Genomic DNA, 142,204 nt, shown 5'->3' on the forward strand with positions numbered 1-142,204 from the left:
CGGGACAAGCTGTGGCTGGTGGAACGTAGTGGGGGGCTGTTAGCAGGGAAAACGGGACCAACTGTGGGTGGTGGGACGTTGGGGTTGGGGGAAAGAGATGTTAGCAGGAAAAACGGGACAAACGCCTGCAGGCAGACCCCCCTCCGGGGGCAGCGGCGCGCCGCGCAAAGGGACGGCTGCTGCGGGCACGTCGCGGTCCGGGGCACGGAGCGGGCGCGGGGCTGCGCGCACGGCCATGGTCAGACGCCGGGGTGCCCGAGCGATCGCGGGTCCGTTCGCTGACCACCTGATTGCATGCAGGGGGCGTGCGGGAGGGCGCGCCCTGCAGAGCTCCGGGCGTCCAGGCGTGGGGGAGTGGCGGGTGGTGGAGGGGCAGGCCGACCCCCCGCGCCCCCTCGGTGGCTGTCCCTTCCCACCGGGCTGTGCCCTCCGCCCGCCCGCCGGCGGAGCCCCACCCCGCGGCTGTCGGGCACCACCTGGCGGGCGCGCGGCCGGGGCGGGGCGGGGCGGCGGGGCGGGGCGTGCCCGGGGCCCGGCTGGCTCGACCCGGGCCCGGCCGCAGCGCAGAGCGCGGCGCTGCCCGCCCAGCCGTGCCATGGCCCCGCGTGCCCGGCGGCCCGGCCCGCTGCCCGCGCTGCTCGCGCTCGCCGCCCTGCTCGGCCGCCTGCAGGTAGGAGCCGCCACCCGGCGGGGGTGGGGTGGGTGGGCGAGCGCGCGACCCCCGGGGTGCCGGCGGGGCCGCGGCGCGGGGCCGAAGTCCAGGGGCGCACCCGGAGCATCGGTGGGGAGGGGGTCCGCACCCCGAAAAACGGCGTGGGCACGTTCTTGGACTTCTCGGTCTTCCTGGTCGGTGGCCGAGCTCACCGGGGGTCCAGAGCGCCCGGCGACCCCAGGTTGCGCAGCGACGTTTTTCTGTCCGCTCCGCACCTCCCCTTGGGGGGTTGGGGGGTGAGGGGTGGCACGCCCGGCGGTGCTCAGGGCTTAGTCCTGGGCCTGCACCCAGGGGTCGTTCCTGGAGGGTTTGGGTGACCATATGGGGTGCCGCAGTTTGAACCCGTAAGAACGCTTTCTGCAGCCCCTTCCCCACCCGGGGTTCTGCAGTTCCCCGCATTCTGCCCCCGCCGATTGCCACAGAGTCGCTTGTTCTCCCAACTTCTCCGGTAACTGGGAGCAAATCCGGTTTGCGTTGGGAGAAGGGGTGGGGGGTGGGGGTGCGTGGCTCCAGCCGGCGCGGGCGCCCTTGTCGCTTTGGCTGCAGGGTGACAGACCACCGTCTCCGGGGCTCCCCGGCCCGGGATGCACCTGGGGCACCCCCCTGGGCGACCACAGGGCTCTAGCGCAGGGCGCTGGCAGCGAGTTCCGCGGTGCAGGGAGTGATTGTGCTCTCGGGTCCCTGCAACCCGCGGCTCCTCCTGCGGGCGCCCCAGCTCCGAAACTCGGGGCTCCTTGGACTTTCCGCCGAGAGAAGGGTCCGAGGAGCTGGTCTTCCTGGTTTCAGATTTTCGCGGTTGACATTTTGGCTAAGCTGGCGAAGGCTCAGAGTGCGGAGCAGAAGCCCGTCTGGGGAGAGTTGGGGGATGCCAGCCTGGGAGGAAAACCTGAACAAAATAAAAGACTGCCCCAGGCTGGTGCAAAAAAAAAAAAAAAAAAAAAAGCTTTCTCCGCGTGCCCTTTCGCTTTTGCTTGCGTGGGTCTCAACAGTGGGGGGGAGCAAGAAGGTGGAAAAGGACCTCCTGGAGTTTTTCATCCTAAGCACTTCGAGTTGCTTAATGAAGTGTCCAGCAGGCTGAACGAGGTGCTGCAACCTTATTTGAACTCAAGGACCAGGCTCCAGGGTAACTCCCTCAGCCTAAGAAAACCCCCCAGCTGGGGGCTGGAGAGACGGTCTAGAGGCGGTTGCCTTGCACAGGACCCGCTTAGATTCAGTCCCTACGTCACTGCCTGTTTATTCCCCCCCGAACACCACCAGGACTGATCCCTGAGAACGGCCAACTATGGCCCCCAAACCAAAAAACGAAGTGGAGGAGGGCGGGCAACAACCTATAGCTTACACCAGCCTGTCCATGGCTTTTGCAGAAAACCTCCCACACGCAATATGGACAGTTATGGACACATGTGAAAGGGTTCGATTCCAACCCTGACAACAAGTACTATCAAAACAAGGTTATTTTTCAGAGAGACCTTTCAACAAGTGCCGTTTCTCCGCCCTTCCCCTTGGGGTCACTTGAATTGTGTGCATTCTAAAATCCTACCTAAACAGGAAACGTCCCGTGATAGAAAGGGATGCGCTTCTGTTTGCTTTAGCTGGGACCCAATCTCTCCATGGAAAGAACTTAACCCTGAAAGGTGCAAGCAAGGTGGAAAGTGCCTTGGCAGTCACTGGTCTTTGCAATCACATGGGTCTCTGGACGAGGGAGTTAGTTATGCCGAATTCGTCAAATAATGGGGGGGGGGGGGGGGAACCAAACACCTTCTTGGAAATGTCTTGGTGGGCTAGTATTCCGTGTCGTTTACATGATGGAGAAGTCAGACTTAGCTAGTGGCTGTACGTTTTGTGTCTTCTTGCATTACTTGCTGCCCATGAGGCAGAGGAAGTGTGAATCCCTAAAGAGAAACGGGTTTTCTGTTTGTTGGTTGCTTACTCTTCTCTTGGTCCCAAGGAGGAAACTAGGAAAAAAAGGCTCTCTGTTTGGGCCCTGTGCTGCTGGGGTACCTGTGTCCCCCTGGTGGTGTCCGAGACCTCTGGGCTGTGTGCTATGATCCTCTGGGCTGTGTGGGGTGGGGTGGGGGGGATATCTGGTCCCAGGAACAGCTTTTCTTCCTTCATCCCCTGCCAGAATTTGAAGTTTGCTGTTTAAGGCATCACCAGGGACCCTCAATAAGAATCAGTCACACATTTAAATATACAGAGTAAATAGTATACTTCCTCTCTCTCTCTGTCTTTCTCTCTATAGATATATTTGTATGTGTGTTTATGTACATATGTAAGTACACGTGTAAGTGTACTTACATATGTACAAATATCCCCGGCTGTTCTCGGGGATCACTCCTGGCGATGTTTGGGGGGGGGGGATAAGTAGGCAGGGATGTAGGGATGGGATCTATGCGGGTCCTGTGCAAGGCAAGCCTGCTGGCCTCCGGACTGTCCCTCCAGCCCCACGTGTCTGTGGAAAATATCACAGAGACCCGGAGCCGGCGTCTTCTCCAGAGCCGAGTCCTAAGGGCAGGCTCCTTCATACCCTGGCTGGCTTGGTGAGAAGTGGGGCGTGTCCTAGCTGTGTCCACGGGGCGCCCAGCCCTGCAGGGCTATAGAGATCAAGGGCTGATAAGAGAAGCAAAGAGGGTCACGGGAGCAGCTCGGAGGGAAGGAGTCTGGGGGGGGGGGGAGGTTTGGGGGACCGAAGGATTTCTGGAGCAGCCTCCGGAGGGGTCTGAGAAGCATTGCCCCCGGAGCGGGGTGGGGAAGACAGCTCTCGGCTCCAGACAGGATCATGGGAAGGGTGTGGACAAAAGGATTCTTGGCCCCTTTTATGCATTAGAGACCACCCTAAGGGCCGACTACAGGTTAGCAGTCGTAATTTAAACACCACAAGGGAAAGGAGGGAGGCAGAAGAGCTGGCCCTGCAGAGGAAGACCCTGGGGAGGAGGTGGGCGCCAGGGCACCCGTCTCCCGCCCCCCCCCACAAGGTCCTGGAGGGGCACCCAGGGCGAGGCAGGGCTTCATGCTGGCTGGCATCTCAGCTGCACCCCCTTATTTCCTCCTCCCCCTCCAGCACCCGGCGTCAATAGGAATAGGAACTCACTCTGGGCGCTGATAAGGAAACACGAGCTGGCTGTTTCAGCGTCTACCAGACAGCCTTACACCAGGAAACCCGAAACAATAAAGGTGTATCTTCGAAGGTCCATAAATCAGTGTTTTATGAGGCGCTGGCGAGGGGAGTTCCAGAGCAGGGCCTCCCGTGGGGTGGGCGTGCGGGCCTGCCCTGCTGCCTTGTCCCGTTTGGAGGAGCTGCGGGGAAAAGCGAGTGAGGGGGTACTGCCAGGCGGGGGACCCCCGGCCCAAGGCCTGCCCCCTTCTCCCACTGTACCACAGCCGGTCACCTTCTCTGCAGGCCCCGGAGAATCGGGGTCCACTCAGCCCCGGGCACTGAACATCAGCAGAGCACAAGGCTGGGGGCTCTCAAAGTTCTTCGTGACCTCCTGAGGTTTGCCGAGAGGACGGTGGGTGAGAAAAGTGCACACGTGTACACACACATCCACGCACATGCTCACACTCACACAGCACGCCCCTGGGGACGGAGATCACACAGTCTCACACACACACACTCACACAGCACGCCCCTGGGGACGGAGATCACACAGTCTCACACACAGACACTCACACAGCACGCCCCTGGGGACGGAGATCACACAGTCTCACACACAGACACTCACACAGCACGCCCCTGGGGATGGAGATTACCCAGTCATACAGAGACATACACTGCATGCCCCTGAGGACAGAGATTGTGCATGTGTGCGCGCACGCACACACACACACACACACATGCACACATTCTTACACTCCTACTCTTATAGACACTGTATCATACACACATTCATACACACTCACACACACATACTCTCACAGATACCCTCTCAGACTCACACCCACACTAACATTCTCACACATTCACACATATTCTCACAGACACACACTCTCTCTCTTTCTCTCAGACATACACTAACACACACTAAGATATACACTCCCAGATGCTCCCACACTCACACATACACTAACATATACTCTAACAAACAGACTCACACTCTCTCAGGCACTCAGACACTCACATACTCTCACAGACACCTCTCATACTGCAGACATCTCACAGACACGCACTCTCTTCCTCTGTCTCTGTCTCTCTTTGTCTCTCTGTCTGTCTCTCTGTCTGTCTGTCTCTCTCTCTCTCTCTCTCTCTCTCTCTCTCTCTCTCTCTCTCTCTCTCTCTCACACACACACACACACACACACACACACAGAGGCTGCCCAGAGGCTCCTTTCCGGAAGTATTCCTTGTTGGCCTCTTCGTGTGTCTGGGGGCCCAGCAGCCCTCAATCTTGGATTTCAAGGGGCTGTTCCCCCTCACCACCCTCCCCCGCAACCCGTTCAGCCGGCTGGGAGAAACAATACTGAATCTGAATCTGGGTCCCGTGACACCGTGTCCCGGTTTCTGTCGGGCGGGTCAGAGGTCACCCCTGCCCTCCTGGCAGTGTGGGCTGCACTGTAGAGGCAGAGGCCGGGCGTACCGCCTCCCGGAAGCTCAGTCTAGACAGGTGCCGATGTGAGAAGACAGTGGGGTGCCCGCGCCAACGAGGGCACTGGGCACCAGCCTGCTGTAACCTACTTGGCAGCCTGGGGGGTGACTCGCCCAGTCTAGATGGAGCCGTGTGTGTGCGTGTGTGAGTGTGTGTGTACGCTCGCGTGTGAGTGTGTGTATGCACGAATGCTTGAATGTGAGTGTGGTGCTTGCACTCATGCATGTGTGTGAGTGTGTGTGCGCACATGTGTGTCCGTGTGTCCGTGTGTGTGTATGTGTGTGTGTGTGTGCGCGCGCGCATGGATGCAGGGTCCCTGCCTGCAGGGGGGATGGGAGGGGAGCTGTGCTCTGGGGCCTCTCCCCCGGGACAGATCCCCCCGCTCAAGGGGCGTGGAGCATGGCTTGGTCTCTACAGTGGCCGGCCAGGAGGGACATGGCCAGATTTGTGTTCCGGGCCAGCGGGTACCAGGCAGGAAGGAGGAGGCCCAGGCTGCGGTTCAGCAGCCGGTGAAGCCTGAACCAGGTCGGGCCGGGAGCAGAGGCGCCCAGCACAGGCCGAGCCGCGGCCAGAGGATGTGGGCAGGCCGGGCCCCTCAGCCCCGCGACGAGCTCAGGACGCTCTCTGGCCATTGGGAGAGCGTTTTATTTTCTCACGGCCGATTAAGGAAAATTCTGTCTCCAAACAAATCAGAAAGTTGTTTTGATTCAACTGCAGAAGCTCCCCAGCATACCACCCCTGCTCAGGCTCTGGGACCCGGCGGCCTGGGCTCTGGGCGGCAGAGAGTCCCCGAGTGCCCCCTGTGAGAGGGGAACGTGCCAGAGGTCACACGCGTTGGAGGCGCAGGAAATCTGTGCATGCTGGAATTTAGAGCCGTTTCCTGGCCCAGAGTTGCCCTGCTCGGCCCGCGCGGGAAACGCAGCTGGCAGCCAGGGTGCCCGGAGCATGCCCGTGTCCCTGCAGCTGTGAGCTGGCCCAGGCTGTCTGCCCGTGCCCAGAACTTGGCAGCGCCCCTGGCCTCCTGTGTCCTGGTGGACCCCGAGACATGCGGGCCTTTCTCTCTACCCAGGCAGCCCGCTGGCTGCTACCCCACAGGGGACGCCCAGGGCATTCCTTGCACTGCCCCTCCCCCAAGACCCCCAAACTGAAGACTTTCTGGGGATAAGGAAGAAGAAACACACTGGCCTTGGGGTCATCCACACCAAGCAGGCAGATAGCTGCAGCCGCATGCCAGGCTGTGCCTGTAGGGGCATCTGACTCGCCCCAGCGTGAGCCCATGGGGCGTCTGTTCCTGTCCACTGTGAGCTTCTGGGGCGTCCGCCCTCTGCACTGTGGTCAGCAGCTGGCTTCTGTGTCTGCCTTCCCTCCCAGACTCACATCCGCCAGAGAAAGCGAGCAGGGCCCTTTCTCTTCCTGACTTTGTCCCCAGCTTATGTAGACCAGCTGCCACTGCAGCCTGGCTGGTATTGCAGGTCTGCTATGGCTATGTCATCATCATTATTATTATTTCTCTTTTTTTGCTTTTTGGGTCACACCCGGCATTGCACAGGGGTTACTCGTGGCTCATGCACTCAGGAATTATTCCTGGCGGTGCTCAGGGGACCATATGGGATGCTGGGAATTGAACTCGGGTCGGCAGGGTGCAAGGCAAACACCCTACCCGCTGTGCTATCCCTCCAGCCCCCGTCATGATTATTATTAACATTGCTTTTTTTGTTGGGGGGGGCACATCTGGCAATGCTCAGGGGTTACTCCTGGCTCAGTGCTCGGAGGTAGCCTCTGGCGGCGCTCAGGGATCAAGCGTAGGCATCCAGCATCAAAGCCTCTCTCCAGCCCATTTTGCTTTGGCTCTGACCCTCTCTCTTTTATGGGGGGGGGGGGGCGCGCGGGGCAGTGCCTACCTGGTAGTGTTCGGGGTTTGCTCTTGCTCTGTGCTCAGGGATTACTCAGGGACATGGGGGGACCATATGGGATGCCAGGGATCAAACCTGGGTCAGCACCGTGCCAGGCAAGCGCCCTACCCACTGAGCTATCTTTCCGGCCCCTATGTTGCGCCGTAAACGCCAAGTAGAAGCGGCCCACGGCCACCCTTGCTGGCCTGTCTCCTTGTTACTCTTCCGGGTGGTTTCAGGAGTGTCCCCAGGCAGAGCTGAACCAAGTATGTCACAATTGCACCCGTTTCCTCAAATCTCTTTCTTCCCAGGACAGGGAGAGGTCAGCGTTCCCACCGGCCAGTGTCCGGTCAGTGTCCTCGCTATTTTCCCGCCGCTGCAGTGGGAGACCTCTGCCCACAACTTCCCCAGGAAAGTTCCTCCTGCGCTTATTCACGCTGTCTGCTTCCCTTAACCTCCCCAGAGGCATTTTTTCCCTTCTGGTCAATGGAGGCTGACCTTGCTGGCCAGAGCCCAAACGGGCCTCAGACGACCCTTGGCCTGGGCCTCGGCCCCCTGAGAGCGCCCACTAGTGGCCAGATGGCACCTCCTGCCCAGTCCTAGGGGTCCCAGGCCACTGAGAGAGGGACTGGGGGTGGGATGGGGGGAGGGACGGAGGGAGGGAGGTGGGTCCCGGGTGGGAGGTTGACCTGTTCCGGGGGACAGGGCTGGGCCGGGAGGAAAGGGGCAACATTGGGGACCATGGCAGCTGCGGGCGGCACCATGCCCACTGGACACAGGAGGCCAGGGCCATGAGGGGGTCTGGTTAGTGGGAGAGGCCGTAGGAACAGAGCTCCGGAGTCGGGGCTCTGCCCTGTGGAAAGCCCTGACCCCCGCACCCCAGGTCTCCTGAGTGAGCAGCAGGGACTGGAGCCCAGCTCTCGGGGTTCCCTGCACCTGCAAATCTGAGAACCAGTGAGGAACCAGGCACAGGCTCCAGTTTCTTGAGTCTTCACCCTGCCCAGCCTCCAGGAAGCCAGGACGAACAGACTCAGAAGGGCTAAGTCACTGGCCTGGAGCGCACAGCTCATGAGGGGCTGAGCCCAAACTCCTCCCAGGCTTCCATCCCTGATGAAGGATCTTTTTTTTTTTTCTTTTTGGGTCACACCCAGCAATGCTCAGGGGTTACTCTTTCTTGGCTCTGCACTCGGGAATTACTCCTCATGGTGCTCCAGGGACCAGAGGGGATGCCGGGAATTGAACCCGGGTCTGCCGCCCTCTGTACTATTTTGCTCCGGCCCCAAGGTAGTATCTTGACCCTCCAGGTCCTCACCCCAACACAGCTTGGGTGCAAAGGGGACAAGGGAGGAGGGGGGAGGGGATGGGGAAGGAGGAGGGGGCAGGAAGGGGAGGGGCAAGAGGGAGGGAGGGGCGGAGGGGAGGGGCCGAGCCAGCTTTGTCTGGGAACTCTCTGGACTTCCTGTAGGCACTCTTCATGCAGCAGGATGGAGATGCTGTGACTTTAGGGCTAGCGGCCTTCAGGCAGCACCCGGGCCCTCACTGCTCGGGGGGTGCAGGGGGGCCTCCCCCAGTGGATCCCTGACTCAGGAGGACAAGAAGTGTGTGACGTGGTGAATCATCTCCGCCACTTCCTGCAGCAGAGAGACTCTGAGTTCTCTCTGTCCCATCACAACCAACTGCAGCCGCAGACCGCGGCCCGCCACGTGCCACGGCCTCGCTGCCACCGGCCTGGACCCGCTGCCACTAGCCCAGACCCGCTGCCACCAGCCCCGACCCACTGCCACCAGCCCTGGCCCGCTACCACCGGCTCAGCTGCTCTGGAGACGGCTTGTGGCTGAGTACCCCCGTTTCAACACCTCCCAGGTCCTGAGCTGGGTGTGGGGAACAGAACCCCCAGCCTTGGGGCAGTGAAGGACAAACAGGAAAGATCACGTGTGGTTCTGTTGTGAAAGGTTCTGTGGACCCTAGCGGGACTCCTTGCAGAGTTTTGAGCCCACATGGTCCGGGTTCCTATTTTAATGTCTCCCCACTGTCAGAGATGAAATCATTTGAAGGGCTGATGCCTTCTGTCTCCCTTACGAAAACAAAACAGAGTGAAAGAAAGAGATTCCCCGTCACAGGTTTGGCTAAGAGGGAGAGTTAGGACATATCTGGGTCACAGTCTGATCTGCAGTGAGACCGGCTGCCAGTGGACTTTGGGTGAAGGATCATGTATCACTGTCATTCTGTTGTTCATCGATTGCCTCGAGCAGGCCCCAGTAACGTCTCCTTCGTCCTAGCCCTGAGATTTTAAAAAGTGCCACATTCGAGGCTCTTTCAGGGTCAGGAGAATGAGACCCGTCATTGTTACTGGTTTTTGGCATATTGAATAAGCCATGGGGAGTTTGCCAGATTCTGCCGTATGGGCAGGATACTTTTGGTAGCCTGCCAGGTTCTCCAGAGTAAGATCTAGATGATAAGGTGTCGCGCGGTCGGTGAAGGATAACAACTTTATTAACTGGTGCTGATGCGTTAGATCTAGAAGCAGAAACCCACGTGGCCTTCCCCTGCATCTAGAAGCAGAGTAGAACACAATTGGCAGTTTAGTGCCGGGGGTGGGAACCCGACTCGAATCTTGTTCTTTAACCCATTCATTGTTGTTATTTTTGGTTTTGGGGGGGTCACACCCTGCAGTGCTCAGGGCTCACTTCTGGCCCTGCACTCAGGGATCACTCCTGGCAGTGCTCAGGGTAACATGTGGAGTGTTGGGGATTGAACCCGGGTTAGCGTGTGCAAGGAAAACGCCCTACCTGCTGTACTAAAATTGTCCCCGGTAGGATTCGGGTCTTCAGGCCCTTGGCAGCTCATTTATCTATAGATTCACCAGGTCCCAGGCCTCAGCCAGGGGGAGAAGCCCTGGGGGGCTTTGGGGTGCTCAGGCTTCTCTGGTGGAGCGGGGTTGGCGGGGGTAGGGGGGCTCTCCTCTCATTCTCCCCACGTGAGGATGAGGCCGCCCTGGGGGTTCCAGTCAGTAGACAGACCTTGGTTCTGTTCCCTCCACATTCTTATTCCCTGGACCATGGGAGGATCGGAAGAGAGTTCTAATCCTGATTTTGCAATCCCCACCCCCTCAGCCCTTGGCCACACACATCTAATTTGATTTCAGAGCACGGAGCCTCCCCTAGCCCAGGGAGCTGCCTTTCATCCAGAAAACTCAGGAGACTTGTGGCTTCTGGGGGGCGTGGGGATGTTAGGAAATCCCGGCGTTCCTTCCCCGAAAACGTCTCCATGCATTTCAAGAGCACTGAACCGATGCTACCGCCTCTTCTCCAGCATCCCTTGAGCAGCTGTGCTGGCGGCCGTCTCCGCGAGGCGGGCGAGACAGGGAGAAAAGCCCCGGGTGCAGCAGCCGGCTCGGAGGGGCTGGGTCTGGCTCCTGGGCTCCGTGTTCAGGGACGCCTCTTATCCCTTCTCTAGTGGAACCGCCACACAGCCCGGCCATGGGTCTGGCCTGACCAGCTCCTCTTGGGAGCTTGTTCGAAGAGCTCGTACCCGGCCCTCGACCTGCTCAGTCAGAGTCTTGTGCTTTTCATAAGCTTTCCAGAAGGTTCTGATGTGTGTCGCGAGTTGAGCAGTTCTGCTCCATCAAGGACAAGCAGAGTGATACGTGTGCGAGTCCCACCCCGTGCCTAGCTGTGTCTAGTTTATTTAGAAGAATACATTTAGGGCAGCATTGCCCGAGACCAGGGAAGGGGGAGATGCCCCCAGTCGACGGCGGGCACGGCCAGCCACTGGCTGCGAGGTCAGGCGCCTTGAGAAGCCGGAGGGCTGGAGCGTGGCTGGCACAGTGAGGATGGTTCCAGAAGCCTGGACAGTGGCCTTCTTTCTTGTCGGGGAATGTGGAGGTGGCCCTGGCAGGGCCCTCTGGCCGTGGTGCGTGGACGGGGCCTTCGGAGAGGACCAGGCTGTGGGGTCCAGAGCCACGTGATGGGCTGCCAAGCATGGGGGTGTGTACCGGGTATGGGTGGGCGCTGGGTGACCAGCAGGTCTGGGGCCGCCGGAGCAGGTGCTGAGGCCTAAACTGCCCATGAGCGAGGGACGATGAGACAGGTGACCCAAGAGCACGGCAGGGACATGTCAGAAAGTCGGGGAAGGGTGAGCTGGAGGCGGGTGTGTGAAGTACCCTGGCTCACACTTCGTCTGTGGGACCCTGGGGAGCAGGAGGAGGTGGGCGTTGGTTCAGGGAGAGCCAGAGCGTCGGCCTGCAGTCAGGCTGGGGTGGACACCAGGGGCAGGCGTCTCGGTCAGACCCCCTGCTCGGCCTAAGGCGGCAGGGCAGGGTTGCCGGGGCTGCAGTGTGTGAGGGGAGGGGGGCCAGGACTAGGACTGGAGGTGAGGGATCCCCAAGGGGCCAACCTTGGCTCCTGACCTCTCATCTGGGAGATGACCCCCCCCCCCCCCCAGGCCTTCTGAACCAGCTTCTGTGACTCCAGGTCTGTCTCAGACATCCCAGGACAACTCGAAGCTCAGGGAAAGGCACGTCCCCTGTGGGCCCCTTTGGGAGCTGAGGCCGTCAGAGCTGGGGTACCCCCAGGTTGAAGGTTGCTCTAGACCACTGCTTCTCAACCTCTATCCTACCCTGACCCCCTTCCAACCTTGTTTCCTCCTGTGTCTCCTCAGTTGGTCCCCAAGCCTCACATGGCCCCTCCTTTGCAAGATTTTCACCTGCCCACTCCCCCTGGAAAACGCTGGGGGTTCACAGGGACCTTATGGTCCTGCTGAGAAAAGCAAAGGACTTGCTGACAGTTACGCTAGGAAGGGGCGAAGGCAGGTCTCACGTGAGTAAGAGTGTCTGTTACTGAATCAGGGCGTGGGAGCACTGGAGAGAGAGTACAGGTGCCTATTGGCCCTGCATGCTGCAGACTGCACTGGACCTTTGATCCCTGGTCCCTGCGTGCAGAGCCAGGAGTAAGTCGGCTGTGCTATAAAGCCAAGGAAAGGTATAGACACTAGGGGCCCAAGATGGAGGAAATACAACAGACATGGAGGACAGGAGGCAGCACGGTGACTCTCGGTCCTCACACCAGCCCAGCACTGCTGGGGGGTCACTCCCGAGCACTTCCAGGTGTGCAGGGGGGCTGGGGCTGAGTGTGTGGGGTGGGGCCGCCCCTTCTCCCTGCATTCCTCGCCCCCTGTTTCCCCAAATGAAGAACAACAGAAAATTGAGGCATGGCAGAAAAAAGTCTTTGGTGCTCTCTCTGTGCTTCCTTTGGTGCATAAAGAGGCATTTCCCTCCGTGTGTGTGTGTGTGTGTGTGTGTGTGTGTGTGTGTGTGTGTGTGTCTGAAGAGCAGCCAGGCGGACTCGGTTACTGTGTTTAGGAAACAGTCTCGCAGCAAGCTGGTTCCACTCTTATCTCTGCGTGAGACAAAGGCAGTGAAGGTTTTGAAATGCCAAACAGTATTTCTTCATCTTCCCTTGGGCCAGATGTTTTCTCTTCCAGGAGCCGAGATAATGCCAGCTTTGTGAGGGGAGGCAGAAAAGGGCAGGAACAGAAATCAAAAGACCTTTGATCCTCGGCTGTCAGAGTGGGCAGGACCGTGTGCTGTGAGGGGCGCATCTGGCATGCAGGTGGCTGCTGGGGGCACAAGAGCACCCCAAGAGCTTGTCAGGCAGCTGCGGGATGTTGGTGGGGGCCAAGGTATGCCGAGACGACTGCCAGGCCAGCCCCTCCATCTCTGAGGTGTTTCTTCTTCCTCTGGTGCTGGTTACCGTGACCAGGGGTCACCCCTGGGCTCGATCGTGACCCCCTAAGCTGCAGCCCTTGCAGTGTAAGGCTAACACACAGCTTGGTTGCCACGATGCCCACGTGTGCTCGCCAAGGGTCACACTTCCGTTCTGTGTGCACAGCGAGATCACGCTCTCTCCTTGGTGCTCACACACCTGGCTGCAGCTGGGGGCCCAGCCAACAGCTGCCAGGTGGCACTCGGCACAGGCATTGGCACAAGGCCTGGCGCTCAGTTAACATGATGGGCATTTTAGCTCCTGCGCGCCCTTGAGCCACTCTTTGTATTTTTTCAATCACCCTTGCTCCGAGTCAGAATTTTTTTCTGTAGAATGTCAATTCCCCCAGGTACCTTGCAGCAGGACAGTTAAGACCGTAAAGATCTGGGATGTGTATTCGATCATAGTTGAGAAGTGAAAATGAGGCCCCAGAGAGCTCAGTGGGCTGTGTGCTTTGTATGCAGGAGGCCTAGCTCCATCCCTGTATCACACAGTTCCCCCAAACATCACCGTGAGCGACCCCTGAGCACAGAGCCAGGAGTGACCCCCGAGCCTTGTTGGTGTGGCTCAAAAATTACCATCTAGGAAAAACCCTTAAATGCCGGCTGGGGGTGAGGGGCGGCTGTGGACACAGGCCAGGGTCAGGGTGCTTGCCTTGCATGTGCTGTGAAGCCAAATTCAGTGCCCAGCTCTGCATGGTCCTCTGGTCACTGCTGAAAGCCATCCAACCTGCAGGTCTGGGTTGAGCATCCCCAGCGACAGCTCCTCTGGAGTCCTGAGCACTGCTGGGGAGCACCTCCACCCACAGAAAAGCAGATTATAAAAACCTCTGCAGGCACGCATTGCATTATGTCTGTTTATGGTCCCTCTTATCCTGTGCGCTATAAGGAAGGTCTCTCTGCTTAGAATTTTCCACCCAGTGGGTCCCCAAAACCTAACATAGTCTCTAGGGCACATCGTATGTTCACTTAATATCTAAGGAACATGTGAATGAGTGAGGTCACTTGTCCCACTTTTGGACTGCCGTGCACGGGTGCTGTTCGACGTAAATGCCGACCCTCTGAGATGAGTTTCTGTTCAGAGCACTTTTATTACCAGGAAACGCAAGGATTTCTTTCAAGGTGGTGACAGGAACGCGAGGCTCCCGGCACCTGTGAGAGCCACTTCCTGTCCTATTTAATGGCTCAGGACTAGGAACAGCTGAACTGAGTCCAGTGAACAGGTCTGGGGGAAATGAAATGACCATGGCTGCCCTGAGCAGAGGACCCGGATGAATATTTCTTCAGAGAAGAGACACCAATGGCCAACAGGCCCAGGCAAGGACCCGCCTGAGATCGCAGGAATGGATGTGGCGGTGCAAGATCTCACCTCGCCCTCTGGGAACAGGTGGGACCTGGGAGCTGCTGGGAGCGCATTAGAACGATTGAGCCACTAGAGAAAAATGCTTTGGTGCCCACCCAAGGAAGGTCTATGGAGAATTACTGTAGGACATAGGTCCAGCCTCCAAAGACTTGAAGACAGGACCTCAGAGACGTGTGTGTGCGCACGCGCTCTCAGCCTTCTGTTTCACAGTAAGCAAAGAGAAAGACAAGAAAGGATGCGAGTGTCTGTCCACCGGTGATGCATGTCTCAGGGCAGTCTTCTGCCAAAGCAGAGAAGGAAGTTCTTGAAATGTGTTGCCACGTGGATGGGCCTTGCAGAAATTACCCAGCTGGGAGAAGCCAGTCACAGAGAGACAGAGATTGTAGGGAGCCACTCGTACCGGTGAGACTCAGAGACAAGAAAAGGAATTGAGGTAAGGGGGGATGGGAGAGAGGGTTATTGCTTAATGGAGATAAAAATGTTCTAGAAGGACTGGATAGTATGGGGAGGGGAGCTTGATTTGTACATGACTGACCACAGTTCCGCCACGTATGGTCAACGGAGCCTCACCAGAACTGTTCCCTAAGCACCTCTGGGTGTGGCCGGAAAACCAAACAAAAGTTCTAGAAATAGGCACTGGTGTTGGTTACACAACATTTGCGCATGTAACCAATGAATGCCCCTGAAGGATACTTAGAAATGGTTCTATATGGTCACTTTCTTAGGGGGTGAGGGAGGTTTCCCCGTGGAGAAGAGGAGGCCCGGGAGTCATGTCTCGTGGCACTCAGCTGCCAGGCCAGATGGGTTAGATGGTGCCAGTGCCCGGCCAGGTGATGCAACTGGGGTCACCCTGGCCACCACGTAGTGCTGGGTACTCAGGGCCTCTGTGTGCCAAGTATGCAGCACAGCCCTTTGCACCATCTCCCTGGCTCATTCTATTTTGGGAACGTTTCAGTGGGGTAGGGAACTTGTTTGCATGTGGCTGACCCCAGTTTGAATCCCGGCACCACACAGGGTCCCCCAAGCCCCACCAGGAGTAGCCCTGAGCAATGCCAAGTGTGACTCCCAGACAATGTCAGCTTTTTCTGGGTTGGGTTTGGTTTTGCTTTTGCCTTGGGGTCCTATGTGGTGGCGTTCAGGGACACCGTGTGGTGTGGTGGGGATTGAGCTGGGCTTGGCCCCATCCAAGCTGAGCCCTGTGCTATGTCTCAGGCCTGGAGGACTGGAGCGCTTTGCTCAGCATTGGTTTCGGATTTTTGTTCAAATCCACTGGTACTCAGGTCTCTGTGCTTTCGGGTTGCTGGTCGTGCTCAGGGACCTCTAGGGGCGCCAGGGATCAAATACTGGTTGGCTATGGCCAGGTAAGCATCCCACCCCGCTGTTATATCTCTCTGGTCCAACGGATGGAACTTTTCACATGACTGATACCTCCTATGGTTAGAGTCTACCAAAATTCTTTTCTGAGAGTTTTTATGAGATAAAGGAGAAAGGTTGGCCTTCTTCTGATATTTGCACAATGAATAAATCAAGGGACAGCCCCTTTATGGGGGAAAGGGTTCTGTGTGTGTGTGTGTGTGTGGGGAGCGAGGGGGGGACTGAGTCACATGATTTTCAAGGAGCCCAGTCCCGGTTTCCAGGAGCCCCAGCCTAGCAGGGAGTCCGTGATAATCCCACTTGGGTCTCAGGGTTTTCTTCTCAACGTTCGCAGGCATCTTTCTGTGTATGTGACCCTTCCTTTTTTGCAGCAGAACCTTTTTTCTCGGGAGTGGTGTAAAGTGAAGTTCTGTGAAATGAATTCTGTTTTACACATCTGGGGAGTTCTCTTTATAAACCCTCATCTCTGGATCCACTTAGGATTAGGCCAAGCACCTGATCATTTTAAGTGGGGTTCTCTGAGTTTGGAGGGTGCCCTGGGTTCTGCGGTTTCCCTGGGGTCAGTGGGTGACCCCCAGTGCTATGTCTTTGTTCTCTGTCTCGTTCATTCATACCAGCACTTCTTCTGGGTGTTCACATACCCAGGTTAGTTCTGAACCTGAAAAGCACAAACTCGGTTTGTACAAAAGAAATGAATCCAGAGGGCTGGAGAGGTGCTACAGTAGGGTGGGTGCTTGACCCCAGTGCTGTCCCCGGCACCACGTATGATCCCCCACACACACCACCAGGAGCGACCCCTGAGCAGAGCCAGGAGTAAGCCCTGAGCGCTGCGGAATGTGGCCCCAAAACCAAACCGCAAAAAAAAAAAATGAGTCTGATTTTTTTTTTCTCTGAATGTCTATAAACTTGAAATTCTCTCGAGGGCCTTTAAAGTGAAAATGTCTAAAGGGCTTTGTGTGGAAAGGTAAAGATGCCCCAGTTAACAGAAATCCCTGAAGATACAATCAGCCCTGCCCCAGGAACCCCCACCCCCCGCCCGCCCCCACCCCACCCCGCCCCATCCCTGTGGCTCAAGTCACCCCCTGAGCCTCAGACACCAAACCACTGAGAGCCTGGAGGCCAGTCAGCCCAGCCCCTTAGCGCGGGGGCGCTCTCTTAGCCTCACCTTACAGCGGGCACTGAGGCCTGGCATCGCTGTCCTTGACCTCAAATTGTAGGAACGCTGGTGTTTTTATTAAACGCCTGTTGACCTCTCTGTGCTGGCCTGGGCTGTGGGGGAATTGCCAGGTGGGAACCTCTTCCTGTCTGAAGCCACCTTGCTGCCCAGTGTTGGGGCATTGGAGTGGACTTGGGGGGGCGGTGCATGTCTTACTCCTTAGGTCCGGGGGCCAAGCTTGCTTCTGTCCCTACCTCTGCTAAGTGGAGATTGCCACATGCTGGTGACTTCAGTGAGTGTTTGCTTCTCGTTTCCATGGAAACCCCCTATAACTGACTTCCAGACCACAAGGCCTTCTATGTCACTTCCGGTTCAGAGCCTGAGCTAGCGCGCTAGGGCTCTGTGTGTGCTTCGAGGAGAGAGAGAGAGAGAGAGAGAGAGAGAGAGAGCCAAGTCCTCTAGCCCAGGGCAGCCGAAAGGTTCTGGAGAAAAGGAGTTGACAGAGGGGCAGAAGGGGAAAAGAGGTTTCACAGACATCTGTGCTCACACATGGAAATGCTAGTGCGGGGAGATAGGTCCCTGTCTCTGGAGCCATGGCTAAGGCGTGTGCATGTGGTCACCCAGGACGTGGACTGCCGGGGTGATTGCTGTGAGAGAGACACTGTGTGGCATGAGCGGCCTCCCTGTCACCAGCAGCCTGTGTGTCTCTGTTCTGGGGAGACCCCGCTGCTGTCCTTGGTATTTCTCTTCGTGTGACGTGTTCTCGCCTTGATTCGCTTTCCTCTTAACAAAACCACATCTCTCGGTTCAGAACGCGAAGGCCGTGCTTACCCAAATGAGAGGCCAGATTCTTGGCTCGAGTCACGGGCGAGGGTTTGTTTATAAACTAGACCCCATGGAAAACCCCTCCCGGGGTTTGCTTCTGCCCACACCAACAGGGAGGGCAAGCGGGCGCCCAGGGTGACAGGTTGATGCCTTTGGCTACGCTGGACGGGGAGCCCTTGAAATCTTCCCCCCCCCCCCCCCCACCGGGAGTCTGGGTCGGCTGGTCTCTGGGGCACTGCATGGATGTGTTTTAAGCCGAGATCCAGCTTGGGGTCAGGGGTAAAGCAAGGAGACCTCCCAAACAGCTCAAGCCCACCAGGCGCTGCCCCGGGCACTGTGTGGCTAGCTGAGCTGGATGGTTGGATGCTACGGTCTCGGGGCACAGACTTTGTGGTGCTGGAGAGCGCGGGGCCGTCCCCCGGGATGCCTGGGGCCTCCAGGCTGAGAAACAGCGCAGCCCATCACCCAGGGATGCTCACCCGACAGAGTGGCACTGACCCGGGGTACTCGGAAACCCTCCTCGGCCCTCACTTTTGGAATTTTCAAAATTAGACCCTAGTGGGCATCACCGGGGGCACAAATCCACGGCACTCACTCTGTCCCTTCCCCTTTGGGTTGGGGTAAACTGGGGCTGAAGCTCGTTAGCGGTGGCGCTCACACATGCCTGCTGGGGTCACTGCAATGGCAGGAGCTTTATTTTATTTATTTATTTATGCTTTTTGGGTCACACCCGGCGATGTGCAGGGGTTACTCCTGGCTCTGCGCTCAGGAATTACCCCTGGCGATGCTCAGGGAATTGAACCCGGGTCGGCCACGTGCAAGGCAAACACCCTATCCGCTGTGCTATTGCTCCAGCCCCCGATGGCAGGAGCTTTAAATGACTTACTCATCTCTTCTCTTCTCCCAGTTCTGTGCTCAGAAGTTGCTCCTGGGAGGTTGGGAGAACCACAGGGTGCTGGGGACAGAGCTCAGGCCCCCTGCATGCAAAGCTTGCACTCAGTCCCTTGAACCGTATTTCTGGCCCCTGCAAGAGCTCTGAGCTGCTGAACCACCCCCCAGCACCACCACCCTCCCCCCTCGCCCCTCCCCCACACCTAGCTACATAAAGAGAATTTTGGCGTATTTTACTGCCTTCTACCTATCCCCCAAAGTCTTGCACAGACTCTTGCCATGCCCAGCCTGCTGCTCCCCAAACAAGCACACACTTGCCACAAAACAGCAGAAAGTGAGGTGACTGAAGACAGATACATCTAATATATCGCCTCATTTGAACGTGTTTCTGAGACTTTTCAAGGAATACAGAAGAGAAATGCAGAGGATAGTTGCTGTAAACACTTCCTGGGATTCTTGATGAATTCAGAGGAAGTCTGTGAGAACGTGAAGGTCAGTTGATTTCGATTCTGTGCATCAGGCTTCTCGTGTGCAGAACTGGAGTAGGGCCTGCTCAGTTCCTGTCTCTAGAGTTATTTTCACAAGATTTCCAAGTACCACAGACTGAATTGTGTTGCTCTAAAGGTTCAAGGTTGTTATCTGGAAGCCCCCGCCCCCCCCCCCCCCCCCAAATGGATCACAAGCCACTTCTCCACACTTCTGGAAAGATGCACAGAAGGACCGGCTGTGTTGGTTGCCTGTGGGGAGAAGGGTCTGAGAGAAATTTCTCTGCAGTGACCCGTGACTGAATTTTGCAAGGAATAGACCTCTCCCAAGTGGTTCTGCTGATCGGTCCTGTTCCGAGTCCTGTTGCCTCAGGAGGGATGAGGCCACCTTAAGGGCAAAGAATCTTGTAGGTTTGCTTCAGAGGAAACTGCGGCTGCCCCTACGCCAGACACTCCCCCACCGTTAGCCAAAAGCCCACCCTTGGAGCCTGAAACCCTGGGTCAGGAATGTGTCTTCATCAGGTTGCCCTTGGCTGGGGACTGCAGTCTGTCCTGAGAGCCCCCTGGCCTTGGAGGAGGGGATCAAAAGAGTTTTGAGCTATTTATTCTTTTTGCTTTTTGGGTCACACCTGGCAATGCTCAGGGCTGACTCCTGGCTCTGCACTCAGGAATTACTCCTAGTGATGCCCAGGGGACCATATGGGATGCTGGGAATCGAACCCGGGTCAGCCACGTGCAAGGCGAACGGCCCTACCCGCTGTGCTATCGCTCCAGCCCCAGTTTTGAGCTATTGAAAAGGCCGGGGAGACCGAGTGCCGCTTCTTCTCATCCCAGAGCCGACAGAAAGCGCCTGAAGAAGCAGCCCAAGGCAAGGGAGGCTCCGGTTCTGTCGCTCTGTCAGGATTGGGAGGACGCTCGTCCTCCACTCAGAGCTGCCCTCAGGAGGAGCTGGGATGTGGAGCAGCGTCGCAGACACAGTCCAGGGCACTTGAAGCCCGCCAGGCGTGTTCGAGACCGGACCTGGGCTCGCGTGGACCTGCGCGTTTCTGTGAGGTGGACGTGGGGGGGGGGGTCTCAGGCCCGGCCTGGGGAGCGTCAGGCAGCTGTGCTGCCCCCGAATGAAACGGGCCCTGCTCAGGCGGGGGTCTCTGCGCGGGAGGCTCCCCCTCCCGAAGGAGTGGACCGGTTCCTGTGGATTCACCCCAAGCCACAGCTCCTTGAGCGTCTCCCGTCGCCTGTGTCCGCGGCCTCTTAAGTGACGGCGTGGCTTGCTGTGGCGGGAGCGTGTGCGCCGACAGACACTCGGGACAAGGCGGGGTCTGCGCGAGCCGGACCATCAGCAACGTTCCTGAGACACCGACACCTACAGAGCAGGCGCGTGGGCGGCTGAGGCGGGGCGAGCGCCAGCACGTGCTCATTTGGGGGCGGGGCAAGTGCAGCACGTGCTTATTTGGGGGCGGGGGGGGGGGCAAGTGCAGCACGTGCTTATTTGGGGGCGGGGCGAGTGCCAGCACATGCTCATTTGGGGGCAGGGCGAGTGCCAGCACGTGCTACCTTGGGGGCGGGGCGAGGGCCGGCACGTGCTCATTTAGGGGGCAGGGCGAGTGCCAGCACGTGCTACCTTGGGGGCGGGGCGAGTGCAGCACGTGCTACCTTGGGGGCGGAGCGAGTGCCGGCACGTGCTCATTTGGGGCGGGGCGAGTTGCCGGCACGTGCTCGTGTGAGGCTGAGGCCTGAGCGCCTGTGCTGATAGCTGCTTGTGTGTGGGTGGGCGAACCTGTGCCAGTGTCCACGTATGGGGGGGTGAAGCGGGGTGAACCTGTGTCAGCGCATCCTTGTGCTCGGCTGAGGCTGTCGGGCAAGCCTGTTCCTGAATGTCCCCGGGTGTAGCTGTAGCACTAGTAGCACTGTCCTCCCGTTGTTCATTGATTTGCTCCAACGGGCACCAGTAACATCTCACAATAAGTTGTGAGACCTGTTGTTTCAGTGTTTGGCATATCCAGTACATCACCGGGAGCTTGCCAGGCTTTGCTGTGCGGGCGAGATACTCTCTGTAGCTTGCCGGGCTCTCTGAACGAGAAGGGGGAGTCGAACCCCAGTTGGCTGCCATGCAAGGCAAACGCCCTACCGGCTGTGCTATCGCTCCAGCCCCAGTGTGTAGCTGAGATGAGGGAAACTGCTGGCACGTGCTCCTGTGCGGCTGGGGTGGGATGAGACTGTGCCCCGTGTCCTCGTGTGTGGGTGACGCTGGCTCGTGCTAGTGGGCGCCTGAGGTGGGTGAGAGACCACGCCAGCAGGTCCACGCGTGCGAGTGAGGCGTGGGTGCGATGATGCTGGCCTTAGAGAACGGCAGCATGTCTGCGACGTTGCACAGTTGGGAAGAGCGACTCAACTCTGTGCTTTGGCAGGGCCAGGCTGGTGTGCGAATGGTATCGGGGTTAATTTATTTTGTTTTTGAGGCCACAGCCAGCTGTGCTCAGGGCTGACTCCAGACTCTGTGTTCAGGGGTCATATCTGGTAGGTCTTTGAGGACCACATGGGATGTGGGGGATTGAACCCACATAAGGTCTTACCCCCACTGAGCTCTTTCTGGCATCCTATCATCTCATTAAAATAACAAGAACAACACTACCCATGGGGATGGAGAGAGAGTACAAGGAGGGTGTTTGCCTTGCACAAAGACAAGGGTTCGATCCCTGGGACTCCATATGGTTCCCTGAAGCCCACTGGGAGTGATCCCTGTGTACACAGGCAGGAGTGAGTCCTGTACACCGCCAGGTGTGGCCCCCAAACAAGCAACTCCACTGCCAGGGGACTGTGGGTGTGCCGAGGTTCTTAGAAGCTCTCCGAAAATTGGTGGCAGCTGGGAACCGCTTACCCTCTGGGCCAACAGTGTGAGCACGGTGTGTGGGTGCTGAACCTGTCACCCTGTCCACGAGGCTCAGAGGAAACAGGATTTGCAGCCCAGCCTCAGACACGGCCTGGTTTTCGGGGCAGCCCTTTTAGCAAATTCCCCTAAAAAGAACCTTTGTGTGTGTCACAGTGTCTGTGCTATCTCGGACGCAGGCCAGCAAGCGAGCCATAATCTTTTTCATCTGAGAGATGGGGTGCTCTCTCTGCTCCAGCCTCAAGGCAGGTTCGAGCACGCGGGGAGCTGGGGGGGACACCCCACATCCTGGGGGCAGACCCGGCCTTCCTGAAGACGGAATTTGCAGTGGCCTCCCCCCCTCCCCCCAGCTGGCTGGCTGTGCCCCCATCCTCTCTTGCCTGTCCCTGGGCTTCTGGCAGAGTAAAGGGAGCAACAGGGGCTGGCAGGAGAGGCAGGTGGGTCTGTGAAGGCATCTCTGCCAGTGTGTGCAGCTCCGCAGGTGCTGACAGGCCCGTGGGGAGGGTGATCGTGTGGAAGACCCTGTTAACACCCTCCTGGCATCCCAGCTCTGGAGTGAGCAGGCTGGGACTTCCCATCCCACCGGGAGTCAGTGCCCACTTCCTCCCGGGAACCTTTGCTTGGCTTGGATAAGCGGCAGCCCACCCCACAGAGCTGTTGCTAACACGCTTGGGGGGGTCTCCATTGCATCCCACCCACTGCCCTTCCCCACCTCTGTGCCTGCCATTGGGAACCGCCCTGTCTGGGGAAGCCCGGGGAGCCCCACCCTCCACGTGCTTTCCCATCCTCTTTTCTTCACCCTGGAAGGTCATGGTCACGGTCACATTCACATCCCTGGGAGATTCTGTGGTGGGAACGGGGGTGTGTCTGTCTGCACCCTGGGGGTCACCCCTGAACTGCAAGGCTGTTAAGAGCAGCGGTTGTCACTTGAGGTGACACTTGACCCTCCTGCCCAGTTTGTGACTCTTCCACCTGCCCCACTGTTCAGGGCTCAGTTTCTACCAGACCTCCTGCCTGGAGCTGCAGTGTGCCTGCCCCAAGGAAGCTACGAAGAAAAAGAAATTTTTTAAAAAATTTTTATTAGTGAGACACTAATCTCACTATCACTGGAGCGATAGCACAGCGATAGCACAGCAGTAGGGCGTCTGCCTTGCACGCAGCCAACATGGCCGACCCGAGTTCGATTCCTCCGCCCCTCTCGGAGAGCCCGGCAAGCTACCGAGAGTATTCGATATGCCAGACACAGTAACAACAAAGTCTGCAATGGAGACGTTACTGGGCCCGCTCGAGCAAATCGACGATCAACGGGGGGGCCTTTACCTTTACCTTAGTGAGACACCATGAGGTACAGTTGTAGACTTACAAATTTTTGTGCTTGGGTTTCAGTTGTACAATGACCAAGTACCCATCCCTCCACCAGTGCCATTCTCCACCACCACGGATCCCAGTATCCCTCCCACTCCCCATCCCCCCCCCATCCCACCCTGCCTCTATGGCAGGGCATTCCCTTTTGTTCTCTCTCTCTCTTATTGGGTGTTGTGGTTTGCAAAAAGGCAATGGGTGACAATCATGTTTGGTCTGTAGTCTACTTTCAGCATGCTTCTTCCATCCTGGGAGGATCCTCCCAACACCCTTTATTTGGTGCTCCCTTCTCTATCTGGTAAAGGCAAGGTAAAGGTAAAGGCCCTCCCGTTGATCGTCGATTTGCTCGAGCGGGGCCCAGTAACGTCTCCATTGGAGACTTTGTTGTTACTGTGTCTGGCATATCGAATACTCTCGGTAGCTTGCCGGGCTCTCCGATTCTCTATCTGAGAAAGAAATTTTTCTGCATGAACTGATAAGCATCAGCGGGGTTGTGTGTGTGGGGTGGACACGGTGTTCTGTTTTGTCTTACCTACGCAGGCAGGTTCAGAAGTGGCTCTTTGTTATTCGGATCCTGCCAAAAGGAAGTGACACAGGGGCTTATGCAGCAGGAGGTGGTGTAGCTGCCGGCAGGGGGTAGGGACCCCGGCTGGCTGCAAGCCTGACCACTTCCTCGACACCCTGAAAATCCTCAAGTTAAAATGCTCAAAGGGAAGTCGCGGTAAAGATAATGTTGAAATCAGATGTGGCACCCTCTGGTATAAGATCTATGTTAGGGGCCACCTGAGGGGGTCCCCCTACCTCATTCCAATCAGAGCTGACCATGTTTCTTGTCCACTGCGTGGCTACACTGAACTCAAACCCATGGCACGTGTGGCTTGGGGAAAGAGATTTTTTCAACCTTCCCTGGACCCTTTGTTGTTTCTCTGTAACCCATCACAGCCCCGGAGCGTGACTGACATCACCTTCTAGCTCTTAGCTGGACTTTTCACCCCACCAACAGTTTGATTCTTTGTTCACTTTGACAGGCCGTGGGCAAGTATCAGACAGGCATTTGGGGGAGCAGGATGATTTCAGGCTCCAGGACTGGCCATGGAGCTGACGCCTCTCAGAGACCCACCGGGTCGAGGCCCGCTCTGTTGAGAAAGCCCTTGTGCACGCTCTCTCTCTAACGTCCGCTTTCTTTCAGCTGACGCCCGCGTGCTCCAGAGAGAGGCAGTACGAGCACCTCGGACGGTGCTGTGACAAGTGCCAGCCCGGTACGTTCTCCCAGCCTCTCACTATCGCCACCAGCAACTTTCCTGCTTGTATTATCTAAGAATGGTTTCTTTCCTGTCAGGTGGAAAGAGAAATTGCTTTTACTCTGGATTGCGGGGGAGGGGGGGGAGGGGAGGGGACCAGGTTATGATTTCTGTCATTCTGAAGGTGGAAATCTCTCAGTAGGTTACATCACTTAAAAATAAGAAAGCGGGGAGTGGGCCAGGCACACTGGTCTGGGTGCCCTCAGGAGCAGTTCCTGAGCACAGAGCCAAGTGTGGCTCATATCCTCACCCCGTACCCGAAGGAGAAAGATGAAAGCGAGGGCAGAGAGATTGTACAGGCTAAGGCACTTGCCTTGCATGCAGCTTGGTTCACTGCAGCGTGGCACAGTGTCCCTAGGGTCCTTCTGGAGCTCACTCGTAGGCCAGGAATGGCCTCTGAGGCTCCCTATGTGGTCCAAAAACAAACGCCAGACTTCAGAAACTAGTTCTTTTGTGGGGCTGAGGAGGGAGTGTTGCATGCCTAGCAGTTCTCAGGAGTCTTTCTGGCACAGTGCTCAGGGAGCCACACAGTGCCAGGGATAGAACCATGGCTGGCTGCGTGCAAGACAAGTGTCTTAACTCCCTATCCCACCTCTCTTGCCGAAGGAATTGGTTCTTTTCCGTTTTTCTTTTATAGTTTAGGCTCCAATAACTATGGTGACAATAGCACTAACACAGAGATAGTCCTAAGAGTTCATTTTGGGACACAGTTCTCTGAAACATGATTTCATAACATGCCAAGCTGTTGAAAACCATCTTTTATCACTTTGTGATTGAAAACTCAAAATACAAAGCTGTAATTCATATTTTAAAACGTCTCTCTTCACAGGATGGGGGATGGCGGGTAACAGTTGAACTTACTATTGCCGAGAAGTGCCTGGCACATTCTCCCTGGTCCCAGGCCAGACCTCAGTGTCCCCTCACTCACTGTTGGACAGGAGGGTGTCTTTGAGGAAAGGCTTTTTCAAGAGCTTGTACAAACTTTAAGTAAAGTTTCAAATAATTATTCATGTATAGGGTAAGACCTTGTGTGTGTGTGTGTGTGTGTGTGTGTGTGAGAGAGAGAGAGAGAGAGAGAGAGAGAGAGAGAGAGAGAGAGAGAGAGACAGACAGAGAGACAGAGAGACAGAGAGAGAGTCTATAGCCTGCAGTATATGTAGCACAAATGAAGTTAACTACTCGGGCTGGAGAGAGAGCACAGCAGATAGGGCACTTACCTTGCCCTTGCTGGCCAAGGTTCGATCCCCAGCACTACTTATGGTCCCTCGAGCAGTACCACGAGTGATCCCTGAATGTAGAGCCTGGAGTAAGACCTGAGCACAGCCAGGTGTGGCTTCCAAACCAAAACAAAGGAAGGTTAACTGCGGAGATGGTCACTAGAGGGGTGCTTTGGTGGTGGGGGTGGGTGCAGGACATCCCCTGGCTCAGCTGACTCTTCAAGTTCTGCAGCCACCAGAGGGGAAAGGCCGTCAGCAGGGGTCTGGGTGGGCAGCGTGATCTCGGACGCAGAAACAGTGGAGGCAGCGTGGGCACGGGCGTCTCGGCCGTGGGGTCTCTCCTCTCCCCTCCGGCCTCGGGGCCTACCTGGGGTCAGGGTGTGGGCTGGGGGCCGGTAGATGGGCCCCTCCTGCTGTGTTGCAGTACTGTTTGTCCATCTATGTTTTTATCGGTGCCTTTCCCCCTCTGCCATGGAAGGAACATACTTGGCTGCCAAGTGCTCGGCCACGTCAGAGAGCGTCTGCTTGCCCTGTGGCCCGGAGGAGTACCTGGACACCTGGAACGAAGAGGAGAAGTGTTTGCTGCACAAAGTGTGTGATTCAGGTGAGTTGGGGTGCTGGGGTGTGTGTGTGTGTGTGTAAGGGAAGAGAAAGATGGTCACCCTCTGGTGTGTGTGTGTGTGTGTGTGTGTGAGAGAGAGAGAGAGAGAGAGGGAGAGAGAGAGAGAGAGAGAGAGAGAGAGAGAAAGAGAGAGATGTCGCCCTCTGGGGGGTGTGTGTGAGAGAGGGAGATGTCACCCTGTGATGTGTGTGTATGTGTATGTGATGTCACCCTCTGGGGTGTGTGTATATGTGTATATGAGAGAGAGATGTCACCCTGTGGTGTGTGTGTGTGTGTCTGTGTGTGATGTCACCCTCTGGGGTGTGGGTGTGTGTGAGCGAGAGATGCCTTTTTGGGGGGTGAGGAGGGTTGTTTGACCACAGCCCCACCAAGGATGTGACCGGGAGCCCAGAGCACGGTGGGAAAACCTCCCAGAGGGGCCGGGAACCATGGCCAAGTAGCTCAGCCTGAGTTTTGCCTGTGGTCAATCAACCTTCCGTTCCTGGCATGGCTGGGAGCAGCCTCCGAGCACTCACAGCGAGTCATCCCCGAGCACTTCCGGGTGTGGCTCAAAGCAAAGGAGAAGGAGCAAACTCTGTGAAGAACTCACAGAGTATCCCCGGAGGCTGTCCAGCGATGGCTCTTTGAGGACTGGTTCCCACAGTGGCCCAGTTTGTCACCATGAGCTGTCCCGAGCCTGGGAGAGGCAGGGACCGGCCCTGCAGAAGCCACAGACGCAGGCTCCAGGCCAGGCCTCCTGACCCCCGACTTCCCCTCACCTGGGGAGGTTTTAGCAACTGCAGTTCGGTCACGTTCTCGGACGCCTCTAGTTGTGGAGGGCTCAAGTGGTTTCTGTCTCGTTTTGCTTTAGGGGGGCCCCCCACTCAGCTGTGCTCAGGGCGCACTCCTGGCAGGGCTTGGCCATTCTGGGGAGCAAACAGGGCGGGTTGCTTGCAGGGCAAGGCCCTTCCTTACCCCCTGTGCTATCTCTGCAGCCCCGCAAATGTCTTGTAGTCCTAGCTTATTTGCAGGGATCAGGACGAGAGTGTCGCTGTTCTCCTCCGGTGCCTGTCACGTCCCTGTCCTCTCTCCGGGACTTGTGGCGTTGCACCCAGACTTCCCCTGAGCCCTGGGGCTGGGCTGCCTTTGGGGTCATTTACTGGGGGCTTCCAGCTCCTGCACTGCCTGTCACAGGAATGCTGGAGGGCTGCAGTGACAGTCCAGTGGGCAGGGCTGACCGGTTCCATCCCAGACCCACCAGGAGCCATCTCTGAGTGCAGAGCCAGGTGGCCCTGCCAACACAAACAAAGTGTGTGTTGGGTGTGTTGGGTCTTGGGGGTTGATTGGACTCTGCTTTGTGTGGGGTGGTCTGGGCACACTTCATCAGCGCTGTCCTCCTGGAGCTCTGCCAGGCCCTCTGCCAGCAGCTACTCTGCCCGTGATCCTGGCTGCATCTTCCTCAGGTGGCAGAAAGCCAGTGCTCCAGCCGTCCTTCACGTATTTGTCAAGAGCTGGGTCGAGAGACACCAGCCCATCAGCTGGTTCTTGCCCTCGAGGACAGTCTAGCCAGGAAAGGCAGAGTGAATTCTCAAGACTTTATTATTTGGGGGTGGGGAGGTAGGGGTGAGGGACACAACCGATGATGCTAGGGAGCTGCTCCTGGCTCAGTGCTCAGGGATGCTTCTGGCAGAGCTCAGAGGACCATGTGGCACCAGGGATCGAACCTGAGGCTCCCACATGCAAAACCTTGTTCACAGCTTGATGAGTGATCTCCCGGCCCTTGTAACTTATTCTCCTTGTCGAAAGTACTCATTCTCTCACTGAGTCGAAGGACTGGCAGAATGATAAACTCACACGTGTGGGTGAGTTGAGGCTGGCTTCATCTAACGCAGAAGTTACTGGTTCTCAGACTGTCCCACCTCGCCCAGGTGGCCACCCAGGCTTCTGCTGTGACGACTGCAGGCGTCACTGAGCTCTCTTGCTCCCAGCTCATCTTGTTCATTGCCTGTGCTGACTCTGGAATCGGACTTCTTCTCCACGAATCCCTACTTGCTTTCTGCGGGGGACGCCTATGTTTAGTGACCCTCGTCTGGGTATTCGGGAGCCCCGTGGCTGCTGAACTCGGCGGAAGAACTAGCAGAGCTGGATGTAATTTGTTCATTTTTTTAAGTCACACCTGCCAGTACTCAGGGCTTACTCCTGGCTCTGTGCTCAGGAATCACTCTTGGCAGTACTTGGGGCTGTATGTGGTGCCAGGGGTCAAACCAGGGTCTGTCATGTGTCATTACCAGCTGGACTATCTCTCCAGCCCCCACAGAGCTGTATATTTGAACTATCCTTTTTCTCAGATGTTCGAGACAGCAGAGTTTGGCGGGAGGAGGTAGCGTGGAAATGGCTCCCAGCGAGCGGCATCTGATTAAGTGTTATTTCTTTCCTACTGCTTACTAATGGGCTTGACTCATCCTGTCTGCTGGAAATAAAGATGCATTCTGTCTACTGCCAAAATTGATTAAAGCCCAAAGCCCCGGAGCACGAAGATATTTAAAAATATGTCACCATTGTTCATCATCACACTGGCCCACGGTCACTCACATTGGGGCGGAATACTGGGATTCGGATTTTCCAAGGAAGTGACCCTGGTCTGGAAGGTTCCAGGCAGGAGGTCCATGTTTATGCAAATTGGCCTGAGGCTGCGGAGCGGTGGGTGCCTGGGAGAAGAGAGACTTTCCTGGTTGGCTGGACAGAGACGCTGAAAGATGAACTGCTTCCCATTAGCCTAGTCAGCCGAGGCTGCTCTCCAGAGCCCCTGAGATGCCCAAGCAGCTCTGCAGCCTGAGTCAGCGGTACGAATGGCTCTTGGGCGGCCCTTAATTGTGGGGTCTCCGCAGAGAGGAAGCTGGGCCCTGCTGTCTCTCCTTAGAAGGCCATGAGTCTCGGGCTGGAGAGAGTGCAGTGGGTAGGGCTCTTGGTTTGCATGCGGGAGACCCTGGTTCAGTCCCCGGCATCCCATAGGGTCCCCTGAACACTGCCAGGGTGATCCCTGAGTGCAGAGCCAGGAGCAAGTCCTGAGCACTGCCAGGTGGCCCAAAAACAAAAAAAAAAATTGCGGATATGAATCAGTGAGTAAAGAGGAGTGTGTGTGTGTGTGTGTGTGTGTGTGTGTGTGAACCTTCATCTCTGTTCAACATGATCTCAATAGTGGCATGAGATCAGGGCTCAGAAGGAAAGCCCTAGGCTAGGTACTGTGAGAAGACAGACACGATTTGTCCTCCTACCTGGGGACAGAGGACTCGGCCCACAGTGCTCTGCCCCTGCACTCTGTTGCTGACCAGAAGCACAGTGATTGCGCTTCTTGTAGCCCTGCAGTTCTCACGATGAACCCATATCCCCAGAAACCCTGTTCTGAGGTGCAGAACCTTGCTACGCCAGAATGCTCTAAGCTGGAAAGGGCAGTGGAGGCAGACTGCTTTGCACTGACTGGAACAGCTGGCCGTCAGGGACTGGGCCGTCCTCTGTCTCCCTCCCAAGACAGAAAAGACCCGGAACCCCCCGGGGTGCTTGAGCGCCAGCACGGGATGCCTGAGGGGGAACTTGGGAGTCCCTGAACCCCAGTATCCTGCATGAGTCAGCCGTGGGGAAGTGGGGTGGCCTGGGAGGTGGTGAGACTGTGAAACGGCACGGCAGGTGGGATATGGCACAGGGACAGGTGGCAGGGGTGGGAGGGGCCAAGATTTCAGCAGTTGACAGGAGGGGAAGGTTTCAGGGGTATGGGATGATGGGTGGGTCAGGGGGAAGATGGCACAGCACAGGGGAAGAGGGCAGCGGTGGGTACTGCTGGGGAGTGGCCCGGGGGCAGGGGCTAGGCGGGGTCATGGTCGGGGCACCCGGTGCGCACAATGCTGGGCATCCGTCCACTGCAGCCTCCCCCGTCTCTTGCTGCAGGGAAAGCCCTGGTGGCGGTGAATCCCGGCAACCAGACGGCCCCACGGCTCTGCACCTGCACCGCCGGCTACCACTGGAGCCAGGACTGCGCCTGCTGCCGCCGGAACACCGAGTGTGCCCCCGGCTTCGGGGCCCAGCCCCAGGGTATGCAGAATGGAGGTGCCTGGGGCCACAGACCTCTTCGGGCCAACACCCCCCCCCCCCCCCGCCCCAACCCATTCACTTCTGACCCCCCCCCCCAGGCCCAGCCCCTCCTTAGCTCTCAGACCCTGTCCATTTCTCCGTCCATGTAGGGGACCAGGGAATCCAGACAGTTTGGTTGGGATTTTTACCTTGTGCCTCTCCCCATGCTTTTTTTGGGGGGGGTCTGCATTTGGGGGCCACACCCCATTCTTCGTACTCCTAGCTCAGGGATCCCTCCTGGGGGTGCTCGGAGCCCTGTGCTGGAGTTTGAACCCAGGTCGGCATGTGCAAGGCAAGAGCCCGGCCTGCTGTACACACGCTCTGAAGTCGACACCTGGGGTGTCGGGGGGAGGGCGAATGGTGGGAGGGAGGATGGTGTCCGGGGACCGGCCCACGACCTCACACACGCAAGTCAGTCGCCGTGCTCTCCCACTTGCATCCCATCCCACTGCTCAGGGATTTCATCGCAGATTTGCAGAGTTCCCACGGACTTAGTTTCCAGGGAATTAAAGGATTTATAACTGCAATCGCAGAAGATTTAATGGGACCTAAACGTCTTTGCAAGCTGATACCCTTCAGGCTCTATTTGAAAATCTACTCATCATCTTTAACTACTGGAAACTATTGGAGGTGGTTCTTTAGGAGGGGGGCGGGGATGCTGATTCCCACCCAGCTGTGCTCAGAGCTTACTCCTGGCTCTGTGCTCAGGGCTCACTCCTGGCTTGGGGCTGGCTCACTCCTGATGTTCAGGGATCACTCCTGACTCTGCTCAGGGCTCACTTCTGCTAGGCCTGGGATAACTGTATATGGTGCCTGGGACAGAACCCACGTCAGCTGCGTGCAAGGCAAGCACCTTATCCCTGTGCTCTCTCTGGACACTGTATGTGGCTCTCTTTCCTCTCCTTTGATTTTCATCCACGTCACCTTCCCCACAGGAGTTTTATCCTAATGGGTTGTTCTAGTTGAAGAGCTTTAATCACCCTCTCATCCTCTCATGTAAGAAATAAGCATCTATTTGTATCATCATTTTTAGGATGTTTCCTGTGACTTAAGTTTCCAACAGTCACAAACCTTTGCTCTGGGTGACAATGTCACTCGGATCACTGGGGCTGACCGTCACATGCGCCTGCCTGTGTGTGTGTGTGTCATCCTGTGTGTATATACACAGGCTGAGGGCTGTCTCAGAGCAGAGGCCTCACATGTGTGAGGCCGTGGGTTTCATCCCTGGCCTCCCTGGCCTCCTGAGATACACAGAATATATTGCATTTATGTGTATCTCTGTATCACTGTCCTCCCGTTGTCCTTCGGTTTACTCGAGTGGGTGCCAGTAACATCTCTATTCCTCCCAGCCTCGAGATTCTAGCAGCCCCTTTCTTCTTACTCGTCTTTTCCCAATGACTGGAGGCTCTTTCAGGGTCAGGGGAATGAGACCTATCGTTGTTACTGTATTTGGCTTATCGAATACACCACGGGAGCTTGCCAGGCTCTTGCAGGCATTTATATGTAATGATCCATATTAACGCATGAATGAAAAAGGGTAAGCATTTAAACTGCAGGAGATCAGAATTCCTTTCCCCAGCTGGTTCCTATGTTCGTGCAGGGAATTTGCCGCCTGCGAAAGTGCAGCAGGCTTCACTAGCGGGTCCGTTTCCTCTGGGGCTGAGCGGCTTGTCAGTATGAGGAACTTCGTGGCTCAGGCAGGGCTTTGCCAGTAGAACTGTCAATCATTCGCTCAGAACCTTTGCGTTCCACCCCCAGATCTGTCTCGGAATAGCCCAGCGGACTCAGACCATTCCACAGCAGTGAAGGCCCAGCGCCCACCTGAGGCGTCTGTCCCTTTATGCGGGCGGTCTGCACTAGCCGCTGGAATGGGGAGCCTTCAGGGTCAGGGTCTCACTTGACCGAACGAGTGATGGATGACACAAACGTGACAGAATCTCATGGTAGTGTGGTAGCAAATGTTTTCACTTGAGCTAGACCGGTTAAGGCACTGGCCTTGTGCACCCACCCCAGGGACCACATAGGTTTCTGATTTCTAGGGAAGTTTCTTTCAAGTCACAACAAATGATTATTTCTACTTCCTACTCTTTCACTTAGGCTCACCTTATTGTAAGCTGGCTGGGAGATACAGACGATTCATTTCATGTCGAGGAGAGTGACCGTCAGAGTCTTATCAAGTGCAGTGACGAAACCAGATGAGCTTGCTTTTTGGTCTCGAAGCCTGACTTAAAATTTTAATTATTGAAATAAGTCTCCCGCTGGCTCCCGGCTGAACCCAGATTGCCCAGTGCCTGTTTGGGCGGCGTTCCTCTCTCAGGCCTGGTTTCCGGTCCTCATTTTAAGAACGACAGTGGCTTTGGCACCAGCTCTGGGCTCATGGAAGCTCACATTCCTTTGTGGGGAGGAGGGAGGAAGGGGTGTCAGGGTCACACCTGGCTGTGCTCAGGGTTTCCTCCTGGCTCAGGGTCACTCCTGGAAGCCAGAATCCATGGGTGGCAGTGACGGACGGGAGGGTCCCCCTTGGAATGGAGCGAAGGCAAGGTCCAGAGGGAATGACAGCTATTCCCTGATACTCATGTTTTTGAGAAACAAGGAGCTCGGAAGACGCTTCCTGACCAGAGGCGTTCTCACCTGCTGTGCCATGGCTTCCAGCAAGGTGCCACAATCCATGCTCTCACTTCCGTTTGTGTGCGTCGGGTTTTGGGGGAACACACAGCCACATCCTTTCCTGTTCGCCCAGTGTCTCAGACTGTTTTCTTGCTCCACGTGATTGCGGTAGAGGCTGGAGACAGGTTCCACGATTCGCTGAGAACACGTACGAGCATCTCCTGGGTGGGGCACTGGGTATTCCAGCGGGTAGAGTAACCTCAGGTGCAGTTGTGGGGTGCTTTCTGCTAGTTCACTGAAAGAAGGTTGATTTCCAAGGGAGCTCTGAAAAAAGATTTTTTCTTTTGAAAAAGAAGGGGGGGCAGTGAGCCAAAAAAGTTTGGGACCCTCTGACTTAGTTTAAAAGAAGGATGACTGGGGCCCGAGGTAGCCTACTGCAGGGAGGGTGCTTGGCTTGCACTGGCCCACATGGCTTTGATCTGTGGCCTCAGCACAGAACCAGGAGTACACTCTGAGACAGGCAGGTGTGGCCTCCCCAAAAGAGGAAAGGGGAGGTGGGGAGAGAGAAAGGGAGAGGTCTTTGCACTAAGTAAATGATAATTGGAGGGATGGCCCAGGTTGGGAGATGTGTGCTGAAAGTAGACCAGGAACCAAACATGATGACCTCTCAGTATCTGTATTGTAAATCATAAGGCCCCAAATCAGAGAGTAAGAAAGATTGTACCTGCCACAGAGGCAGGAAGTGGGGTGGGGTGGGGTGGGGGTGGCAGGTGGGATACTGGGAACAATGGTGATGGAAAATGTGCACTGGTGGAGAGATGGGTGCTCGAGCATTGTTCGACTGAATCGCAGTCATGCAAGTTTGTACCTCTCACGGTGATCCAATAAAACTTCTTAAAAAAAGAAAGAAAACAAAAGGGAATGCCCTGCCACAGAGGCAGGGTGGGATGGGGGGATGGGGTGGGTGGGAGGGATACTGGGATCTGTGGTGGTGGGAAATGGGCACTGGTGGAGAGATGGGTATTTGATCATTGTATAATTGAAACCCAAGCACAAAAATGTGTAAGTCTACAACTGTACCTAATGGTGTCTCACTAATAAAAATTTTAAAAAAAATAAAAAAAGAAAGAAAAAAGAGAGAGAGGTCTGTCAGCAAAGGCTGATGGAGGACCCGAAGGTACCCCCAGGGCAGCAGCCCATGGAGAAAAGCACCAAAGCACAGCCTCTGCCGGGGTCAATTGCTATAGGGCCCTGGGCCCCTGCCCTGTTGGCCTGACCCGGAACTAGTTCCCTCTCTCCCCAAAGCTCTGGACCCTGCTGCTGGGGTCAGAACGGGCTTCAGGGCCCCGGGCCTGTGCGTCTGCAGCAGATGTCCCTGGGGGTGGACGGGAGTGGCGTCCCGGCTGATCTCTAAGTGTCCTCCCCGCATCTCCCTGCGCCCTCTCTTTGTGTGTTGGACAGAGCAGCCCGGCAGGGACACGGTGTGCAGGCCCTGTCCAGGAGGCTTCTTCTCTGACATCTCGTCGGCCACTGAAGACTGCAAGCCCTGGACCAAGTAAGGGGAGCCAGCAGCCCCACTCCCCACCCCTCAAGAAAGATTTTCAGTGGGTTTTTGTTTGTCTGCTTGGGGGTCACATCCAGCCGTGCTCAGGGCATCCTTCTGCCTCTGTGCTCAGTATCTGCATGGCAAATCATAGTGCCCCAAATTAGAGAGTAAGAAAGATTGTACCTGCCACAGAGGCAGGGAGTGAGGTAGGGTGGGGGTGGCGGGTGAGAGCCTGGGGGACCAGGAATCAATCCCAGGTCAGCACCATGCAAGGCAAACACCTGACCTGCTCCAGCCCAAATTTTTAGTGTTTTTCAACATCCGACGATTCTCAGTCATGGCAGTGAGAGCGTTTGGGATGCGTCTTCTCACTCTGGCCAGAACTCTCGGGGAATAGCAGTGCTCGCTGTTGTTTGTGGTTTATTCATCCCCGTCCCTGAGATTTGGCTTCTGTATGAAAGCCTTGTCGTCCACACGCCCCAGAAGGCCCGAGTTTCTCTCCTTTTGAAGAGTCTAGAGAGGGGAGTCTTTTTTTTTTGCTTTTTGGGTCACACCTGGCGATGCACAGGGGTTACTCCTGGCGGTGCTCAGGGGACCATATGGGATGCTGGGAATTGAACCCGGGTCGTCCACGTGCAAGGCAAACACCCTACCTGCTGTGCTATCTCTCCAGCCCCGAGAAGGGGAGTCTTTGATAGATTTTTTTCTTTTTATTATTTGTTTAACGTTGGGTTTGGGGGTCACACCTAGCGGGGCCCAGGGCTTAGCCTGGCTCTGTCTGTGTTCAGGGATCACTCCTGGCGGGGGCCAGAGGGACTATATTGGGTGCTGGGGATCAGACCTGGTTGGCTACATGCAAGGCCAGGGCCTTATCTGCTATTGTTCTGACCCCCTTGTTTGTTTGTTTTGCTTTTTGGGTCACACCCGGCACTGCACAGGGGTTACTCCTGGCTCATACACTCAGACATTACTCCTGGCGGTGCTTGGGGGGGCCATATGGGATGCTGGGAATCGAACCCAGGTTGGCCGTGTGCAAGGCAAACATCCTAACCACTGTGCTATCGCTCCAGCCCCTGACCCCCTTGTTTTTAATACAAAACTCAAGCCCTTGACTGCCTCTGGCCCACAGCTGTACCACGCTTGGAGAAACAGTGGATGTTCCCGGCACCAGCCAGTCCGATGCAGTTTGCCATCCTTCTCTGCCTATCGGAAGACCGCCGAATGGTATGTGTAGAAAGAACAGGCTGACCAGTGAGAAGATGGGGGTTCAGGTTCTGGTCCCGTATGAGGCTGACCCTAGTTTGATGCATATAGGGTCCATGAGCACAGAGCCTGGAATAGCCCCTGGGCTCAGCTGCCTTTGGCTCAGCTGATTGGTCACCAGGTCCCAGGCGAGCGAGTACCCTCGGGCCCTCCCCACTCCGCTGTCCTCTGGAAAGCACTGGGGAAAGGGGCTTCCTTGGCCTCTGAGAGCACCATCAGGGCGCAGAGATGGGCTGGGTGGCGGGTCTCTAGGACTGGAGTCTTTCCCTCCTCGCCCGTGAGAGGCCCGAGTTTGATCCCTGCACCCCTGGGTGGTCCCTACACATACTCTCTTAGAACAAAAGCAAAGAGACCGCTCAAGAGAGTCCAGGGCAGGCTTCACTCAGAGTGATGCCAAACAGACCCCCCCCCCCCCCCGTCGGTAGCCGAGGCTGCCAGGCCCAGGGTGCCCCATGACTTCCCTCACAGCCTCTCGCCCCGTTCTCTCCCTCCACAGAGCCCCAGATCTACTTGCCCGGTTTAATTATTCTGCTTCTCTTCACATCTGTGGCGCTCCTGGCCGCCGTGGTCCTGGCTGTTTACTACCGGAAGAAAGGGAAAACGCTCACAGGTACTGTCCATTTCGCTCCCTCTGGCCTCTCCCAGCTGACTCAGCCACCTGTGTGGGAGGAAGGCCAGCAGGCAGCCTCAGGAAGGGGTCCTCTGACCCCTTCCTGTGTGGCTGCCCCTTGTGGCCGGGGATCCCTGGAGATCAGGCACCTGGGGTGGATTTGCGAGTCCCTCAGGCAGTGCTAACTGGATGGCCGTGAATATGGGCAGAGGTGCCGGGGCCTGAACTCACAGTCTCACGCATGCAAGGCTGGTGCTCTGCCTCTGAGCCAGTCTCGGCCCCCAGTACCCTTTCCTTTCTTAAGGACAATAGACACGTTTCTCGTGCTGTGCTTTACAGCAGCATTTTTTAAACGAGGGCTACGGTGGACCCCTGGGCCCTGGCACCAGATGGGCCCCTTGATTCTGCCCAGCCCCGCAGGAACAGAGTGATTTTTGCATCGCGGAGATTTTACACATCAGTATGTTTGTAATGAGGCATTCTCAATGAACATTACTGCAAAAGGAGGGCACCCCCCACCCCACCCCGGGATAGGGGTGCTTGAGCTAAAGTGAAGCCCTGATGTCCTACTTCATTGTTCTCTAGGGAAAAAGAAAGCCTGTGGGGCTGGAGCGATAGCACAGCGGGTAGGGTGTTTGCCTTGCATGAGGCCGACCTGGGTTCGATTCCCAGCATTCCATATGGTCTCCTGAGCACCGCCAGGAGTGACTCCTGAGTGCAGAGCCAGGAGTAACCCCTGTGCATGGCCGGGTGTGACTCAAAAAGCAAAAAAAAAGGGGGGGGGGGAAGCCTGTTCTTATATTTATACCAGCAAAAAAAGTTCTACAGCAGGGTAACGGGTGGTTCCTGGGTAAGCTGTGTTGTTGTATGGATTCTTCCACACCAGATAGAGGGGATGCATTTCATTTTAACAAGCACTTGTAATGCCTCCACTTAAAATGGAGATGACTCGGTCCGGTAAGTGGGGGAGGGCAGAGCTTTGATTGGGTTGTGCACCTGGAAACGGGATGTGAGATTCTAGAAGTGAATGATCCCATCATCACGAAATTTCCCCGAGGGGGCTTTGTGTTCACTTGTTTCCCAGTGATGAGGCCTTCTGACACTGTGTCAGGTCTGATAATGCAATAAACGTGTCTGCCCTGGGGGTTGGGTTTGTTCAAAAGCACCCTCGCCACCTTCCAGAGCAAGAGCTCAGACTTACTCCTGGCTCCATGCTTGGGAGTAACTCTATGTGATGCCGGCAACCAGGTAGGCCTGGCCACATTCATGCTAGTGTCTTAGCCCCTGGACTGTCTCTACAGGCCCCGTGGGGTCTTTTCCTTGAGCTGAGAGCACCCAGCCATGCTTTTCAAGGAGTTTATTTGTTACTCATCTTCCTAGGGCCACACACACGCACACACACACACACACACACACACACACGTACGTGGCCTCCACCTGAGTCCCTTCCCCCGCCCCAGTAGCGAATTCTTTTATATAACACCTCTTCACTTCCTCAGACTGGAGCGCCCGGAGGGGATTGAGGCACCACTCAGAGACCCTCAGCTCATCCTGCTTCTGGGAAGGAAAGCTTTGGCTGCTCCTGCGACCCAGAGGGGAACGGCAGTACCTTGTTTTCCCTTCTGCCTTCCAGTCGGTGCATGCACAGGGCCCGGAGAGTCTGTCCCGAGAGGCCCTGGGCACACCCAGTGCCCTCAGGGAGCAGGGCTGGGGGCAAGGCTGGGCGGGAAGGGCGGGCGCCGCCCAGCGTGTGCCCGCTAGACTCTGCCCCGAGCAGTTGGAATCCACCGGGACTAGAGTGTGCCCGGCCTGGCAGCCTTCCCTCGCCGGCCTCTGGGTTTGCAGATCTGCCAGCAGACCAGTCGGACGCATTTCACACTCTCCAGTAAAGAGGTTTTCACAGCAGTCACGAGTGAGACTTGTAACTGGGCACATCGGACCTTCTGCTGTCATCCGTGGTTGCCTGGTGCTGGCTGTCCGCCTCCAGGGCAAGAGCCACCCAGTCCCCCTGCTGGGCGGCTAACTTCGGTTTTTTGTTTTGCGGCCACACCTGGCATGCTCGGTGCTCAGTCTTGCCTCTGTGCTCTGGACTAACTCATATTTCTGGCTTTTTAGGTTCAGCCCTTCTCTTTGGGTGAGGGTTTTCTGTTGAACAGATGTTCTTAATTATATGATACGTTTCCCCCTTTAGTGTTGTGTCATTTTTTTTCTGTTTTAAGTTAGTGTAAGTTAAGTGTACTCCCAAGATTTTAAGACTTTGTACTGGACGCTGTAGTGATAGTATAGGGGGTAGGGCATTTGCCTTGCACACAGCCGACTCAGTTCAATCCCTGGCATCCCATATCGGTCCCCCGAGCACCGCCAGAAGTAATTCCTGAGTGCAGAGCCAGGAGTAACCCCTGAGCATCACTGGGTGTGACCCAAAAAACAAACAAACAAAAAAAGACTTTGTACTATGCTATAGAATAGAATTTTTGTTTGTTTGGGGGCCACATCCAGCATTGTGCAGGGGTTACTCCTGGCCCTGCACTCAGGAATCACTCCTGGCGGGTTCGAGGGACCATCTGGGATGTCAGGGCTCGAACCCGGGTCAGCCATGTGCAAGGCAAATGCCCTGCTCGCTCCGACCCAAGTGAGTCCAGTTTTTAAAAGGCTCATACGTGTCTTTCAACACTTATTTTAAAAAGTTGTTCCCCCCCAAAAAAATTTTGATTTGGGGGTGATGATCTGTGGGGCACTCAGCGCCCAGCACTGGGCTCACAGCCGGCTGGGACTGAGGACAGACAGCGTGGAAGGGCTGCTTTGCACCTAGCAGGGCGCTTCCTGCTCCTAGCACCGCTGATGGCTCTGGAAGGTTTTCTCCGCGGATGCTCTCATCTCGCTGACACGCGCAGGGGGTGTTTAAAGAGAATCGCCTCTTCCCCACCCCTCACGGAACCGCCGGAGCCCTCACCCCTGCTCTCTCTTCCAGCGAACCTGTGGCACTGGCTCAACGAGGCCTGCAGTCGCTTGAGCGAGAACAAGGTAACAGAGCCATCTGGGAGGACAGCAGCCAGGAGGACGGGGAGGATGGGGACGGAGACCGGGAGGATGGGGACTGGGAGGACGGGGACTAGGAGGAGGGGGACACTCTGGCCCAGTGTTAGTTTCCTCAGAGCAGGACCAGGCCTGGCCTCCCACTTGCTGGCTCTAGAGCCTCGGGGGTTTGCTTGGGTCTTTGGACTTTGAAGGGTGTAGGAAAGTGGATGCCAGCCCCGCCCCCACCCCCAGGCCTGCACTCCTGAGCCCTTGGCTGGCTCACATGCACTCATTTCTGGACCGTTCTAGAGGAAGTGGTGGGCACTGTGTTCTTGAACCCTAATGTAGGTCACTCTGAGTTTCTTCCTTTGTTTGTTTTGGTTTTGGGGGTGGCGGGGGGTTTACCCAGCAGCTCCGGGCTGCTTCTTGGTTCTCTGCCCAGGGATCACTCCGGTGAGCTTGGAGGACCATATGGGGTGCAGGGGATTGAACCTGGCTCTGTCATGCTAGACCAGCACCTTCCCTGCTGGACTATTTCTCCGACCCAGTGTGACTTTCTTCAGAGCAGGACCCGGGTTGCAGAGAGCCAGAGGTGCTGACTTGTGTACAGCTGCAGTGCAAACCTGGCTTAACTCCTGGCCCCACACGAACATTTTTCTTTCTTGTTTGGGTTTTGGGCACAACTGGGCTCCGGCCAGTTGTGCCAGGGCTTCCTCCTGGTTCTGTGCTCAGGGGTCACCTGTGTAGAGTGGAGGGCTAGAACCAGGCCCACCATGAAAGGCAGGCACCCCTCTGGGGTCTCTCAGCCACATGAAGAACATCCCTTCATGTTACCATAGTCACTGAAATCAAGAAATTTATAGTGGTAGTATCCCATCCACATTTCGTAGTAAACTTTCCATCTTTGTCCCATGATGTCCTTTAGGTCTACTTTTTGGATCTATAAAATTTTTTTATTTTTAAATCATAAACTTGTTTCTGAATTCTCCACTTCTAGCCCCAAGACCTCAGACTTCATTCTAATCATCCTTATTTGAATCTTTGTTTTTTTTGGGGGGGGAAGGGCACAGCCAGTGATGCTCAGGGGTTACTCCTGGCTCTGCACTCAGAAATTACTTCTGGTGGTGCTCGGGGGACCACATGGGATGCTGGGGATCGAACCCGGATCGGCCACATGCAAGGCAAACGACCAAGGTGCTGTGTTGTCGCTCCAGCCCCTCTGCCTTACTTGACTCTCGGTTTCACCAAGACCCAAGGGGCCACATGAACCAGCCGCTCCTCTCGTCTGTCTCCTCATTTGCTCAGCTCCAGCATGCCTGAAAGTGGTTTCAGAATTGCTGAACGCCCCCGCCCGCCCCCCATCACCCCAGTAAAATTCACTATGCCGATCGGGTGTCCGCACTAAGTTCAAAATTCACTGGAGCCTAATATTTGATTTGGGTCACCCTCCGAGGTTCTCTGGGCTTACTCCTGGCTCTGTGCTCAGGGATCACTCTTGGCAGTGCTCAGAGAACCAGTGGACGTGCTGTAAATGGATGGGTCAGCCCTGCGCAAGGCAAGCTCCCTACTCTGTGTCATCGCCCCAGCCCCGGGGAGTCCAGGATTGGTTCAGTCACTTGTATTAGCTTTAGACCGCGAGACACCGTGTCGTGTCTCAGTCGTTTGGGTTTCGCTTCTTTGTTCACTGAAGCTGCAGGGGGGCTCATTTGATGGGAGTCACCCCCTCTGGTCCCATCTTTGAGAAGGGCGGTCTTCACGGGAGGACGCCACTGCCGGTATCCGGTGTCCCGAGTGTCCTGAGCCTTCGTCCCCCTCTCCCTCTGCCCTCCAGCAGCCGGCGGCTTCAGACAAGCCCGGGCGAGCGGCCCCCGCAGGACCACCAGGCCAGCTGGAGCTGTGTGAGGGCGTCTTGCTGCTGACGCTGAAGGAGAAGATTCTGCCCGGAGACGCGGCCTGTCCCAGCCGGGGTGGCGGCGTCCGTGGCGGTGCGTGCGTGGCCCCCTGCGGCCGGGGAGAGGAGGCTCCGCTGCTCACGCTGGTGAGCGAGACCGGGGCACCTGCGGCCTGGCAGGTGCCCATGGAAGACGAGTACCCGGACCGGGCCCCGCAGAGCCCAGAGCCCTGGTCGTCCCTGCCCCCCACGCAGCCCGGAAGCCAGGGCGCACCGCCCTTCTCCGAGCCCCTGGAGGTTGGGGAGAATGACAGCTTGAGCCAGTGCTTCACGGGGACGGAGGACCTGACGGGCTCGGACAGCTGCCTCTGCCCCGCGCCCCTGTGCAGGACGGACTGGGGTGGCGAGGGCTGGGGGGAGGCGGCCGGAGCCAGCCCTGTGGACAGCTGTGTGGGCTGCCGGCCCCTCCTGGGCTCCCCCCCGCTGGGCCCCCTGCCCCAGTGTGCCTACGGCATGGGCCTGCCACCCGCAGACGCAGACGCTGCCGATGGGGCCGACTCACGGCTTCCCAGCTCCGAGAGGGCAGGAGGCCCCTCCGCTGACCAGCCCCCAGCCTCTGGTAAGTGTCTCCCAGGCCTCTGCTTGGTAACCCCAAAGGGTTATTCTCGGGGCATGTGGTGCGTCGTCAGAAGTCACCCGGTGCCTTCGGGAAGCAGGATGCTGATACGAGAAGTCCAGGGGTGGCTCCTGCTCTGGGCGGGATTCAACCTTGCGTAGAGGTTGACGGATCGAGCTCACTGCCACTGCTTGGCGGAGACACATCCCATGGCCCTTGGCACTCCTGATGCCTCCGGCTCCGATCCCAGCCTGGAGCCTCTGCCGGGAGAAGGCCGGGTGGCCCTTGGGCGTGCTGCTCAGGTTTTCCGATTGTTGAGTGCAGTGGCCTTCCTGGGTTGAGGTTTGTAGAATGCAGCGGCCTCTCAAGCCTCCCAACTCCCCATACCAACCCCCAGAGAGCTCCCCTCCCTCTCCCCTCCCCCGCCAGAGAGTTCTTGGAAATTTCAGGAAGAGCAACAATGGTTTCGTTACTCTTTTTTTTTGGTGGGGGGAGGGGGTTCCACTCGGGATACTCAGGGGTTACTCATAGTGGCGGTGCTCAGGGGGACCAAATGGGATGCTGGAGAATCGAACCAAGGTCGACCGGGTGCAAGGCAAATGCTCTACCTGTTGTGCTATTGCTCCGGGCCCCGTTTCGTTACTCTTGAGAGACTGATGTTTTACTGCCAGGCATGCTGGTTCTGCAGCAGTCAGGACTCCCTCCCATGGCCCTCTGAGGCGAGGGGGCCCGTGGAGCTGCCTAGGAGACTCTTAGATAGAGCCCAGGAAGGCCACGCGGACCCTACAGGACCCTGCAGTCACCACGGCAGGAGGGCAAATTGCTACAAATCATAACGCTACAGTTTTTGTTTGTTTGGACAGGGGTGAAAACAGGGTTTTTGATGTCGCAACTTGGCCCTGGGACTGGGGATCTGCCTGGCGTCATTTGTTCTCTTCCATTCGTGGTGGACACTGACTCCACAAAAACAGATTAGATGGCAGGACCAGAGAAATAGTACAGGGTTCAGGCTCTTGCGTGGCATGGGGTCGACCCTGGTTGATTTCCCGGCCTGTGGCCCCCTGAGCATCACCAGGAATGATATCTGAGCATCTCCAGGTATGGCCCTCTCAAAAAAAACAAACAGCTATTCATTACTACAGGGACTCAAAAATGTTTTCCATCTCACAGAATACCCCACTGTTGGATGCTGCTTTTTTTTTTCTTTATTTGTATTTTTAAGCTCTACCTGGTAGCGGTCAGGAGTTACTCCTAGTTCATTGCTCAGGGGAGCATGTAGTACTGGGGATCAAACCCAGATCTCCTGCAGGCAAAGGTTGTGCGCCAGCCGGATGAGCTGTGTCTCAGGCCTCTGGGTCCTTTTCCTTTCCTGTCTATGTTTAGACTTAAGTAGTGTAAGTGCTTGACCTGGCCAGACCCGAGCCCTGAGCACTGAGATGCCCGCCCAGCTGCTCACGCTTGACTTGTCCGCTACCTCAATGGACTTGTCTCTGCTTCCTAAGCTTTGTGCTTCTGCCGAAGGACCATGCATTCGCTTGTGGCTCTCCTCGCCGCATCTCTCAGATGGGATGGAGACACGTTTGTGACGTTTGGAATATTCATCAGAGTATGGATGTGAAGGTCTCCAGATATTTACAGAGGTGTTAAAGAATATCCAAGCTTAGATCCAGTTGGCTTGCATTGTCCTTCACGTTCTTGGGCTGTCTTTTCTTCCTAGTGGTCCCAGGGACATGTGGAATGCTAGTTTGGGGGCCGTAGGGCCTGGGGTGGCCTGACTTGGCACTCCCGCTGGGGGGCAGACCAGTTTTTAATTGGTGACACCGGGAAGGTGACGTTTGCCAGTGTGGAAGCCATCTGTGGTTCTTGGAAAGCGTTGGCCTAATCGGAAGGTTCTCTTGCTCCCAAGTGTCATGCAGCCAAGGGCGGCTCTGTGCGCTCCTGGAGAGAGCTAAAACCTCCTCAGTCTGGCTTTCATTATCTTTGATTTCTCCAGCAGGACACATGTAGGCCTGGAGGGAAGGGGAGGATGTGTGTCATCAGTGAGGTGATATTAAGTCGCTAAGCGTTTATGCTGCCTTTTCCGTCTCCGTCTGGTGGGAAGCCGTGCAGCGCATTGGTAGAATCGGCCTACGGTTGCCGGCTCGCAGGCCAACTCCATTTTTGTCTGAGAAGCAGCCGCCAGATTGATTCTGGAGGCCATTCTTGCCATAATTACTTCTCCGTAAAGAGCTTTCTGGTTTCTGGCCCGAATAGGCTTTCTCATTATTGATACATATATATATATATATTTTCACAAAAATGGTTTTATGTCCTATAAAATGCATGAGAGAGGATGGAGGCGGCACGACAGCTCAGAGGCACCAGGCTGTATGAGCTGCGAAAATCCGCTGGGCTCTCAGGACGGGAAGAATGTCGCTTTTCCTGTTGTTATGGTTGGATTTGGGGGCCACACCTGGCGATGCACAGGAGTTACTCCTGGATCAGCATCAAGAATTTCTCCTGGCACCGCTTGGGGACCATATGGGATGCAGGGGATGGAACCCGGGTTGGCCGTGTGCAAGGCAAGTGCCCCATCACCCCCGTAACCATCACTCGGACCCTGAGGTAGCATTTTGAGTTGGCCTTTGGAGAGACTTTTTTTCAGGAGCTCCTCAAGGCAACTCAAGTTGCTGATTCTCAGCCAACAGTGCCCTGCGGGGCCCAAGGATGCAGCACTGCTCGGACCCTGGGATGCTGGGCACACCCAGGTTACCCTGTGTGGCTGGGGAACCTCCAGGGCCACACCCAGTGCTGGGGCCTCTCCAGAGCTGCCTCCAGTGGTGCTCAGTGGTGCATTGAGCAAGAGAAATGATGGGGTTGGAGAGGCAGGACGGAGGAAGGTGCGGGCCTGTGCACAGCCGACCCGGCTTGGATCCCCAGCGCCACCTGTGGTCCCCTGGGTGCTGCCAGGATGATCCCAGGGCACAGGAAGTGATGTCTGGATCGGTGACAGTGATTGGGGACCTCCCCAGCCAGGAAGAGGGGCGCCTTTGCACTTCACAACCTCCGGAAGAGAACCCAGGTCTTCCGAGTGACTCTCTGGGGCTCCTAGTCCAGTAGCCCGTGGAGGGGTCTGGGAGGGGGCCCAGGGGGTGGAGGAGCACTTGACTAGAAGCTATGAGACTTGGAGCTCCCTGCCGGGCAGAACCTGAGGACAGCCTGGAGACCCCGCAGTACCGCCAGGCTCAGCGATGGGGCTGCCCCTAGGTAAAAATAATGACACGCCGAGGCGATCTGGGCAATGCTCGTCACTCTCAGAAGCACAGGAGGAGGAGAGGTGTCAGCAGGGAGGGGGCGTGTGTGTGGTTCCAGCCCCGCGGTCCTGTGGCTAAGGGAAGGGGGTTCCTTTGGCGGCAGCCAAAAAAAGCTGGGGGTTGCAGTGTCCCTGGGCCGGGGAAAGTATCTCGGGCCAAAGAAAGAACCTGCTTCCTCCTCACTGTGCAGTAGCTGGCGGTCACCTGTCTGCGGCTGCTGAGTTGGGGGGTGGGGGTGAGGTGGGGGCGGGGACACCCAGGGCTCTCCCACGCTGGCCTCCTGTTTTTTGCCTTCCCTTCCACTGAGGATCCTGGAGCACAGAATCCTGGGGTTTGGGGGAAGATTTCAGGGGCTCTGCCCTCTGCAGGGAGCATCACACGACCCTTTGGGCATCCATGACCTCTAAGCCTTTGAGAGCCAAGTGGTCCAGGCCTGCCCCTGACAGCCCGCTGCCCGCCGGCCCGGACCCAGGCCAGCACCTGCAGTGGAAAGGTGTCCTGGGTGTCCTCTGTCCTGCCACCGCATCGACCCCGCTCCCCCTGCCAATGCCAGCTGCCCTTCCCCACCGCTGTCCCCCTGTCCCAGGCTGCAGGGTGGGTGTGGTCCTCAGAGGCCTCCTTCACCTGCAGCCCTTGCCCACGGCCACCGCTCAGCCACGGCCATCAGGAGCCATTCCATGGCCACACCGCCTCCTTCTCCTCTCCCTCCTCCTCCTTCCCCTCTTCCCCCTTGGCCCCCTCCCCCTTTCGTCCTACTCTTCCTCCTCCTCTCCCTCATCCTCCCCCTCCTCCCATACTCCTTCCCCTCCTCTTCCTCCCCCTGCACCCCTTCTCCTTCCCTCCTCCTCTTCTTCCTCCTTCTCCTCTTCCCTTCCCTTCCCTCTCCTCCTTCCCCTCCTCCTCCTTCACCCCTTCCTCCTCCTCTTCCTCCCCCTCCTCCTCCGCCTCCTCCCGCTCCTCCCCTCTGAGAGGCAGCTCCATCCCATAGGCTAAGCCGTCCAAGTTCCTGGGCTACTCAGGCCTCCCCCACCGGCCCTGGCCCTGGAGCAGCAGGAGACCAAGCAGCCTGCTTCTGTCCGACCTGGACATCCTGGGCAGAAGCAGAGGTGACAGCAGTGCCCGTGAGCCGCCCACCCGGCTGGCGCGCATAGGCCGAGCCCAGTCCCTGGGCATGCCAAGGGCCCTGGAGGACACGGAATTGGGGGACCCCATTTCCCTGCCTTGCTCCAGATTCTGCCCTGCCCGAAATGCCGGTTCCTCACCATCCACTTCCCTCCTCAGCAGGCAGCTGAAGGTCATCTCACCCCACTGTCACCTGTCTCTGCCCCCAGCAATAAACAGTGCCCCCTCCCCCCTTGCTTCTCTCTCTCCTGTGCGAAAGCCACCTGATAACGGGGAGGGGGGGCGGGAGGGTCATTGTCAGTTCAGTCTGGGTGGGCCACACCCCACAGTGCTGGGGGTTCTCAGAGTGAGCTTCAGGCAAAGCAAGCATCTCACCTTCTGGGTTCCTCGGCCCCTTTAGCTCAGTCTTGGAAGCACAGCGTTAGCTCACTGACGTCATAGATTCAAAATGCTTTTTTCTGTTCTTTGCAAGAGGCCGATGTTCACTGGTGCTAAAAGGCAAGGTATTATTTTAAGTATACGAGGAATCCGTTTTCTCTAGACCTGGTTCAGTCCAGCTCTGCTTGCCCGCCCTTTCCTGACGGGGCTCAGGCTGGGAAGGGCTTCGTCGGGGAGGCTTGGAAGCCACTTTCTTCCAGGTGCCTAGAGCAGAGCCTGCCTTTCCGTGAAAAGGAAGACCATATGAGAGGCAGACGGGTTAAATAGATACTTTATATTCCAGAAGAATCCAGTGGCGCCTGGGTAGTTTGAGTGCGTTTAGTATATTTTTAGTTCTGTTCCTTGGAAGAAAATCTACATGACAATCGGGTGGCAGTATTTGCTCTGGTTCTTGCGATTTAATATTCACACATCATGCATTTTAAACAACACAATTAGCTTTTGAGGCAAAAAAAAATGCACATCACCTTGCTTTAACAATGTGACTGTGTCAGGGATTGGTTTCTGACAGGGAAGCGTGTTCTCACGGCATGGGAACTGGGCCTCCACAGAGACTGCTAGGGAAGGCTTGGGCTTAGCAAAACAGAAACTGTACTAATCCGATGGGATGCTTCAGTGGTTCCCTACTTCTGTTGACTTAAACGGGTGGGGGTTTTGTTGAGTTTTGTTATTTCTGTGTTTTTTCGCTTTGCTTTGTTTGGGGACCACACCCGGCAGTGCTCAGGGATTACTCCTGGCTCTGCACTCAGGGGTCACTCCTGGCTGGCTCAGAGGACCATAAGGTGTTCCGGGATGGAACCCGGGTAGGCCGCAGCCAAGGCAGATGCCTTGCTGTGCCATCTGCAGGACTATCACTCTTGTGATAGTGTCACTTGCTGTCCTCTCTGGTGTATTATCATCATCTTTTAGGTTTTGGGGTGTTTATTATTATTATTATTATTTTGGGGGGATTACACTTGTAGCTCAGAGGCTGCGTCTGACTCTGTGCTCCGGTGACCGCATGCCATGCATACATTTGAACCATGGCAGCCACATGCCAACAAGCGTCTTAACTTTTGTGCTAATCTCTCTGGCCCTTAAATGGTATTTTTATACAACTCCCAAGTTACCTGAACCTTTTAAAATTAAATCACAATAGTTAAGTCGGATTAAATATCAATGTTAACCCAAATGAACCCCCTGCTCTTTCTTAGTGTTAGAGATCTCAGATTTTCAAATTGAATCTTGGGGCCTCTCCACTTAACCTCTCATTGTGTTCTAGACATTGCCTTCTGCTTGGAAAAGAGCGAGAAGGTTCCCCCGCCAGCAGGGCAGTGGGTCTGCCTCCCCTTAAACTCTCACAATTCACAGGACCACAGGGAGAGCCAACAAGTACCCCCCTCGCCATTGCTAAGCCTGGGGTAATGCTCCCCTCTGGTCCTAGGGGTGCTGCCATCATATTATGCCAGGCCTAAAGGCCTGGAAGGTTCCACCCTGCTAGGACAGTAGCATTGTGAACCGTGGTGGTCTGTGAATGCCATCTCCTACCAGGCACCTGGGGAAGGGAGTCTTCATCTCTGAGACTCGGATGCGGGAAGCCCTTTCTTCCAAGGGCCCCAACTCTACCTCTCGAAAGTGAAAATTAAAGTACATGACAGGGCTTGGTCCTAAGGGTGCACCTGCGGAGTTTGGGCCTAAAGCATGCGCCAAATCCACTCCAGCCCTTAAGGAAGATGGGTCCCCTAAGGGCAGAGCATTCTGGCACGCCCCTGGCTCTGTGTAGGAGTCAGTTGGGGGCATGAAACCACTGCAGAAACCACAGCAGCCACGCTAAACAAGGCCGTGCATGCCGTTAGCGAAACTTCCAGATTTACCCTCCAAGCCCGTCTCTGGCAGGTTGGTCTGCAGTAGTATTTAAAACCCTTCTGTTGGGGCTGGAGTGATAGCACAATGGGGAGGGTGTTTGCCTTAGATGCAGCCAATGCGGGTTCGATTCCCAGCATCCCATATGGTTGCCTGAGCACTGCCAGGAGTAATTCCTGAGTGCATGAGCCAGAAGTAACCCCTGTGCATCGCCGGGTGTGACCCAAAAAATAAATTAAAAAAAAAAACCCTTCTGTTCTGAAAGGGAGGAAGCACTTTTTTTGTTGTTGTTGCATTGGGCCACATAGAGTTGTGCTCAGGGCTTACACCTGGCTCAGTGATTGGGCATCACTCCTGGCAGTGCTCGGGAGACCATCTGGGGTGCTGAGGACCAAACCTGGGTCAGTGGCATGCTTGACCAGAGCCCCAACCCTTGACACTGTCTCCCTGGAAAGCACATTGTAAGGAATCACTTGCTCTGACACAAGGCCAGATCAGGATAGAGGCATGGTACTGGCTGGGGTCTTCCCCACTCCCAGACCCTCAGCTTGGAAGACAGGTGCCTAGTGGGAAATGCAAGCGTGGAGGTCGTGTGTGGAATGATCCAGGTGACTGTCCTGGCCAGAGACAGAGTCTGGGGTCATTCTTTGGGGAAACACAAGTTGGCTAGAGTTCAGGAGGAAAGTGCCCTTCTGTCTTTAAGACACACCAAGATCCTTCAGATGGGGAGAAAGGGCACGCCCCCACTATGGTCAGGGAGAACCCCCCTTCCCCCAGCCTTGGGAGTTTCCTCAGGAGTCACGTTCTGGGAGGAGAGACGGCATTCGCACACCTCGAACTTACCATCGCTGTTGCCAAGGCAGCTTCTCAGGGAGAGAAGGGCGAGTTTGGGCCATACCTGCAGTGCTCAGGGATCACTCCTGGGGGAGCTCAGGGGGCCCTGTGTGGGGCCGAGGATTGAACACATGGTTGGCCGTGTGAAAGGCAAACACCTTACTCCTGTTTATCCCTCTCCCAAGCATTTTATTTATTTTTTTATTTTGAAGTTGTTCACAATAATTTATTCCATTCAATATTCCAACACCAACCCACCACCACTACACCTTCCCACCACCATTATTTCCGATTTTCCCAACCACTACCCAAGCCTGCCCCAGTAGCAGGCCCTAAATAATTTATTGTGTATTGCTTGTTTTGAACATTGTGCTAAAAATGATCAAAAATATATATTTCCTTAGAAGAAAAAATATTTCGTTAGAAGAAAGTGTGTGAAGATTGTTGTATCTCACCCTGGACCATTAAGCTCTTGTTGTCACTAACATGTTGTTACAGTTTGAGCCTTGTGTGCATATATATATATATATATGTATATATATATATATATATATATATATACACACACATCCCCCCTTTGGTCGAGATCGGCTGCCTCCTACTTTCTACCCAGTCCGGTATGGTGTGCTACTCCTGGTATGTCAGTGGTATACACAGTATGAGATGTTGCTCCAGGAATTCTAAAATTTTGAATAGGGTGATACAGCTGGAATTAAATTTTTATTTATTTATTTATTGCTGCACAGGGGTTCCTCCTGGCTCTGCACTCAGGAATTACTCCTGGCGGTGCTCAGGGGACCATATGGGATGCTGGGAATCGAACCCGGGTCGGCTGCGTGCGAGGCAAACGCCCTAGCCGCTGTGCTATCGCTCCAGCCCCTGGAATTAAATTTTTAACCGGATGCTGACTCTGTCTCCCAAACATTTAAATTCCTGACCCATGCTCCCTGATTCCCTGCCCTTTCTTGGGCTGCTCACACAGCCATGCTCATGCATCAGGATGTTGTGGATGCCGCTCGTTGTGTGGAGACCCCGGTAGGCCAGTACAACTGAAGAGACACTTTAAGAAATAGCTCCATCCTTGGCACACTCATGGTCCCCTGAGCACCTCCAGGGGTGACCCCCGAGCACAGAGTTAGGAGTAAGCTTTGAGCACTGCAAGGGTGTGACATCCCCTGTCCCTCTCCGCCCCCCCACAAAAAAAAGAGCTGGGCTCTAAACATACCCTTGGCTCCCACTTCACAGGAGTAACAGATCTTACTCTTAAACCCCTTTTACATTCACTAGTTGTAAATAAGGTGTGGGAATTAGGTCCAGGACAGCGCCAGTGCTGGGGGGCAATTCAAAGAGTTATGGCCACTTTGATCTCTGTTTAAGGGGGTTTCAGAGGAAAAGGCGGGGAGGGGAGGATAGCACTGACGGAGACGAGGGTTGGTTCACGGCTACAATCCATGGGGCTCATGCCTATGGCCGAGCTCGCCTTGGTTAATATGGAGAGAAGGAAATGGGGGGGGAAAGGTTCCTGGCGCGGTTGCTTGCTGCTTGTCCGGCTGGAAAACTGGAGCGTGCTGTGTTCAGTTGCTGCTGCTGTTGTTGGCGGGTGGCCTGGAGGGTCTCTCGGAGCTCAGCTTGAGGTGCTCAGGGCTACTCCCGGCTCTGTGCTCAGGAGTGACTCGTGGCTGGGATCTGAGGCCATAGACAGTCCGGGAATCAAACCAGGTTAATAGCTTGCGAGGCAAGGAAGACCTCTCTGTACGTATAAACACACACAAGGCTTAGAAGTGCAGGGTTTGGGGGCCACGTCCCATCCCCTAGCTCCTCCCACCATGCTCCAGAGGAGAGCATGTAACCTCTGCACTATCTTGGGGCCTCACCCAGCCGTGCTCAGGGATTACTCCTGGCTCCGTGCTCACGGTTCACTCCTGGAGGGGCTGGGGCAGGATTAAGCAGTTCTGGGCGTCCCCGCACGGGCCTTCCCCCCTGCACCATCTCCCCAGCCAGGCTGGAGGGCTTGGAGCTAGAAGCTGCCGTCACCAGATGGGGCTGTTCTCAGCCCCACCCTGACATCCCGCTCACACCTGTGGGCCGGCCTCGCCCACATCGGCTCCACCCTAGTCTCTTCTGAAACTTTTTTTCCAGGAATAAAAGGTAAAGGTAAAGGCCCTCCCGTTGATCGTCGATTTGCTCGAGCGGGCCCAGTAACGTCTCCATTGGAGACTTTGTTGTTACTGTGTCTGGCATATCGAATACTCTCGGTAGCTTGCCGGGCTCTCCGAGAGGGGCGGAGGAATCGAACTCGGGTCGGCCATGTTGGCCGCTTGTAAGGCGAATGCCCTACCCGCTGTGCTATTGCTCCAACCCTATTTCCAGGAATAGGGTTTTTAAAAACTCAAAAGAACTTGACAAATATCCACTGGATCCAGAGTCGCGTGTTGGGGAGGAGGGGATGCTGGGAGCAGGGGTCGTACCCATCCCCCCAGCCTTTTTCCTTCCTCCTGGACCAGACCGGAGGGCCATCTGGTTCCGTAACCTGGTTACTCACCTGGGATCTGGGGGTGCAATGGTCAGGGGGTTTTCTTCAGTCTAAGCAGAGGGGCGCCCCACCGGACACGGAGGTGGCCTTATGTGGCTGCCCTGGTCCCCTCTTGGGTGGGCGCGGGGCGGCAGGGACCGTCCGGGGACCCTCCCCTCCCGCGGCGCTGCCTCACCGGCCTGTGCTCTCTCCCCCGCCCCTGCAGGCAGCGTGACCGGGAACAGTAACTCCACGTTCATCTCCAGCGGGCAGGTGATGAACTTCAAGGGCGACATCATCGTGGTCTACGTGAGCCAGAGCTCGCAGGAGGGCACGGCGGGCGCGGCGGGGGAGCCCCCCGGGCACCCAGTGCAGGAGGAGAACCCACCGTGCTGCGCCTCGTTCGCCGGCCTGGGCACGCGCTTCCCGGATCCGCAGCAGGAGAGCGGAGCCCACGGCTCGCCCGATGTGGCCGAACTGGACAAGGCCTCCCGGCCGGTGCAGGAGCAGGGCCCGGCCTCCGCGGGGCCGCCGGATGCGCCCTGATGCGCCCTGCCCGTCCCCTCTCGGGACGCCCCTGGACCTGCGTAACGACCCGTGGCCCGTGCACCGGGGCAGGGCGGGGAGCGCTGCCAGCCCTCAGCGGTACCCACGTGTCGGAACTTCTACCCACCGGTTCTGGGTGGAATCAGACTTCTCTTTTTTGGACTTTCGGGCCACACCTGGCGATGCTCAGGGTTACTCCCGGCTCTGCACTCAGGAATCACTGCCGGCAGGCTCAGGGGACCATCTGGGATGCCTGGTTCAAACCCGGGTGGGTTGCGTGCTGGGCAAGTGCCTACCTGCTGTACTGCCACTGCCGCCCCTTAGAGACCCCCCTCCCCTCTTTTAAAGCACACTTGTTACTGCACCCACTGATACCCGGTCGGTATCCCTTATCAGTAACCAGTCAATGACGGGCACTCCTTGCTGTCCTGCGGATCCACCTTTACCTTTGAATCCATCTCTCCCCTCCCTTCTCCCTTCAGGGGTAGCTCATCTCTCTGACACATCTTTCTTAATGACGACACGCCTCTGCATGTGTCTGTTACTTGTTTTTCACGTTAGGGATGTTTCTTTGATACTTCTCCACATGCCACACTTTTTTTCTCCTTTTTGGCTTTTGGGTCACACCCAGCAGTGCTCAGGGCTTACTCCTGGCTCTGCACTCAGGGATCACTCTTGAGGGTCTCAGGAGGAACATATGAGATGCCGGGGACTGAACCCAGGTCGGCTGCACACAAGGCAAGTGCCCTACCCACTGTCCCTTGCAAGGCAAGTGCCCAACCCACTGTCCCTTGCAAGGCAAGTGCCCTACCCACAGTCCGTTGCAAGGCAAGTGCCCAACCCACTGTCCCTTGCAAGACAAGTGCCCTACCCACTGTCCCTTGCAAGGCAAGTGCCCAACCCACTGTCCCTTGCAAGGCAAGTACCCTACCCACTTTTATGATAGTTCAAGGATTTTCTTGAATATTCTCTCCCAAGGGTGAAGTCTTTAGTCTTTAGTCTGTGCCTTTAGTAGAAAGTACCTGTGATTTGCTGATGGCTTAGAGGAAGGCGGGGAAGGGTGTGTCTATACCAAGCACTTTTGGAGAAGGGCTAGAAATGTGAAATCTGGGGTGAAGATTTGGGAACAGGTGGAGGGATAATGAAAATTTCCGTGTTCCTGAGTTTCTAAATGAAAACAAACACCCCCTCCCCTCCCCCCGCCCCGCCACACACACGAGGGGTATTTTCAGTTAGGTCCACTCCTCAGGTAGAACTGAGGTGCGGGATGTGACCCTCTCCCCTAATCCATCCTAATGTCCCCCCCTTCCAGCAGAAATCATCAGTGCCCCGGAATTAAATCTCTAAACTGCCAGGTTTCTGCCTGGTCTGATTCTTGCTGTCTTTCCGAAAGACTTGTAAAACAAATAGGACGCACAACCGCCCCGTGCCCAAAGTGGAAAGAAGGGCTGTCCCAGAGAGTCCTGTCCCAGAGAATCCGTCAGCATGCTAATGGCATACAAAGCATGACATGAAGGTGTTCACGCAGTGGCCCGGCTGCTGCATATCTGTGCTGCTAGGCTTCAGCACGTAGGCCTGGAAAACACTCCTGCTGTTTCCGGATGTGTCTAAATTATAAATGAATCTCACATCGTGTGAGCAGAAGGAAATTGATCTCAGAGCTGCCTTTCCCTCAGCGTCAGCCCTCGGTGAGGAAACCTCCAGTGTGAGTGAGATTGAAAAGGAGTGATCTGGAATGCCTCCTCTCTGGGGCCTCATGAGCCTTTGCTCTCAGATGCCAGAGGAAGGCAAAAAGGCCAAAGCACACTGACATTCGTTTTGTGGGTCGGGTAGGTGTTAAGACTGCTAATACTGGCTGCTGTCCAGAGCTGAACGGGCACCCTTGCCCTTCTGCAGGGAATAACCCTTGATCCTAGATTCCCCCTGGTTAGCAGCAGGATCTTTGGAAATGCTGGCCTGGAAGTAGCCAGTTAGGATTTTTTAATGGAGATACAAGGGTAGCTGTGCCATTTGTGGGACTCCTGAGTCAACATTAAAAAAAAAAAACCCAAACCCACGATTAGTGTTGGTGGGAATTAACTGTTGTGCCCTCTTAGTTAACGTTCACCCGAGAAGACATGTTATAAAAATGGGAGAAAGCGTTATACCTTTGTGGAGTGTGTTAAAGATTAGCTCACAAAGTCAAATGTTGAGCTCAAAACTCAGTTTTCTGCTATGACTGTCATCTCACTGAATTCCTGTCTTTCTCGACTTTCCTATTTTTCTGTAAAAGAGCACTAATGATCATTTTGACACTTTGCCTATTTCGATGTAAGAGGATGCTACGATGAATGTTAAAGTATCCCGAGCTCCTTAAGTAAAGGTGCTAAATAAACACATAATACTCTCAGAAAAAGGTAAAAAAGGTAATATTGTCTCCCACTGACCCCTACTAATTAATTTTTTATTGATTCAAAGGCAATTAAATGATAGGAAGCGTGTTGCATATAAATATTTGGGTCTGTGTTGTTATACCATGTGACAAATGTTAAACAAAAGAATAAAGAAAATTTGTTGAGGGGATATGTCAGATTATTAAACTTATCATAAACTCCCCCCCCCCCCCATCTTTTGTTTGAAACAGGGCCCTTTTTAAGAATCTGACATTTCCCTGCTGGGGCCACTGCATGATTAAGTGTTGGCTGTGCTGTGTCTCATTGGAGGAACCCATAAGGACAAAATTGGGATAGCAAATGTCCAACTTTGAGAACGCAGCTGTCATGGGTCTTCTAAGACCAGGTTGACCATGCAGTAAAAGAGTTGAAATGGAAATGGACTCTAGTTGCCCACTACTGAACTTAGCTATCTGGAGAAAGACTAATTAAGAGCAAGGAGCAGTTTGAATGTGACATACTGGGAACTTCATGTGGCAGGAAGGAAAGAGGGCTTGTGCAGCTTCCAAACCATTCCCAAGCTTAGTGACTTGGAACAACCACAGTAAACTTACCTCAGAAACTGTGGGTTGGCTCCCGAGATCTGAGTGGACCAGTAGGGCTTTGTTGGGGAGAAGGGGGCAACCCACCCCACCTGAACTCTCCTGAGGTTGGACAGATGAAACAACGCCAGACTCATTGGTAGAAGATGTCAAGATTTACTACCACACATAGAGAGAAATGGCATGCCTGAAAATGCCAAAGCAAAATAAGGACAGATCTGAGATACTTATCCTTTTCTGAGCATTCCAGGCCCTCAAGAAGAGAGGAAGATGTTCATGCCAAGGGGGGGGGTGCCCTTCTCTGTGAAAGTGGAAAGGTGAGTTTCTGACATGGAGTGGACATGTTCACTGATATCTTGAGGAAAATAACCAGAGATGTGGTGTTCACCTCTTAGGAGATTCAACAATCTAAGGTGAAGTCCTGTAGAGTTTTGAAAGTCTCTGATGGCATGTGACTCCACTTGAGTATCTGCTTTGTGGCACCCTTGAGTACATAGTGTTACTTAGGGAAAAAGGATGGGTATTCAAAGGTCTTCACATTACCCTGAGTCATCCTTTGGCATTCATGCCTTGTGCTTGGTCCCTGAGCATCCCTGAGACTGGAGATGATGAGGGCTGCTCCTCGGTGTGGCCCTTGAGGAGCTGGCCATGCTCCTTCCCAGGGTGCAAAGGTGGATACTGGGACCAGGTGGAAACAAATTTTGGTTACATCGAGTTACTGAGTTTGTGATTTATATACAGTAAAATTGACCTCTCTTGAAGTATGTGATTTTATAAGTTTTTACCAAAATATATGGTTGTATGGCCATCACCACAATCAAAAGAGAATTTTCAGCACCTGAAAAGTTCCTGTTTTGCTTTGCAGCCATTCCCTCACTAACTTGGTGGACAATTCTTAACTCCTTGCTCACTCCAATTCTTCCAACCTCACCACCTTCTATTGTCTCTATAGTTTTGCCTTTTCCATGATGTCTTGTAAATGAAACCTAGGGCACCATTTGGGCTGAATTCTGTACAGTCCATCCAGGAACTGATTGGGAACACTAGCATTGGGAACACTAGCAATCAGTGTATTTTTCATTGCTAAGTAGTATTCCATTGTGTGGATGAGCCTCAGTCATCTCTGTACCCACACATGGGATTCTTTCCTGTGTGAGGCAACTACAAATAAAACCAGTAGAAAAACTTGCATGGACATGTATTTTTATTTCTTTGTGGTAAATACCTAGCAGTGGAATTGTGGGGTCTTATGGAAAATACATGTAAGAAGCCAAAAATCACTCTCTAATGTAGCTGTACTATTTTCATTCTCATCAGAAAAGATAGTTCCAGTTGCTCCATATCTTTAGCAGCATTTGATATCGTTGATTGTCATTTTTTATTTTATGTTTGTTTTCCTTTTGGGGTCACACCTGGCGATGCTCAGGGGTTATTCCTGGCTCTGCACTCAGGAATCACTCTTGGCGGTACTCAGGGGACCATATGGGATGCTGTATTTGAAACAGAGTTGGCTGTGCAACCCACTGAACTACCACTCCAGCCCCTATGTTTGGTTTTTGAACCATGCCTGGCTGTTCTCAGGGCTTACTCCTGGTTCTGTGCTTAGGGATCACTCCTGGCGGTGCCTGGGATCATCCAAGGTAGGCCACATGCAAGGCAAGTAATGCCTTTACCTGCCTATCTCTCTGACCCTTTCGTTTAATGGGAGGGCAGGAAGACCATACTCAGTATGCTCAGGAGGGGCTCAGGCGAATATGGGTGCCAGAGACTCGAACCCGGATGGGCTACATGGAAGGCAGGTGTCCTTTGCACAGCCCCTTTTCCCTGCTGTCCCCACCCCCATTTAAAATCAAGTTCAGGACATGCATTCTTAGCAAGAGTTTGCCCAGTGAAATCTTTTCATGGCTGGGTCCCAGATCCCTCACTTGCCCTGGGGCCATCTACCATCTAGTCTACTCTACCGACCATACCAGCCACTCTTGATGGGAATATGCGTACCCCACCCCCCCACCCCGCATAATGTGCGTTTGTGACAAAGATGCTGATAGAGGAGTCAGTGTGGAATGTTAATCCTATCTCAATAAACCTGGGGGAGAAATAACTCCTCCTGAGATGAAAGAAGCAAGCGGTAAGGCCCTCGAGGTCAGCAGTGAGGTGTGGGATGTGGCATGGCCCCAGAGCCAGGACCCTGGCTCAGGACTGAACTGGCCTTTGTCACCAAACCAGGTCTCCACACCAGTAGCAGCCTCCGCACTTGACCGGAAATCCCCGTTGTAAGTAAGAATTGGTGGTGGCTTCTGAGAACAGAACAGAACAGAGCAGAAGGTGTGGGAGGAGAAACCCGAGATAGTGGAGAAAACTCTCCTTTCACACACCCGAGTTAACGCTTGGGTAAATAACAACCACTTACGAAGGCACCTGCTAAAGGAGTGTGGGATTTGCTTTGCTGTCACAGCAAGGCAGAAGGAGGGAACGGCCACTACGCTGAGAAGGCGGTGCAGGTGCTTAGCAGACACAGCCAGTGTGTGGACACGGCACCCAGGCTCCAATCTTCGCCTTCCTGCCCACTGGACTTTGGGGGTTGGGGGTCATGCTTGCGTTCGGTCTGTTTTGTGCCCCCACTGGCATTGCGCCAGCATGGGTGGAGGAAGCCAATAACGGGCACGTTTTAAAAATCCACCATGTAGCAAACAGAGAAGGGAGCACCAAATAAAAGGTGTTGGGAGGATCCTCCCAGGATGGGAAAAGCATGCTGAAAGTAGACTATAGACCAAACATGATTGACACTCGATGACTCTTTTGCAAACCACTGCATCCAAAAGGAGAGAGAGAACAGAAGGGAATGCCCTGCCACAGAGGCAAGGTGGGATGGGGGGGGGGGGGAGGGATACTGGGATCCGTGATGGTGGGAAATGGGCACTGGTGGAGGGATGGGTATTTGATCATTGTATAATTGAAAGTCAAGCACAAAAATCTGTAAGTCTACAACTGTACCTCATGGTGTCTCACTAATAAAAATTAAAAAATTAAAAAAAAATAAAGCATAACATTCAAACTTGGAAAAAAAAGAACACAAACTGAAAAAAAAATCCACCATATTTTCAGTAGGGTGGGGGCTCCTGATTAGAAGATATTTGATAGGGTTCAAATATGGTAACACCTACAAGGGTGATTAGAGGTCGCCCCCAAAGCCTCTACCCTCTCGGAAAGACTGGCAAGCTACCGAGAGTATTCCGCCCGCACGGAAGAGCCTGGCAAGCTATCCGCTGTGTATTCGATATGCCAAAACCAGTAACTACAACTGGTCTCATTCACCTGACCCTGAAGGCTTCACCGACATGGCAGCACTGAGAAGGATGAGAAAGGAGAGGCCAACAAAATCTCAAGGCCGACCTAGGCTGCCACAACGAAGGAAGACAAAAATGATCGTCTGTACTTTCAATGCATGTACGCTAGCATCAGATGCATCCATCGAGGACCTGATGGTACAAGCGCGAATGATCAAGTACGACATCATTGGTCTGACCGAGACAAGAAGGCACAAGAAGTGATTTTCAGTAGAATCTCCTGCCTCTTCTTGCCGAAAACCATCACTGGAGTCTGGTCTCTCCCCGACACCGTGTTTGTTGGTGATGTTTCAGTACTTGCCTGCATTCTTGCCAAGTGATTTTCTTCTGCCTTCATGTTCTACAGATTGTTTACCAGGTAACCAGCTGGACAACACGAGGTGATTTCCAGTTTGGGGCAATACGAAGTAAAACGGCTGTGCTCCTGCACATTCAGGTTTGGGATGGCAGAATTGGCATCCAGGCTGTGGGTTATTTTTCCTGGAGCCTAGCAAAGGGCCTTACTTGTGTGTGTTTACTCACCAGACAACCCAGCCTGAGAGCTCCGCAGAGCGCTCCATCCCCATTGGCACCTGCTGCAGCCACAGACTCTGAAAAGCAATTGCTAATGACGGACAGTTTGGTTTGGGTCCCTAAAAGCTAGACGTTAGGTCAGTCGGAAGAAGCTAATAGTGAGCTATTCTGAGCAATGATCGTCTTAAATTGAGGCTTTTCCTTCCTGTTGTTGGAAACTTTCATAAACAATATTCTTGATACCCAAGCTTTAAAGGAAAATTGTAGTGGGGTCCGAGCTCTAGGGGTATTTTTTAATTTTATTTATTTATTTATTTATTTTGCTTTTTGGGTCACACCCAGCGATGCACAGGAGTTACTCCTGGCTCTGCACTCAGGAATTACTTCTGGCGGTGCTCAGAGGACCATGTGGGATGCTGGGACTCGAACCCGGGTCAGCCGCATACAATGCAAATGCCCTACCTGCTGTGCTATCGCTCCGCCCCCTAGGTGTATTTTTAAACATTCAGGTGAGGTTGTATTTTCGTTAAAGGGAAGCTCCCAACTTTTTTGATGCTATTGTGGAAAGGGACTCCTCGCCAGGATGTTTTCACTCAAGGCATCCCAGAGGGGGAAGGTGAGAGCCCTCCCCGCCCCAGGGGACCCAGCCCCAGCAGCCGACCTCCACTCCCCAACTGCCACCACGCTCCAGGCTGCTTTCTGGACAGCGCAGCTGCTTTGTGGCCGCATGACACATCATAAACACTTCCTACCCATTTTCCATAATTACCACATCATGTTTGATGGAGTTCAGACAGTAGGCAACAAATCATAGAGAGAAATACACACACACACACACACACACACACACACACACACACACCCCTCTCGGAGAGCCTGAGAAACTACCGAGAGTATATCACCCACACAGGCAGAGCCTGGCAAGCTCCCCATAGCGTACTTGATATGCCAAAATCAGTAACTATAACAGGTCTCATTCCCCTGACCCTGAAAGAGCTTCCAACTGTTGTTAAAGACAAGTAAGGAGAGGCGACTAAAATCTCAGGGCTGAGACGAATAGAGACGTTACTGGCACCTGCTCGAGTAAATCGAAGAATAACGGGATGACAGTGATACAGTGGTTCTGAAAAGAGCATGGTGTTTCCAAAACTCTAATTAGAATAATGGCAAATGCAGAGCGTTCTAATTTCTGTTGCAGGGAGTAACTGTTCACATAGCTGTCTCTAGGTATACTTCCAGACTGGGCTATGGCCAGGGAAAAATACTCGGTTAGTCTCTATTTGCTTCAAATTCCCTTCACTGTCCATTCAGACATGCTGCGAATTCCTTCTAAATTATGAACATTGGTCCCAATGGAACCTAATTAGAGAATTCACTCAGTCATCACAACAATTGTCAGCAATGATAGCAAGACAAATGCTCACAGCTTGAAATGCTCACATCTGGAGCTTTGATGCCACAGCCCCCCCCCCCAAGCCTAAGGGAAGGGAATATGTGAAGAGGTACCTGTGAGGGCCACAGAGAAACCCCCTCAGTAGACCCATTCACCACTTCTCCTCCCCGATTTCCAACAGCCAAGGTAGCCGCTATTTGTAACATCAGCACTGGGCAAATAAAACGGGCTCTGCGAAAGTTTTAGCTAATTGTCCTGCCAGGTCACCCACTGTGTGAGCTAAGATGGGAAGGTGAGGATTCGCCTTGCCTGGAATGGTTTTGGCTTATGAGCTCTTGGGTCAGAGGTAAGGAGAAGCCGTCTGAGGAGTTGGGGGTCAGGAGGTAGTTTTACAGGTGGCTGTGTTGCACCTTCAGGATTCCAAGCAAATGATGGATTCTGTGTTTTTTAGTCTGACTGAGTACGTGGCGTTTATTACAAAACAGCGGTGGGAGTTACCTGATTTACCTGATGAGGTCAGGTTTTCAGGTGGGAGGGACGGTGCGCACAAGGGTTATTTAGTGATGGGTTTATATATGTAGTGATGGTGCAACTCTCCAGGCTTGCACTGACTCTAAATAAATAAAACACTACCCTTGCCGTTGAGGGCTTCTTCAGGCCTCCCTGTTCTTACTTTTTTTTTTTTTATCAGAGAGGGATTCCACTTCATTTAAACACCGTGCTTTACAAAGCTGTTCGTGATGATTTGTTATAGGCATTCAGTATTCCAGCACCAACCCCACTGCCACTGTCACCTGCCCTCCACCATTGTCTCCATTTTCCCCACCACCCCTCACGCCTGCCCCCGTAGCAGGCCCACAGTAGTTTATTTTATGTTGCTTGTTGCCACTCAATGGCTAATCAAAACTTTTTTGGTAAAGGACATTTTGAGAAAATTGTTGTTATCTCACCATGGGGACACAAAGTCCTTGTCTGAGGGTTTACTACTAAGCTTTTGTCCCAAGTGAAGCCTTCTGTGTTTGTGTTTTTGTTAATCAAGATGGGTTGACTTCTGCGTCACATCCCATCCAATCCGGTGTGTGGCTACTGGGATGTGAGTCTTGTAGAGTTTGGAGATGTTTCGAGGCCGCAAATGCAGGTGTGAGCTCCAGGAAGCCCAGAGTGTTGAACTGGGCAGTCGTCCCGAGGCCTGGCGGCAGCTGTTGCATGTGAGTATAGCCACTGGGGCTTTGGTAGGATGGGAACTTGGCCCACCCGCCTCCTGAAATTGCCCCAGAAGCGTCAGCGGTATCCGAGAAATTTTTGCAGCTAATTGATCTCTTCCGAGATTTTTCTATGAGTCTCTGGAACAAGGCTAGTAGATGAGCTTCCATGGTGATGGGGCGGGGGGCTGCCAGGGATTCTGGAAGTGCAGGGTTGTGGGGGAGGGTGCCCCTGACACTCTGAGAAGGCCTCTCAATTCCGGAAGGAAGTACATTATCCCCACCTTTCCCTTCCAGCCTCATCCAGCAGTGAAGTCAGGACCTTCTCCAGAACCTTTTCAGGAAGTGCGGTGGTTCTTTGCAGTTAATGGGGACCTGGGGGCACACGATGACTATGAAGACCCCCCCCAGAGGCCTTGTAATTCACTGCCTGCGGGCCAGCCCCACAGACGCCTGCATGTCCCCAGCCGAAGTTATTTGTCCCATCAGCACCTGACCCCCAAGAAAATGACGACAGTCTGAGGAGACAGTGATCCCTGGAATTGGTTCAGCGACTTTTCCATGCAATAATCCATGCTCATAAAATCTCTTGTCCTGACCGGGGTTATCTGGAAGTTACAATCCACCCAGTTAAGAGTTCAGACAAGCAGGTGCTTATTTGCAGTAGTTTGTCCTCGAGATTGGCAGCAGGTATGCAGATACTGAGACACTTTCCTTGTTTGTCCACAATGCAATGCACATTCCCCTGCCAGGCCGAGCCTTGACACCCTGGCCCTTCCCCCTGCTTTCTGGGCCACGATGCAGTGGAGATGCCCCCATTCTGCATCACTCCTGCTTGGTAGATGGTCTGGAGACCTCTTCCCGGAATCCCTTCTGGCTGCTGGGGTGGGAGGGAGGCCTGGAGTGCTATCACCTGTGGAAAAATAACGATGATTTCCGTCTCGAAAGATCACTGGACTATGATCGGGGCTGGAAAACCCCAGGCTGGCAGGGAGGGTTCCCTAATGCCCCGTGTCTAGGTTAAAGCTTCTCCGTCTTTGTTTCCGTAGAGATATTTGTGGACAGGAAACTAAGTAAAATACCCCCAACTGCAGCACCTTGGACAGTCCCCCTGGGGTCCCCCTCACCCCCCAATTTGGGCACATTTGATCACTGAAGGTCCCGAGAAACCTCTGGGAAAGAGGTTTCTTATTGATTATCTGGAATTTGAGACATTGCAGCGGGCGCCCTGCCAGGAGCTTCTCCTGATCAGGCTGTGGCCCCTCACTTCAGGGAAGACTCTCCTATTGCCGGGTCCACGGTGCTTGTTGACAGCATGGAGTCCACAGGGTATTTTAGGGGGATGTCTCGGGGCCAGGTTCACCCTGTCCATGTGCTGCTGCCTCTCACGGTGGGACTCTCCCGCCAGAAGCACAGACGAGAATCTGCCCCCTACGCGCCCTGCCAGCACCAGAAAGACAAACCAGATGGGAAACGGACCCAGAGCTGACAGGCCAATCCCTGGAGTTTGCACCTGCTAGGGTTTGAATACCCCCGGCTGTGTGTGTGTGTGTGTGCGCGCGCGCGCGCGCGCGCTCGCGCGCTGATTTCAAGCTACCAACTGTGAGATGGTTGAGGGGAGTTGGGAGTACAGTGGCACCCCCCGGAATGTATCTCCTCCCCATGTCCCCAAAACACCAAGAATAGGAGAGGGCTGCGGGTCAGAAAAGAAAGGAGAATCCCTTTCCTTTGCATCCACAAAGAGCAAATGGAGTATTTCCCCCAGAGCAAAAGAAACAAAGAAACAAAGGCTTCAGGTGTGTGTGTGGCAGGGCGGGGCATTGCAGGGAGGGATAGCAATTCTGGTCCACACACACGTGCAGTCTAGTACACTCATGAACCTATATGCAGAGGCACGGTCATACACACAAACATGCACATACACGTACACACACGTATACATCTGCACAAACACACCACACGCACAGACGCTCAGGGGCACGCACCTATACACACAAACACATGTGTACACACATGCATGCATGTACATGTGCGCATATACACATATGCACACACGTGCACATGTGCACACACATGCAAAACACGTACGTACACGCACAGGAAGGACATACAGTAATGGGCACACACGTACACACACAGTACACACGCACAAACGTGCACACACATGCACACATGCACACAAACACACGTGCACACGCAAACACACACGCACATATTCATACATAGGCATGCACACACGAAGGGAGATGCACGCACACGCGCACGTACGAACCCTGGCACGCACGTACACATGCGCACACGCACGCCTTCCGGGCTCCGCCTGGCCGTGTGCGCGACCCCTTCCCCAGACAGGTCCTGCCGTGCGGCTCCGCCCTGACTCCTCCCAGGTGGCACACTCGCCCTGTCCACTGCGCGTCCTTCGTGCGGCCTGTCAAGTTCAAGACCCGGTCAGCTGAACCGGCTGGAACGCAGAGATTTCTCCGGGAACCTGGCCCTCAGCGGCCGAAGGAGGTAGTGGTCCTGGGAATCTGCACCCCAGGGTCGAGGGCCCGGGGTCAGGGCCACCGACAGGCGCTCCGGCCAGTGGACACGGGACACGGTGCCAGGTGACACTTGAGAATCGCAGTCTGGGTGGCGGCTGGGGGCTGCCCCGTGGGAGGCCCCTGGCTGGGAGAACGGAGGCCCCCGGCACCCCACGCCCTGTGATGCCTCTTCCCGGGGGTCCTGCATGGATGAGTGAGGCCACAGAAGCCCACGGAAGCCCCCCAGACGGTGAGTAAGTGCGCCACCCCATGCTGTGTGCTACCCTCGACCGTGCACTGGACAATGACAGGCAGGAGGGGCACAGATGCTCACGGGGCCACATGAACAGTCTCCTCACGGAGTCGCGTCCCCTCCTTTATCCGCCTTGTCTTCTCTCTCTGTTTTGGGTGAAATGAAGGTGACCTTCTGGGCCAGGCCAGGCAGTGGTCACCAGAGATGAATTCTGGGCCCTTCCCTCACGCAATTGCCCTTGGCCTGAAGGTCATAGCTGCCAGACAAGCTTGTGACCCGCGGCAACCTGGGGCACTGGTAGCAGGATCCACACCGGTGCCATCAAACTTGCTTTCAGACAAGGTGCCTGTTTCATATTGTTTGTATCCAAGTAATTAAGCACAGATGCACTTTCCGAAGAGAGGTCGGAAACGGTGCGCTTGGCTGCCAGGGCCCCTCCTATGCAGGCCCGGCTGGGAGGTGGGATTCGAGATCTTTGCTTCTCTATGCCCAGCCACGTGTTGATGGGGGCCCAAGAAGGCAGAACACGGCTGGAGAGGGGCTCAGCCCTGTTTCTCCCTCCGAGAAGAGCCAGAACAGCCCCTTTAAACATGGTAACGCGGGGGCCGGAGAGATCGTACAGTGCTAAGGCATTGGTTTTGCACACAACCGGCCCAGGTTCAAGTCCTGGCATCTCAGATGCCCCACTGAGGGCTTCACACACACCAGGAGTAAGCCCTGAGCACTGCCAGCTGTGGCCTCTAAAACAATCAGCCAACACGCTGGTGCTGCAGTTTGAGCAATTAAAACACGTCTGGGTGTGAGCCTCTGGTGGTAGTCAGTCACCTATGTTGATGTGTCTGGCGCTCAGACTTCGGTGTTCTGGGGGCTGGATGCCTGGGAGGTATCTGGGTGTCCGGGATGTCCCCTCTCCGCCCCAAGATGAGGACTTGCTGCTGGGGGCTTGTGAATGTGGTCTCGGGATCCACACTGGCCGCGTGTGGCGGACACAGGAGGGGCCTCCAGCACTGAGTGGCAGTGGCCTCGGGTTTCTCATCCTTTGGCTGCCTTGGAGTGGGGAGAGTGGCCGGAGAGTTGGCCATGGTCATTCCTGAGGAGCTTCCAGCGGGAGCTCAGCTTGCTCTTTCTTCACTCCCGGCAGGGGCCGGGGGTACAAGCCAACACCCTCCCGGGAGGCCGAGCCGGGTCTGGGGTCAGGGAAGAGAGAGGAATCGGGTGCCCCTCTGGGGCCCGGCCTTCCTGGCTAGGTGATTGGTTGACCTCAAGGTGCTCCCCCAAGGCCCTTTCGAAATAGAGGTGCTGGGGATGGTGGCTCTGTGGGTGAGGCATTGTCCTCCCCGCCACGTGGTTGACCCAGCTTTGATCCCCAGTACCGCGTGTGGTCCCCTAAGCACCACCAGGAGTGATCCTTGAGCTCAGGAGTACCCCCGGAGGCCCCTGGCTAATGGCCCCCAAACCAACCAGGCATGAAGGAGGTCATGTGGTGAGAGCGAAAGCCCCACCGTTCATGACACACCCGGCGTCCTCACCGGGCGGTGGCCCCTGGGTGCGGCTGGCTTCTGGTCCTGTCTGGACTTTGGCGCCGTGGTTGGAGAAGCCGGCGGGGAGGACAGTTTCCACGCAGAAAGCTTGTGGCCTCTGTGGTTCTAAGGATCCAGGCGGTGGAAGCCACGAGACCATTTGGATCTTTGAGCATTTCGAATTGAGACCTAAAGAAGATCCTTGCATTGCATTGAATGATACTTCTTTTCTTTCTTTCTTTCTTTCTTTCTTTCTTTCTTTCTTTCTTCCTCTTTCTTTTTTTTTTGAGTCACACCCAGCGATGTTCAGGGGTTACTCCTGGCTCTGGGGTTCCTCCTGGCTCTGCACTCAGGAATTAGCCCTGGTGGTGCTCGGGCGACCATCTGGGATGCTGGGAATCGAACCCTGGTCGGCCGCCTGCAAGGCAACCGCCCTACCCGCTGTGCTATCGCTCCAGCCCCCTGATGCTGCTCCTTAAGCCCCTTTAATTCTCTTTTTCTCTCCTCTTTATTCCAAATGCCATCGATCTGTGTGAAAGTGGGTCACTCACGCTAGAGCGCAGCGCGCTGCAGACAACAGGGAATGTTGTTATTCTGGAGTTGGCTGCCTGCTTTCCCCAGGGTGTCATTTCCCCGCCTCCTCCTCCTGTCGCCGTCCCTGCAAAATGATATTTACACTAAGAGAGTCAGGAGAGGTTCGGGATGTAGCTCTTTGGAGCGCGAATGCCCCCTCACTGATGGAAGGTTCTATTTATTGCATCTCAGCACGAGGCACGTTTTGTCTGACAGCCCCACGTTTTTCCAAAACACCGTGTCCCCCGTGGATCGGCAGATTGAGCAAGTCGGCATGGTCATCCCAGTGAGCGGTCACCCTCCTCATCAGGGCGTTCCTGCCTGATGCACCCTCAGTGTGGCGGACTGGGAGTGAGCACAGTGGCTTGCTCACGAGCACTCAGCGGTCTCTGTTTCATCTCCAGCACCATGTATGGGCCCCCAAGCTCGGGCTACCCCCAGGTGTGGCCCCCAAACCTGAACAAAGCGGCAGCCTGCCCTTCTTCCATTCACCAGCCCTTCTGAATGCATTGATTGGATTTTGTTGCTTTTATTTGGGGGGAGTTGGCTTCTGTTTTGTTTGGGGGCAACACCCAGGACTTACTCCTGGCTCTGTGCTCAGGGATCACTCCTGTCAGGGCTCGAGGAACCGTATGGGGGTGCCGGGGATTGAACTCAGGTGTGCCACATGCAAGGCATATGTACCTTAATGCTCTATTCTAGTTCCCTGACCTCTGCCTGAACTTCTTTTTTTTGGGGGTGGGGTGTCACACCTGGCAATGCACAAGGGTTACTCCTGGCTCATGCACTCAGGAATGACTCCTGGAGGTGCTTACGGAACCCTATGGGATGCTGGGAATTGAATCCGGGTTGACCATGTGCAAGGCAAATGCCCTACCCGCTGTGCTATGGCTCCAGCCCCCTGCTTGGACTTCTTAAAGCAAAGATATTCCTCAGCGCTTGTGCAGGAATCCAGTTTCCTGTTGGAGGAACGAGCAAATGCAGGGTGCTGTTTCAGGGGAAAGTGTTCTGGCTGAGTCTATGACACAGTTCGGGGACTGCCTGCATGTCACGTGTCCGCTCCCCTCCACATCAACGTCAAGTGCTCTCCAGCGAAGCTTTAAGTTTACTTTTGGTGGGGTTTGCTGTGTTCAGTGTGGGAGTCCCCCCAGGCTCCTGCTGGCCCCGACTCCAGCTCTCAGCTCCACCCCGCCCTGCCTTTGGTGCTTCTCATCACATCTTATCACCTGGGGCTGTGCTGATTATATTATTTATCTTTTCCTTTGCTCCGCCTTGATTGTTTCTGTCCTCCCAGACTCCCTAGCGTCTCTCCAGTTCCAGAGAACGTGCCCTGCCCTTGGGCTCACGTCCTGATCTCCAGCTTCCGGTGAGTCAGACATTCCCGCCCCACGTCGCCTGAGCTAAAAAACCCTAATGTCGGGTTTACCATCACGCTGGGTTTATTCAATCCAACGCGACCTACGTTGTGTCGGTAGATCGCTTCTTGTTTCTGTCTCTGCTGTCAGGGGCCCGCCCACAGCTGTCAGAAGGTTGAGGAACGCTCTTGGGATGCCAGGCTCAGATTGGCACACGCTTCTTCCTCGCCTTGCCCGCGCATTTTTCCAGCTCCGTCTCCCCTCTGACTCTGCCTTCAGCAGATCTACCCTGATCATGCCCCAGCACGGCCTGAGGGTTCAGTCCCCCACCCCTCAGTGTGCACTGCTGCTCTGCCACTCAGCCTCTTTCCAGCACTGTCAGGCCGCCAGCCCCAGGAGCTTGGTTCAAATGCCTCATCTTTTTTTTTTTTTTTTGCTTTTTGGGTCACACCCAGAGATGCTCAGGGGTTACTCCTGGCTCATGCACTCAGGAATCACTCCTGGCGGTGCTCAGGGGACCATATGGGGTGCTGGGAATCGAACCTGGGTCGGCCATGTTGGCTGCGTGCAAGGCAAACGCCCTACCTGCTGTGCTATCGCTCCAGACCCACAAATGCTGCATCTTTGAGAGACATCCCTGGGTGGCCCTCCAGGGGAACACCCAGAACCCGGTCCCAAGAAATGGGCGTCTTCTTGGGAATTGAGGGGGGAGAGAGAGGAAGGGAGGGAAAGAGAGAGGAAGGGAGAGAGGGGGAGAGTGGGAGGAAGAAAGGGAAGGAGGAGGGAGGGAGGGAGGGAAGGAGGGAAGGGGACAGAGGTGATAATGGAACCAAAATGTAGTGAAATAGGAAGCAGTGAGGAGGAAAATGCAGGTATTCTTTTTTTTTTCTCTTCTCTGCTATAATCAGCCTCCTATTTCTTTTCTTTTCTTTTCTTTTCTTTTTTTATTAGTGAAACACCATGAGGTACAGTTGTAGACTTACAAATTTTTGTGCTTGGGTTTCGATTATACAATGATCAAATACCCATCCCTCCACCACTGCCCATTTCCCACCACCATGGATCCCAATATCTCTCCCACTCCATCCCCCCCATCTCACCCTGCCTCTGTGGCAGGGCAATCCCTTGTGTTCTCTCTCTCCTTTTGGGTGTTGTGGTCAATGCAGGTATTCTTACGATTAGGCCCCCTGCGTGCACACGGGGCTCTGCCCACTGCACTGTCCCTCCAGCTCCCTAATCTCAAGGTCTTTACCCACAAAGAACTAACATCTGTGTGTGGTAGGACATAGAGACCCAGTTTCTTTCTTGCTCTTTTTATTTTTTTTCTATTTTAGTATTATTGTTATTTTTTATTTTGCATGTGGCTATCCAATTATTATCCAGACGCAATCGGTTTCCTTGCTCCACTTCATGGACCCGATACCTTTGTCATAGACAATCTGGGCACAGGCCTGAGGGTGATCTCTTAGGCCTCAATCCTGTTGTGTTGCTGGGCCCTACGAACATCAGAATCTGACCTGTGACCATGCAGTGAAACGGGAGCCAGTGATGAGGAGTGAGGGCGTGCAAATGTTCTTACCGCCGGGGCAATGCTTGTTGCTATTGACAGTGTTTCTTCTTCTGAGCTTCGTTTTCAATTTTTTTTTTAGGGGTCACTGCAGTGGTGCCAGGAGAGGGCCTGGCATATACTAGGCAGGTATGCTACCAGCACCCCACCCTCCATTTCTCTTTCTGACCTTCCCAGCAGCTTGAGAAAATGAGAGACATGCTTAAGGCGTGATGTCAGATTTATTCCCGGAAGGAAACTCTTCCATTCCATTGTGTTATCGGAGAATCTTCTTGTCCCAGCTTCGGAAATAGACTTTTTGGGATGGTTTTGTTTTGCCTCTTTTAGCGGGGAGGTGGGGTGTTCCCCAACAAAGGAGACCGGGGGCAGCTATACCGGTTGGTGACTCAGTGCCAGGGCCTGAGGCTGCGTTGCTGCTCAGTCCCGTGGTACCAGAGTTCCGGCCACCCCGGTGCTGCTCAGAGCTGCACCTGGAGATGCTCGTGGTGACCGGTCATGGAGTGCGTGGTACTGGGCATGAAGCCCGGGTGGGCCATGTGCTGGGCCTGCTCCTTGGCCACTGTCCTAGCCCTCCTCTCCTCCAGTAGGGTGCCATGGACAGTGTGTGTGACAGCCACAGACCCGTTAGCGTGGGCTGTTCTCGGGGCAGCGCCAGTTAGCGTGGAGGCAATGGGAGACCAGCTGCTGCTCACCTGTCTTCTTCCGAGTCCCGCGGCTGTGATGTCAACGCCCTGTGTTCCAGTCTGGTCTCAAGCACAGGTCTTCCTGCTTATCACTGGTCTCACCCAGGGGTGAGAACTGGCGAATGATAAGATAAGTGGAACTTCTGGGAAGCGTCTGAGTGTCTGAGTGTCTTGAGTGTTTGCTTCCAGTACTGCTGCACGTGACCAGGGAGTACCAGGGAGGTAGGGTGAGAACCGCCCTGGGTGCCGGGAGGTCCCCCGTGTTCTACTCCTGCCTGCGGTAGGGGCAGAGCTGGTGGCTCCCCCAGCAGGCAGCTTTGGATTGGCTCCTGAAATTGCACACACAAATCTCTTTTTTTTTAATATTTTAAAATTTGTTTATGTTTATGAAGTTGCTCGTGATGATTGGTTGCATTCAGTATTCCAACACCAATCCCACCACATTATTTGCAATTTTCCCAACCACCCTCAAGCCTGCCCCAATAGCAGGACCTGAGTAATTTGTTTTATATTGCTTATTACAATTTGACAAAAATGATAAAAAAAAAATGCCTCCTTAGGAGAAAGTATGTGAATATTGTTGTGTCTCATCATGGAGCCATTAAGCCCTTGTAATGGAGATTACGAACATGTTGTTACAGTTAAGCCTTGGAACACATACATATTTTTTTTTTATTATTCAGAACGTTAATTTTATTTTACTATTATTCCCAACGCCCTTTTTTTTTTCAGTTACAAAGATTTCATGTTTGAGCTTTGGTCATACAATCACCAAAGACCCATCCCTTCATCCAGTGCACATTTTCCACCACCCAAATCCCCAGTACTCCACCCCCCCACCCCATTCCAACCCTTGCCCTGCCTGTGTGGCAGACAATTTCCCCCATACTCTCTACTTTGGTTACGTTTGACATTTTGACACCAGTCCCACTATCACTCAAACCTCCCAGAAAGGCAGTGCTAGACAATTGGAACACATAAATCGTTTTTTTCTTTTTGGGTCACATCCAGTGATAGCTCAGGGGTTACTCCTGGCTCTGCACTTAGGAATTACTCCTGGAAGTGCTCAGGGGAACATATGGGTTGCTGGGATTGAACTCTGGTTGGCCGAGTGCAAGGCAAATGCCCTACCCACTGAACTATTGCTCCAGCCCCTAGAACATATAAATCTTAAGGAAAACATTTGGGCCTTGAAAATTCTCCAAACTGAGTTTCCAAAATAGCTCTGGTGGGGGGCTGGAGAGGTAGTACGGTGGGCAGGGTACATGCCTTGCACGCAGTTGACCTGGGTTTGATCACTGGCATCTGCTTTGGTCCCTCAAGCACCGCCAGGAGTGATTTCTGAGTACAGAGCCAGGGGTACCTCTGAGCATTGCTGGGTGAAGCCCCAAACCAAACCAACAGAAGCTCTGGCCAGTAAGGCTCATGTAGCCATGCCTGCTTCTCCTGTGCGAGGTGGTTTCTAGCCCCGCACCGATGAGCGTGGCCCTCCAGCATTTGAACAGAAAATGGTGCCGTGGTGCTGATGACCCCCAGCACGCTGTTCGAGGCCCGCCGGCTCTCAGATGCTCCTGTCTGTCTCCGGGAGGCTCCCTGAACTCAGCAGGAGACACACAGGGGATTACTTCCCAGCCTCCAGTTGCTCTGTGTTGGGTTTCGGAGGGCATTGGATAAAGATCATTTGTTAGCTTTAAGTTACTTTAAAATGTCTTATTCTAGAAGATTTCAGATACACGCAGAACTAGAGATAATGCAGTGAGCCCCCTGCTTCAACATGTTATCTATGTTTTAATTCACTGGATTTTAATTATAGAAGTGATATGCATACAGGGTTAAGAAATAAAAAATAAATAAAAATTAAAAAAAAATAATGACTAGGGACCTCAGAGCTAGTTCAGCAGGCAGGGCCTTGCCTTGAACACGGTCAACCCAGCTTCAATCTCTGTTACCCCATATGGTCCCTGAGCCCTGCCAGGAGTGATCCCTGAGCACAGAACCAGGAGTAAGTACTGAGCACCGCCAGGTGTGACCACCCCCCAATCCCACCAAAAAAAAAAAAACAAACAAACCAGATACCAATGACTACTACCAAAAGGTATCCAATTCAGCCACTTCTACTCCAAGAAAACCATTACCAAATTGCTTTTACGTATTTGAAATATTCTATGCACATACATCTGCACAGGTGTCCTTTAAAAAGTAAAATCATGGGACTGCAGAAGTAGCACAGGGTATAAGTCTCTTGCCTTTCATATGGTTGACCCCAGTTCAGTTCCCAGCACCAGCAGGAGTAACCTCTGAGCCCTCTTGATATGCTCCGCCCCCCTCCACATAAAGAAAAGCAGAAAAAAGGAAGAGGAAGAGAAGAAAATGCCCAGTCCGAATGCAGTAGTCTTGCAGATCCGGGGTGCTGCTGGCCAAATTAGACTCGTCCTAATAATATCAGTGGTTGAGGAGGAGATGGAAGAGATCACCTGTGAACTGGTGTGGGTGAGACAATGTGAGACTGTCACTTGATGCTCTGTGACAGAGTCCAGGGCTTGTTTCTCCTGGGACCCAGAAATCCCATCATTGGGTGTACCCCCAGCGAAGCTAGATTCAGAAGCTTGAACTGGAGACTCAGAGCATTGTCAGAGTGGTCCTGAGGACACAGGCCCCCAAGCACACGAGCGCACACTGGGGAAGGCCAGTGAAGGACACACACACACACACACATACACACACACACACACACACACACGTCCCCCCCAAAAAAACACACACAGGATGCCATCCAGATGTTCTTTAAAAGATAATCACTGAAAGGTAAGAACCAAAGGTGTTCCTTTTAAGAATTCTCTCATCTACACCTGCATGACACAGTTCCCAGCTTGCAGGCCTGGTGACAGGTGGGAGGTTCCCTATGACCACCTGCCCCGAGTCTGCGGGGGTCTCCTGTCCAGTACAGTTTAGTGCTCTACTCTCCTGCCTCCATGCCTGGCTGTCCTCACAGGGGCCCCCTGGAGGAGGATGGGTTGAGTTTCCCTCCCCACCCAGAGCAGAGCCCCAGCAGCTGAAGACCTCTGGTTCCAGCTACAGCCATGCTTAAGATCACTCTCCACACGTTCGTACGAGCCTCACACATGAAGGAACCGGCAGAGGAACCTAGGTGTGCGGGACACAGGGCATAGATCTCCAAGCCTGCTCAGATTGGGACTGGGCCTCCTCCACCCAGATCCTCCATCTTCCAGTATGTAGGTGTTACACCCACCAACTGCCCCTGGCGCCGTGTAATCCCATCAACAGCCAAGACCCAGAGACTATAAAACCCAGCTCCTGGAAGATAATAAGACATCTTATTATCTAGTTCTTACTCTGGAGAACCTGGCAGGCTACCAAAAGTATCCTGCCCACACGGCGGAGTCTGGCAAACTCCCCGTGGCGTATTCAATATGCCGAAAACCAGTAACAATGACGGGTCTCATTCTCCTGACCCTTGAATGTGGCACTTTCTAAAATCTCAGGGCTCGGATGAAGGAGACGTCACTGGTGCCTGCTCGAGGCAATCGAACAACAGGATGACAGTGACAGTGGCAGTGACTCTCCCTGCCGTGGTGCCCTGCCACACCACCCCCTAAGTCAATCTCCCTTGGGGCTTCCCCTGCTCAGCTCCAGAATGAAGAAGCTCCCACAGGCCTGTTACGTGCAGTGACTCTGACAGGGGGGCACCCTGTGGCAGTGCGGTTTGGCGGCCCCCGGACTCAGCATTGGGGTTCCTGCCCCATCACTGGAGGCTCCTTGTTCTGTGACCACTGCCTGCACTGCCCAAGGTTTCCTCTGGCTCTGCACTCAGGGATGGCTCCTGGCCTGCACCCACCTTTCCTGCCATCCTCTCTCAGGCCCAGGCTGCATGGTCTCTGGCAAGTACTTTGGTTCCTGTGCTTACCCCTTCACCCCAGAGGGAACCTCGTCATGGAACCCACTTCCTGAGGACCGCTGTGAGAGTGAGGGACCGTACCTGGGGAGCCTTGAGTATTGGCATCGCCCGTGCTGACAGAAACGCTGGGTTTGTCATTACTGCATGGCTAGCAACGCTGGGGATTGCCATGTGTGAGTAGGTAGGGCATTGAACCTATGCATGTGGAAATATTGGATATCGTCATTACCTGCATGGTAGACATTAGATACTGTGGATATTGTGGTTACTGTCAAACTGTGTATATAGAGCACCGGATGTTGTCCCTTCTGCACCTACAGAAACGTTGGCTATTGCCCATTATCTGCTCAGATAGCAGCATTGGCTTTGTCTTTCTCTGTCTTGGTAATGGGGAAAGGTTGTGAATGACGTTCAGTCTCTAGTGCCTCAATATCCGAGGAGCAGGTTTCTCTGCTGCCTTTTTTCTTCAAGTCTCTGCAGTCAGACCCTCCAGGAAGAGCAAATAGCGCCCGCCATGACTTCCGGCTCCCTGAGCCCTCACAAGGACCCTAAGAAGACTCACGTGTGAGAATCTGTTTTCTCTGGGAAATGAAGAACACCACTGACCTTGAAGAATACCACTGACCTTGAAGAATACCACTGACCTTGAAGAGTACCACTGACATTCAAATGATTCCAAGTGCCTGAGGTTTTAAATAACTCCTTTGCTCCTTCTTGCTTACATGTAAGTCCAGCCAGGACCCCTGCTGTCTTCTCGCTAAACAACTCCTCTCAGAGTTGGGGAGACCTGGAGCCCCCAGCTGCTGCACCCACAGGTCAAGGTTGGAGCAGGGAATGTCTCCCTTCTTTTTCCCTTAGAATTGCTTTGACTATTTGGGGACTTTTATAGTCCTCTTCAAATTCAAGTAGAGTTTGCTCCAGATCCTTGAAGAATATCGTTGGAATTGCAATGGGTATCGCATTAAATCTATCTTAATGTGGTTTGGAAGGTCAGTTTGATAATGTTTATTGTTTCAGCCCATTAACAGGGACTGTCTTTTCATCCCCTGGTGTCTTCTTCTATAATAATCAGAACTGCGTGGTACTGGGGTGAAGATAGATTCACAAAACTACTATGGAACAGAATTGAGAGTCCTGAGATTTATAGACCATTAAAGGTAAAGGTAAAGGCCCTCCCGTTGATCATCGATTTGCTCGAGCGGGCCCAGTAACGTCTCCATTGGAGACTTTGTTGTTACTGTGTCTGGCATATCGAATACTCTCGGTAGCTTGCCGGGCTCTCCAAGAGGGGCGGAGGAATCGAACTCAGGTTGGCCATGTTGGCTGCGTGCAAGGCAAACGCCCTACCGCTGTGCAGCAGCAGTACATGTGTAGCAGAAATACACGATCATCCTGTTGTTCGTCGATTGCCTCGAGCAGGCACCAGTAACGTCTCCTTCTTCCCAGCCCTGAGATTTTAAAAGAGCCATATTCAGTGCTCTTTCAGGGTTAGGAGAATGAGACCAATCAATGTTACTGGTATTTGGCCATATTGAGTATGAAACGGGAAGTTTGCCAGACTCTGCCATGCGGGCAGGATACTTTTGGTAGCCTGCTGGATTCTCCAAAGGAAAAATGAGATAATAAGATGTCTCTGAGATACAGAAACAACCCAAATACCCCATTGTGGATGAATGGATCAAGAAGTACATGATAAAATACTATGCAGTTACCAGAAAAGACAAAAATCATGCGTTTTGCCATAAACTGGATGGAATGGAAGCCCATCATGCTGAGTGAAGTGAGTCAGAAGGAAAGGGATAGATCAGGAATGATTTCTTTCCTATGTAGGATTTAAAGAGACACAGTTGGGACCAAGAGATACTATTGTCTTTAGGGTGCTTGCCTTGCATGCAGCCAACCCAGGTTCAGTCCCCAGCATTATATATGGTACCCCAAGCCCTGCTAGCAGGGATCCTTGAGCCCGGAACCTGGAGTGCTCCAGATGTGACTCTAAAACAAAAACAGAGCCCTGAGCACTGCCAGATGTGACTCCAAAACAAAAATGAAAAGATACAGTAAGGGAGCAACAAACAGCCAAAGTGAACAGAACTGGAGTGTGGGCCACAGAACTTAGCTTGGGGGCCACAGAACTTAGCTTGGGATTGGGGGAACTGTGTTCGAATGGGAGCATTTGGGAGCTAGGTGGAGAGATGTGAGCACTTGGTGATGGGTGTGATACTGGAATGATGGATGCACGAAATCCTCATGACCTCCCATCTCGATCTCAGAGAAGACTGTAAACTTGGTCCTGCTGATTTGCCCTCACTGGAGAGGTCCCCAAGCTCTCCCTTCTGACCAGCTCTCACCACCATTTGGCCCTACCTCGGACATCTGGGTCTATCTGGAGAGTCGCTCCGTCACAGAGCAGCCTGCCCTTCCTTCTGTAGCTCTAGAAAAGAAGGAATTCTGTACATGTCAAGGGCAGGGCCCCTTGCGGACTGATGTTCCTGTCTCGGTTTTGCTTCTCATCTGTAGCCGAAATCTTTCCCTTCCCATTTCCATCATATGGATCAATATTAATTTGAATTCCTCGAGTGCGCGAGCCCCTTCGCACATGAGACAATGTGTGATAGCTGTGAATTAGCCAGACTTTCTCCTGTGCTAGAAGTTCTGACCTGTGCCTGGAATATTCTCCCATCATCTTTCAGGGAAATTCTCGCAAAACATTTCTGAAGAGTTCCATTTGAAAGAAAAAAATACCTAGAAATGAGCTCAGCTGGACCCTGCTGGGAGATTCCTGACTAATCAAAATACAGTTCAAGGAAGATGCACCATGTTGTTACAGGCTGTTTCTCAGACCGCAGGGTTGACCTGCCCCCAAAAATCTGTCTCACGAGGCAATTTCTGTGGCTCTTGGGGTACTTCTGTAGTGTTCCTCAGCATAGGCAGAAACAGGAAGGGTCTGGGGCTGGAGAGAAGGACAGGGGTCAGTTACTTGCCTTGCACTTGGCAGGCCCTGGTTCAGATTCCCAGGACCACACATGGCCTTCCCAAGGCCCTCCACAAGCGATTCCTGAGCATGGAGTCAGAAGTACACCAGGAGCACAGCAGAATGTGGCCCCCAAACGAGCAAAATTTTAAGAGATGCCATCAGCACAGTGCTGGAGGCACTGGCACCTGGGGGAGGAAGCCCGACCCTCCTCTCCGCGATGATGAGATGGAAGTGCCCCCAGCTTGGTTTCCACAGACACGCCATGGAGGGCATCAGCAGGGTTTCATTTGTGGGAGGTCCAGAAAGGCAGCCCAGTGGGGTCGCCGTGACAAATCAGAGACACTCCCAAAGGTGGACACCTTCTAGAGCTTAATTGTCTTCTGAAACTTTCTGAGTCGCCAGTGGCCTCCTGAACCTGCACGGCCTGTGAAGTAGCCCCTGTGGCCCATGAGCACTTAAAATGTGGCTGGTGTCCACCGAGCAAATCGATTTTCAATTCTATTTCATCCTCATTTCCTGGGGGAAAGTAGGCATGTTTTATTGGAGCGGATGAAGGTCAGATTATGCTTTCCTGGGGCCTAAGCATCCAAAGACGGCTAACGCAGGCTTGTGTGCACTGCCATCTACCATCTTTGTTTGTTTGCTGGGTTTCGGTCACACCTGTGATGCTCAGGGATTACTCCTGGCTCTGTGCTCAGGAATTACTCATGGCGGTGCTCCAGGGACCGTCAGAGATGCTGGGAACTGAACCTGACTCAGCTGTGTGCAAGGCAAACACCCTCCCCACTGTATTATCTCTCTGGCCTCATAGTCTTGCCTGCACCAGCCTTGTCTTCTCGATCTCAGAGTGACACAGAGCCCAGACCAGAGTCACTCGGACAGGGGCCAAAGCTGTGGCATCCTCGGGCCGGGCAAACTTTCAGTGTTTTGGAACATTTCAGCACTAAATGTGGAGGATTAGGATAAATGTCAGTGCAGAGTGACGCAGCAGTGAATCCCCGAAGGCAGCAGCTCACAAGAGATCTCTTCGGACCCCGTACTGGGTCTACTCCTCTGGGGTGCCTCAGACGGAGTGGGTGTGTCCTCTCCACCTGTTCTAGATGAAAAACCCCAATGCCCATGAGCTTTCAGAAAAAAAACCAGGTATGAGGGTTCAGGAACTAAGACTCCAGGCCACATGGCAGTGGCAGAGACAGGCTGTTCGTTCCCGTCTCCTGGCTTGCTTGGGGTTCTGGTCGTCACACCCACGGTCTGCCTCTGGGCACCATCTCAGTGCATCAACGGCATCATCTCTTGGTTCAGAGACAAACAAATGAATCTCAAAATGGATTAGCTCCCTACAGAGATCTCGGCACCCCAACCATTTACAATTTTAGAATCCAGAAGCGTGCAACCCCTCATGATATCCATAATAAGCAATAGTAAATAAATTATCTAGCATCTGTCCTGGCAGGCAGGCTTGAATGGTGGCAGGAAAATCTGAAATAATGGTGGTGGGAAGATGTAATGGTGGTGGGATTGGTGTTGAAATATTGAATGTAAACAATGTAAACAACCTTGATCACTTGATATCCCATTATTCATTGATTTGCTCGAGTGGGCGAGAGTAATGTCTCCATTCATCCCTGTTGCATGCTAGTGTAGCCCAATGGTGTCTGAAAATAATTTTTTTAAGTAAAAATATAAAATAATAAAGGTCAGCACATACAGCGGCTAATCCCCAGGCAGCAGAAGAGCTCACCGTCCACCCACAGTGGGAGTGAGGATGGTATCCTCTTTTATTTTTTTGGGGGGGTGGGGTTTTCACCCGGCAATGCTCAGGGGTTACTCCTGACTCTGCACTCAGGAATTACTCCTGATGGTGCTCAGAGGACCATATGGGATGCCAGAGATTGGACCCAGGTTGGCCGCGTGCGAGGCAAATGCCCTCCCCACTCCACTATGGCTCCAGCCCCTGGCTTGCACTTCTTATTTTTTTGGGTCACACCCAGCAATGCACAGGGGTTACTCCTGGCTCTGAACTCAGGAATTACTCCTGACCATATGGGATGCTGGGAATCGAACCCGGGTCGGTTGCTGTGCTATTGCTCTAGCCCCTGGCTTTCACTTCTAATTGCTCCATTTTTAGCTGTGGCATGTTTTTCAGCAACAAAGATCACTGTTGACACTCCTGGCAGTTGAGACATTATTTTGACTCTGGGCTGGTAATTGTTTTAGAAAATATTCCATCTTTAAATGTGTGCAAATCAGCTTAGAAGAAATAGCGCAGAAAGATGACTTGCTCACCGGTGACTTCAATCTTACAGTGTAGGGGACAAGCATAGGTTCAAAAGCATTAATGTTTGAGGGAAATGACTAGAAGTCTCGAAAGAAGAAAGTTGGCGTCTCTGATGAGGATTCACTTAGGAAACCATAAAGCAAGCAGGTCACAGGAGTAAGAATGTGAGGGTGGAGGCTGGGGCCCCAGGGAAGGGCTCAGGTCTTGCAGGCAGAAGACTCTGGGTTGGATCCCTGACATGGAAAAAAAAAAAAAAGGAAATGAACAAATAATACTGTGAATGATTGTGGAGCTATCAAACAAGTTCAGTAATTATCAACAATACATAGCTCTTCTTTTCTCTTTCCTGAACACATCATTTACATCATTTATTTTAGGGGGGGTGGATGGAGCATATCTGGGGCTACTCAGGGCTTACTCTTGGCTCTGTGCTCAGGGAAGCATCTGTGGTGTGGGATGGAACCCACGTTGGCAACACAAGTGCCTTCCCGTGCTGTGCTGTCTCTCTGGTCCGGTAATGCATCATTTTCAGGTGTCATGCAGTTTCATCTCTGGTACACTTTGGTGTATATATGGGTCACTTAATTTATTTTCTTTCACTTTTGATATTTCTTTGTTTGGATTTAATTTTGCTATTGTTATTATTATTATTATTATTATTATTATTTTACTTTTTGGGTCACACCCGTCGATGCACAGAGGTTACTCCTGGCTCTGCACTCAGGAGTCACTCCTGGTGGTGCTCAGGGGACCATATAGGATGCTGGGAGTCAAACCCGGGTTGGCCGCTTGCAAGGCAAACATTTTACCTGCTGTGCTATCTCTCCAGCCCCTAATTTTGCTTTTAAAATGAGCAAACTTCAGGGCTGGACAGAGACCTAGGTTGCACGTGAATTGCACATGGTTTGCCCTCAGGTTCGACCCCCAGCATCCCATAAGGTCCCCTGAGCACCATCAGGAGTAATTCTTGAATACAGAGCTCAGAGTAATCCCTGAACATCACTGGGTGTGACCCAAAAAAAATCAAAAATTAAAATAAAATGAACAAACCTCTTAAACATATTCAGCCAAAAGTTGTGACTATACAGCAAAACAATTTAGGGACAGTCTATTCTTCTCATTCCCTTTCCATAGTGAATTTTATTGCTCTTTAAGAATTTGTATCTATGAATTTTAATATAGTGACTACATTTTCCCTCTGAAAGTTAACATACATATTTTCTATATCTGGGTTGGGCTTTAAAGATACCTAGATTGTAGAAAACTTTGTTGTTTAATGGTTCCCTCCTTTGGTTTATTCAACCATTTCCCAGATTGGTGTATTTCCAGTCTTTTGCATATGGCCTTATACTTTGTTCCTATCGTTTATTATCACCCTGATGCTCGCATCAGCATCTCTTGTTCTTGGAGGGTGTCTCAGGAATAGAGGCGGGCAGGGTGGCTCAGTAGGTGGCTGCTCACCATCTTCCTGGCTTTGCTCAGACTCTTCTGAGTTGTGCTACTGAGCATCTATCTCCCCAGCAGGGAACCTGCTGTTCCCTTCTGGACTTTGGCCCCTGGAGGAGGGTGTGACTGGTGAAATCATAGCTCGGGCGAAGCTCAGCTTTCCGTTCCTAAAAGAGTAGGCCTCCTGGGGCTGGAGCAATAGCACAGCGGGTAGGGTGTTTGCCTTGCACCCAGCCAATATGGCCGACCCGGGTTCGATTCCCAGCATCCCATATGGTCCCCCGAGCACCGCCAGGAGTAATTCCTGATGCATGAGCCAGGAGTAACCCCTGAGCATCGCCAGGTGTGACCCAAAAACGCAAAAAAAAAAAAAAAAGAGTAGGTCTCCTTTGGATTTGTAACATCTTTGAGATTGAGGCTCTGGGTTCGATCCCCAGCACTGTAAAACAGAAAGTTGGTCTTGCATACAGACTCGAAGCATCCGGCTCTCTCCTGCTTATGTTAGTGGCATAACTGAAATTTACGAAACAAGAAAGTAGAATCTCCCTCTCTTCAGCATTTATGCTGTTGAGTTTGGGGTATTTATACTCATCAGATACTCTGCGGGTACTTATTTTTTTTGGGGGGGATGGACATTGGGGCTGCACCCAGCAGTGTTAAGGGTAACTCCTTGCTCACTGCTCAGTCCTCAGTGCTCAGAGAACTATATGTGGTGTGGGAGATCTAACCGGCGTCTCCTGCATGCAAAGCCAGCGCCTTTCCCTGTCCTCCCTCTCCAGCCCCGCTTGCAAATGTTCAAGTGGGCAGACAGTGGGGTTTCTGGGGTTCATCCCCAGAGAAACAAGCCCTTATGCCCCCTCATGGAATCTGCTAGTAGAGATGGACAAAGTTTCCAGCTTCTTGGGCTGGAGCAATAGCACAGTGGGTGGACATTTGCCTTGCACGTGGCCAACCCGGGTTAGATTCCCAGCATCCCAGATGGTCCCGTCTGCACCGCCAGGAGTAATTCCTGAGTGCAGAGCCAGGAGTAACCCCTGTGCATTGCCGGGTGTGACCCAAAAACAAAAACAAAAACAAAACAATTTTGGGGCTGGAGCAATAGCACAGCGGGTAGGGCGTTTGCCTTGCACGTGGCCAACCCAGGTTTGATTCCCAGCATCCCATAGGGTCCCCTGAGCACCGCCAGGGATAATTCCTGAGTGCAACTCTTGTGCATCGCTGGGTGTCACCCAAAAAGCAAGAAAAAAAAAAGTTTCCAGCTTCTGGCAGTAACTGGAACCCCGCGCATTGGTCTACGTTTCCACATTGCTGTCTGCTCCGCGTCCCACCCCCAGTTCCTGGTCAGGGGAGCAGTTGTGATGTGACATCACCCAGTCCTCATTGCGCCATCTTCTTTACACCATCTCAATCTTTGCCAAAAATCCTCTGACTTGAGCCCTCCAGATTGCGCCTGACTTGACATTTTGTGGTAATCCCGTGTGTGTGTGTGTGTGTGCATGCATGTGCGTGCGTGCATTTGTGCACGTGTACACGTGTGTGCATATGCGCACATGTATGTGTGTGTGCACCCGTATGTGTGGTGTGTTGTGCATTTGTGCATGCATATGTGTATGTGGTATGTGTGTGTGTTTGTGTGTATGTGTGTGTGTGTTGCCACCGCTGTTTCTTCATGCTGATGGATTCTCATCTACCCTCCTCCTCATGGGATCCAGACTCCCCCGTCCCCCTAAAACACACAGGCACCCTGTGGGCGCCGGGGGCTGTCATTTCTCCGCTTCCTCAGCGGTCACCCCCAAGGGCTCCCGCGGGAGCCATCTCTGCCTCCGGCTCGGCCTGGCACCCCCGCCCTCTGCCTCTGGAGCTTATTTTTCTCTCGCACTTCCTAGTGGGAAGATCATTTCTGCGATAGGGGACAAAGCGGTATTGAGGCTCCAAACAGTTCTGCATTCTTCCCGCAGATACTCACTCCCCGCCCTCCCGGCCACGGCCCTGTGGTCTTCCTTGTTCCTGGCCTCGGAAAGAGCAACTGCCCCCTGGGGTGGCCTCAGCCGTTTTCACCAGGCCTTTTCCTTAGCCACAGAAACTTCCGGACCCCCTGAAAGGCCCCGTGGCTGGCTGCGTGCTCTCGGCCGTCCCCAGGGCTCCCCAGGAGACTCTCCATAAACTAGCTTAGGGGATTTATGTTTTGAATTAGCCGCCGTGAATAAACCAATTCAGTTTTACTGGCTCAACACCGTAAGGGATGTTTTTGAAACCATCCGAGTGGCCTGTAGTGCCAGGGAGAGGAAGAAGAGGGCGAGCAGGACCCTGGTTGTGGCAGGCCGGGCCTGGCTGTCTCCTCTGAGGTCCCGCCAGGCTCACAGGGACCATTGACGACGCAGCTCCTACACCCAGGTGTAGGGACACCCGGGGCCTTCCCTCCCTTCCTGCTGCTCTCTGGCCTGCTGCACGAAAGAAAGACACGAGCAGGGGGCAATTTGTTCTGCAAGTCGGAAGCCCCTCTGACTCTACCAGTTCATTCTCCAGCTGCTGGTTTCTTTGGTCAAGGATGATCCTCCCTCCCTCCTCCTTCCCTCCCTCCTCCCTCCCTCCCTCTGTCCCTCCCTCTCTTCCCATCTTCCTGCCTCCAACCCTTCCTTCCTTCCTTCTTTCCTTCCTTCCTTCCTTCCTTCCTTCCTTCCTTCCTTCCTTCCTTCCATCCCTTCCTTCCCTCCCTCCCTCCCTCCCTCCCTCAATCCCTCCCTCCCTCCCTCCTTTCCTTCCTCTCTCTCTCCATTTCCTCCTTCCTCCCTCCCTCCCTCCCTCCCTCCCTCCCTCCCTCCCTTCCTTCCTTCCTTCCTTCCATCCATCCTTTCATCCCTTCCTTCCCTCCCTCCCTCCCTCCTTCTTTCCTTCTTCTCTCCCTCCATTTCCCCCTCCCTCCCTCCCTCCCTCCCTCCCTCCCTCCCTCCCTCCCTCCCTCCCTTCCTCCCTCCCTTCCTTCCTTCCTTCCTTCCTTCCTTCCTTCCTTCTCCACTCCGCCAGCAGCTACACAGATTTCCTTGCCCTGACCCGGTCAGGATTGTTCCCCTGTAGGGACCTCAGCATTGGATTCTCACTATCCGCAGTCACTGTGGCTATGAGGTTGCAGGGAACTGAGCGATTGCTTCTCAGAAAATACAGGATTCAGCTCTCTGGAGTGTTCCATCCCAACGGTCCTTTCATCAGCTAGTCAGAGTGTTTCTCTTTTAAAAACACCTTTATTAGACAGTGTTAATGAGTGACTTCAAACTCATGCCGCCCTGCGCCCCGGAACACGTTGACCACCTCCTTCTCAAAGCACATCATGGTCTCTCTGTGCACTCCAGGTCACTGGGTGACCTTTCAGCATGACATTGGGGTGCTTTCGGAACAACGGGGAGCGCCCAGAGAAAATGGAAGAATGAGTCAGTGAGAGGCTTAGAGGACCCCTGTTCACAGCACAGGAGCTCACGCGGGCAGGGGACGTGTCTGGCTCAAAGGAGTCAAGCTTTGCTCTGCACCGTGCCAGAGTGACCCAGAACCATCCCGGGTGTCGGGCGTTGGGGTGGCAGCGGCATATTCAAGTCAGAAAGTAGATTTCAGAAGGTAGTCAAGAAGGTAGATTTCAAGTACAGTTTCCGGAATGGTGGGATGAACTTCCTCCACACTGGCACCCTCTGGCCCACCCCTGCTCCCGATCCACACGGGGGCACAGAGCTAGCTCCCACAGCTGGTCTCGCCTCTCCACGTCTGTGTGTGATGCACAGGCTGTGAAATATGCCTGGACTTTTGTCATCTGGCTCATGACTCTCTGTGCCATTTGGAGTCAGTCTCCGCCTCCTGTTAGATATGTTGGACTAGCCCTTCCGCTTCCTGTTAATGGCTGCAAGGTGCCCTTCAACTAACACCTTTGGGAAAGTCGGAAGGACAAACAGAGGTTAAGGACATGCCCTTTGGCCGTAGTGTGTGTGTGTGTGTGTGTGTGTGTGTGTGTGTGTGTGTAAGGGACTGGGGTCCTGTTCTTCTTGGGGCCCAGGGTGGGGACCTTAGGGTGCCTTCAGACCATCTGCGTGATGAATGTGAAGAATACAAGGAGAGACAAGGACATGTATGTTGCCATGAGGGTTCCGGAAATCACACAGATTCTGCAAAACAAGGGGGCCCTCCATGGAGGAGGTGGCCCGGCTCTCTCATGCCCCCTGCAGGCGGGCATTTGAGCTTGCCCTTTGGGGGTTGGCCCTGCTGACCAGATCATCGGCTGCAAGCTTGGTTGAGGAACCATATAATACTGTGCTTGGCACAGCGCCAGCATGATGAAGGGCCTCATGAGGAGGTGCTGGGTACACATGTGGACATTGCAAGGCCCACCGGGCCCACCACTCATTCACCAAGACTGTTCTCTGCCTGCCATGTGCTCTGAAGATTAGGTGGCATCTTACAAAGGCTACCAAGGCAGTTAAAAGTTGCTCATTATAGCTCCACATTCATTTAATTAAAAAAATTCTTGGAATTGTTGGGGGACCACACCTGTCAGTTCTCAGAGATCACTCCTGGCAGGGCTTGCGGGACCATATGGGGTGCTGGAAGATTGAACCCAGGCTGTGCATGTGAAAAGGAAGTGCCTTACCCACTGCACTGTTGCTCTGGCCCCTACGTCTATTTTTAATTATGCGTATCATGTTGACGTGACTCTTTATGGATCAACATTTAGGTCATTCCCAAGCCCAGGGTGTCTACTGCTTAGAAGTGGAATGTTGATTCAGTCATCATGTGTTCTTATTGAGGATTTCCCCCACCCTCCCCCCTACTCCCCATCCCCCACTTATAATAGCACCGTAGCACTGTCCTCCCATTGCTCATCGATTTGCTCGAGTGGGCACCAGTCACGTCTCACAACAAATTGTGAGAATTGTTGTTACTGTTTTTGGCATACCGAATGCGTCACAGGGAGCTTGCCAGGCTTTGCAGTGCGGGCGAGATACTCTGGGTAGCCTGCCAGGCTCTCGGAGAGGGGCGGAGGAATCGAACCCAGCTCGGCCTTGAGAAATCTTGTGATGAGCAGAGTGGCCCATCAGCCTGTTTGTGTGTGTGCTACAACCATCACTCATCTGGTTCTTGTTCTTTAGCCATTTGGACTTTGGGGCCCCCAAAGTGGGAGAGAAATACCACCACTTTTGATAGTGTTGAAGATTTCTTAGAGAGGAAAACACAGACCTCTATCCCCCTAGTGGCCACAAGAAAAATGTGAGACCATTGGAGTGGGTTTGGACCATTAAGTACTGGTCTACGTACCTAGGGCTGGAGCGATAGCACAGCGGGTAGGGCGTCTGCCTTGCACGCAGCCAACATGGCTGACCCGAGTTCGATTCCTCCGCCCCTCTCGGAGAGCCCGGCAAGCTACCGAGAGTATTCGATATGCCAGACACAGTAACAACAAAGTCTCCAATGGAGACGTTACTGGGCCCGCTCGAGCAAATCGACGATCAACGGGAGGGCCTTTACCTTTACCTTTACCTACGTACCTAGGCCTCCTTGGTTTTTCTTATGGGTCAAAGGTTGGGAGAAGAAAAAGAAAACTGATTTGTCAAGGAAAGTTTGACTGGAGATTATGAAGTGTGTCCACTGTGAGCTTTGGAATCACAAACTGAAATCCGATTTCCAACTCTCTCTCGAATGAGATACACGGTTTGGGACCCGATCGTGATCCCAGATGCTGCTTCTGGGAAGTGGGAGGAATAAAAGAGAAGCCCGAGCTCCTCTTAGGGATGGAGTAAGATGGTGCTTGGAGGCTGGTGCCCAGGGCCCGACCGTGAACGAAGGGACCCGTCATTCCGGCTTTGTGAGAGAAGGGACGAAGTGTTTCCTTCTTTCAGGATTGTGCTTCTGCGTTATCCAGAGCAACGCAACATGGATTGTGAAAGATTCTTATGGGGCTGGATTGCCATATACGTGAGCATGGTTGGGCCTACGGAGTTACCCGTTGAATAGAAAAATGGGTGAAATAAGGAAGCGTCCGGGATGCAATGACGCAAGGGATGTGTTTCAAGTTGACTTCAATCAAAGGGCACAGATAGCATGGAGTGACAGGTCCTGTTTGCTTTCTCAATTCTCACGAAAAAGAAAGGACAGTAAGTATGTTAGTGACAGATAGGAGAAGTGATCCTTCGAGGCAAATGCCACGTCTTCACCGCCGGGACTGCCCCAGATCTCTGGTTTTCTGTACTAGCTCTTGACGGTTAACTGTGTCTACCCCCAAAAGATCTATTCAAGCCTCAGTCCCCAGTGGCTGTTGGTAGCTGTTGGTGCTTTCGGGAAAGGGCCCATAACTGCACATGTAAGTGAAGTTGGGGAGTGGGGTGACCTTTCTGGCAGAGCAGTGGGGGTCTCCACAGAGCAGAGGGCACAGGAAGCCCCCATCCCTCATAGAGCTGTGAAGTTGTGAGCCCCCCAAGAGGCCCCGGGAAAAGGGAGGAAGAGGCGGGAGTGAGGCTTCTCGGGGCAAGGGATGGAGGGCATGGCTGGCACCCACAGGCTGGGGAAAGACATCACTGTCCTGCCCCTCAGAGAGCACCTGCCTGCTCCCCCCTCCCCCCAGGATCTGGGACTTCCCACTCCCAAAGTTGTGACAAGACATTTCTGTTGTTTTGAGCCCCCGGTTTCTGTCCTTGGCAGAGGCAGCCTCGAGGAAACAAATCTGCTCCTCCAGGTGGAGAGAAGTTACCGCATCTGAGCAGTTTTATCTTCAGGTGCCCGCAGTCCTAACCCTAGATCGACCTGTATCCAAACGAGGGGACTGGAGAGGGACCCTGATGTCATTTGTATGGGGGTCCACTGCTCAGCCGGGCATGTGGCCAGAAGGTAACCCTGAGGGTCCCTGCAGGCGGCCTCCTGCCTGGGGAAGAGAGACCCCCGCTCTGGGGGCAGAGAGCCAGCCCCTCCCTCCCGACCACCCCCCCCAACGCCCCCCCCCCCCCCACTTTTGCGCCCAGGACACTTGTAAAATCTACCTAGGCCTGCTGCTAGGCAGGAACTTCCAGGGTATCTGTCTTTTTCTGTCCTCCCCTTCCCTGCCATTCCGCCCAGCCTCAGGGACCCCCTGCGAGGGTAGTGGACCCACCCGGGGGCCTCAGCTGCAGCGCCTATACCAAGGAACTAAAGGCCCCCACCCCTCGTCGGGAAGCACCCCTGGCACCGCGGGATGCGCTTGTCTTTAGAGACGTTTCCGCTAGATGGCGCTCCCGAGAAGGGCGGCTGTTGAGCTCTTGCACCCTGGCTTCTTGCCATCCACGTAGGAAGCAGGACCTCCGGAAAGCATGGACACACACCTCTTCATCTTGGACTTCATCCTCGAAGGACACAGGGCCTGTGGCTGCCTCGCACACGCCCCGTCTGTCTCCACTCAGCTTCCCTCTCCCTCCCTGGTAAAGCCTATGGATGCTGGGAGAGCAGGAAGGAGTTGGGGAAAGGGGTGGGTTAGGGGCTGGGGGGGCGGGTGGGCTTCAGCCCAGCTGCTCAGCGGGGTCTGTGCAGGCAGCATCTCCACGTCGAGTTCCTTTCCCACGCTGTTGGGCGCCAAGGCCACCCCAGGTGTGCCGGCACCATTTGGATGCTCGGGGAAGGACGGAGAATATCTTAAAAACTTCAAATAGGATGAGTTGGAGACAGAAAGGTCACACCCAGGCACCACATGAATGGATGAAAGCAAAACCCAGAGAGAGAGATTTGAAAGCAGCCGCGCCCCAGAGATTGCCTGAATGTGGCCAGGTAGAGTTCTCTCTGCGGGCAGGAGGCCGGGGCTCAGGACTGAGCGTCACACATAAGCACCCCCAGGCGTGACCTCTAAACACTGGTGGGTGTGGTGCCCAAACAAAAATGAAATCAAACCACAGAGCATAAAGATTTACCTTCAAGGGAGCAGCCACAGCGAGGCTTCACCGGCCGTCGAGACAAGGGAATGATAATGGAATGATAATTGATCGGACTGAAAGGAAAGATGCCGGCTTCCAGCTGGTGTCTAGGAAAAGGCCTTTAAAAATGGCGGCAAAATAAAGACCTTTACAAAACCAAAGGATGAGGGGGTCTTTGTCCACGTATCTGTGTGAAGAGTGACAACAAGAACTTTCTTTGATAAGAAGAAACGTTGTCCCTAGAGGAGAGTGGGGAAATGCAGGAAGGAACAAATGCATAGAACAAATGCAGGAAGGATGCTCTGGGAAGCATCACGGGTGAATGTGGATGGGCTCTATTTTAAGGACCAGTCACCTGTCTTCCAGGCTTCCGGTGGGGGCAGGATTCCAGTACACGACAGTGATCACACCTGCGCCGCACTGATTGTACTAGAAGCAGAAGCAGGAGCTAGGATTCTGCTGGGTGGTTCTGTGTTGGGAAGGAAGTGACAGTCCTCATTTCAGATTCACTGCAGTGCTGGAGGGAGGGGTTCAGAGGGCAGGAAGCTTGCCATGCAGGCATCCACCTGGGATTCCGTTCCCGGTCCCACACACATCCGGTCCCTTGAGCCTGCCAGGGGTGAGTTGGACCACACGCTGGAATGAAGAGTTTTGCAGGAGGATTTCAAAGATGAAGACTTGAAATGTCTCAAATCCATGACAATTTCATTTTTCATTTCATCATCCTGTTATTCGTCGATTGCCTCGAGCAGGTCCCAGTAACGTCTCTTTCATCCTAGCCCTGAGATTATATTCAAGGCTCTTTAGGAGAATGAGACCCATCATTGTTACTGGTATTTGGCATATTTGGTACGCCATGGGGAGTTTGCCAGACTCTGCCCTGTGGGCAGGCTACATTCCATAGCCTGCAAGTTTGTCCAAAGTAGGAATGAGATAATAAGATGTCATAAAAAAGATGTCCTGATAAGATGTCGCACGGCCTCGCGGTCTTCGGCTGCCGGAGCCCTGGTTCGGGCGGGGAGGAAAGCTCAACCCGCTCCCCTCCAAGGGGCCCTGGCGAGGAACAGCCAGGCGCAGGGGCAGGAGACTGCACTGTTCTCGTCTGGGAGCTGGATTTTATAGTCTCTGAGTCTTGGCCGCTGATGGGATTATACGGCGCCAGGGGGCCAGTTGGTGGGTGTGACCCCCGCCTACTGGAATTTGGAGGATCTGGGTGGAGGATGCTCGACTCCAATCCGAGTAGGCTTGGAGATCTCGGTCCCGGAACCCGCGTGGATTTGTCCCTCTGCCGGTACCTTCATGTGTGCGGAGAGTGGTCTCAGCATGGTGGTGGCTGGTCCTGGAGGTCTTCGGCTGCTAGAGCCCTGGTCGGGGCGGGGAGGGTGGCTTGGGGGCTGGATAATTGCACAACGGGTAGGGCATTTGCCTTGCATGCAGCCAACCTGGGTTTGATTCCCAGCATCCCATATGGTCCCCTGAGCACTGCCAGGAGTAATTCCTGAGTGCAGAGCCAGCAGTAACCCCTGTGCATTGCTGGGTGTGACCCAAAAAGTCAAAAAAAGAAAAAAGAAAAAGAAAAAAGAAAACTGAGGGTGGTTTTTGCAAAGCCATGCAAATTTTGGTCTACTAGGAAAATTCTTTTGTTTTGTTTTGTTTTGTTTTTGCCTTTTGGGCCACCCCCGGCAATGCTCAGGGCTCATTCCTGGCTCTGTGCTCAGGAATTACTCCTGGCGGTGCTTGGGGGAACCATATGGGATGCTGGGGATTGAACCCGGGTCGACTGCGTGCAAGGCAAACAAACGCCCTATCCGCTATACTATAGCTCTGGCCCCTACTTAGAAAATTCTTGATTGGTATTTTTGTCGGTGGTTGTGTTTTTTACCAAATTGCAAGCTACCAGATGCAAAGAAACCACCCTCAATCATAGGAAGAAGGTGCTTTTGAGCAAGAGTGAGTCCTCCTTCATGCTAAATATGAATCTGGTTACTATTTTTTAACTCTAATAAATACAAAGCAGTTTGGCAAACAGTTAGCCCACACTCTTGGTGAGCTAGCAAGGGCTAGAAGATTCTGGCTGGCAGCCCTGGGGCAGTCCAGAGAATTGCCAGGGCCGGACTTGGAAAGAGGACGCTTCTTTCTGTGGGCAGAAGGGACCACACTTGGAGCCAGGGCGGCTTCCTCCCCTCTGGGGGCCTCATCGCCACCTCTGTCCTGATTTGTCCAACTTCCTGGAGGCTGGAGGAAGCATGAGCAAGTTCCAGAAGCTTCCCCCTCCATAATGGGGTAGAGGTTTCAGAGAACCGGGGCCTTGTTACCGGAATTCCTGAAAAACAGCAGCTAATATTCATGTGACTACATGGTAGAAATGAAATACAGAATGCTTGATATTTAACAGATTTTTAAAAACTCTGTTGACCGATTTCTTTCTTCTCTGCCACCTGTTAGAATTGCCAAATGGCTCTGTACGATTTGGCTTGGGCTGGAGAGATGGTAAGATGCTTGCCGTGTACGCGGTCACCAGGGGCTGGATGTGGTCCACGAAACAAAACAGAAACACAACCCCCCCCTCTCGCCAAATTTGGCTGGCCCTCCTCCCAAAGCAAAGCATGGCCCCAGCTCAAGGAGAGCATGACCTGACAAGCCAGTCAGACAAGCCAGTTGTGTCTTTGGGCTCATTTAAACATTCTGAGTTCATTCCGGTCTGGTGTCAAACACATAGAGAGTGGGAACTCCTAGCACGTAGCGGGCAGGGACAGCTGAGAGGCAAAACCAGGGACAAACGTGTCATTCTGGGGCCTGGAAGGCCCGGCCCCCACCTCCCCCTCTTTGGGAATCAGCCTCCCCCTGCCCCCCCACTTTATTTAAACACTGTGGTTTATAAAGTTGTTCGTGATGGTTTGTTACTGGCATTCAGCATTCCAGCACCAAGCCCACCACTGTTACCTGCCTCCACCTCTGTCTCCATTTTCCCCACCACCCCTCAAGCCTCCCCCTGGGGCAGGCCCACAATGATTTAATTTATATTGCTGGTTACCATCAAAGGGCTAGAGGGATGGTAAAAAATATTTTTTAATTTAAATTTTTAAAAAAATTTTATTAGTGAGACACCATGAGGTACAGTTGTAGACTTACAAATGTTTGTGCTTGGGTTTCAATTATACAATGATCAAATACCCATCCCTCCACCAGTGCTCATTTCCCACCACCACGGATCCCAGTAGCCCTTCCACCCCCCATCCTCCCCATCGCACCCTGCCTCTGTGGCAGGGCGTTCCCCCTTGTTCTCTCTCTCTTCTTTTGGGTGTTGTGGTTTGCAAGAGAGGCATTGAGTGGCAATCATGTTTGGTCTATAGTCTACTTTCAGCATGCATCTCCCATCCTGGGAGGATCCTCCCAACACTCTCTATTTAGTGCTCCCTTCTCTATCTGAGCTCCCTTTTCCCCTAGCACGTGTGGCTGGCCTCCAAGTCATGGAGTAAAATTTCTGGTACTAATCTCGGCCATTCTTAGGTGTTAGTCTCCTATTTTGTTACTTTATGTAGACATAGAAAGATTGCATTCATCTGGGGAACATAAAGTAAAAAATATTTTCATAGAAGAAAACTGGTGAAAATTGTCACCATGGCCACTTTAAGTTCTTGTCTGAGGGTTTGCTCAGCTGTTCTTGCAAGTTAAGCTTTCTGTGTCCATGGTTTTGTTAGTCGAGATGGGTTGGCTTCGATGTTCCATCCCTCCCAATCTGGTGCACTCTTCCCGGGATGTCAGTGTTGTGGCGTCTGGAGTTGTCTGTGTAGGAAATCCAGAACATTTCACTGGGCAGTTTGGCCGGAGGCAGCTTTGGAGTGTGGGGCGGCTGCCCAGGGCTTTGTTAGGGTGGGAGCTGGCCTGCCCCCCTCTGAGATCACCCCAAAGGTGTCCAAGAAATTTTAGTGGCTCTTTGGTCTCCTTCTAGATTTATTTCTGAGTCTCTGGGCCAGGGGCGGTAGATGAGCTTACACGGCAGCGGCATTGGACGGGCCAGGGACAGCCTCACAATCTAGGTGTGGCTAAAAGTGGGCACTGAGAACTGATTGGACCCTCAGGTGGGGCCCTGGGGGAAGACCCGAGGCCTGGGGCAGTGGTCCAGCTCTTGACCATAGTGAAGTCTGTCAACAGATGGGTACGTTCTTCCCGACTTCAGTGTTGGCCAAGGCCTAGAATTCTGGCATGAGAACATTCATCCCTGGAACCCTGAGCCTTCATCCCTAGACAGCCAGCGCCATACTGAGTCCTCTCCTGATGTTTACTCGTTTGACTTTATTTTATTTTATTTTTTTTATTAGTGAAACACCATGAGGTACAGTTATAGACTTATAAATTTTTGTGCTTGTGTTTCAGTTATACAATGATCAAGTACCCATCCCTCCACCAGTGCCCATCCTCCACCACCACGGGTCCCAGCATCCCTCCAACCCCCCATCCCCCCCGTCCCACCCTGCCTCTGTGGCAGGGCATTCCCCCTTGTTCTCTCTCTCTTATTTTGGGTACTGTGTTTCGCAAGAGAGGCAACTTGTTTGACTTTTGCCATCTGCTTTTGCCCCCATTTTGCAGATGAGAACCATTGAGGCCCATAGAATGAATTATCCAAGATCATACTGCTAGAGAAGGGGGACTGGTGTGCAGGATGTGGTCTACTCCCCAACACCCCTGCCAAGCCCCAGTTGTCAGCAGCGACAGATTTGAGAAGGAGCTCAGGGAAGAGTTTAGGGAGGCAGAGGGGCCGGAAGGAGGACAAGAGAGGTGTTAGGCCCTTGACAAACTCTTGTTTGCCAATATCAGGCAGGGATAGCAGAAGCTAATACCTGCCGGGTTTTGGAATGATCAGGGGCGGAAAAGTACTTGAAAGAATTAGTTTGAAATGATGACCTCGGGGCTGGCTGGAGCAATCGCTCAGTGGGCTGAGCACGTGTTTCCCAGGTGGGTTTAGTTCTGGCACTGCACGGTCTCCCAGACACTGCTGGGTTGCCCCCAAACAGAGTTTAAACGACACCAAAACCTCCCAGATGTGAACAGTCACTCAACTCCTACATCTAAGTCATATACAGTTTGTAAATTAATGTTACCTAACAAGAACACCGTGATATGGTGCTAGTCTCTCGATTTGAGGAGACGTCCCCTGTAAGGGGCAGAAGCTTCCAGAAATCTTGCTTCAGGCACAGACACGTGTATTTCACATTTGGAGGCATTATTAGTACGTTAACAGCTCCTCTCCTAGGGGTCTTTAGAACCGATGAATTAAAGAACAGTGAAAGCAGGAAGAAAATGTTTGCTTTGATTAAACCTTGCCCATCTAATCTTGTCAGTTGAAATGAATAAACGGATGAATCAGTAAATCAGTAGTACATCTGTCCCAAAGGGGTATGGGCAAACGCTTCTGCATCATAATAGTCCCCCTCATTTTCTTTTTAAAGTAAAGGGGAAGCCTTTGCTTATGTGTTGGTAATACGTGAACATCATAGTTTTTGTTGGGGAGACTTCGGCATATTTTTCAGGGATTTAATGACAATTTCTTTCCCTTAAATATTCACACTCAGGAAACATGGCCAGATTTTTTTCAACGGATTGCATAGTTGATTGTGAACTTGTTTTCATCTTTTTTTTTTTTTTAATTTTGGAAGCTTTCTCTCATGTCTGAGAAGAGACCTGTGAGCTGGGGAAAGAAAGCCCTGAGGTATAAATTCAGGTCTGGTTTTGGCAGTGATGCGTAGAGACCCCAGGTCACAGACCCCCGTGTGGTGCCACCCTCATTTCTTTGGGACCCACCTCACTGGCTTTCAGATGTCTCCAAGGTGGAAAACTTATTTCCGCTTAGAATCCATTGCCAGGAAACTTATATAACTTTCGACTGTACTTTGTGCTCAAAGCGTTCTCCTGTGAAAATGAGGGAAAAAAAGTGGCCTGAGGGTGGCAAGCAAGCCTGCTTGAGCCCCTGGCCAGTTCGCTCTCGTCCACTCGCCCCTGGTGAGAGGGACCAGCCTTCCAGCGCCACTGCCCCGGCCTGCTGCAGGGACAGTTGGAGGCCGCCACATCGGGGACATTCCCTCAGGGTTTCCTCTTTCACTGTTGACTGGTTTCCATGTCACCATCCAATGTCACTTCCCTCCTCACAGCTTCTCTGCACTGACCTTCAGGGAACAGGTTCGAGGTGGAATCTGACTGAACACACTCCCTGAACAAGCGCAGGGAGCACTCAAGCTGGCGACTCCGAGTCACCCTCCACGTGGGTGGGATACCTGGGCCCCTCCTTTGGAAGGAGGGGTTGGAGAGATAGTCCCGCCAGTAGGGCGCTTGCCTTGCACATGGCTGACCCCGTTGGATCCCGGCCGCCCCATATGGTCCCCCAAGGCCTGCCAGGGGTGATCCCTGAGTGCAGAGCCCTAAGCACAGCAGGTTGTGCTCCCACCTCCAAAAAACCCACAAAATTTTATTTCTTAAAGGGCAAGGAATAAGAATTGCTCATTTAGGCTGACATGTATGAAACTCTCGAGTGACCACAGTTGTTTGGGACTTAGACCAACGGGCTGCTGATAATATTGTCATGTCTGGAATATTGTAAACATTCTTTGGAATGGCCGGTGTGTATGCCAGCACGCGAACACACACACACACACACACACACACACACACACTCACACACACACATGCACGCATACACATGCACACACACACCTGCACTTACACCCGCATGCCCATACACACACACATGTATATATGCACGTATGCACATCCACATGCACACACACATGCACACACACGCACACCTGCACACATACCTGCACACACACCCACACATGCACACATGCATGCACACATACACATACACACACATGAAGCTGATCCAGATTTTATCCCCAGCACCTCAGAGGGGTCCCTAACCCCCCAGAAGTGAACCTTGAGCACTGAGCCAGGAGTAAGCCCTGAGCACCAAGCCAGGAGTAAGCCCTGAGCACCGAACCAGGAGTAATCCCTGAGCACTGAGCCAGCAGTAATCCCAGAGCACTGAGCCAGGAGTGAGCCCCGAGCACTGAGCCAGGAGTAAGCCCCGAGCACTGAGCCAGAAGTAAGCCCTGAGCACCGAGCCAGGAGTAAGCCCTGAGCACCGAACCAGGAGTAATCCCTGAGCACTGAGCCAGCAGTAATCCCTGAGCACCTAGCCAGGAGTAAGCCCTGAGCACTGAGCCAGCAGTAAGCCCTGAGCACTGAGCCAGCAGTAACCCCTGAGCACTGAGCCAGGAGTGAGCCCCCAGCACTGAGCCAGGAGTAAGCCCTGAGCACTGAGCCAGGAGTAAGCCCTGAGCACTGAGCCAGCAGTAACCCCTGAGCACTGAGCCAGGAGTGAGCCCCCAGCACTGAGCCAGGAGTAAGCCCTGAGCACTGAGCCAGGAGTAAGCCCTGAGCACTGCTCAGTGTGGCTCTCATCCTCCCTTACCCAGGGGAATTAACTAGGAGTGGAAGCCTTGCAGGTCTCTCTTCTTCCACTCATGCAAGCGCCCCTTTGCGTGGGCTGTGCTCCACCAACGGTGGGTGAGTCCGTCCCACCCCTTTCTCCCGCCCGCTCTTGGCAGCGTCCCGGGGGGTGCATCTCTCCTCCCCGCCCCTCTTCATTCTCACGCTCTCTTCCTCCCTGCACCAGGAAAGTGACTTCCCGTGGAGCCCCCAGTCAGCACAGGCCCCCGGCACCGAAGGGCTCCTGGGAGCAGGAGCTTCCCTGCCCCAGGGACACCTCTGTGTGTCCTCAGGTGCTGGCTGTGCTCAGCTGACCGTGGCCTTGGGGCAGTGCCAGGAAAGGGCAGGTCCTGGCAGGCGTCTTCTGCTCCCAGCCCCCGGGCACTGTTGCCTTCGGGTGCCTGTGTCCTTGTTCACACCCCGGAACCGGCTCCTGGCTGGGCCCTGCCCGCTGGGTCCCACTACCGGTCCGAGCCGGATATCCGGGACTGGCCTCCTCCTGCAGACACGCTCCATTTGCAAAGGGCAATTCCCAGCCTGTCCTGGCCAGCACTTCCCTCGGCCAGCCCCAGGACAGCCTGACACGGGTGGACACCTGGGGCCGAGTTCTCCTGCGGGTGCACGCAGCTGCCTGTGGGGCAGAAGGGGACGTCCCGCCACCTGGAACCCCAATTTCTCATTCACTCATCTGCCCCCACTCCAGCGGGCTTAGCCCCGGCCCAGCGATCCTGGAGACACAAGTGACCGGCAGCAGGCGGGTGGGCGGCCGGGCGGCCTGCCTCCGAGGGTTGGTGACTCGCCCCCACAGGACCTGTCACTGCAGGTGAAGTTTGAAGAAGCATAAACATGCAGGACTCACCCCTCAGATAGATGTGTTGTTTCTCTGACGCTGTCTATTTTTTTAAATTAATTTCTTCATTTCGGTTTGTGGGCCACACCGGGCAATGCTCAGGGCTTACTCCAGGCTCAGAGCTCAGGGCTCACTACCTGCCTCTGTGCTCAGGGTTTACTTCTGGGGGGCTACTAGGGAACCTCTGAGGTGCTGGGGATAAAAATCCAGGCTGGCCGCAAACGTGTATGTGTGTGTATGTGTGTGTGTGTGTGTGTGTGTGTGTGTGTGTGTGTGTGTGTATGCATGTGTGTGCGTGTGGGTGTGAGTGCAGGTGTGTATGCATGTGGATTGGCCCTGGGCCGGCCTATCAGGGCATAAGAAGCTGTTATTAGCCCTGGCAGCACCTTCTAGGGAATGGTGTCCCCGATGTGTGGCCCTTGCCTGTCTCGGGGGGGCAACAGGTTGGGAGGTTGGGGGCAGCAGGTACTCTCTTGCCGACGCTCTCCCCCTCCCACCTCTGTGAGCACGGCCGTCACCCCACCCAGGTTTCACACAGGACTCACCTGACAGCCAGTCTGGGGGGCGGGGGGCATCCTGCCACTCGAGGCCAGTTCTTCTGGGAGGTCTGAGTTGAGTGACATGAAGGCCTTTCACCCTGCCAGCGGGCTGCTCCCTGCCCTCCTCACCCTGTCCTGCCCTGTTCAGTCCCTACCAGCCTCCACACCAGGGTGGTCGCCCCCCCCCCCCCTCCAGGAAGAGGACGGTCCTGTCAATACCTAGGTGACAGACAGAACCTATGGAGTGTGGCGGTGACTCGGTGCAGACCCTCCTTCAGAGGCGCCAAGTGGGGGTCCACCCTAGTGACTGGACGGTGATATCCCTGAGCTTGTTCCCGTCTGTCCCCGCAGGGCCCAGCTGGAGTGACCTCCGCCCTTGGGGACAGTGTGGCTGTGCCCTGCGGGAGTGGTCTCTGAGTGCAGAGCCAGGAGCAAGCCCTGAGCACTGCCAAGTGTGGCCTCCAATTGGAGCAAAAATATATATATATATATATATATATATATATATATATATATATAACCCGGACCACCAGGTAGTCTTGGAATAAGGACCTCAAAGGGGCCTGAGAGCCTGTGCCAGGGTAGTCTCGTCTCCTGCCTCATAACATGTCCACAAGCTACTGCAGAGAGGGAGATTTTTAAAAAATCCTTTTTGGGGTAACTGCAAAGACTTTCCCGCCACCTTCCCCGCCCCAAATTCACTCCGCAGGTGCTCTGGGGCCCAGGACTGGTTGCAGCTGCCAGCGGGAGAAGCAGGGGTGGAGGTTGAAGCCCTCGACAGGGAGGAGACCTGGGCTGTCCCCACCCGGGACATGTTGTTCCCAGACCAGCAAGTAGGACCGAGATTGAAGCACTTGCCTTGCAGACGGCTGCAACAATGGTTCGAATCCTGGTGCTGCATCCTAGTCCCTGAGCATGCATGGCTGTGTCCCCCAAGCCCCCCAAAACAGCCCCCCGAAAATGTGGGGTCTCTATTGTCAGCAGTAGTTGCAGTGAGGACTGGAGGGTGTCTGGGGAGAGGGGCATACAAATTCTTTATTGACCTCAGAGGGGGCAGGACAGCACACTGGACAGCACAGGGCCCTCCGCCACCCTGCTGGTCACTGGCGAGGGGACTGATATTCCTGAGAGGAACACTGGCCTCCGCCAGCAGTGCTCAGGGAGGACTCTTGGCTCTGTGCTCAAGGATCAGTCTACAGGAGTCTCAGAGGACCAGATATACTGAACCCAGGTCAGCTGTGTGCGAGGCAAGTGCCCTGCCCACTCTGCTGACTCTCTCTCGGGGTTACGTTTGTATGTTTTTGCCATGTTACGGTGGGTTCTGCCGTACTGAAGGCTGGAGGGGCATGCAGACTTAGGGAGTCCGGCTCGGGGCCTCACACGTGCCAGGCATGTGTCATACCACTCAGCCCCAGCCCGGACCCTTACCACCGTAATCTCAGAGCTCCTCCATGCAAACCCCCCTTATTTTTGCATGCAGGCCACACCCAGCTATGCTCAGGGATCACTCGTGGTGGGGCCCAGGGGACTGAACCCCGGCTGGCCGAGTGCGGAGTCCTGTCGCTGCAGCCCTGCAGCCCCTGCTCAGCCTCCAGGGTGAAAGTCCCCCTGGGGGTCTTGCCTCTTCTGAATTTCCAGTTCTCAGCAAGAAGCGTGGGCAAATGGCCATTGCATGGGGAGAGCCCCTCTGCAGAGAGAGGGCCACTGGCACCTACCACCCTCACAGCCCCTTGGAGACCCAAAGAGCCATTTCCCAGGCGCTGGGAGCGGTCCACGACCCTGCGCCCGGACTGCGAGGCAGGTGTCTGCTTGGAAAGGAGGGTGGGTGGCACGGCGCCGCCTTTCCAGGAGTCCTTGTGCCAGCTCAGAGGCGCCAGGCCCGGGAGCACCTACCTACAGGTAGCAGAAGCGCAAGCTGTCAAGAGCCGCCCGGGGAAGGCCAGGGCTGATGTTCCCCCCCACCCCCATCCGGCCCACCTGGGTGCGGGTCCTGGGCTGCGGCCCCTCCAGTCCTGGGATCAGAGCATGGGACGTGCCCAGAGAGCTCAGAGCAGGACCAGCTGCTGTGCCCCTGAAACAGGCCTGGCGTTCCCGGGACTCAGGGGCCGTTTCCCAAGACGCCCTGACAGTCCGGTCATTGGGAGGGTCAGGCAGGTCGGGTCAGAGGAAGCTCATGCTGTTGCCTGGAGAGCTGCCCCCTGCAGGGTTGGCTGAATGCTCACGAGCCCCAGGAGGAGTGGGTAGATGTGACCCGCACAGTGGACACGAGACTCTCCGCTGCCCGAGCCACCGACCACTAGCCAGCTGCTAGCTGCCCCTAGTGAGCCGCCCTCCCCAGGGCTCTGCAGTAATGCTGCCCAGCAGTACTCCCCAACGGTGCTCCCCAAGAGTGCTCCCCAGCGGTGCTCTCCATCAGTACTCCCCAGTAGTGCTCTCCAGCAGTATTCTCCAATGGTGCTCTCCAGCAGTACTCCCCAATAGTGCTCCCCAATGGTATTCTCCAGAAGTATTCCCTAATAGTGCTCCCCAATGGTGCTCCCTAGTGGTACCCCCTAATAGTGCTCCCCAGTGGTGCTCCCCAGAAGTACTCCCTAATAGTGCTCCCTAGTAGTACTCCCCAACAGTGCTCCAAATGGTGCTCCCCAGTGGTGCTCCCAGTCAGTGCTCCCCTGGCAGCCACCCAGCGCACCTGTGGACCTGGCAGCTTTTCTGCCAAGAGTTCCCAGTTCTCGCCGTCCCTGCTCTTTGCTGCTCTTGAAAGCTGGCAGGGGCCCAGCACACCATCAGACGCTGCTGCCCATGGGTGGGTCCAGGCCTCTCGGCTCTGCAAAGCTTTGGTCAGAGAAGCAAACCTGTAAGCAACCGACCGGCTCCCCCTCCTCCCCACAGTTTTCTGGGGAAACCCCCTTTCCAGGGGCGCTGCGGGGCAGGGACAGCAAATAAGAGATTGGGGAGGCGGGAAAAGAGTTTACCAGGGGTGTGTGGAGAAGGCGCTGCCGTCGGAGGGGAGGCCCGGGCGCTGCCTCAACTGGGCTCCTGCCCCCCTCCCCACCCCGTGATGTGCAGAGTTTGGTCACGTCCCCCCGTGAAGCGCAGCAGATGGGAGGGGCCCAGGAGACCACCACCCTCAGCTCCCGCCCAGCTCTGCTGTGCAGGTTTTATTGAGTGACTAATCATCTCTGTGGCTTAAACAAATCAAGTCGCAACACAGCCGAGCCCCCGTTAGTCATCCGTCTGCGGTGAGGCGGAGGTCTGTTTTTAACACAGCCCCTGCGTGTTCCGCTCCCCCGGGGGGTAATGACGGCTGCTCAGGTAGCTGAGCTCCTGGCCTTCGCTGCTTGCTGGGGTCTTTGTCTTGGCTGTCTAGTTTCTGAGCCCACGGCGAGAGCGAGAGGGCAGCCTGCAGGCTTCTCTTGGAAACTGGTGAGAGGAGGTGAAGGAAACCGTGGAGGAGAGGGGAGAGGGGAGGAGGGAGGGTTCCATGGGCCCCCGCTGGCTGCCGGAGCAGAAGAGGGACAGGAAGGCCCCTGAGAAGGAGCAGAGCTGCGAAAAGGTGACCACGGTCCCGGTCCCGGGACTGAGTCTTGGTGGCAGGCTCACTCACCCTGGGCTGAAGACAGCCTTGCGGACTGCAAGGGCGCACACGACACCAGAAATGATACCCCGTCTTGGACTGCAGAGCTGGGCTTCCCGAGAAGGGGGGTGACAGTCCCCTGGGCAGCGGGGAGCTCTCTGGATGGCATGAAGAGGGTGCCAGTGTGGTCCCCAACCATAAAGCAAGGCTGCCAGCCAGCGTGGCTGCGGTGGAAGAAGCAGGAGCACGAGTGGCCCTTCCTGGGGTGGGCGCTGGCCCCTGCCCTTCTGAGAAGGAGTTCGCAGAGACCCCAGAGGCGGCAGGCAGCAGCGTGCGGGGGTACAGGCTCCCCCCGGGATGCCGGCACTGCACCCCTGCAGCCAGGAAGAGATTGAAGCCTGAGCTCAAGGCTGGTCACGACGGCTTTGACCTACAGTGAGGGCTGTTCGCCCCTGATGGCTGAAACGTCGATTGCACTGATGGCACTGCAGCCAAGAGCAGCTCGGTCTGGGAAGGGCACAGTGGGTGGCCCACAGATCACTGCATTCCTCAGGGGCGTTGGACAGAGGCATAACCTCCAACCCCGGCACTGTCTCAGTCCTATTAGCACCCAGAGCAAGAGGAAGGGCTGGGGAGGGGTTCAAGGCAGATGTCAGAGACGGGGAGCGGGAGGGACTGGGGTGCAGACCCTGAAGGAGAAAAGCTGAGGGAAGGAGCTTCCGGGACCCATCACTCAGGAGCTCTCTCTCTTTCTTTTTTTTTTCTTTTTGGGTCACACCCAGCGATGCACAGGGGTGACTCCTGGCTCTGCACTCAGGAACTACTCCTGGTGGTGCTTGGGGGTCCGTATGGAATGCCGGGGATCGAACCCAGGTCAGCTGCATGCAAGGCAAACCTACCTGCTATACTATGGCTCCAGTCCGGGATATGTGTCTTATAGTTACAGTCACTTTTTTTTTCTTTTTTGGGGGGGCTGGGGTGGGGGTCACACTCGGCAATGCTCAGGGGTTACTCCTGGCTCTGCACTCTGCACTCAGGAATTACTCCTGGTGGTGCTCGGGGGACCATACGGGATGCTGGGAATCGAACCCGGGTCAGCCGCGTTCAAGGCAAACACCCTATCCGCTGTACTGTCACTCCAGTCCTGTACACTCACATTTTAATTCTGCTAACTGCCTCACGGGTGATGGCCTTGTCCTTCACTCCCTGGCAAGCCCCGCCCACACCAGGGCCTGCCCTCCTTCGACTCTCAGACCTCACCCAGGCCCGTTCCACATGAGCTGACCACTTGATCAAACCGAGGCGGCCCACCGTAGCCCGTTGCCTGCCCATCTCTAAGCTGCCGCTCTTTCTGGTCTCTTTACCTAAAATCCTGTGCCGTCCCAAACGGACAGACCCATCTTGTCTCCCAAATCTTTACTGACGTGTCACCTTCTCTCCATATTTTCTTCTTTTTTTCTTTTTGTTTAGTAATTTTCTTTAGCGTGTTTTTTTTCTTTTGCTTTTTTTTGGGGGGGTGTGGGCGGGTCACATCCGACGATGCTCAGGGCTTACTCCTGGGTCTGCACTCAGGAATTACTCCTGGCTGCGCTTGGGGGACCATATGGGATGCCGGGGATCGAACCCAGGTTGGCCGCGTGCAAGGCAAACACCCTACCCGCTGTGCTATCGCTCCAGCCCCACTTCTTTACCATGTTAGCTTTGGTTTATAAGCGTTTGTGCTTCTGCTCACCAGCCACAGAACCCACAGGCCCACACGGGCTCGCCGGCTTAGCCCTGCACGGAGTCCGAGGCTGCTTTTCCTCTGGAGCTTGTCTTCAGTCACGCTCCCCGCGCCCCCTGCAATCCAGCCCGCTGAGTGTTCCCTGACTGACAGCTGCCACAACATGACACCTTCATTGGCTTGTTTTGATCTGCCCTGTAACTGCGCTCCACTGCTTGCCCGGGAGCTGGCTGTGGAAAAGACGCGAGAACTGTTTCAAGGAAGGAATCCAGGGGTCTCGTCGGCTCACTCTGAGGTGTTCGCCTCACCAAGCTGTTTTCTCTGCCTCTGACAATTTTTTTTTTTTAGACTTCAAATTTAATCTCCTCTCCCCAGTCTCGTTATGGTTGTTTTTATAGTCTCTTTATTGTTTGGTTTTATTTTATGGGTTTGGGGGCCACTCCTGGCCGTGCTCAGGGTTTGCACATGGCTCTGCGCTCAGGGATGACTCTTGGCTCAGTGCTCAGGTTCAGACTCAGGCTCGCTGAGTACAAAGCAAGCCTTAACTCCTTTGCTAGGTCTCCTGCCCTGCCAACTTGTTTTTTGTAATTATCTTTTCCCCTCCGGTCTTTAGACATCTAATACATTGCAATTTTATGCATTTTGTGCCGGATAATTATATTTTCTCAAGGAATGAGGGCTTGGTTCTGTACAGAATTCTGCTGACTCAATGCTTGGTGGCCTGTTCTCTTCTGTTTTCCATATATTTTTTTTCTAAATTCTGAATTCATTAGTTTAATTTGGGGGACTTCCCTCAGCCTGAGATGGGGGTGTTGATGCAGACTGGACCTGAATTTGTCCTGCTGAGCACAGGGGAGGTCCTGGCCCCAGCCCCCAGAGCAGGAGGGTCCGCGCCCGTCACCAGGCCCCCTTTGCTGTGACCATTGGCTTTGGCTGAGGATCCAGTCCAACAGCTCTGGGGACATGCCCCTGCTGCCCTGGCTCTCATTTGGGGTCATCACCCCTCCCGCCCCCCAGCATAAGCCCAGGAAGGCAATGAAAAGCCTGCTAACATTCCCCCCCCCTTTTTTTATTGGATTCTTTTTTAATTGCATCACAGTGAGATACACAGTTACAAGGTTGTTCATGGTTGGGTTTCAGTCCTACAATGTTCCAACACCCGTCCCTTCACCAGGGCACATTTCCCACCACCAATGTCCCCAGGTTCCCACCCTTCCCCTCCCCCAGCCTGTCTCAATAACAGGCACTTCTCTCTCTCTCTCTCTCTCTCTCTCTCTCTCTCTCTCTCTCTCTCTCTCCCTCTCCTTTCGGGCCTTATGGTTTGCAATATAGATACTGAAAGATTTTCTGGTATATCCCGTTACCTGCTTTCAATATTCAGTTACTGTCCAAAATGACCATTTCCTGTTTTCTCTGGCTGTGGATATTAGTCATATATATATGTATATATACTATATATGTATTAGATAAAATGAAATGACTGCATTCATTTGTGGTATATATAAAAATACATAGTATAAGACTAATATCCTTGGCCAGAAAACAGGGCCTAGGAGGACTGGCCAATGTTTGGAATCTACCAGGTAAGATAGAGAACGGACCAATATGACAATAATAGCTGGAAATGATCACACTGGACAAGAGCTGAGTGTTAAAAGAAGGTAAAGGTTATACCGGATAACCGTTCAGTACCTGTATTGCAAACCACAATGCCCGAGAGAGAGAAAGAGAGAAAAAGAGAGACAGAGACAGAGGCAGAGACAGAGAAAGAGACAGAGACAGAGAAGAGAGAGAGCAAGCGCCTGTCATAGAGGCAGCCTGGGAGAAGTGGGTAGTGATGGAAGACACTGGTGCTGGGAAATGTCCACTGGTGGAGGGATGGGTGTTGAAACGTATGACTGAAACCCAATCATGAACAGCTTTGTAAGGGTCTATCTCACGGTGATTCGATAAAAAAATTTTTTTTAAATGATCATGTCCAGGGGCTGGAGCGATAGCACAGTGGTAGGGTGTTTGCCTTGCGCGCAGCCAGCCCGGCAGAGCTGAGTTCGATTCCTCCGTCCCTCTCGGAGAGCCCGGCAAGCTACCGAGAGTATCTCGCCCGCACGGCAGAGCCTGGCAAGCCACCCGTGATGTATTCGATGTGCCAAACACCGTAATAACAGTTCTCAAAATGGGGATGTTGCTGGGCCCGCTCGAGCAAATCAATGAACAACGGGAGGACAGTGTTTGTTTGTTTGTTTTTAAACGATCATGTCCAGGGGCTGGAGCAATAGCACAGTGGGTAGGGCGTTTGTCTTGCACGCGGCCGACCCAGGGTTAATTCCCAGAATCCCATAGGGTCCCCTGAACACCACCAGGAATAATTCCTGAGTGCAAAGCCAGGAGTGATCCCTGAGCATCGCCAGGTGTGACCCAAAATGCAAATAATAATAATAATAACATAATAATAATAAATAAATGATAATTTCCATCTATTATTGTCATACTGGTCCCTTCTCTATCCTAACTTCCCTTTGCCCCCCGGACTCTCCTGTGACACACTTTCTACCATTGAGCAGTCCTCCTGGCCCCTGTTTCCCTAAGCCTGGAAACATTTTTATGGTGACCTGTAAGATTTGTACAGGAAGTTGGGTGATTGCCTGGCATGCAACCAACTTTTCTTTGCTCCCTGGCGCCTGATTCGGTGCCCAGAGCACCACCAGGTGTGAACCCTGAGCACAGAGCCAGGAGCAAGCCCTGAGCATTGCTGGGTGTGCACCCCAGAGGAAAAAAAAATTAATGGAAGCAACGCTGGTTCATAACACTGTATGGGTGGCATCAGTCACTGTCTGTTTCTGCAGCATTAAGCTCCCTGCCAGCCATCCCTGGGCACTGTGAAAAGATAGCTGGAAAGAATCATTTTGGACAGGAACTGAGAGTTGAAAGTCGGTGAAGGGATATCCCTGATAACTTTCAGTGCCCGTGTTGCCCTCAGCATCCTTCCTTCCCTTCTGGAAATCTCCCTCCTGGCCCTGCAGTCTCGGCGTCTGCGTGTCTTTTTTTGGTTGTTCATTAGCTTCTTTAACGGCATCTCCAAAGGGTAAAATCATGCACTGTCTTTCTCAGCTTGACTCAGTGCACTACGTGTAATACTCGCTGGGCCACCCATGTCGTCCCAGAGGCAGGATTTCATCATGCGTGCATGCGTGCGTGCGTGTATGCATGTGTGTGTGTGTGTGTGTGTGTGTGTGTGTGTGTGTGTGTGTGTCTCAAGGTGGGGGAGGGGCTAGCACTTGGGGCATCCCTTGGTACTTGGGGCTCCCTTCTATTGGTGTTGGCAGGACCATACGTGGTGCCAGGGACTGAACCAGGTCGCCCTTGCCAGTTCTCATCCACTGTCCCTCCTCTCCGGCCCAGGATTCCGTCTTTTTGGTAGCTGGTGGGTTTTTCTGTCATATCTGGCTGCTCTGCTACGCATCCCTCGGGCATGTGAGCTTCCCCACACTCTGGGCAGCTGGGTCTCAGGCTGCAATGCCCACGGGGGTGCTTCAGAGTCAGTGGATCTGGGGGGCGACCTGACATGTGTCCTGGGGGCGGATGCTGGGATCTAACTTGGAGCCTCGCGCGTGCAGGGCAATGCTCCTGGCCTTGTGTCATCTCTCCTGCGTCCACTCTTTCCAGAAGTCTCTGGCACAGGCCTGCGCTGCGCCGTGCCCTGCTGCGAGGCCAGAGTCGGGGTTTCCTGCCCGCTCAGGCGAGTCGTGGGGCTCAGCGGTGCCTGTTGCATGCCCTGCGCCCTTCTCTGTAGGTCAGGAGCCTGCAGCATGGGCCGGAAGGGCTGCCGTGTGCACCCGGCACCCTCTGCCAGGCCCCACGGGGCTTCCACTCTGGGTGGGCACTCCGGCCAGTCCTTCCTGACCCAGCTTACATGCACTCAGGGCGCTTCCTCTCTCCCTCCCAGCATCAGTGCCAGGGTCTGGACACCATCTTGACCCCCACCCCCACCCTGCCAACGCCCAACCCGTTACCCAGTTGGGCCGCTTGTTATGTCTGGGTGTCCATTCCTGGCTGGCTGCTCGCCGTCAGGGCAGTTATTTACGTCAAACCAGACTCGGGGTGCTAACTCGCAGCCTGAGAGTCCCTGTGCACCCTCAGGCTCCCCCCTCCTCGTGGTCACCTCTCGGGAAACCCTTCCCTGCGACCCGCTTGGGGTGGGATGGGGGTGCGACTCCTGCTCCCCCTGGCAGGTGGCAGTGATTCCACTCAGCTGCTGCACAGACAAAGCCTTCGTGTTTTCGGGTACAGAGCCCCAAACAGGAGGCGGGACTTGCCCCCCAAGAAGTGCCGGGCACTGAGTCAGCTGTGGATGGGGAATAGGGCACCCTGGGGCGTGGGGCCAGGCCGCTGAGTCATGCCTCGCTGCCCTGCCTGTGCCCTGTCCCAGCCTCTCCAAGGGGACACTGTTCAAGTCTCCCGTGGGCCCCTGCCAGGCCTGGCCTGCGGCTCTCCACGGCATCAGCCGCACTTTCTCCGTGTCATGTGTGTCATGCCTCTCCCCAGCCAAGAGGACTTTGTGCCGGGCCGCACTTGCCACTTGACCCAGGAGAGAAAAAGTGACAGAGCGAGAGAGAGCGCGAGAGAGTGGGAGTGAGAGAGAGAGAGAGAGAGAGAGAGGGAGAGAGAAAGTGATGAGAGAGAGTGGGAGTGAGAGAGAAAGTGACGAGAGAGAGAGAGAGAGAGAGAGAGAGACTGCGAGAGACTGCCAAGAGAAGACTCCAGTGAGCAGTGAGTTCAGGGCACAGAACGTTGAAGAAATTAGATCATTACAGAGAGAAATCAGGCGGGGGCAGGGATAGGGGCCAGGAGGGGCCGTCGTTGTTTTGATTCACGAGCTGTGGCCAGCGTGCAGGGCTTCGGAGAGCCAGCACTGGGAAGGGGGCCAGGGAGAAGAGTCCAGAGGGAGCGAGTCGGGGGTTGAGAATACATTTTCAAATCAGAGTCATTTCAAATCAGAGTCAGCCGCACACCAGAAGCGAAGTCCCTGGCCAGGGACGCCGAGAGCCGGAAGCTGCTCCATCCTCTGTCCCCAGCAAGGCGGTTCTGCCCGGGAATATCAACATTGCGCCACTGAGTGGTGTTGAAATCCGGCAGATGCAGGCCAGCCCGGCCTGCCGTGTGGGCGTAAATTTCAAAACATCCCTTTGGAACCCCCCCATCCCCCACAAGGCTGGCATGGGACTCAGGGGCAGTGGGGAGGGAGGGTCGGGCTGTTTACAGATCCAGGGAAGTTTCTCTCATCCAGGCTCCGGCTGCTTCTGGGGTTCCCACTTTTCCTCTTCAGCATGGTGCTTGTTGCAGAGTACCCGTGGTGCTTGTTGCAGAGTACCCTCTTGGGTTAAGGTTGCCCCTGTGCCCTCAGGGGCCTCTTCCCTATCCCCAGAAGGCAGAATAAACATGACCAGTGGCCGGACTTTGAGCACTGGGGTCGACCGCTGTCACTTCTGGAGGAAAGTAAACAGCTGGTGGCTTGAAGTGCTTCTCCAGAACTTGATGTTTTTGACTTTGTCCTTGTGGACGGACAGTTCGTGCCAAGGACATCACAGCAGACAGACCTTGCACACGGCTTTTGTTCATGAGTGCACTTGGGGGGGCCACGCCCGGCAGTGCTCAGGGCTTACTCCTGGCTCTGTGTTTGGGGATCTCACCTGGTGGTACTTGGGGGACCCTTGAAGGTGCCAGGGATGACTGACACCTGGGTCCGCTGAGTGCCAGGCAAGAGCCTGAAGCCCTGGACCCTCTCTCTCCCTCCCACCCTTATTCATGAATGTTTTAAGGAATGATTTGCAGGGGGGAAGGGGCACGGGATAATTCAATGGACGGGGGCACGTGCTCTGTATGGCTGAACCTCGAATTCCAAATTCTGTCCCAGAGTTGCACAGTCCCCGGATCTCACCCCTCCCCCAGCACCATGGGTGGGGGTGAGGTGGCTCAGAACCATTGCGAGTGTGAGACAGTAAGGTCTCTCCAAGTCTGATGGCGGTGAGATATTACATCCAGGCTCTTTGGAATCTGGCGAGTGAGACCAGGTTCTCTCCCGCTCTCGTCTTCAGGGTCCCGTTTCCGTCTTAGTCATCGGCATTGCCTGGTTCCATCTCTTCTTCCACCAAGACAATGGGAGGAACTGGAACTAAAACTCCAGGTGCTGCCGGTCCCCGGCCACCTGCCTCTGGGGTCTGGCCCCAGGGACTTCATTCCCTTCCCCGCATGGCTCTCCCTGGTCCCCAGATGAAGCGTCCTGTCCCATGCCAACCGCTCACATGCCATCTCAGGGCCTGTCCGTTCGCTGGCGCCAGGTCCTTCCGGCAAGCTCGGACATGCGTTGCTGTGTTTCTCGCCGGAAAGACCCTCCTGAGCCCATGGCCCTTCTCCCCACCTCTCTGCTTCCTCCCACAGAGACTTCTCCAGCCTTGGGGCTCTTTCGCCTTCTCCTCTGCCCTGTTTCCCGGCCCACTCACACCAGCCTTCCGACCCCCATGATGATGGCACCACTCATGCCCAAATCCCCCGGAAGGGCGCCCAGTGCCCAAGTCCGTGGTGGAGTCTGGGGTCCATTCCGCAGGGCTGCACCCGACGGGGCAGTGCTTTCCAATGCTGGGGGATGTCTTTCCCCGCTCAGAGGCCCTGGGCCCAGACCCCACCCCTCTCACTGTTGCGGGCACCCTTTCAGGAAATGCCGCATTGCCCTGAATTGGCAAAAGCTGATGTCTGGTGCCTTGGAGAGCGTTAACTGGTCTGCTAGGGGAGCCAGACAGATGCTCTCCTGTAGGGTCCTTCCTGAAATGCAAAGCATGGGGGAGACTTTCCCAGGCTTCTCCCCACCAGGAGGAGTGGGGGGAGGAAGAAGTGGTTCTCTCTGGTGTTGGCTAAGGAAGGACCAAAGAGGGGCTGGAGTGATAGCACAGTGGGTAGGGTGTTTGCCTTGCACGCGGCTGACCCGGGTTCAATTCCCAGCATCCCTTATGGTCCCCTGAGCACTTCCAGGAGTAATTCCTGAGCGCAGAGACAGGAGTAACCCCTGTGCATTGCTGGGTGTGACCGAAACAAAACAAAACAAAACAAAAGGACCAAAGACACACCCCTCCTCCCAGACAAACAAAGTCCTCCTTCCTTCCTTCACCCTCCCTGTCTGGTGCTCCCCTTCCCTCACATCCCTGCCTGGATGCTGTCCTTCTCCTCAGACTGATCTTGATGCTCATCCAGTCCAGAACTGTCTGTTCAAAATTAGGGGAAACAGGAAACTAGAGTGCTGCTATTGTGGGTCGGGCGTCTGCCCGGAATGCAGCCCAACTCAGGTTGGATCTCATGTGTCCCTTGTGGGTAATTTCTGAGTGCAGAGCCAGGAGTAAACCCTGTGCACCGCTGGGTGTGGCCCCGAAACCAAAATAATTAAAAAAAAATAAAATAGGGCAAACACGGTAAGGAGTTCTGGATTTTCTGGATCCAGCGGCAATATTTGTGGCCATGTGACATCGCCACGCTCCAACACTGCCACCCCAGTAGTCGATGTAGGGGATGTAATGTAGAAACCAACCAATTGTGACTAACAAAAACATGAACCCAGAAGCCTAACTTGGAACAACAGCTTAGTAAACTCTCCGACAAGGACTTAATGTTCCCATGAGAGATACAACAAATTAAGCACATTTTCTTCTATGGAAACATTGTTTGATCGTTCTGCTAGCCATTTAAGGATAACAAGCAATGTAAAATAAATATTGCCGGTAGGGCTTGCTACCGGGGCAGGCTGGAGGGGTGGTGGGGAAAATGGAGACAATGATGGAGGGCAGCTGACAGCGGTGGTGGAATTGATGTTGGAATACTGAATGCCTGTAACAAATCATCACGAACAACGTTGTAAACCACAGTGTTTAAGTACCGTGTGTGTGTGTGTGTGTGTGTGTGTGTGTGTGTGTGTGTGTGTGTAGGGGGGGTAAATAAAATTCTGTAAGAGTAAGAAAAGTAGGACAAACAACCTAAAAAGAATAATAAGGGCACAGAAGAAGGACCAAGATCCTAAATAAACAGGAAAGTGCTCAGATGAGTAATTAGGGACATGCCAATTAAGCTCACCCAATGAACAAAGCTTTGCCTGTAGGACCACGTGGATAAAGCTATAGAGAGGCAGGAACTGGGAGCCAATGAGCAGACTGGAGACCAGTCCGGGCACTCTGACGGGCCTTCGCACCCGTGTCCAGTGTGCCCTGACCCAGGAAGTCCTGGTTCTTTGACACTAAACATCTTCCTTGTAGCTTATACGGTGTGATTGGCCAGGAAGCTCTGTGAGCGGCTGACAGACCTCTTGGTTCATTTTCTCTCCCACTTCCGGTCTCCCTCCTGTTAAGAATCAGGCTTAGCCTAGGGGATGGGGAAGTAGAGATAACTGATTTCCGTCTTCTTCTCCTGGAGTTCTCGGTCTTGGTTCCCTCAACTTCTCCAGCAGCAACGTGGGGGAGGCGGGATGAGGGAATAACCAGAGAATTAGATAAAAGTTAAAATGCCTAAAAATTTAAGTAAAACTGAATTTTTTTTTTTGAATAAGTAAAAATTTAGGTGCCGGGGTGATAGTACAGTGGGGAGAGCATTTGCCTTGCAGGTGGCCAACCCAGGTTCGATTCTCAGCATCCGATGTGGTCCTCTGAGCACTACTAGGAGTAATTTCTGAATGGGACTAAGCCCTGGGAGTAAGCCCTGAGCAAGCCCTGAGCATCACCGGGTATTCCCCTTGCCAAAAAATAAAGAAATAAAACTTTAAACAAGAAAGTTTAAATAAAAATTTAAACTTGAAATTTAAAGTTTAAATAAAATTTAAAATTTAAATTTAAAAAGTTTAAATTAAAAGTTTAAATTAAATTTAAAATTTAAATTTAAAAAGGTTTTTTTGTTTTTGTTTTTGCTTTTTGGGTTACACCCTGCAATGCACTATAAGTCCTGGCTTTGCACTCGGAAATTACTCCTGACAGTGCTCAGGGGATGCTGGGAATAGAACCCGGGCCGGCCGCGTGAAGGCAAATGCCCTACCCACTTTATTATCGCTCCAGTCCCTAAACTTAAAAAGTTTAAATAAAAATTGAAATGAAAAAAATGTTTAAATCAAAATTTTAAACGTTTAAATAAAATAAAAAATTTAAGTAAAACTGCTGTCCTGTAGGTTTGGTGAAGCCCTGCTATTGTGACAAACCCGATGCGAAGTTTCTTCCACATCCTAGAGATTCCAGGCTGCTGGTCAGTTTCCTCTTTCCCTGAAGAGCTGAACTTCTCTGAGTGGGCAGCTGCCACCCTGGGGAAGACAGCACTGACCGTGGAAGGGTGGAAGGGACAGGGACAGAGAATTTTTGGAGTAAAATGTTACTATTTGTCCAGGTCCTTGAAATGATTCTGCCCTTTAACTCAACAATTCCACTCTTAGGACTCAAAGCAAAAGAAACAGCTGACAGAAAATATCTATGCCCCCCAAATTGTACGCACCGTCCTAAAGTCCCCTGCAAAGAGACAGCTGGTGAAGTGACAGGACTCTTCAACCGCAGCCACAGAATTGGACGTGTCTGAGGTAAGATGTCGGGGTCTCAGCCCTCGGAAAGATCAGAATATAGAACTATAGCCTGGCGCATGGGGTCTGGGCATGGGCTTTTGAAATTGTTTTCAGTTCTCTCTAATAGGGATGTGTTACGTTTGAAAATGAGGGGGATAGTTATTCAGAGGAAGTCACTCAGGACAAGGTGGGGTGGGGTGCAGGGGTCACGGTATAAGGAGATAAATCTCCAGGAATTGACCATGTTCCTATGAGCCATATTGGGAGAAGGGGAGTCCTTCTGGTTTCTGGCAGAAGGAGGGAAAGAACTTACGAAATATGTCAGAATTAGGTTCCTCCTAACAAGGGGAATCTAGCGGACCAGAGTGTGACCTGTTAGAAGATTTTCAGAGCCTGACAGGGAGAAGTGAGGCTCTCCCAAGACAGCTTGCTCTTACCGTCCTCTTGCTTCGAATGGGTAAGAAAAATGGTAAGAACCGGATGACATCCATAGCCCAGAGCAAAGGCGCTGCCAGTTACAGGGCTAGAGAATGCCACCCTCACCCCAACCCAACCCCAACCCCAACAGCTCACCTGTGCATTACTCACGGCCAGTCATGTCTGGCTATCATGAAACAAAAAATCACAAGACACCCCAAGGGGCAGAAAACCCAATCTTCAGAAAAAGACGTCCCAGCTATCATGATAGGGAGTGTGGGGGTCATCAGATGGTTCTGCTCGGGCTGTTAGGGATAAACCAGGCAGCACGCAAGAGGAGGTGGGCAATGGACACGGAGATGGAAGGCTGAGATGGAAGGAGGAAGGAGCACTGGAAATGAGAACTCAGGCATGAGGGGACTCTTTGTAGGCTGAGCAGCAGCTGGACTGAGCTGAGGATACATCTCAGAGCTCAAGGCCGTGTCAGCAGAACCCTCTGAAACTAGAACAGAAAGAGAGGAGAAAGACTGAAGACAACGAACGGGCAGTCCAAGGATGGTGGGACCATGAAGACCAGCATGACATAGTCCAGCTTTGGGAACGGGGACCTCCGAAGAAGAAGAGAAGAAGGAATTCAACAGATTGTTTGAAGTAAAATTAACTGACAGTTGCCCCCAAATCAGTGTCAAACACCAAGCCACAGATCTTGACACTTGGGCATCACCTGGTAGAATAAATGCAAAACAAACAAACGACACTCCACGTTGTCTATGGTTTCCAAATTACAGAAAGTCTCAAATTATTCACAAAATCCTAAAAGGAGTCAGAGGGAAGAGGTGACTTAGCCTGGGCTCCAGGGAAACGGGGACTGAGGTCAGTGGTAGGGAGCACATCTGGCTCTGATCCCTGCTGGGCCCTCCTCTGCCCCCAAAACCAAGAACCCCAGGGATCCTGGGCATGGCTCAGTGGTAAATTGTCTGCTTTGAAGACCCAAGGCTGAGGGGTCCCATTCTGATCTTGGACCTGCACGCCCTGTGCACTCCCGGGAGCATTGCTGTCTGCCGTTCCTTGTCCCATTAGCGAAAGTGTGCAAACCCCAGGGAGCCACAGCCAAGTATGTCTGACCCCTGGTCACTGCAGCCCCCGTAACAGCAAAGGGCAGGGCAGGGACAAGGGCAGTATTGAATCCACTTGGGTCAGAGTGATAGCACAGCGGGTAGGGCGTTTGCCTTGCATGCAGCTGAGCCGGGTTCAATCCTGGGCATCCCATATGGTCCCCCGAGCACCGCCAGGAGTGATTCCTGACTGCAGAGCCAGGAGTAACCCCTGAGAATCACTGGGTATGACTCATTAAAAAAAAAAAAGAAAGAAAAAGAAAAGAATTGCATCCACTGTCTCAGACACTGTGCCGACAAGAAGCGAGTGGAGAGTGTATTTGTTCTGTTCAGAGAAAAGTCACAATGTCGACATCTGTCACTGGCCCCGAAATGTGTCTGTCAAGCTCAGGAATGGCAGTGGGGGCCCGAGGGTGGGAGGAAGGGACTCGGGCTGTTTTGCTGCCATGGAGGACTCGTGCGACCCATGAAATGGAAGAGTATTCTTTCAAAGTGAACTCGGTTTAGTTGTAAGTTGTAAGTCAAGCACTTAGAAAAATAAAATACAAAGGGGACAGAGAGATAGTGCATGAATCAAGGCACTTGCCTGATGTGTTGCTGGTCCTGATTGATCCCCAGTGCCATTGGAGAGATCCCTGAGCTCGGAGCCGGGATGGATGAGCCCCCGAACACCTCCAGGTGTGGCTCCAAACCTCACCCCCCAAAAAAAAGGTTTCTAGAAAGTGCAACTGTTATGCTAAGAAAGGGATAGATTTAAATGACGTGAAATGCTCGATTAATTCCAAAGTAAGTAGCAATAGGATCACTGTCACTGCCCTCCCGTTGTTCATTGACTTGCTTGAGTGGGCCCAGTAATGTCTCCATCATGAGACTTGTTGTTACTGTGTTTGGCATATCCAGGGGACCATATGGGATGCTGGGAATCGAACCCAGGTCAGCCACATGCAAGACAAATGCCCTACCTGCTGAGCTATCGTTCCAGCCCCTCTACTCCATTTCTTGAAGGAAATTTTGGAGGGAAGGTGAATTGAAAGCTACCCGTGTGGGCAGGATACTCTCGGTAGCTTGCTGGGCTCTCCAAGAGGGGCAGAGGAATCGAACCTGGCTCTGTCGGGCCGTCTGCGTGCAATGCAAACGTCTTACCGCTGTGCTATTGCTCCAGCCCAGCAATAGGATAGGAAACAAAAAATCAGAATAGGAGCATGGACGGGCCCTGAACAACATCCAGCAGGGTTCTTGCCTTCCACATGGCCGGCCTGGCTCCACCCCCCAGCGTCTCACATGGTCTCCTGAGCACCGCCAGGAGTCATTCCTGAGTGCAGAGCCAGGAGTAACCCCTGTGCATTGCCGGTGTGCTCCCCACCAAAAAAAAAAAAAGAGCAACAAAACAAAACAACAACAGAAAAGAGCATGGCCCACAATGAAAACAGTATGGGAAACGGTAGCTGTCCGCACAGCTCTTTGGGTGTGCCCTCTCTTCCCGGTCAGGATGACCAGGAGCTGAGTATCACGTGCTCGGGGTTTTCTGAGCAGAGTATCCCTGGCTGCCCCTCATAGACATGCTTGCGGACCCCGAGGGCAAAGGATACCTGAGTCTGTGTGGTAGTGGTCGGGGTGTGTTTCAAGCAGGTAGGGACACTTCATCCCATGTGAACCCTCCTGGTGGTTCGGGAATTCTCGGCCACTCGAGGCCAGGCGTCCGACCCATTCTCCTTTAGAATCTTCACCTTCGAAGAAAACTCTACTTGAAAAAGATTAAATATTACTGTTTGCTGCAGGTGAATGGAACTAAATGGTATTAGATATCAGAGGGAAGAGAAAAAAGAGTAGAGGATCTCACTTATCTGTGGGGAGGGAGGGAGGGAGGGGGAGAGAGAGAGAGAGAGAGAGAGAGAGAGAGAGAGAGAGAAAGAGAAAGAGAGGTAATAGATCATTTTGAAATATGGAAATCCCTTAAATTTAGGTTTAAAAAGTAGTGTGGGGTGTAGTGGGAAGAATCCGGGGTGACATAGGGCCATGGTGAAGGGTCACAGGTACTTTTGTGGTGTTGAGGGACAGTATACATCAACACCACAGATGTAAATACTACTGTAACCATTAATGTAAGTACTATTGTAAGACTCTTATCTAAAATACGATTTAAAAGTTATAAATAAAAAGCTGAAAGAATAGAAGGAAAAAAGAAAATTCTACTTGGATCTCAGGCATGAAAATGTAATGTACACTGTCCCGGCAGGAGGAGTTGGTCTCATGGTGTGACTTTAGAATTCTTGTCAGTGGCTTTTTCCTGAAAGAACTGAGCCTCGAGTCCCTGATCATACTCCATTTCTTTTTTTTTTTTTCTTTTTGGGTTACACCCGGCAATGCACAGGAGTTACTCCTGTCTCTGCACTCAGGAATTACTCCTGGCAGTGCTCAGGGGACCATGTGAGATGCCAGGGGTTGGAGCCAGGCCAGCCATGTGGAAGGCAAGAACCCTACGGGATGTTGTTGAGGGCCTGTCTGGGATGCTGGGAATCGAACCCAGGTCAGCCACGTGCAAGGCAAACGCCCTACCTGCTGAGCTATCGTTCCAACCCCTATACTCCATTTCTTAGGGGAAATATTGGAGGGAAGGTGGATTGAGGCCCTGCGGCCTGAGCAAGGAAAGATAGAACAGAGAAAGCATGAACCGAGTTTGGGGGTTTTCACTTACGCCTGGGCTCCCCACCCAGGGGATTTTTCCTCTCCAGGGCAGCTGAGCCATCTCACGACCTGAATATATAAAGTCTGACAAACAAGGCAACTTACATCCTTGGGCCAGAGAACCGGAAATGGAAAGACAGCTCTCAAGAAGAGACCTATTAGAGGAGCATTACAAGGGTTCACTGTGTCCCGCCAATGATAAAGCCCTAATCCCTCGAATCTTGGATTGTGACTATATTGGAAATTGGGTTCTTGCCGAAGCAGTAGTTAAAATGGGGGACTGTAAGAACAGGGGGCCCCTGATCCAACGGGTTGTACCTTATGAAAAGTGGGGTTCAGACACAGCCCAAAGGGCTGAGTGTAGGCGTCATATACAGGAGACCTGGGTTCAACCCCTGGCACTGTGTGGTCCCCCAGAGACAACCCAAAGCAACTGGGCTGGGGGTAGCCCCTGAGCTCTGCCAGGTATGACCCCAAAGCAAAAACATAGAAGAAAGAAAGGAAACCAGAGGAGAAAATAAGGATCCCGCACGCCTAGGAGTCTGGTCAGGCCAGTTCCTCCATTTTCAGATTGGTGGTTTCAGGGGCACATTTCACTGGTCTGTACTCCCCCAGGGTGCTGTGATATGAGAGGCAGCTCAAGGAAACCGCTGTAGGGGTCACACAGGAGAAGGGCCTGGGAGGAAGAGACTCCCACCTGGGGGCCCAGAAGGGGCCCTGAGCTCCAGCTTCCAAGGGCCCCAGAAGTGCCAGCAGACAGGGAGCGTTTGTAGAAACTCACACTGACTTCCCAGGTCGCCATGTATTATTTTATTGTCATTTTTTTGCTTTTTGGGTCACACCTGGTGATGCACAGGGGTTACTCCTGGCTCTGCAATCAGGAATTACTCCTGGCGGTACTCAGGAGACCCTATGGGATGCTTGGGAATTGAACCCAGGTCAGCTGTGTGCAAGGCAAACTCTTTCCCCGCTATGCTATTGCTCCAGCCCCAACCATGTATTATTTTATTTTCAATTCTCGTTTGCTTTTTGCACCACACCCAGGGGTCCTTCTCCAGACTTACTCCTGGCTCTGTGCTCAGGGAAGCCTCTCTGGTGCTAGAGATGGAAGCTGGGCTGGCTGCATGCCAGGCAAGCGTCTTAACCACTGTCCTATCTCGCTGGCCCTGTGTGGCACATTTTTGTCCCTTGTGACACACCGTCATACGAGTGACTCACAAAATGGGGTGTCAAAGGAAAGTAGTATCACTTTTAATCCCCTTAATGTATGTAATGGGGAGATAAATCATTCATTACGTCAGCTGATGGAAAACCACTCCGAAAGAGCGCTCTCTCCTCCCAGAACTTGGCATGGATGGATCTTCCCCCACCATCTTCTGAAGCCGGAGCATCTTTTTAATTCTGGGCCAAGGGACTGTCAGCTTATTTAAATAACAAAGCTGATTTTTTCCCCTCCTCTAAGCTTCTATATTCAGAGGAGCAAATGGAAAGTCAGACATGCAGATGGGCGGTCAGTGTTGGTTTCTTTGCTTGTTCGTAGGTGCCGGCCTCTGAGCCTTCCTTTGCAGGGCATCTGAGACTAAATTACCCACTGATGACCCAGGAGAGAAGGCCAAGTTCTTGGCTCAGTCATATCCACGACTCGGGGCTAAAGGTTAGCCTTGTCTCTCTGCTTTCGATCTCAAATCATCTTGCAAAGGGGGCTGAAATGTCCAAGTCCCCGTTATTCCAGCTTCATTTGCAACAAAGCAGAAAACACATCTGGAGGCAGCCTGTGAAACCAGTGCCCACCCCCTACCCCCCACCGCGGTGTCTCTTTAAGGCCCCACCTGGTGTCTGAGAAACTGGGCACTGGTCCCTCCTCTGCCCAGGGTCAGCCCAGAGCAGCAGGCAGCCGGTTGGTGGCTCTGGACCAGCGTCCTGCTGTCAAGGTGACATTGGGAGCTGTGGACACCCGCCCAACTTGATGCCATTCATGGTATTTAAAGGGCTCCCGCCTCCCGGATGGGCAGTGTCTGGGCTCCGTGACAAGAGGTGCTGCCGCTGCTCCTGACGGGCCTAAAGGACAGGAGGACTTGGATACTCATCCTGAATGTCAAGGTCTCTGCCTTGTGGGTGCATTAGAGATGCCACAGGAATAGCCCCGGTGGTGTTTGAGTCCAGGAGAAGTAGTGACCTTCAGCTTTGGAACCCAGAGGGCTTCCACAAAGACGGCCCCCGGGGACCTGGGAAGATCCTTGAGGGGGTTAAAGCACTGGCCACTTCCAGCTCAGTTAAAGCACTGGTCACTTCCAGTTCAGTCCCCAGACGTGTGTCCCACCCACCCGGCACCACTAGGGGTCAGTCCTGAGCCCAGAGTGAGGAATAACCCCAAAGCATGGCAGCCTGGGCGGGTCCTCCACATCTCACCCCTAGAATTTAACCAAAAAAAAAAAATGAAGAATGAGATGTAAAAGACTGAGGTAGAGTCCACGCATTTGAGAGAACATGCAGGAATAGTGAAGAAGCCGGAACAGCACCCCATCCTCCACGCCTCTGCACGGAGCAGGCTCTCCATGGCGTGTGATGAGGGGTGCCCTCCTCTCCATGGTGCGTAGCTCTACCCGTGGTCCTTCCTGCCTCCCATTATGGGGGCGTTGGTACTGGAGGGCACACTCCCTTCACCCGTCCCTGCAATTGGGGGGCTCGGCAGACTTCCTTTGCCTTTGCTGTCGATGGGTAGTTGGTGGCGTGTCAACTGTTTGCCCAGCCCAAAGCAAGCTGGAAATCTCACTTTAGTCAACCCTGCATGCATCTTACTGGCTCCACAGAGTGTGTGGGTACGCCAGCGTGAGTGGCCAAAGCTGTCCGCTTGCTGAGTTGCCAGAAGGGATGGGGAGAGATCAGAGAGGCGGAGGCGCTTCACCACACAACGCTGCATTGCAGAAGCTTTATCAAAATGACTCTGTTCCTGGGTAACGGGGAATTATGGTCGTACAAAACAGAGGGCAAGTGATAAATGGCTTCCAGCAGGGTAGCATGAGTTAGCCACTGAACTTTCCAGCTTTCAAAACACGTCCGTTCAACCTGGCCCCTTCCAAGAATGGATTTTGGTTGTACTTATTTTTGTATGCTTTCAAATACTAAAAAGTGGGGCCGAAGTGATAGTACAGCGGGTAAGGCACTTGCCTTGCATGCAGACAACCCGGGTTCAATCCCTGGCATCCCATATGGTCCCCCGAAGCACCACCAGGAGTGATTTCTGAGTGCAGAGCCAGGAGGAACCCCTAAGCATTGCTGGGTGTGACCCAAAAAGAAAAAAAATCAAATATTAAAAAATAGTAAAAAAAATACTGTATTATTTGTATGTATATAAATAGTATGTATATACTATAGTATGTATATACTATATACTGTATATACTGTATATGTATATATGTATATAAATAGTAAAAAAAAAAGTAAAAAAATACTGTGACTTTAAAAATAACGCAATTATCATTCTTGCCTTATATCAGTGAGCCAGGGTTTGTGTCTCCAGCACCACACACAAAACACACAAAGCAGAATCCCCTTTGCCTGATAGGTTACTTAGGGTAAGGGTTTTTTTTAAATGTTATTTCTATTTTACGCATAATTGTACAATTTAGATGGAATTGTCCTTTGCCCATTTTTGCCTTAAACCTGGGTCATTAGTAAATTCCCTTTGTGCCTCAAATCCCAAGCGTGTGTATCATTTTGCTCTTGTTACTGTTTATAGGTTCGTGATAGTCTAGTTCGAGACAATGTTGCCGCTCCATTTGCCCGCACAAACATCCTCCCCGGCAGGTCTTCGTGTGTCTGTCATTTCCCTTGCGGTCATGTTCGGTAGAATACTTCTTTGGGGAATGTCACAGACTTAGGATCATGTGTCTGAAGGCCCTTTTACATCTGATTTGATTCTTTGGGGTAAACTGAAATGCATTTGGAAAATTTCACAACAGCTTTTAAGGTCAGGCGAGCACGAGGGTGTTGCAAAACCCAGGTTGGTGATCCCAGGGGCCAGTGTGGGGCTCACGGGGCATGGACCCCTTCCGGGCTGGCCGCATAGCACCGAGCAGCCTGGCGAAGAAGCAGGGGGTGGGGGGAGAGAGGCTCGTCTGAAGCAACGTTGACGGGGCCTCTAAGTGACCAGACTCTAAGGATCTTTGGCCGTCATTGATTTTATTTCCCGTGGCTGTACACAGTTAGGAAACTGGAGTTCTCGGCTGTCTTTCACCCGTGAGTCATCAGAAAATCGTTCCGTTGCTCTCAGAGCTACCAGTGGGATTGGACACTTGACAACAAGTGTTAGTTGACTGGCAATGAAAGGTAGGTTTTATGCGATTTCGTTTGGGGGGGCCAGAGAGAGGCCTCAAAGGGTGAGAGTATGAACAGGGCCCTATCTCATCCTTGGCTCTGCCAGTGCCCTGCGTGCAGTGTTATGACTCTGGTCCCTTGTTTTCTTTTGTTGGGGGCGGGGACCAGGGCCACCCCCAGTGCTGCTGGGGAGGTCATGTGGTGACGGGATCTAACCCCGGGCCTGTGCTTGCCAAGTCTGCGCTCCAGTCCTCTGAGTTATCTCGCCTGCCCTGAATGATAAGAATTATTAAGAAGAGTCGTTGAAATCAATACACTCATTAACATGAATGTTTATAAAGACCTTGGAATTGCCTGGGAAATTGTTCTATTGTTGGATTCATTTTAAAAGAACGACAATTGAATCTATGCACAGTTAACATTGCATTCAAAAAGAAAAGAAAAATCTGCCCAGAGCAGGGATCTAATTCCGTGGTCTGTGTGTGAGACCAGGTTCTAGCCCAGGACCAGGGAAAGAAGCCTTTGTCTAGGGAAGGGAGGTAGCAAAACAATGAACGCATTACATTTGAGAGACTAGAGTTCCTTCTTCCTCTATTTCTTCATTTCCTAAGTGTTTTTAATAGTTCATCATTCTTTATTGTTGACAAAGATGTTTTGTAAAAGATCTTGCTCCCTGACGAACAGTTTTTCCTTTTTTTTTTCAATCTCATTCTTTTATAGTCATTTGTTTACTAAATATATTTTGAGTACCCACTCTGAGTTTCTGACAGTTTTACGTGCTGGGACACAGCCAGGAGCAATGCAGATAAGGTTTAATTCTCTCTGAAGTTGTCTACTAGTGAAAAATTTCAAGCAAAAAATTTCCATAATAAGAATATACTTAATTATTTTGAGACTTTGGGAAGGAAAAGAAGAGAGGGGTTGGTCTTCTTCTTTTCTTTCTTTTTTTAACCAGAGTTTTAAAGATCTAGCAATCCATGTTCTATTTTAATCATACCACTTGCTAACATATTTTTGAAGATTGATAGTCACTATTAGGAGTTGTCTGTGTGTGTGTGTGTGTGTGTGTGTGTGTGTGTGTTTGGAGGCGGAGGGTATAGGGTATATTATGGCAGGTAGAGGAATGGCTTACAAGTTCAATCCCTGAGACAAAATATAATCCCCCCCAAACCACCCCAAGAGTGATCCCTGAGCACAGAGCCAGGAATAAGCCCTGAGCACTGCTGGGTGTGGGCTACCCCACTCCCACCCCTCTAAAAAGCGTCATATGTTCTATAGTTGTTATTATAACAATCAATTAATAATTGTTACTCAAATGGGGGGGAGCTTCAATAAGAATACATCTAGTTATAAGCCTATGTCTTCATGGGTATGTATGACCGTGACAGGTACACACTTACTAGAATCCAAGTTTTATGGAAATAACATGATTTGCTGATCTCAGAATGAGAAGCCAGATTTGTGAAGAGCCAGGAGGCCTTGTCTGCTGCCACAGGAAGCCGAGGGTTGTGGGGGGAGGGTGGCTCGCTCACTCTCTGGCCTCTCTCTCTCTCTGTTCTCCAAAATCAGCAAAGAAATTTTTTGCTCTGACTACTCAGTTTTCCCCCAGAGAAAGAGTCTGACGCCCTTAAAAATTAAAAACACAGGGTTGGATGGATAGCACAGCAGATAGGGCTTTTGCCTTGCACGCGGCCGACCTGGGTTCAATTCCCAGCATCCATATGGTCCCCCGAGCACCACCAGGAGTAATTCCTGAGTGCATGAGCCAGGAGTAACCCCTGAGCATTGCTGGGTGTGACCCAAAAAGAAAAAAAATAAAAACACAGAGTTAGCGAAACACTCAATCTTCTCTTAAGAACTTCCTGCTTTACTGGTTATAGAAAGAAAGTAGGTCTGAGAAGATGGCGAAGGCAAGGCTCACCCGTAGCCTCCCCTCACGGTATGTTATGTCAAGAGTCACGTGGCTTTTCTCTTCCCACTTTCCTGGTGAACGAGGGAAGGGGGTTAGCTCCTCATGAACAGCGATGTGAAAAGCCGGAGTTGGAAACTTCAGGGCAGGGTCTGTGCTAGGTATTTCACATACACTTATTTCATGTTGGTGACAACAGGGAGGGCGGTGATGATGACATCACACTCCGATAGGTGAGGGTTTTTATTACTTGTCCAAGGTCACCACCAACGGATGCTGCTGCTATTTCAACCCAGCCGTGCCTCCCTCTAGATATTTTGCTTCCGAAGAGGGCAGATTTCCATGACTGCTGAGTACTTGCAGTAAGTTCTGGTTGGCTGAAAGATTCTTTTGTTGTTGTTGTTTTTGTTTGTTTGTTTTTATCTATAACTTTTTTTATTGAATCATTGTAAGGCAGACCATTACAAAGCTGTTCATGATTAGGTTTCAGTCATACAGTATTCCAACACCCATCCCTCCACCAGTATGCAGTTCCCAGCACCAGTGTCCCCAGGTTCCCTCCCATCATCCCCGACCCATCCACCCCCTGCCTGCCATCTTTTCTTCTCTCTCTCCCTCTCTTACTCTCTCTCTCTCTCTCTCTCTCCCATTATCCCCCTTCCCTCTCTCCCCCTCTGTCTCTCTCTCTCTGAGAGCAGGATTTGTTAGAAGTGCTTATTGCACTCCATTGCTACCTGGCAGAAATTTGCCACTGCTCTGAGAAAAAGTTACTGTCGCTTAAGACATGGTAAGCCTGGGCTAAGATCCTCATTTTAGAACGCAAGACTTAAAGAATGAGGGTCCAGAGCAATAGAACTGTAGATGGGGTGTTTGTCTTGCAGGCAGCCGACCCAGGCTTGATCCCTGGCACCCCTTGGGTCCCCTGATCCCCGGCAGGAGTGACTCCTGAATGCAGAGCCAGGAGTAAGCCCAGAGCACTGCCAGGTGTGACACAAAAAACAAACTAAAAGAATGAATACATAAAACGCTGTGTGTCTTATTTAAAATGTGTGGTTTATTTTTAAATGTTGTATATAAAAATAGCATGATTAGTTCTGCCTCAGTGATCTACAAACTGTTACTGTTTTTGCTGGTTCTCTGATGTGTAAGGGTTGAGAACCACAAGAGCGTCCCCTCCCCTCCCAGTGCAGGAGCCTCTCTGACCCCCTCCTCCTGGCCAGGAGGACGGCCACAGGAAGAGGGCAGCAAAGTGCCCAAGTTTCCAAAAGAACAAGACAAGATGCCCACTTAAGTTTGAGGTTCAGATAGAGAATAAACTGGACATCCCACATTTCTTGCTTATCTGACTTTCAGCTTCAACTGATCTCCTATAGTTTCCTATAGTTTGTCTGGCAAACCTTGTTTCGCCACGTAAGAAAAAGTAAAGAGTCGTTATTACGCTCCCTATCTTCAAAGAGTAAAATAGAACTGGTCAAACTTAATTTTCTTTTTCTAAGACATTTGACTTTCAAAGTGTAAGATTTTTTTTTTTTGGCTTTTTGGCTTTTTGGGCCATACCCAGTGATGCTCGGGGGTTACTTCTGGCTGCACTCAGGGATCAGGGATCACTTCTGGCGGTGCTAAGAGGACCATATGGGATGCTGGGGCCCAAGCGTGGGTCAGCCACTTGCAAGGCAAACACCCTATCTGCTGTACTATTGCTCTGGCCCAACATAAGAATTTTAAACTTAAGTGTCGGAGTGATATGAGGTTTGATCCGACCCAGGTTTGATTCCCGGCATCCCATCTGCCCCTCTAAACCCCTACCACGAGTCATCCCTGAGCTCAGAGCCACGGGTAAGTGCTGAGTACTGCCAGGTGTGGCCCCCAAACAAAAAAAATCCCAAAAAGAGAAATTAAAAACCTAAGTGAAGGGACTGGAACCATAGCACAGCGGGGAGGGCATTTGCCTTGCAGACGGATGACCCGGTTCAATTCCCAGCATCCCATATGGTCCTTGAACGCCGCCAGGAGTAATTGCTGAGTGCAGAGTCACGAGTAAGCCCTCAGCATGGCCAGGTGTGACCCAAAAAGCTGAAAAAAAAACCTAAGTGAAGAATGTGACAAATTGTTAACATTTAAATGAAACCAATGTTTGTAAAGAATGTTGAAGGATGTGATACATTGTTACATTTACATGAAACTCATGTTTATAAAGAATGTAGAGATGTTAAAATCCAGAAATACACATATACATATATGTGTGTATGTATATAAAGTAGCAAAATAAAAATCACATGTAATCTTGCTCTTTATATGTAATTAATGTTCATTTGTGGGCTCTTTTCTTTTTCTTTATTTTTTTTCTCTTTTCTCTTTTGGTTTTTGGCCCCAAACCTGTGGCAGTCAGGGCTTCCTCCTGGCTTTACACTCAGGGATCACTCTTGGTGGGGCTCAGAGGACCATACAAGATGCCAGGGTCAAACCCTGGTCATCCTTGTGCAAGGCAAGTGCCCTGATAGGGGAACTATCACTTTGGTCCCTGTGGACTGTTTTCTTAGGGTTTGTATTCTATAAGCAATCATTTTGGAAAGTTAAAATGGGAACAAGTCTGAACTCAAAGCTGCTATTTAAGAAAAATAAGTATGTTCAACTTATTAACAGTTTCTAAGTAGGAAAAGATAACATACTGGGTGCCGGAGCAATAGCACAGTGGGTAGGGTGTTTGCCTTGCACGCAGCCGACCTGGGTTCAATTCCCAGCATCCCATATGGTCCTCTGAGCACCGCGAGGAGTAATTCCTGAGTGCAGAGCCAGGAGTAACCCCTGTGCATTGCCAGGTGTGACCCAAAGAGAAAAAAAAAAGATGATGTAGCTTTTCATGCAGTGAAGACCACCCCTGCTTTGTATATGTTTTGGGGGAAGAAAAAGAAAGAAAGAAAGAAAGAAAGAAAGAAAGAAAGAAAGAAAGAAAGAAAGAAAGAAAGATGTAGCTGTTAGAAAAGATGAAGTCATGAAATTTACATACAAGAGGTACTACATGGAAAGTATCATGCTAAGTGAAATGAGTCAGAAAAAGAGGGACAGACATAGAAAGATTGCTCATCTTTCTATGAACTCCTCTAGGGAACATAGAGTAACAAAATAGGAGCTAACACCCAAGAATAGCCAAGGTAAGTACCAAAAGGTTTACTCCATGGCTTGGAGACCAGCCGCACACGCTAGGGGAAAAGGCAGCTCAGATAGAGAAGGTAGCACCAAATGAAGGGTGTTGGGAGGATCCTTCCAGGATGGGAGATGCATGCTGAAAGTAGACTATAGACCGAACATGATTGCCACTCAATGCCTCTTTTGCAAACCACAGCACCCAAAAGGAGAGAGAGAACAAAAGGGAGTGCCCTGTCACGGAGGTAGAGTGGGATGAGGGGATGGGGGGTGGGAGGGATACTGGGATTAGTGGTGGTGGAGAATGGGCACTGGTGGAAGGATGGGTACTCGATCATTGTATAACTGAAACCGAAGCACAAAAATTTGTAAGTCTACAACTGTACCTCATGGTGTTTCACTAATAAAAAATTTTTTAAAAAAAGAAAATGAAGGAAGGAAGGAAGGAAGGAAGGAAGGAAGGAAGGAAAAGAGAGAGGAAGGAAGGAAGGTAGGAAGGAAGGAAGGAAGGAAGGAAGGAAGGAAGGAAGGAAGGGAAAGAAGGAAGGAGGGAGAGGGGAGGGGGAGGGAGAGAAAGAAAGAAAAGAAAGAGAAAGAAGAAAGGAAGGAAGAGCAATAACCACATAATTTATATAAGCAAGGTAAATGCTTTTTTTGCATCTATAGATGTGACCATATAGTTTTTACTTTTCCTTGTATTGATATGATGTATTGCATTGATTGACTTGCATACATGAAAGAAAGAAAGAAAGAAAGAAAGAAGGAAGGAAGAAAGAAAGAAAGAAAGAAAGAAAGAAAGAAAGAAAGGCTGTTGGGGGAAGGGAGGAAAGGGAACTGAGACTCAGAGGGAGGGAATAGGGAAGTGATAGTCGCAGGTGTGATGGTGTGAGCAGGAAGTGGAGAGGAAGAGAGAGGAACACTCAGGAGTTGGGGTAAGAGAAGAGAGAACAATACAGGGAAGAAGATTCTGCAGTCAGAAGTGAGGGCTTGAGTGTTTCACCCTAATTAACCAGGACAAAGGGAAAGAAAGAAAAAATAGGATGAAGAGAGATCTGAGTAAGTTGGCAGCTGCCAAATTCAAGTCCCCCAAGAATCAACGAATAAACAGAGGGTTAAAGTGAAGTTTTGTTTGTTCTTAATGGATGAATAACATGATCTGTGTACAGATCATGAGTGTACAAATTTAATGAATTTTCACAAGCACATTCGGGGTTCCACTGCCCAGAACAGGAAGGAACGCTGTCATCACTCTAAGCCTTCACCCCCTGCAAATAATCACTCTAAGCCTTCACCCCCTGCCCTCTCCCCAGGAAGGCTCACGCCAAAGTAACTACTATCCCAGCTTTTACATCATCGATTAGTACTGTCTGCTTTGGGACCCTACATCAATATTTATGCATAAATTAAATGAAAGGGTACTGTACTGTATCTTACTCTTTGGGATCTGGCTTTTTAATTTTATTATTTATTTATTTTTGCTTGTGAGATATATCAGCACTGCTCCAAGTGACAATAGTTTATTTTTATTCGTAGTAAAATTTTCCTTTGCATGACCATTCCACAATCCATTTTTATTCATTTGAAAATGCTCTTTTCGGCATCTATTGATATAAAACCATATAATTCTTAAAAGCAAATAACCACATAATTTATATAAGCAAGTAAATGCTTTTTTTGCATCTATTGATGTGACCATATAGTTTTTACTTTTCCTTGTATTGATATGATGTATTGCACTGATTGACTTGCATACATTAAACCATCCTTGCATCCCCAGGATAAATCCTAGCCATGGTGTATCATCCTTTCACTGTATCGTTGGATTCAGTTGCTAATATTTGGTTGAGTATCTTTGCATCTGTGTTCATCAGGGATATAGGTCTGAAGTTTTCCTCTTTTGTGATGTCAGTCTGCTTTTAGTATCAGGATAATGTTTACCTCATAGAAACTGTTTGGGAGTATTCTGACTATAAATACTGATTAGTCCTCTGGGCTCCTATGTTCACTCATGAAGAGTACAAATATGAACAATATAGAATACAAGTGTCATCCTTTCTATAGTAGCTTGCCTTTTTATTCTTTCTATGATTTCAGTGGTTTCTGTTATTGAACAGATGTTCTTAATTATAGGATTTTTTTCCCTTTAATGTTTTGTCATTTTTTTTCTGTTTTAAGTAATCATTGTGTACTCCCAGGATTTTAAGACTTTTTTCTATGCTATATTCTAGAATTTTTGTTTTTTTAGGGGGGGTCCCAGCCAGCAATGCTCAGGGGTAACTCCTGGCCCTGCACTCAGGAATTATTCCTGATGGTGCTTGGAGGATCCTATGGGATTCCAGGAATCAAACCCTGGTCAGCCACATGCAAGGCAAACACCCTACCTGCTGTACTATCTCTCTGGCCCCTAGAATGCTAGTTGTTCTTTTGTTTATTTTTACCACTTTTTATATTTACATAAAAACCTTATGTGTAATTGATTTTTGAGCACGGAAGTATATGAGTCAAGATTAGTTCTTTTTTTCTCCACAGGAATATCCGATTGATTTGGCATCACTTACTGAAAAATCACCATTTCCCCATAGTACACCCGTGTCGTAAATCAAGTTTAGGTTGAGTCTGTTTCAATTACATGCTTGACTAGCTAAAAGTAGATGTGAATTAAGCACTAAGAAATACAGAAAATTGCTGATCAACACATGGGGAATATTAATAAAGAAACAGAAGTTATGCAAAAAGGAAAACACAGTCTGGAGCTGAGAATCACAGTAACTGAGATCTTCATCAGAGACTTCCAACATCACACTTGCACAGGCAGAATGAATCAGTGACCTTAGAGATGGGTCGCTTACAATTATTTACTTCTATGAGCAGAGAGAAAAATAAAGAACCTAACAAACATATAAGAAAACTTCAAATGTACCAATGTCTGTGTTATGGTAGTACTAGAAGGAAAAAGGAAAAGGTAAAATATTATGTGAAGAAGTAATGACAAAGATGCCTCAAATTTTATTAAAAGACGCGAATCTATATGTGTGCAAGACGCTCAAAGAATTTCAGAAATGATAAATGAAATTATTCATTCCTGGACACAATATAATAAGGCTATAGAAATAGAAAGACAAAAAGAACCTCAAAAAAAAAAACCCTCAACCAAAAATTTTACATCTATCAAAGCTGTCCATCAAAATGAGGGAGAAATAAGAAATTCCCAATAAAAGCTGAGGGAACTTGTCACTTCTTGACCTACTCTACAAGAAATGTTAGCAGGATTATTACTTTAGGTATCAATGCTAAAGGATTGTTACTTCAGTCAGTAATAAAAGACATTAGATAATACCTCAAAGCCTTGACAAATTAAGTAACACTGCTAAAGACAACCATATAGGTATTATTGTAATTTGCCCTCTTAATTTTACATAGACATATAAGGAAACAACTGGGAATATGGAAGTATTACATAAATCTCTGGTCAGTTAATTTTTTTAAAAAATTTTATTAAAACCCCATGATGTACAAATTTATTCATAGTTGGACTTCAGACAGTTAATTTTTTTTTGCTTTTTTGGGGGGTCATACCCAGCGATGCTCAGGGGTTCTTTCTGGTTCATGCACTCAGGAATTACTCTTGGAGGTCCTCGGGGGACCATATGGGATGCTGGGAATCAAACCCAGGTCGGCCACGTGCAAGGCAAATGCCCTACTCTCTGGGCTATCGCTCTAGCCCCTCAGCCAGTTAATTTTTGACAAGGTTGCCAAGGCCATTCCATGGGGAAAGAGTGAAGTACTGGGACAATGGGATATCCATATCCAAAGAATAATGGTGCATCACACCTTCCACTAAGGGAAAAAGTAATTCAGAAAGATCAAAAATCCTAAATGTAAAATCCAAGTCCTAAGTGTCACAGTGAAAACTTACAATCTTACCAGAAATACCAGAGGCAAATCTCCCTAAACTCAAGTTTGTGAATGGATTCTTACACCTGACAACCAAAGCACAAGCAACAATTATGCTTCATCAAAACAAAATACTTTTCTATTCTAAAGGATATTATCAAACGAGGAGTCAAAAACCAGTTCCTAGAGCAAGAGAAAGTATCTGTAGGGATTTATTGGTAAGGGTCCAGGGTCCAGAACACATAAGGTCTGGTGCTGGGGAGCTGACTCAGGGCAGCGACTCATGCTTTGCAATGCAGTCACCTGGGTTCTATCCCTGGCACTGCCTATGCCCTGAGCACCACTGGAGGGAGCAACTCCTAAGTATCCCTCCCCCTCAGCACCACAAAATGTGGCCCGAAAACAATCCAAAGAGAACTAAAAGACAAATATTTCTATTTAAAAACAGATGTTTCTATTTTTCAAGAGGCTGCTAAGCATATGAAAAGATGCTCAGTCATAGAGAAATGCAAAACCCAATCACAATGAGGACCATTTGGACCAACTAGGAGGGGTGTCATGAAACAAACAAAGCAAAACTTAAAGACGGAAAATAGCGAGAGGACGTGGGGATGCGAAGCCACTGGAAGCTTTGGATGCTGCTGGTGGGGAGGTAGAACAACGTGCTTTGGAAATGTTTGACGGCAACTCAGAAAGGTAAACACAGAATTACCATGTGCTGCAGTGTTTTGCTCCTAGGTATTGCTATTAATTTGTTTTACTCAAAACAGTTATTCACCAAGTATCTGTATATGGATGTTCACACTTTGCAGAAACAACTCAAATACCCACCAGTAAATGAATGGATCAGTATAACTCGGCATTGCTGTGAGGTAGGACGGGATTCAGGCGTCAGAATATGTGACGGGCTGCAGGGATAGGACAGCAGGTAAGGTGCTTGCCTCGCATAGAGTTGACCTGGGTTTGATCCTGGGTCCCACGTATGGTTCCCTGAACTCCACCAGGTGTGATTCCTGAGCACAGAGTCAGGAGAAAACACCAATCACTGCCCGGTGTGGTTCAGAAACAACCCCCCAGAAATCCAGAAGAAGCCTGGCTGCATGTGTCTGTGAATGTTTTAAAGAACAAACATTAAATTATGGCCCGCAGAGATGGTCCAAGGGCTCAGTCATTTGCCCTCGTGTGGCTGAACCCAGTTTGATCCCCTTCACTGCATACAATCTCCCCAGCACTGCTGGCAATGGCGCCTAAGCCCAGAGTTAGGTGACCCTCCAGAGCATGCTGGCTGGGTGTGAAACACCCAACCCCCATGTCACCCTGCCCCCCCCCAAAAAAAAACCCAAATCAAGCAAAAAAAAAAAGCATACTCAAGATCAAAGGGTTCTTTGAAAACTCATAGTCAGGATCGACTTCTAAGGAGATAATATTTTTTAAATTTATTTATTTAGAATTCTGAACCAGATAGGAGTGAGTAGGCTCTTCCGAGCCCTAATCACACAGAGACGTTAATCAACTCATGTGAACTCTGATTGTTGTGTTCTGGCCAGGAGCCATAGATAGCACAGCAGGGAGGGCGTTTGCCTTGCATGCGGTCAACCTGGGTTTGATTCCCAGCATCCCATATGGTCCCCAGAGCACTGCCAGGAGTGATTCCTGAGTGCAGAGCCAGGCATCACCCCTGAGCATCCCCAGATGTGGCATAAAAAAACCCAAAGCAAACATCTTGTTCTCTCTGCCCTCTGATTAGAGGAGAGGTAAGGATTATCCTACTTGACCATCTTAGGGGATACATTTTAGCAGGGTGATGGGTCAGGGGTTGGGGGCCGATTGGGAGAAGTCTAAATCACGGTGCTAATGCACTAGGTTAACTTCAGAATCTGAAGGAACGGTTCCTGGATCCCATTGGCTGTCCCTGACAGGAAGACACCTCCGCCTTTCTCAAAACGTTCACATTTCACTTTCAGGCCTCTTTGACTTCAATTAGGGATTCCTTGCAGCCTGACTGAAATCTCTCTAAGCATTTTCATTGTTGTTTAGATGGATTGATGGCAGCAAGGTGAGCTCTGGGAAACCTTGACAGATTTCTTGATAGAACATTCTTCTCAACTTGCCCTTGTGTGTGTCCCTGTCCTTTCAAGGAAAACAGCTCTCTCAAGATATTCTCTCAAACACAGCATTCTCTCCCATGCAGCATTCTCTCACATGAGGCATTCTCTCACACATGGCCTTCTCTCACATGAAGCATTCTCTCACATGAGGCTTTCTCTCACATGAGGCATTCTCTCATGCGAGGCATTCTCTCTCACATGGCCTTCTCTCACATGCAGCATTCTCTCACATGAGGTTTTCTCTCACATGCGGCATTCTCTCACATGAGGCATTCTTTTACATGAGACATTCTCTCATGCGAGGCATTCTCTCACATGTAACATTCTCTCACATGAGACATTCTTTCACATATGTCCTTCTCTCACATGAAGCATTCTCTCACATGAGGCTTTCTCTTACACAAGGCATTCTCTCACATGAGGCTTTCTCTCATGTGAGGCATTCTCTCTCACATGGCATTCTCTCACATGTAGCATTCTCTCACATGAGGCATTCTCTCACACATGGCCTTCTCTCACATGAAGCATTCTCTCACATGAGGCTTTCTCTCACACAAGGCATTCTCTCACATGAGGCTTTCTCTCACATGAAACATTCTCTCATGCGAGGCATTCTCTTTCACATGGCATTCTCTCACATGCAGCATTCTGTCACACGAGGCTTTCTCTCACATGCGGCTTTCTCTCACATGCGGTATTCTCTCACATGAGGCATTCTCTCACACGAGGCATTCTCTCAAACGCGGCATTCTCTCACACCCCGGCCTCCCTCTCCTCTCCAGCTGCTCAGAATCATTCCAATAGATTTGACAAGCGCTCAGACGTTCAAAAAAGCCGTTCTTGGAATGCCATCTGGCTCCCCATTAGATGTGTCCAGATAGATACTCTGCGGATTATCTCCAGGAAAGAAGAAAAATAAAAGAGAGCCTCAGAACTATTTATACAACCCCACGGCAGGCTCTGGCCTGGAAAAAAGGAAAGTAGGACTTTAAGAGTTGTGATTGTGTTTCTTCTTTCCTGCGTTGCATGGAGTTTAAATTATAACCATCTGTTCCAGAGATATATAAAAACCTTGAATTCTATCATCTTCCACATTAACAGAACACAAAGCTCTGGGCTGTGAGGGGATCTGATAGTAATGGAGACAGTCATGACTCTGCTCTAGCGACGGTGGGAACCCACTTCAGAATCTCACTCCGGCTACCTCATTTTCCCCGTCGAGAGAGGAGAGGGGTCTCTATCCAGAGAGCCGCTTCCAACCAGCCGGTTGCCTGCATGTGGACAGTTGCTCAGCCCTCGCTTCTCTGCTGTGGTGGCGGGAAGGGCTGTCTTTCCGCCAGCTCTTACTAGATAGATACCATTAAATTACCTCTCTGTGCTCACGCGAATGCTCATCTTTAATTCTCAAAATATCCTCAAATCGTGCCTGGTGGATTCAGAGGCATTTCACACTTGGTGGATCATTTAATTGGCTTTCAGGATCCAGCCTAATTAGACGGGTGGGGTTGGGAGAAGCCCCAATCCGAGACTTGCGCAGAACCTCTTTCCTTCTTCCAGCAAACCTTTAGTCAGCGGCCAAGGGTCCCCAAGCACTGTGCGACAGGAGATCCAGAGATTTAGAAACAAAACCAGATTTGAAATCTGGAGAGGTAGTGTGCAGGTATAGTGATTGCCTTGTGTGTGGCTGACTGGGTTAAGTCTTCAGCATCACAAATGGTCCTCCAAGCCCCAGCAGGAGTGATCCCTGAGTACTGCCAGGTGTGACCCTCTCCAACAAAATACCCTGCCAGAACACCCGAAACAACAACTACAAGAAAACAAAAAATGGGGCTGGAGCAATAGCACAGTGGGTAGGGTGTTTGCCTTGCCCACGGCCAACCCAGGTTCAATTCTCAGCATCCTATATGGTCCCCGAGCACCGCCAGGAGTAATTCCTGAGTGCAGAGCCAGGAGTAACTCCTGTGCATTGCCGGGTGTGACCCAAAAAGCTAAAAGCAAAACAAAAATAGTAAGTCTTATTTTCAAAGCAATATATATATATATATATATATATATATATATATATAGTTGTTTATTCAACCATACCAAGTGGTGCTGGGAGTAAGTCCCAGCTCTGTGTTGGGGTCTACTCCTGGAGGTGCAGAAGGCAGGGTGTGGCTCTGGGAATGGAACCCGGGCTTTCCGTGCATAGCATTTGTTCAGTCTGAGGAGCCCTTTGGCCCAACTGAAACCTAATGTTCAACAAATCACATAAATAAATCGACTCTTACAAGATGAAATGGAACAGGTTCATGAGAGCAGAGTTACACAGTGTGGAGGAGGAATGATTCATAGACTTGGAAATTTATTTTTACTTACCATGTCTGACTTTCTAGCACTTGATCATGATTCGTTTTATTTTCTGTTTCACAGACCTTTAAAAACCTCTGTTTCCTCCTCCCCTGAAAGGACATCACGCACCTATGTTCCTCACAGCACCGTTTACAAGATCTGGAAACAACCCATGGGCCCAACCACAGAGGAGAGGATAAAGGGATCGGGGCCGAGCCACACGATGGAGTACTACTCGGCTAAAGAAAAGATGAAGCTGTGTGGTTTACTGCAACTTGGATGGAATTACAGGGTGTCATGATAAGTGAAATGAGTCAAAAAGTAGATTAGCAGCACGGGATCTCATGCATATGTGGAGTATTAAGAAACAAGGCCAGGGATGAGACAGCCTCTTGGGAATGCCCAGTAGAACGGGGGACTGAGGGGGCTGATGGGACCAGGCAATGACAGGAGAGGGGGTCTTGGCACACTGGTGGAGGGACTGGGGTAGTCACATGGCAAGTAGAAAACAACAACTTCAGTACTACTGTTGAACCATGACGCCACGATTAAAAAAATGCATGGTTACATAAATTAAATGTTAAAGGCTTCCAAACATCTGCTTTCAAGGTTTGCGTTCTTTTCTATGATAACTCTCTACCTTTTGTGGGTCTCACAGATAAAAATGTAACCCTGGGTGTCTTTGATTGGATGTTAGTGCGGTTCTGAGAGCAGCTAAAGAGAAAGATTTGTATTGGGTGGTCGTCCAGCATACTGTTGGCAAAATATAATGTCCCACAGGCCTTGCTGGGCGCAACAGAAACCACGGGGTGTCACACACTGGTCATACTCTCGGGCTCTTAGAGGAAAGTGACAACAAAACTGTGACCTGTAGAGAGCCCGCAAAAAGAAAAGAGAAAGCCAGTGACCAGCGAGATTTTTTTTTTTTTTGCACTGTTTGGGAATGAGGCAAAAAGCAGAAAGCACCAGCTACTGGGGAATGTCGCGTCTCTGGTCAAGGTGAAGCATTTGAAGAGCAAGGAGGAAAGCACAAGTACCTGGTCCCTTCTTACCGGGATCCTACAAAAGAAGAAGAGAGGAGTCTGTGACGAAGAAAGAGCAGAGAACACCTCATCTCTCTGCTTCTAGAGGAGGCGATCACATTCTTGCCCCAAAGAGGGAGTTAACAGCCAACTATGTAGGAGATGAAAGAAGTACAAGATGGAATTCTCTGGAAAGTGTGTGGGGTCTTGACTGACCAACAGCGTGGCCCACCCTCTGGGAAATGTCGTGTTTTGGTGGCCCGGCAGACGGAGGGAACCGGTTTGGTTTGAGAGGGGTACCTGGACCTGCTCAGTTTGGCTTTCCCAGCAGCTCCTGGGAAGGAGCCAGCCAGTTTAATTTTTAACAGTGGGTGGTCAAAGGAGAGAGGTGGGACCGGGCATGGCAAGCGGTCTGTTCCTCCCCCACTGCCACCTGAGTGCTGGCGAGCACCCAGAGGTGGAAATTAAGCACGGGAGCTTGTCACATAAGGAAAGCACTGAGAGTTGTTGTTCCTTTGCAGCATTTCAAGCAAAAATTGGAGTTTTGAAGAACCTTGTATCAAGCACCATAAACTTGAAGCTTCTTGTGTCCTAGACTTTTCAGCTGAAATTAGGGATGATAGAAATGCATATGGGTGTTTTGTTTGCTGGTGTGTGTGTGTGTGTGTGTGTGTGTGTAGTGGTGGGGGGGGAGAGTGGATGTGGGTGGGTGGGTGGGGGTTGGATGTGGGTGTGTTATGGAATGGGTCAGTGTTTGGTCAATTTTTCCATGAACCAAAATTTTGTTGTTATTTTATGGAGTTTGGACAACATAATTAACAACAGTGTTAACTTCCAAGGTCTTGATATACAAGGTAACTGCAACTTTACCACCAGCAAAGTGCCCAGGACCACCACCACTGCCGTCTTGTCACCTCTAGTCCACCCCTCTCTCTCCACACCCACAATTTGGTCATCTCTGTTCAACAATCAAAGTGTTTGTCCCAGTGTGTGTGTTCCTTTTTCTGTTGCTCTTTTTTCCATTTCTTATAATTTTATTTATTGAATCACCATGAGAGCAGTTACAAAGCTTTCAGGTTTAAGTCTCGGCCATGCAATGAAACACCCATACCTTCACCAGTGCTCATTCTCCACCCCCAACAACCCCAGTATACCCCCATCCCACACCCTCCCCCTACATGTGGGGCAGATGATTTCCACATTACTCTCTCTCTACTTTGATTACATTCAATATTTTGACACCAGACCCACCATTATTATTTGGGATTTTACCCCAACACTCAGATCTGCTGAAAAGGCAACAGTAGACGATTTGTTTTCTATTGCTGGTTATCAATAACATATGACATTGCATGGCTGCAGTAGTGGTCGCACAGTTTTGAAATTCCAAAATTTTAACAATGAAATCTGGAGGGGTTTCTGCCAAAACCTGCTGGGTTCCGAGATTTGTTCCTGAGTCTCTTGGATCATGGCCATTAAGCAGCTTGATCAGGAGCCAGAGAGGCCATTTGTGGGCAGCGACTTGGGATCTTGTTGAGACGAGGAGGAAAGGGCCGGCTCCACCCCCATCCCATCAGGCCCCAAGTGTCTCATCACTGAGGGCCCAAACCTGACTGTCCAATGGCCTCTGGAGTATGGCAGCCACCGAGCTGCTGAGGGGGAGCAGGTGAAGGGACAGCACCCTTCCCCCCGGAATGGCCCAGTGACTGTAACCTACTGCGGGGTCTGGACTCATTTCTGCTAAAAGCCACTGGGTTCCAAGATTTGTTTCTGAGTCTCTGGGATGATGGCCATTAAGCAGCTTGATCAGGAGTCAGAAACCCCATTAGTGGGCGGCGACTTGGGGTCTTGTTGGGATGGGGAGGAAAGGGCAGGCTCCACCCCCATCCCATGAGGCCCCACGTGTCTCGTCACTGTGGGCCTAAATCTGACTGTCCAGTGGCCTCTGGAGGATAGCGGCCATGGGGCCATCAGGGGGAACAGGCCAAGGCACGAAACCTATTCCCACCTGGGGTTGCCCAGCACTTTTAACTTACTGCAGGGACTAGATGCATTTCTGCCAAAAGCCTTTGGGTTTCGAGATTTGTTTCTGAGTCTCTGGGATCATGACTGTTAAGCAATTCAATCAGGAACCAGAGAGGCCATGCTTCCAATTATATAGCTGAGCAGGGGGTGGTTTGTGATTGTGTCTCCCACATACCTAACTTTTGGCTGTTTACTTTCTTGGTAAACTTTGCCCCAAGTTTTTGGGGTCTGGCCAAAGGCATAGCAGCAATTTTGGGGTATCTGGAAGTCTGAAGGCACCATCAGGCTGCTGATGCACTTGCCTCACAGGTACAGATTGACCTGCTGGCAGCACCATACCCCCTTTTCTGTTGTTTTATACACCACAGATGAGTGAAATCATTGGTGTTCTTCCATCTCCTGATTTATTTCATATAACATGAAATACTCCAACTTCTAAGTTGCGGCAAATTGGTGAAATTAGTTTCCTTTTTTTTCTTATAGTTTCAAAATACTCCATTATGAGTATCTAAACCGTGATTTCGTCATTCACCTGTCACTGTCCATCCGGACTATTTCCATATCCCGGCTATTGTGTTTAGTGCTGTCATGAACATAGGCGTACATGCATCATTTTTTTAAAAATTTTAATTTATTTATTGAATCACTGTGGAAAAAGTTACAAATCTTTCAGGTTTAAGTCTCGGTTATGCAATGATCAAACACCTTTCCCTTCACCGGTACTTATTTTTCACCACCAAGAACCCCAATATACCCCCATCCCACCACTCCCAATGCCTGTGAGGCAGATGAATTCTACTTAACATTCTATCTACTTCGATTACATGCATTACTTCGACAAAAAGGTGCACCATTATTGTTTAGAGTTTACACCCAACAATCAGAACTGCTGAAAAGGCATTGTGAAATAATTTGTTTTTTACAGCTGGTTATGAGAACCATATGATGTTGCGTGTTCGAAATTTTAGATTTCTTATATTTTACTTATCAGAAGTTTTGGATTTCTGATAGTTTACTTATTAAGTCTGGAGGGATTTCTGCCAAGAGCCAGATAATTACAAGATTGTTTTTTTGTGGCTCTGGAGCCATGGCCATACCAGAGAGCCGCTCATCGGGAGCAATTCGTGACCTCGGTAGGGCGTGAAGGATGAGCCAGGAATGCCCCCCCCCCCCCCCCCCCCCCCGCCCATGAGGTTGCAGTTGCCCTGTCACCGCCGGCTCATACCTGGCTTTCCAAAAAGCTCGGAGGTGGCCGCCATCTTGCTGCCCAGGGGGAAAGAGGCGGAAGGGAGCGACATCCCTTTCCTCCCGGGGAGGCATGGTACCGTGGATTAATGCATAGTCTATTCACTTTTCTGCTGCAAGCTGCCGGACTCTGCATTAAGTCCTTGTGCTTCTGGAGCCATGGCCGTGCCGGAGAGCCGCTCGTGGGGGGCAACTCGTGACCTCAGTAGGGCGTGAAGGACGACATGCATCGTTTTTGAATTAATTTTGTCTGCTTGGGATAGACTGAGTGGGATTGTTGGGTCCTGTGGAAATTCTATTATTAGTTTTTTAAAAAAGGTCTCCATACTGTTTTCTGAGAGGTGGTCCAATAGTTTTAATATTTTTAATAGCCAATGACTGATGTTAAAACGCTGTATATGGGCATAAGTGAAAGATCCACACAAAGGTGGGAGAGACTGACTCATAAAACTGGGGAGGAAGGCTTCCCTGCTCTACTGGACACCACATTGCAGTGGCCATTGTTTGACTCCTAGGGAGTTTTCAAAGAATATCCACAGCTGCATGGAAGGCTGTGAAAATTCTCTTCCTTTTCCAAAACACAGAGCTAGACCAGGTCACAGTGCTTTTCTTCATCTTAAAATAACCTATTTAAATAGAGTGAACGCAGCCAATATGAAAATCCAATTATTTGATATTAAAGAGAAGTGAGTCAATAATGAAACTATTTTTCAAAAAAATTTTTTTTAAAACAGTGCTACTTTTAGATTAAATGGTTTGTCTTTACAAAGTATGGCCATTCTTCATTTTAAAAAATCATTCATGTTTTTGTGAAATGGGTATATTATTTTTTAGTGAATTAATAAACATTTAAAAAAATTTGTGTGCTTTTTGGGTCACACCTGGTGATGCACAGGGGTTACTCCTAGCTCTGCACTCAGGAATTACCCCTGGTGGTGCTCAGGGGACCATATGGGATGCTGGGAATTGAACCTGGGTCAGCCGCGTGCAAGGCAAACTCCCTACCTACTGTGCTATTGCTCCAGCTTCTAAAACTTTTCTTTTTAACTACACCACCAGGATTGGTGGCATGTGCAGGATTGACTCCTGGCTCTGCACTCAGGGATCACTACTGACAGGCTCAGGGGACCATATGGGATGCCAGGGATTGAACCTAGATTGGTCTCATGCAAAGTACGCTCCCGACCCACTGTGCTCCCTCTCAGCTTAGACACTAACATTTTTAATAGATTAAAGAGCCATGTAGCTATGTCTCAACTCCAAAGCCCTTTGGAGCTCCATAACTTTTTATTGTGTAAAGAGAATTTAAAACCAGAACGTTTGGGACCCAAGAGAAATCTCAATGGGTTGTGCTTTGTATGTAGGAGGTCCGGGTTCCCATTCCTGCCACCACACAGACCCCAGACCCCAGTCACCAAGCTGGGAGTAGCCCAGCTAAGTATGGCCCCTCCACACCAAAATTAACTAATCCAAAAAAAAATAATATTAAAATAAAAGAGTTTGAGAACCACCACTGTCAAGATACAACACCCACCAACAGGGGGCCCGGCGGAAGGGTGGGAATGAAAGCAGAAGGTGGACGGGGATGACCTGAAACTGCCTCTGAGCAGAGGCCTTGCTAGACTGCAGGGGGACACAGCTGTCCACAGTGCTGCCATCTGCTGTACCTCCGTGCTGCGCAGCCTGGGCCGGCTCTCACCTCTAGCAGGAAAAGGATGAGAAGCAGTGACCAGGTCAGGTGCTCCTGGAGGCAGGAGACCAGATGTGTCTTGTTTGCTGAGGTCCCCTCACGCCCAGGGCCATTCCTGTTTCAAAATCGACTCCCAGGGGCCAGAGCGGTAGAAGAGTGGGGAGGGCATTTGCCTTGCATGCAGTCAACCAGGGTTCTATCCCGGGCATCTCATATGGTCCCCTGAGCACCGCCAGGAGTGATTCCTGAGTGCAGATATAGGAGTAACCCCTGAGCATAGCTGGGTGTGACCCAAAAAAAAAAACCAAAAATTGATTCTCAGTAGTCAATAGTTGAGTAAACAAATAAAGGGACCCCTGCAAGCTTTTAAATGGTAGGAGTATCAATCAGTCATCAGGTATTTGTTGCTTAGCTCTTGTATCACTTGTATCACTTGTCATCCCGTTGGTCATTGATTTCCTCGAGCGGTGCCAGTAATGTCTCCATTCATCCCTGTCTCGAGTTAGTGTAGCTCAGTGGCATCTGCTCACTCCATGAACAAAAAGGGCAAACCATTCGTTCAGAGTTTTGACGAAGAAGTCTGACCATATCGTAGGTGGGCGGCCATGCATTCTTTTTATGTCCCATGGAATCCAGTTGGTAATGGCTCTAGTACAGTGGTCGTCTCCAAATCGCATTACGTGTCAGGCCCATCTGATTTTCAATGCCTGGGCAAACGAGATAGCGTCCCTGATTCTCCATCGTTGATGGACTGGATTCCTTCTCTCACTTGGGTGAAATTTGATACTCCAAGCATAGCTCTTTCGATTCCTCTTTGGGAGACCCAAATAGCATTCTTATCCTGTTTTCATAGGGCCCACGTCTCTGAGGCCTATGTTAGTGCAGGGAGAATGGTGGAGTTGAAAAGATATGCCTGGAGCCAGAGATTCTTAGTCCTCTTAACTTCTTGAAGGCGTTCCACACCACTCTCTTTCTCCTGTGCAGCTCAGGTGCCAGATTGTTCGTCATGTTGAGTTCTTGACCTAGGTACACATAACGACTGCATTCGAAGATGTTCGTCCTGTTGAGAGTGAATGGAACGTTAGGAACTAGTCTGTTTCTCATGAACATTGTCTCCGTGAGGTTCAGCTGCAGTTTGACCTTTCCACACTCACGGTCAAAATTGGCCAGCATTTGTGCCGCTTGGCTGATGTTTGGTGTTAATCACTTAATCACTTAACTTCCCGTTAGTCGTCGATTTGCTCGAGCGGGCACCAGTAACGTCTCCATTTGTCCCTGTCGCGTGCTAGTGTAGCCCAATGGCATCTCTTCGCTCCAGGAACATGGAGGGCCTCAAACCGATCGTTCATGATCTTGACAAAGAAGTCTGACCATCTGGTAGGTGGGCGGCCACGCGGTCTCTTGACATCCCGTGGAATCCAATCAGTAACAGCTCTAGTCCAACGGTCGTCTTTAAATCTCATT

General features: G+C 52.4%; 1 protein-coding gene and 1 long non-coding RNA gene across 3 annotated transcripts; both read left to right on the plus strand.

The window, feature by feature from the left end:
* Positions 1 to 587: 587 nt before the first annotated feature.
* On the plus strand, positions 588 to 52,673 carry TNFRSF11A (TNF receptor superfamily member 11a). Its single transcript, XM_056106972.1, has 10 exons — positions 588 to 670; positions 24,481 to 24,550; positions 26,288 to 26,413; positions 30,353 to 30,496; positions 34,604 to 34,697; positions 35,818 to 35,912; positions 36,448 to 36,561; positions 39,533 to 39,585; positions 41,411 to 42,093; positions 52,358 to 52,673. The coding sequence occupies exons 1-10, from the start codon at positions 596 to 598 to the stop codon at positions 52,671 to 52,673; spliced, it is 1,770 nt and encodes a 589-aa protein (XP_055962947.1). The 5' UTR covers positions 588 to 595.
* Positions 52,674 to 121,106: 68,433 nt separating this feature from the next.
* LOC130016310 (uncharacterized) lies at positions 121,107 to 135,292 on the plus strand. Of its 2 annotated transcripts, none has more exons than XR_008791223.1 (4): positions 121,107 to 121,384; positions 130,768 to 131,015; positions 131,132 to 131,247; positions 134,840 to 135,292. It is a non-coding gene; the product is annotated as an uncharacterized LOC130016310 (long non-coding RNA). The 2 variants fall into 2 exon arrangements; XR_008791224.1 differs by having other exon boundaries at positions 134,876 to 135,292.
* Positions 135,293 to 142,204: the final 6,912 nt, after the last annotated feature.

Source organism: Sorex fumeus, unplaced genomic scaffold (assembly GCF_029834395.1).
Source record: "Sorex fumeus unplaced genomic scaffold, SorFum_2.1 ptg000151l, whole genome shotgun sequence".
NCBI classification, from domain to species: domain Eukaryota; kingdom Metazoa; phylum Chordata; class Mammalia; order Eulipotyphla; family Soricidae; genus Sorex; species Sorex fumeus.

Bases quoted from the DNA above. Each gene is read 5' to 3' on its own strand.
- TNFRSF11A (XM_056106972.1), top strand. From the start codon at position 596: ATGGCCCCGCGTGCCCGGCGGCCCGGCCCGCTGCCCGCGCTGCTCGCG. The intron at 24,551-26,287 runs GTACGTTCTCCC...CTGCCATGGAAG, and splicing joins CTGTGACAAGTGCCAGCCCG to GAACATACTTGGCTGCCAAG. The intron at 36,562-39,532 runs GTACTGTCCATT...TCTCTCTTCCAG, and splicing joins GAAAGGGAAAACGCTCACAG to CGAACCTGTGGCACTGGCTC.